Source organism: Equus przewalskii, chromosome 6 (genome assembly GCF_037783145.1).
Source record: "Equus przewalskii isolate Varuska chromosome 6, EquPr2, whole genome shotgun sequence".
In the NCBI taxonomy this organism is placed as follows: domain Eukaryota; kingdom Metazoa; phylum Chordata; class Mammalia; order Perissodactyla; family Equidae; genus Equus; species Equus przewalskii.
In genome coordinates, this window is record NC_091836.1 from 54,038,062 (window position 1) to 54,140,083 (window position 102,022).

Sequence of the window (102,022 nt, forward strand, 5' to 3'; positions counted from 1 at the left end):
CCACTGTCCTCCACCCTGACAATTATTGGCCTGTATCAAGAACCATCCCCAACAGACTTACTGAGGTGCTAATGAAAGCCCATTGGATTCCAGATTTTGAGAACTTTCTGGATGGGGATGTGATTTCCCATTGCCTGAACAAATGTTCCTGGGGACAGCACAGTTGAACCTTGACTCTACTATTAGATTTTGACCAAATTGCTTACCTTCTCTTAATCTCAGTTTCTTCATTTGTAAAATGGAGATAATACTTGAAGTTTTTTAATAGAAATAAATGAGATTATGCGTGTGCATTTATAAGGGCCTCACTAGGAAACAGATGGCACACACACCCACGCAAACTGCTTATTGAGGGGGGTTGAATGAAGGAACTATTTACAATGGTATGGGCAGATTTTTAGTAAAACCAACAGGGGAAGCTGTAGTATCCTGGGGCAGGCAGTGGGGAGGAGGAGTAGTCGTACTTCTGGGCCTAGACAGGCAATGGGAAGGAGCGTTTATAGGACCCCTGGAGAGGGCTGCCTGATGGAAGCTGTGGATTTCATAGAGGAACGTGGCCAACCTGTAGTGACTCAGTAAGGAGGGCGCCAGGGCAATGAACTCCTGATCTATGTCACCTCTGTCCCTTGGTCTCCTTCTTCTACCTCCAATTGCCAAACCTAATTGGAAGCCAGAGTTCAAGGCAACTCCATGAAGCATTCTATATGGGAGTGCCTTCAGGGGTCCAGAGCAAGATGGAAAAAGAGGGAAAGCAGATCTGGAGGAAAAATGGAAGAGAACTGGAGAAAGTCATCAGGTACATAGTATTTTGCCCAGCACATAAATAGTAGCTACAATTATTACAATAAAGAAAAGAATACACAGACTAAGTTTTGAATTCTAGCTCCACCTTTGGAGGGTCGGTGGCAGATAAATCAAGAATTGTTTCCTTCCCCTCACTGTCACCCACATGGTTCCATCAGTACCTACCACAATATATGACTTTGTTCATTACTCACTTGACTAGTCTGGAGTGGAAACCTGATCCAAGGTGATTCAATCACAATTTTACCCTGGGAAATTTTTAAACCGGAACTGAGAAAAAGAAACTAGTATCTTTCTGGACATCTGAACTATAAAATATAGAAATTGAGAGTTTTTACGAACCACGTGTCCTGCCAGGTGAAGCTGAGAAGCAGAGGAATTCTGCAGTGAGAAGCACACAGATGCACAAAGAAAAGCAATGACTGGAGAAGGAGATAGCATCAAAGAGGCATCAAAGTCAGCTGTTCCTGACTCCAGCCACATCTCTGTCCAGGGGATCTCAACATCCTCATTAAATTCCCCTTTTGGCAGAAGCTAGTTGAGTTTGCCTTCTTATTGCAATAAAAATTCCTAACTAATACGCTCAGTTTAATAGATGCTTTCTATGAACTAGGCAATGTAGTAATGCTTTATAAACTTTATCTCAAATCTTCACAACAACCTGTGAGGTTGGTAATGTTATTTTATACATGAGGAAACTTTATAGATCCAACTACTGTATAATAAACAACGCTATCTAGATGTTCCACATCTAGGTATCATAAATCAACATGCCTAAAACACAACCATTTTTCCACCCATAAAATGGGGAAGGCTGTTCTCACTGCCTGAACTGCTCTTCTGCGTACATACACCTAGCCAACACCTTCTTACCTCGAGGTATCAGCTTACATGTCCTCAGAGAAGCCTGTCCTGCATACCCAATCTAAAGCAGGTTCTCCAGCAGCTATTCTCCTATTATTTTCCTCACCAACAACTGTAATTACAAAGTTAGTATTTTGTTTAGTTCTTTTCTTTTGCGTGCTCCTGTAGTTGACTAGGAACTCCCCGATGGCCAGGACTATACCAGTGTTCTTCGTCATTACAGCCCCGGCATCTAGCACAGCCCTTGACACAAGGAAGGTGCTCCATAAATGCGTTCGATAAATTAAAGATTTCTAAATATTTCCTTTCAGGTATCCATGAAGCTATATTCAACAACTTTTGACCCCTATTTATTGAGCGAGTAGTACACGCACGGAACTCTGCTAGGCCCTGTTGAGACAAAGACACAGCTTCTCTCCTACAAGGGCCAACAGTATAGCATAAGACTCAGATAGGGAAATAATTATAATACATGGGGAGAAGTGTTAAAACAGAGATATGAACAAAGTGCCGCAGTTACAAAGAAGGAAGCAATTGAGATATGATTCAGGAAGTTAAAGTGAGGAAAGGAATTGCCAGGGTTCAAACCATCAGATTCCTTACAACATCTCAATTCTGATACAGCTCTTCCCTATGCCCCCTCCCAATTTACAAGACCCGGAGTAGAAGTCACAGAAAATATCTTCTTAAGGAGTGGTAGACAAAACCCATAATTCTCTTGAATCTTATGATCATTCCTATCATAGAGATTGGTTTATCTCTATATCGTTCTGCAAAGACACTAAGCCTGGCTGCCTGCTTTAGCCCGGGCTTCTCCAAAGAGGTCAGGCCTTTTTTCTCTCCACACTGCCAGATCTGCTTTTCCTGATGCTGACATTAGAGGACAATGGCTTTTGATCCCTTTTAACACTTAAAGGATAATGTTCCTCTTTCAAACACTGTCCCAAGTGTTCTCATTACAATGGGTAGTTTTATGAACAATCACCTGTCTGATGCGTCTCCTCTCCCAGTGATCTCTAACTGGGTGCCCCACCCCAACACAGGTTAGGGACTATTCTTCTCGTTATGATCCAGGATAGAGTTCTTTTTTGTGTGTCTCCCCTACATCTTTGTTACACGTCAGGAACATTTTAAACAAAACCTTTCTTTGGGGTTTGAATGTGTATGTGTGTGAGTAATTGCGGTTTATCTAAAGGAAAACAAAGGGTTTTGGTAAACCATCATTATCATTAATGAAACCAACAAAGGATGCAACAGAAGGAAAGATATAGCTATTACGTAACTATGTACCCTTTTAGTCTTGGAATTTTAAATATTTAACACCATCACCACGTAGTTATATCAGTGATCCTAGAAATTAGACACACCCACACACCTCTCAAAAAAAAAAAAAAAAAAAACAACTTTCCCAAGAAAACTCCACTGAAATGGAACAGACAAAAGAAAAAGTGTTGTCTGGTGTCCTGACTTTAAAGAAGTATGAAATGGAAAAAATGAAAGTAATTTCAAAATTAAAATCTTTTCCTTTCTATCCAAAAGTCCAAAAGCTTGTTTCATCCACTGGTTAGCCAAATATTTATTGGTTCCCGTCTGAGAAGCCAGCTTTGCACATTGTTGAGAGGCCCAGCTCTGGCAGCAGATAGAATTCCACCTTTGCCATTTATTAGTTTACTATCCTTGGACAAGTTATTTAGCTCTGTGTGCCTTAGTTGCCTCATCTGTAAAATGGATATAAACATTAGAATTATCTCACAGGTTTGTCATCAGAATTAAATAAGACAATGCATGTATAGTGCTTAAGAGTATTTGACAAGGCATCAGTATAATTACTCTTAACCTTAATTTCCTTTCAGCCCTGCGGTTAACGTCAAATATCTTTGACGGGCACTGAAAAATCCTTAAAGTGAAACTATTTAACTAAATTAAATTCTGCTACAGTGCATCCATCCTGAATCTCTACGCAGGGGATTCGGGAGGCGCATAACCAAGGAGTAGTCAGACCTCCAACATGGAGAGGGGCAGATCCCCTCCTACTTTGCATTCTCCAAGGTGCCTTATAGAATGTTAAAGCCTTGCAAGCAGACCGGCTCCTCAAATTTAAGTTCGTGGTTATCTTTATCGCTACTCCTCTTTCCCCTTCTCTCCCCCAAGGAGCTATAGGCTGGGTCTCCCCCAGCTCTAAACTCCCATCTCCAGTGATCCCCAAACGCCCCTCCTCAGCCTGGCCTCCCATCACTTTGGTCCTCTACCCCTAGCGCCCCTCACCGCCAAGGCCCCGCCTCTACGCCCCGCGCCCCGGGAGGGCCCCTTGCACCTCAGCGCCTCGGCGGGGGCGGGCCGCCCCACTGCGCATGCGCCTCGTCTGGCGTGTGGGGTGCGCCGGCGGGGAGGCGGGCGCCGGGAGCGGGTGGCTTTCGCCTGGGGAGGCTTCGGCCGGACGCCGGACACGCCGCGGCGGGGGAGCGCGCACCGGGGCGGCGGCGTCCTGGAGACCCCCGAGAGATGGAAGCGGCGGCGCCGGCGGCGGCCGAGGCGGCGGGGCGCGAGGAGCTAGGTGGGTGCTGCGCAGGGCAGGGGCGCGGGCCGACGTGGCGCGGGGCTGCGCGGCCGTGGGGTGCGCGGGGGCTGCGGGCCCGCGCTCGGCCTCGGGCCCAGAGGCGGCTGCGGGCGCCGGGCCGCCGCAGACCCTGCCCCACGCGCGGGGCCCGGCCGCATCCGGGCTCAAGTTGCTTGTACCTGGACCGGGCGTGACGCGGGATGGTTTTCTGTTGTTACTGGGTTTTGTTTTTTTGGTCCAGGCTTGGGGTTGTGGGTCTGGCACGGCTTTGAATTGAAAACCCAGCCAAGCAAACCTCCCCGGGACTTTCGAGATGAGCTGAGGTTTGGGAGGGGACTGACCTCGGCGCCAGCCCGGGCACAGAAACCGGTTGTTCCCAGGCGAAAAGCCAGGGACGATAAAGGGCGTCAAAATGGGCGTGGGTGTGTTTGTTTGGGTGTGTTTGGGTGTGTGTGTGTGTGTGTGCGTGTTGTGGGTAGGGTGCGCAGGGTCCACACGGCAAAGGCAAGCCAGAGCCTGCGCTGTGCCTCCCGCGGGTTTTTCCACTGTTGCTTTAAGGAAGTTGTCATTGTTTGGCTTTTCAGACGCGGCAGCCCAGCTCGGGGTTCCAGGGGAATCCTTAGTTTACCCTCGGCCACTCCAGGAGTGGCGAGCAGGCCGTGCTGAGCAACCTGGACAGGAGATAACCTGTAGCTGCTCCCTTGGCAAAGTTTGTTTTCCTGCTTTCCTCGGGCCTCTTCTCTTGTTGGCGACAGCGAATGTCGTTTATGGTTTCCAGCTGTCAGAAGGAAAACAAAAGGAAGGATATGCATTATATTTAGGAATATTTTTAATTCGATGCTGAATAATTAAATAATGAAAAAAGAGGTTGAGCTTTAAAGAAATACTTTATTATAGTAACTAATAGATTGGCATTCCTGTAATAATGTGCGGGGCACTTAGCAGTTGATTTCTTCCAAGTCATAATAATGGTAGAAATAAACATTTTATTGAATGTTCACTGTGTGTCCGTGTGCCAAGTACTTTGCATATGCATTGTCTCCCTAATCCTCACATGATCGATCGGGTGAGGGAAGTGCTATTATTCCCATTTTATAGATACAGTAATTTAAAGCTCATTAATGGCAGAACCCAGATATGAACCCAAGTTATCAGACTTTTAAATTCGTTAATAACCCATCTTAGGATGTGGGGAAATGTGCATTCTCATGCATTGCTGGTAAGAGCAGGATAAATATATTTATCCTTAACAATGCACATATCCTTTGACCCAGCAGTTGTGCTTCTAGAAATATTTCCCCAAGGGAATAAGTCATGTAACAGAAACATAGTGAAAAATGTTCATTACATTACTTATAGTAGAGAAAAGCTGATAACTATCTAAATGTCCCATTAAAGGAAATTGTTTAGGTAAATTATGATATAGCCATATAGTCATATGCTGAATAACCATTAAAAGTAACATGGGAAGATGTTCACCGTATACATTTTTATTAACTAAAACAGTTTCCAATATGTAAAATTTTTTTTAAAGATTTTATTTTTCCATTTTCTCCCCAAAGCCCCCTGGTACATAGTTGTGTATTTTTAGTTGTGAGTCCTTCTAGTTGTGGTATGTGGGATGCCGCCTCAGCATTGCCTTATGTGTGGTGCCATGTCCGCGCCCAGGACTTGAACCAGGGAAACCCTGGGCTGCCGAAGCAGACTGCGCAAAGTTAACCACTTGGCCACGGGGCTGGCCCCCCAATATGTAAAATTTTTTTTAAAGTTACATCTGTTCTTTAATTCACCACATATTCATTGAGCTTCTCCTATTTGCCAGGCACTGTTTTTGCACTTGAGGTACATCTGTGAACAAAACAGACCAAGATTCCTGCTCTTGTGGAGCTGCTATTTTATTAAGAGGAAGCAGACGATAAACAGTAAAGATAATCAGTTAATTATATAGTGCCTTAGGTGAAAAGTGCTATGGAGACAGACAGCGGTGTAAGGGAAATCAGGAGCGAGGGTGGGGCTGGGCAGTTTATAGTATTTGATAAAGTGATCAGGATGGACCTTACTGAAAACACATTTGAGCAAAGACTTGGAAGAGGTGAGGGAATTAGCTAAGTGGATGTCTGGGGAAAGACCATTCCAGGCAGGAAGAACAGTTAGGGTAAAGACAGGAATAGCAAGGAGGCCAAGGTGGCTGAAGCAGAATGATCAAATGATCAAGGTGGTGATAAGGCCAGACTCTGTAAGGTCTTAGGAGTCAGATAAAGACTTTGGCTTTTATTGTAAGAGAATGGGGAGCCAGTGCAGGGTTTCAGCAAAGGAGTGACATGATCTCACTTAAATTCCAAAAGGATTACGCTGGCTGCTGTGTGAAGAATAGACTGTAAGGGGTAAAAGCAGAAGCAGACGGGTATTTCAGCAATTCAGGAAAGAGAGGTACGTGTCCTTCACAGCACTGTGGTAGTAGCAGTGGGAGTGGAGGGAAATGGTTAGACTCTGAATATATTTTTAAAGTAGAACCAGAATGATTTCCTGACAGATTGGATGAGGAGCAAGGGTGAAACAGAGGCAACAAGGATGACTTCAGGGACCTGAGTATCTAGAAGAATGAAATTGCCATCATCTGAGATGTTATTGGTGGTTTTATAATATGTCTGCAAATTCTTTCATGTTTGTCTCTTCAAGGGGAGGAGCTTAATTTCCTTCCTTTTGAGTGTGGGCTGGATTTAGTACTTTGCTTCTAAAGACTAGATTATGGTGGAAGTGATGTGTGACTTCAAAGCTAGGTCCTAAAAGGCATTGTGCTTTGCTCTCTTTTTTGGATCACTCACTTGCGCGAAAGCCAGCTGCCATGTTGTGAAGATACACAAGCCTTAGGAAGCCATGTTGCATGGAAGTGAGGCCTCCTGACAACAGCCATAAGTTGTTATACAGCAATAGAGAACCAGACAGATGGGTAATGCTGCGGGAGGAGCAGTTTTGGTGGTGAAGATCGGGAGTTCGGTTCGGGGCATGTTAGGTTTGAGATGTTTGTTAGACCTCAAAGTGCAGATGTCAAGTAGCCAATTGGATTTATGTCTGGAGTTAGCGAGAAGTCTCGTCTGCAGATACAAATTTGGAAGTCATCCCCGTATAGATAGTATTTAAAGCCGTGGAACTGACTGAGAATGCCTGGGATTGTGTGTGTGTGCTTGCGTCTACTCTAAAATGTTACCAGTGGTAACTTCTGGGTGGTAAGGTAATTTTACTTTCAAAAATGTTGCTTATCTATATATTTTCTGCTTTTCTGCGATGACCAAATATTATTTAATTTGGAAAAGAATTTTAAAAATTGGATATCTGTGTGAAAATCACTGGTAAAGATGTTAAAATACAGATTTTCTTCAACTATATAAATAGATGAAAGTCTGCCCTTTATCTCCTAGGCAATGGGGACTTCTGGAAGCTTTCTTGCTCTGCATATTTTTTCCACCTCAGAAATGAATAAAATAGTTACTGTTCCCGTCTTATATAGCTAGTAATTTATACATTTGGGTGCAACATTGTGTTATCTTAAAAACTGTTTCTACTTTCTTTTCATTTGTCCATTAACAGAATATAAGTAAATGATTTCCTTAATTTTATTATTATAAAAGTAATGCGAGTTTATTATTTTCTTCTTCTTTTTTACATTTTGCAGGGAAAGAAAAAGGTACTCATGAGCCCATTGTACATCTATATTCCTGTTAACTTATTTGCATTTTGATATATTTATTTCCTTCCTTTCATTTTTATTTTTTTTAAAAACATCATTGTGCTCATACTGTGATTATCCAGCTTTTTCCCACTCAGCAAATGCTACATTTTTCCCTGTTTTACTTAGACTTCAAACCCATAATTTAATGACAGTGTAATACTTTATAAAGTGGATGTGCTGTAGTTAATTTAGCAGTTTCCTGATTCTTGGTTTTAGATTGGGAAATTGAGGTTGAAACAGTTGTCTGGGTAGTAAAAGAGAGCATACCAGCACTGCCTAATTTAAGAATGTTCCAATTGTATACACCATTAATATACATATGGTGTATAATGTGTAGTGTATAATATTGAATGAAACTGGTCTGTCTTATCTATAATTTTTCCATTTGTAAATAGAAATAATTATGTCTAGATCTTTTGATATTCATTGCTTAATTGTGTTTTTTATTATAAAGCATTGTTAATTCTTACCTGTGGTAATCACATAGCGTTTTTCAGAGCTGCCTGATTGAGTACTTGGCCAAAAATTACAGGAAGACTTTGGCAAATAATAGACTTTATATCTAATGTAAATTGAATTTTGTAATTTTTCATTACTTTGCATGAGTGTTCCAATTTTATTTCATATGTTATCAACTCTCTTAAAGCATTTATCATGTTAGGTTTTTAAGTATTTGTCTCCTCCGCTAGTCTCTATTTCCTTCTGGCTGATGTAACGTATTTTGCCTCTCTTTCCATACTCAGTATTATAGCACAGTTTGTAGCTCATAAATACTCAGAATTACTAATTATTAGAAGTAAATTAATTTCTCATCAAAGATTTACATTGAAAAGTCCTAGACAATTTCCTTCTAGTATATCATTTTATGTAGGAAGGGGAAGAAAACTAGTATTTATTGATTATTATGTGCCAAGGACCAGGCTCTGTGCTTCATATACATTATCTCATTTCATTATCACGAGACCCCCGTGAGACAGAAGTTAGTACTCTCATTTTACACGTGAAAAGATGGGCCCAGAGGAGTCCTGGTTAAAATATAAATCAGATCACGTCACTCCTCTGCACAAAACTCTGCTGGTCTCTTGCCCAGTACAGTAGCCTTTAGCCATATGTGCATTTGAAATGTGGTCTGTCCGAATTAAAATATGCTGTATATGTAAAACACACTGTGGATTTCCAAGACTTAGTATGAAAAATAGGATGTAAAGTATCTTGTTAATAATTTTTTATGTTGATTAGATGTTGAAATGATAATATTTTGGGTATATTGGGTTAAATAAAGTATATCATCAAAATTAATTTCATCTGTTGCTTTTTTGTTTAACGTGGTTACTAGAAAATTTTAAATTATGAGTGTGACTCACATTGTGTTTCTATTGTGCAGCACTGCTTTTAGTGGCTTTTGTGTCACTCAGAATGGTCTACAAGGCTGTGTACCTCCGTCCTCTGTTACCTCTCTCATCTCCTCTCTTACCGCTCTCCGCCTTGCTCACTCCTCTCTAGCTACTCTGGCCTCCTTCCTTCTTAAATACACCAGGTGCTCTGCAAACTCAGAGCCTTTGCCTTTGTTGTTCCCGCGGCCTAATTGCTCTTCCCCCAGATATCCACATTGTTCACTCTCACTCCTCTTTTAGATCTTCTTTAAAATCCCACTTTCTCAGTGCGGCCTACTTTGGCTATCCATTTATGATAAAAACTCTCAACAAGGCGGGTATAGAGGGAACATATCTCAGCATAATAAACGCCATGGATGACAAACCCACAGCTAACATCACGCTCAATGGTGAAAAGCTGACAACTTTTCTCCTAAGATCAGGAAGAAGACAAGGATGTCCACTTTTATTCAACTTGATATTGGAAGTCCTAGCCAGAACAATTAGGCAAGAAAAAGGAATAAAATGCATCCAACTTGGAAAGGAAGAAATAAAACTATCACTGTTTGCAGACAACATGATTTTATATAAGAAAACCTTGAAGATTCCACCAAAAAACTTTTAGAATAAACGAATTCAGTCCAGTGCAGGATACAGAATCAATATACAAAAGTCTGTTGAGTTTTTATACACCAGCAACAAACTATCAGAAAGAGAAATAAAGAAAACAACTCCATTTACAATTGCATCAAAAAGAATAACATACTTAGGAATAAATTTAACCAAAGAGGTGAAAAACCTGTACACTGAAAACTGTACATTGATGAAAGAAATTGAGGAAGACACAAATAAATGGAAAGATATTCTGTGCTCATGAATTGAAAGGATTAATATTATTAAAATGTCCATATTACCCAAAGCAATCTACAGATTCAATGCAATCTCTATCAAAATTCCAATAGCATTTTTCCAGAAATAGAACAGTCTTAAAATTTGTATGGAACCACAAAAGATCCCAAATAGCCAAAGCAATCTTGAGAAAGATGAACAAAGCTGGAGGTATCATGCTCCCTGATTTCAAACTGTCTTACAAAGCTGTAGTATTCAAAACATTGTGATATTGGTATAAAAACAGGCACAAAGACCAGTGGAACAGAATAGAGAGCCAAGAAATAAAGCCACGCATATATGCTCAACTAATTTATGACAAATGAGCTGTGAATATACAATGGGGAAAGGAGAGTCTTTTCAATAAATGGTGTTGGAAAAACTGAGCAGACACATGCAAAAGAATGAAATTAGACTACTATCTTACACCATGTCCAAAATTAACTCAGAAAGGATTAAAGACTTGAATGTAAGACCTAAAACCATAAAACTATCCTGTCTAAAGTTACAGGCTCTCCCTCCTAATCCCTATTTTTCTCCTTAGCACTTAACACTAGTATTTGTTGTCTTTCCTCCACTAGAATTTGAGCTCCATGAGGGCAAGAATTTTTGTTAGTTTCGATAATTGCTTCATTCCCAGCATCTAATAGTATCTGACACATATATTGGAGCTCCGTTAATATTTGTGAAACTGAATTGAAAAAGATTGCAACCTCTTTTATTGCATTCATTCAGTCAGGAGGCATAGACCGTTTGTGATGAGGGGCTATTGTTAGTAGGTATTGGTGGGAGGTGATGACAGTCCATTAACAGAGGCTCTTGAAAAGGGCCAGCAACCAATAAAATTTGTGGGAGGACTTGTGCCTCTGCACCAGCTCCTGTATTGTGCTCTGCCTGCAATGCTGATGGGCGCAAAGCCATGTTAGTCCTTGCCACCCTTCTCACCTGCAAGTCGGCGGGTAAGCTGGCGGAATGCGTTGTTGCCAGGGAAAGCAACGCTTGTGTCTTAGTCAGCTCAGGCTGCTATAACAAATGCCGTCGATTGGGTGGCTTAAGCAACAAACATTTATTTCTCACAGTTCAGAAGGTGGAAGAGTCTGAGATAAAATGCCAGCTGATTTAGTTCCTGGTCAGAGCCCTCTTCCTGGTTTACAGATGGCCATCTTCGTGCTGTGTCCCCAGATGGTGGAATAAGAGAGCTCTATAGTCTTCCTCTTCTTATAAGGACACTAATCCCATCATGGGGGTCCACCCTCATGACTTTATATAAACCTAATTACCTCCCAGAGGACCTACATCCTAATACTATCACACTGGGGGATGGGGTTTCTTTTTTCTTTTTTTTTGGTTGAGGAAGATTAGCCCTAAGCTAACTGCTGCCAATCCTCCTCTTTTTGCTGAGGAAGACTGGCCCTAAGCTAACATCCATGCCCATCTTCCTCTACTTTATATGTGGGACGCCTACCACAGCATGGCGTGCCAAGTGGTGCCATGTGCGCACCCGGGATCTGAACCAGCCAACCCTGGGCCGCCGAAGCAGAATGTGCGCACTTAACCGCTGCACCACTGGGCTGGCCCCAGGAGTTTCAACATATGAATTTGGCGGGGACACAAACGTCCAGTCCATGACATCCAACTAACTGCTTGCACATACACATCTTTCTGGGAATCCCACAGGAGGTTCCAGGAGAGAAGATGGACACTAATTCTTTACCTCCTACTTCTCTGGCAGCGAGTGAGCGCTCAGAGGAGTTGGCAAGGGGCGGAGTAGGAAATGAGTTGGGAGAGGCAACAGTGACGTGACAGTGTGAAGTAACCAAGGGAAGGATATGGGAGTGGTGATGGGTGCTTCCTTCCCGGAACCTGAGCTAGAAACTGCTCACGGGAAATGGATTGTGTTTATTGACAGGACTGATGTGAAAACTTTAATGTTTTGCTTACAATTTTAGGTGCTTGTTGTACCAAACTAATAGAGGCTGTGATCAATCCTTTTCAGTTAACTTTGCCAACTTTTTCCTTAAATTTAAAATGTTACTGGATCCCTAGTATTCTGTCTTCAGCTCTTTTCTTCTCCATACGATCTCTGAGTGACCTCATCCTGTCTTTTGGCTCCAATTATTTATTACCTTCATTCTAATGTAATTTTCAAATCTTCATCTTCGGCTCAGAATTCTCTCCTCATCTCCAGACTCCATTTCTAACTACTCATTCACTACAATCTGAGGTTAAATGATTTAAAAATTGAACTCATACTTCCTCCTTAACATGCTTTTTCTTTCATGAATTTATTTATTCATTTGTTGAGTATCTACCATGTTCCAAATACTGAGGCTACACCACTAGACAAGTCAGACATCATTCCTGTCTCTTAGTAGAGAATGCAGAAAAGTAAATGGACCATTACAATGCAATGTGTTAAGTGCTAATATAGGGGGATTGTAGGGTGCTGTGGGAATACCTCGGGGAGAGACTTAAGCCAGACTGGGGTAAAGGAAGATACTGGGAAGAAATGGTGTGTAAACTGAGACTTGAAAAATGAGTAAGACATATAGCAGTTAGATAAAGCTGGAAAGAAAGAAGAAGGAATGGGAGAACAGAGTATGATTCAGCAGGAACAGCCTATATGAGGCCAGAAGCGAGAGAAAATAAGGCCACCAAGGGAGGAGAAATAATTTCCTGTGGCTGAACTGAAGTCATGAGACTAACTTAGATTCCCAGAACTACTGCTGGTGGGCTTGGGTTTCAACCTAGGTGCCATCATGGGCTCTTGACCACACCACCCTGCCTCCCTGTGTTTCCGTTCTCACTGATATCACCATCCATTCCTTTTTCTCTGTGACAGTGACCTAGGAAGCATCCTCAACTCCTTTACCTTCCACATGTGGTGAATCAGTGAGTCTTGTTTCTGTCCTCTGAGTAACCATTCTTTTCTCTTCAACCGAACTGAGTTAGTTCAAGCCCTCACTATCTCTTGCCTGGACTGTCTTCTAATTGGTCTCTGGCTCTGCTGCTGCTCCTTTTCACTGCTGCCAGGGTGGTACTGCGCAAATGCAGATCTGACTATTTAAACCTTAAGTCCTTCTCTGGCTTCTCACAGCCTGTAAGATGAAGTTCAAATTCCTTAGCACAGTTTGTAAAATCTTTTCAAGCTTTCCAGGTTAATTTCCTGTTGTATACATGTACCTTCTGTTTCAGCCATGTTAAACCACCGTAAAGTTTATCAAGCAGGTGTGTATTCTCAAACCTAGAATGCCCCACTCAGTCTCGTGGCTGATGCCAATGCTGTTACCGCTCCTAAGAAATTGAAGAATTAAATATAAGAAAATAATATTATTGCATTTTCCTGTGCTGTATGCCTAACTTTGGAACAAAAATACAATTTTGCATTTTATATTTAGTATTACCTGGAGCTTATAAAAGTTATAAATAACTAGTTGACTCTATTTATTAATAAATCTCATCCTCAGAGATCTAGGCTTAAATGGGCTATTACCTTTTTTTTTTTTTAAAGATTTTTATTTTTTCCTTTTTCTCCCCAAAGCCCCCTGGTACATAGTTGTATATTCTTTGTTGTGGGTCCCTCTAATTGTGGCATGTGGGATGCTGCCCCAGTGTGGCCTGATGGAGCAGTGCCATGTCCGCGCCCAGGATCCGAACCAATGGAACACTGGGCTGCCTGCAGTGGAGCGCGCAGACTTAACCACTCGGCCACAGGGCCAGCCCCCGGGTTATTACTTTTTAAAGATGCAACTTCTTGGGTATGTAAGGATATCACTTTCCCAGATATTTGTAGTTAGATGTCTTTTAATTTATCCTTTAGACTCAGGAACTATTTTGTACCATTCAAACTAACATACTCAGCCCTGAAACCTGGTTGCTTCACCTACTCTTAGTTTACTTAGTTTAATAATACATACTTCTTAGTATGTAATGTTGCCTAAATAACGTAGACTAAAACAGCAGGGGAAGTCTTAGTTCGTTCTTTCTTTTTTTTCTAGGAAAGATTTTCTTTGAGCTAACATCTATTGCCAATCTTCCTCTCTTTTTTATTCCTTCCTCCCCAAAGCCCCAGTACGTAGTTGTATATTCTAGTTGTAGATCCTTCTAGTTCTTCTGTGTGGGCCACTGCCACAGCATGGCTACTGAGAGATGAATGGTGTGGTTCTGCACCGAGGAACTGAATACAGGCCACCAAAGTGGAGCTTGCCAAACTTGCCATCAAAGCTGGCTCTGTTCGTTCTTTTTTTTTGTTTGTTTGTTTTTGAGGAAGATTAGCCTTGAGCTAACATCTGCTGCCAATCCTCCTCTTTTTGCTGAGGAATACTGGCCCTGAGCTAACATCCATGCCTATCTTCCTCTACTTTGTATGTGGGACGCCTGCCACAGCATGGCTTGCCAAGCAGTACATATGTCCACACCCCAGATCCTAGCTGGTGAACCCCGGGTTGCCGAAGCAGAACATGCAAACTTAACTGCTGCACCACTGGGCTGGCCCCTCAGTTCTTTCTTTTTTAATGTAGTTTTTAAAAATATATTAAAGGATATAGTTAGAAGTTAGCTAATAATATCTCACAGTGCTTTAATGGTAGAATTGAAACAATATGTAAATATGTACTTTTAAAATTCTTAACATTGTTAATAAGTATTTTTCTCTCAAATAGTTGCAAAGTTTAAAAATTAACTGTTTTTAATCTCATTTTGGGAAGGTTAGTTAGAGAAGCTTCCTGGAATAATTAAATTTTCATTAAGGTTTTAAATATGGAGGATAAGACAAATATATTTAAAGGGAGGAAATATATGTAAAAGCTACTGTTCATAGTAAGTCATGTTTAATGTTTCCTAGACCACATGAAATTTAGAAATAATGAATTTAAGAATTAGGGAAAAGTGTAAACTATAAGGCATTACACTGTTCAACAAGATTAAATAAGACAATTGCTATACAATGTAAATTTGTTAAATTGAGAGACCAACTAACTTTTCCTTGGGAATATGAGTGCACATTGTAATACTATTTTAAAAACTTGATTCTGTAAATTATACAACTAGTATTTATAGATCATTTTAACAATTTCAGATATTCAGGTTTACCTAAAAAGATATTAAAAATAAATTCTCTTATGATACTGTTAAAAGTATCCTTACCATTTAGATTTCATATTTTTTAAAGTTATGAGAAATTTACTTCATCTTCACTTTCCACTGCTGCTATGATCTCTTGGGAAGTGTACTTTCAATAACAGATTTTTCAGTTTTTGAAATATTGGTAGTGATAGCTATCTTTATTGAGAACTTAAATGGTATACTGAGTACTGCATACTGTCCAAAACATATGTACAGCCTCTTGGCAGAAAGAAGAGAGTTCGAATAATTGACAATTTGGATAGTTGATAAAAAATGCAAATGAACTCAAGAGTCAGCAAGGGCAATGGAATAAATTTAGGAATGAAAATACTAACGTGTCTGTTTGAAGCTGATACAACTAATAATGATGGTTGTTATGGGTTAAATTCAAATGTTGAAGTACTAACACTCAGTACCACGGAATGTGACTTTATTTGGAGATGGGATCATTGTAGATGTAGTTAGTTAAGATGTGGCCATACTGGAGTAGAGTGGGCCTCTAATCCAATATGACTCATGTCTTTATAATAAGGGGAAATTTGGACACAAACACGCATACGGGGAGAATGCCCTGTGAACTCAAAGACAGCCATCTACAAGCTAAGGAGAGAAGCGTGGAACAGATCCTTCTCTCCTAACCCTCAGAAGGAACCAACCTTTCCAACACCTTGATTTTGGGCTTCTAGCCTCTGGAACTCTGAGACGATAAATTTCTATCATTCAAGCCTCCCATTTTGTAGTAGTTTGTTATGGCAGCTCTAGCAAGTTAATACAATGGATTTACAAGACAAAGCACCCATTTACTTGGTATAGAAAAGCATATAGGATCTGTTCAAGCGAAAGATGAACGTGATTTATAATATTAATAGATATCTAGGGTAAATGTGAGGTAATAGATAGTCCAGTAGACCTAATACTGGGAAACACTTAATTTCCTTAATTTTCATTGTGCACGTGTCTAGGCTGAGCCATTTTTGATATTGGAGAACAAGAAGCAAGAAACTCCTACAAAACAATCTGTGGAGAATGTCTCAAAGATTAAAGGGTTAGAAAAACCACCCAAAGACAAAAAGTTGGGGCATTTGAATTATAGAAAATCCTCATTTATTTGGACTCCAGGAATTTTGAACTTCTGGTAATTCAGTGGATTTTACTTTACACGTATTAGTAACATTTTGAGAGGAAGAATAGTTAAATGACTTAAGAATAGAGTCATTTCAGGCATCTTGTTTTTTTATTTGTGGTGTGAACACTTAACATGAGATCTACCCTCTTAAGAGACCTTCAAGTGTACAGTACAGTATTGTTAACTATAGGCACAATGTTGTGCATCACATCTCTAGAACTTATTTATCTTGCATAGCTGAAATTTTATACATGTTAACTAGCAGCTTCCCATTTCCCCCTCCAGCCAGGCCCTGGAAACCACCATTCTGTTCTTTGCTTCTATGAGTTTGACTGTTTCAGACACCTTGTGTAGGTAGAATCATGTGTATTTGAATTTCTCTGACTGTGACATTTCATTTAGAATAATATCTTCAAGGTTCATCCATGTTGTTGCATATTACAAGATTTTTCTTTTTTAAGGCTAAATAATTTTTCATTTTATGTATATGCCCCATTTTCTGTATCCATTCACTTGTCTGTGGACATTTAGGTTTCCACATTTTGGCTATTGTGTATAGCATTGCAGTGAACATGGAAGTGCTAATATTTCAAGCTCCTGATTTCAGTTCTTTTGCATAAATACCCAGAAGTGGGATTGCTGGATCTTATGGTAGTTCTGTTTTTCATTCTTTGAGGAATCTCCATACTGTTTTCCATAGCAGCTGCAATATTTTGCATTCCCGTCAACTGTGTGCAAGGATTCCAGTTTCTCCACATCTTTGCCAAGCTTGTTGCCTTTTGTTGTTTTGATAATGGCCGCCATAATAGGTGTGAAGTGGTATCTCATTGTGGTTTTGATTTGCGTTTCCTTACTGGTTAGTGACATTAAGCATCTTTTCTTATACCTTTTGGCCATTTGTATGTCTTCTTTGGAGAAGTGTCTGTTCAAATCTTTAGCCAATTTATTAATCAGATTAGTTGTTTTGCTGTGGAGTTGTAGGAGTTCCTTGTATATTTTGGAAATTACCCCTCATCAGATAGATGGTTTGCAAATATATTCATTCTGTCGGCTTGCTTTTCACTCTGTTGATTATTTCCTTTACTGTGCAGAAGCTTTTTAGTTTGATGTAGTCCCAGTTGTCAATTTTTGCTTTTTTTGGGCTGTGCTTACTATGTCAGATCCATGAAATCATTGCCAAAACCAATGTGTGGCGCTTTCTCCCTGTATTTTCTTGTAGGAGTTTTATAAGTTTCAAGTTTTATATTTAAGTCTTTAATATATTTTGAGTTAATTTTTGTGTATAGTGTAAGATAAAGACCCAGTTTCATTCTTTCGCATGTAGCTATCCAGTTTTCCCAACCCCATTTGTTGAAGAGACTTTCTTTTCCCCATTGTGTATTCTTGGCACCCCTGTCGAAGATGAGTTGACCATATATGCATAGATTTATTTCTGGGCTCTCTGTTCTGTTCCATTGGTCTATGTGTTTGTCTTTATGCCGATATTGTACTATTTTAATTTAAAAACAACCCATGTAGCCAAAACAATCTTGAAAAAGAAGAATAAAGCTGATCACAATTCCTGATTTCAAAATATATTACAAAAAAACATGTTACAAAGCTAAAGCACCTTCCACTATCTTAAAGCTTAACTTATGGGGACCAGCCCCATGGCCGAGTGGTTAAGTTCCCGCGTTCTGATTCGGTGGCCCAGGGTTGCACGAGTTTGGATCCTGGGTGCGGGCCTGGCACTGCTCATCAGGCCATGCTGATGTGGTGTCCCACATAGCACAGCCAGAGGCACTCACAACTAGGATATACAACTGTGTACTGGGGGCCTTTGGGGCAAAAGAAAAAAAGCTTAACTTATGAAAAACTGTTGTGCTGAGTTCCAGTTAGCATTGGGATAACGTTGCAGTTGTTAGTGCTGAGGACTTGACTCTAACTCTTAGCGACCCTGTGTATAGCAGAGGAGAACCCTATCTGGTGTTTTTGTACCATCCTCTCACCCTCAGGTGCTGCTGTATCAGACAATGCTCCATTGCCATTCATTGTGTTTTCATGGCCAATTTTTTTCGGAAGTGGGAGGCCAGGTCCTTCCTCTTAGTCTGTCTAGTCTGAAAGCTCTGCTGAAACGTGTCCACCATGGGTGACCCTGCTGGTATTTGAAATACTGATGGCATAGCTTTCTGCATCCCAGTAACATGTAGCTTCAACAGTATGATAACTGACAGATGGGTAGTGTGGTTCCCTGACTGGGAAATGAACCCGGGCTGTGGTGGTAGTGAGTGCTGAATCTTAACCACTAGACCACTAAGGCTGGCTTTCTAGTATAATGGCGGCTGCCTGAATCCTAATTTCTCCACATATCCTCCCCAAAAACCTGTTAATTTAACAAGGAGCGCAACTAAACCCATTTATGAAATTATTCTTTTAGCATTACTAGGAGACCAAGAATACCACAAACTTTAAATTGTCTATAAATAGAAAAATAAATAGCATAGAGAGTGGGGGAGGGGTCTTAGAATCTCTGTCAAAAAGAGGAGAGGGAAGCAAGAAGCTTGGAAGAAGCACAGTGAAAATCTCCTTCAGAAAGAGAAATTCTAAAGTAAAGTGTTAAAAGTCTAAACAGAGGTCAAGTCTGGGAGTTGGTAATTCACAGCACTGAGTACAGGCAAGGAATTTATTTATTTATTTTTTAGGAAGATTAGCCCTGAGCTAACTGCTGCCAATCCTCCTCTTTTCACTGAGGAAAACTGGCCTTGAGCTAACTTCCAAGCCCATCTTCCTCTACTTTATATGTGGGACGCCTACCACAGCATGGCATGCCAAGCGGTGCCATGTCTGCACCCAGGATCTGAACCTGCGAACCCTGGGCCGCTGAAGTGGAACATGCACACTTAACCGCTCCACCACCAGGCTGGCCCCCAGGGAAGGAATTTAAACATCAGCAGGAATAGAGGGGGTAGCCTTGGCAACACATTGCTTCTGGAGGGAGGAGTAGATAAAAAGAGCAGTGGAAATGCCCCTCACATATCTGGAAGTTAAGAGAAAGAAGGAAGTAATGGGGGAAATTGAAGATCACGCAGAAATGAAGGACACCCAGAAGACATGCCAGTTACTCGCTATCACCCCTAATAACTCACATCATCAAAATAAACTGAGCTTCCCTATCCTGACAGAAGGGAATACTCTCAAACTAGGGTCCATGTCCATGAAATGCCTGGCAATAGGAAGAATCATAAATAATAAATTACAAGGTGTCCAAGGGAGAAGATATTGAAATGGAAATTTAATGGACTCGTTGAATTTCAAAGAAGAGTTTAAGTGAGGTAAAGAAAGACATCAACAGGGTCAAAGAGAAAGTGGCTGAAATGGAAGACAAAGAAGATCCAACATGTAATTAGGATCTCTAAAGAAGAAGAACAAAATATTAGAACTAAACAAATATTTAAAGCTATAATCCAAGAAAATTTTCCAGAATAAGACAAAACCTAAATCTACATATCAACTGTGTCCCTGGGAAAATTGACTTAGAATGCTCAGCCCCAAGACATATCATAGTAAAACCATTAGACTTTAAAGACAAAGAAAAGGTCCTTAGGATCTCAAGCAAAAAGAACAGATTACAGACTGACTAAGAAAATTAGTCTGGCATCGGACTTCTCAAGAGTAGCATACAAAGCAAGGCAATTGTGGAGCAGCATTTTCAAGAAACTCAAGGATAGAAAGTGTGAACCAAGGATGTTATATCTAGCTGTCCTTCATATCAAGGCTATAGAAAAACAGTTTAAAACATGCAAAAACTCAGGGAGTACTGTGCCAGTGAGCCCTTCCTGAGGAATCTACTAGAGCAGTGGTTGTCAAAGTGTGGTACCCAGACCAGCAACGTCAGAATCACCTGGGAACTTGTCAGAAATGTATCTTCTCAGGCCCACCCCTGACCTATGGAATGAGAAGCTTTGGGGTGGAGCACATCAATTTGTGTTTTAACAAGCCCTACAGGTCATTCTGATGCACATTCTACTAGAGGATGAACTTCTCCCGGTCAAGGGATGATTGAGGAGACTTTGGCAGAACACTGATGGAAGCGTTTAACAGTGATTGGAGATTTGAGTCTAAGACGTGCGTGGGGACGTGACTGGAATAACAGTATATAAAACATCATATATATTGCCAAAGTTGAAAGAATACAACTGAAAAATGAGAGGATAAGAGACAGAGAAAAGCAAAATTAGAATAAGACCATTAATTGCTGTATAGGTAATAGGTGGAATTCAGAGGATACCATTTAAAACTAATGAACAAGATAGTAAAAGATGAAGAAAAAAAGGGGATTAAGGGCATCATAAAAGATATAGTGGCAAAGGTAACAAGCAGAATAACTCAAGTAAATGCAATACATGACCCTGCACTGAAAAAAAAGTTGCTAAGAGAACTTTATTGGTACAGTTGATGAGTTGGAGTATGGAATGTAGAATAAAGAAAAGTATCAATATTAAACTACCTGAATTTGATAACAGTAATGTGAATATTCAAGAAAATATTCTTGTTCTTAGGGAATACGTGCTAATGACAGGGTGGAGTGGCACAATATATGTAACCTACTCTCAAATAGTGAATAAAACATAATATACATTTGAGAGAGAAAAAGCAAATGTGGCAAAATGTTAAAAAATTAGTGAATCTGTAAAGGATATGTAAGAGTTTTTTTTGCACTATTCTTGCAAATTTAATATAAGTTTGAAATTATTCCAAAATAAAAAGTTTTAAAAAGTTATATGTCAGTCAGTCATTCTCAAGTAAATCATTTAGGTTACTCCAGCTTCCTGTTAACTTAGGTTTATTATCTATTTGAATGGAACAAACTTTAGTTTCTTTAAAACATCCTGTACTTCAGACCTTACTAATGCGTATGAGTCATCTAATAAATTTGAATTTAGTGAATTTTGCTAGAACAAGATAGACAGTGATGACTAGTGTTGTCTTTCTCCCTGAGAGGAGCAAAATTATGCTAAAAATTGTTAGATATAAGAGCAAATTTTGGTATTAAAATTTTAAAGATTGGAATGGCTTTACAATTTTCTTAAAGTATTTAAAAATATGATTGCTGTTTATGGATACAGTCTGATTTGAAGCTAACATGAGATGAAAATTCATTTGATTATTTCTTCACATTTTTCATCCCATAGTTCTATGGTCATTTACTGTAAACCTCATGTAGACAAAGCAGAAAAATTTTACATTGAAGACTTAACGCCTGTTACTTTGCACTGCTTAGTCCAGACAAAATATCCAGCAAATAAGTCTCGTTGTTACTTTTTAAATATACTGAAACTTCAGGGTATTAATACGAATTAGCTTAGGATGGAAATAGTAAAGATGACTATATGTGGTATATCCTACTTACAAAATTTCATTTATACCGTCTTTAACCCAATTTTTAAAATGATAGTGAAGTACTTTGTTTTTCTTTTTAAAGATATGGATGTAATGAGGCCCTTAATAAATGAGCAGAATTTTGATGGGACATCAGATGAAGAACATGAGCAAGAGCTGCTGCCTGTTCAGAAGCATTACCAGCTGGATGACCAGGAGGGCATTTCGTAAGTGTTACGGTTTATATGTCTCCTTTTCTTTTCAGTCAGTGTATGTTTTGTAATCATCTTCTATAGGCAAGGCACTTTACTAGATACTACAGAAGACACAAAGATGAATAAGACGTAGCCCCCTCCCCAAGGCATTTATAGTCTATTTGGGAAAGAAGAAAGACGTCTAAATGACAGAGCAGTGTATAGGGGTTAGTACAATGATGATACGTATCAGATGCTTTGGCTCTTGAAAGAAGGGAGACATGACTGAGAGGAACATGAATTTTCAGAGACGTGGCTTCTGAAATGGTTAGGAGCTAGACGGTGGGAGTAAACACTTCTTTATGCTGAGTGAATGGTACGGAACCAAGTCATGGTGGTAGGAAAGCAGTGGAACACTTTTTAAACCTTTCTTGTTATTTTGTCATCATTAATAAATTTGAGTAAGTTCTTATCCCAATAGTTATTTAACAATTAAGCAAAGTAACATTTTAATTGATCAGAAAAGAATAGTATAAACTAAAAAGTATTTTTATGCAAGCATTTTTGTTTCCTAAGTTTAAGGTTTGTGCTATTCTTCCTAGTTTAGTTTATTTTTTTCTTGGTCAAGAGACCGTCCAATGGCTCTTTGACACTTTTCTTAGGTGAAATCCTTTAGGGAGATCATGATGGCTAAAACTTAATTAGTATTTATCTTGCCTGATGATACATATAGTTTTAAAACTTGTATGTTTTTCTTTTAATTAACTTCCTCTTAAGTTGAGAATTATAGATCAAATATGTTTAGTATCTTGATTACATAGGTAGTGTCAATTAAATTGCTGTGTCTTACTAATGTAACCATATGTAATCTTCAGCGTTGTTCTGAATATCATAGCAGCAAAGAATTTTATGAGAAAATTACCTTTTCTTAGTTACATTAATATGTACAAAAATACTTTCACTTAAATATCTCACTTAATCTCTATAAATAACCCTCTGTATTTTTACTTCTAAGTGGCAAGGACTTGAATCAAATATGACTTCTGGCCCGTTCAACTTCTGGTTAAATGAAATGTTATTTGGTTCCTTGCCTAGGTTAATTTTCAGTTCCCTTCTAGTGCTAAAACTATGATTGTGTCGTCTTAATAGCTTTTGTTCTAAAGCGTTTAAACCTTACGACTTTTTCTTTTCAGATTTGTACAGACTCTTGTGCATCTTCTTAAAGGAAATATTGGAACTGGCCTTTTAGGACTTCCATTGGCGATTAAAAATGCAGGCATAGTGGTAAGACTTTGTATCTCGTTAAGATACAGTATCAGGCTTAATTGACAGACGAAATTACTACAAGTTAACATCTGGCCTAGTCAAATATAACCTGGTTAGGTGACAATTAGATAATCATTTAGCCATTGTATTGATAAAATTATGTGAACTATGATAACGTCTAACAAAAAATGAGAATTACTATTTTCATTTCAACTTATTTACTTATTTATAATATTTGACAGAGAGATGCAAAACAGTATTTGCTTTCCAGGTATGGTTATATCTTATTATTCTTTTGGATTTTCAGAGATGTAAGCAGTGTACTCATGTCAGCAAATATATTTATAGAGCAGATTATTTGTGTTAGTGAAACTTTATAGTTTTTTAGATTCAGAATAAAATTTGTAGTTTTCAGATTTAAAAAATAGTACTTAAGAAAAGGAATAACAATATTTTTTGAAAACAAATATTCAAAGTATTGTTAGAACCAATTATTGTAATTATAGAGGATTTTCATGGGAGGAATTCACTTATGAAGTAATGAAGTTATACTTAACCATTTTTTAATTGTTCAGTTTTCTAAAAAGCGGTTTAAACTATCATCTTTCTCTGCATTTGACTTTGTCTATGTTAATTTAGAGAAACTTAAAAATTTCTGATTATAAAAATAAACTTTGGCAGTATTTTGTCTGTGTCTTAATAATCCAGGCGTTACTTTAATTTTAGTCAATAAATACTGGAAGTTTTTTATGTACCACTTTTTCAAATAATAATTTTCATGGCACAGTTCCTCACACATAGTAAGTGCTCAAGAAGCAATCTGTAGAAGTGGATTGCCCACAATCCAAGATTGATATAGTGCTTTTTGGGCATTTAGATAGTGATTCATGGTTGCATATAATCATAATGGTGGAACACTGATAGTCATAGACTTGCCATCTAGTTTGAAATGTGATGTTGTATTCTATCCTACTTTGTTGCTTATCTATACTCTGTGTTCATAGGTTTGGATAGCCAAGTTGATAAGATGGAATCATATGTAGTTGTTAAGTATTACTGAAATTCTTTCTGTATCAAGTTTAGTAATTTTCCCTTATGCAAATGACTACTTAATTATTTTGTCCAGCAAATACTTCTTCACTGCAAATGAGTAGTCCATTGTCTCATTGCTATAGGCAACTTAATTTCTATTAAACTTAAATATTTGAACTTTATAAATTTTCTCTTCAACAGCTTGGACCAATCAGCCTTGTGTTTATAGGAATTATTTCTGTTCACTGTATGCACATTTTGGTACGTTGCAGTCACTTTCTATGTCAGAGGTAAATGTGGATTCGTTAAGTCTATTTAACTTGTTTTAAAGCTATGTATTTATTTAAAGCATCAGATACTCCTGTATTTCTACTGTACTTTGCAACCAGCAGTTGTATTTCCTGTAATCTATTGTATTTCTACTGTACTTTGCAACCAGCAGTTGTATTTCCTGTAATCTATTGTATTTCTACTGTACTTTGCAACCAGCAGTTGTATTTCCTGTAATCTATTATATAGACAAGTCTAAGATAGTGAATATGGAAAACGGTAGCATTTCATATGGTTGAAATCTGCTCGGAATGTGCTTACTTCTCTTAAAATATAGGCTTATTAGTAAAATAGAATGGTTTCTTTTATTCAGGATAAATGAAAGAAAATCAGGAAGGTTATATGGGGGAAATGGAGGGAGCAGTGTTATTTTAGTTATAGCGTAGTGGTCTTCAATTTGGTAGGAATTCAGTTTTGGGTATAATGCTGCCTTTGATGCTCTTTACTAACGTGGATTGGTAGATAGTCGATAAAATAATATTCTTTATTCTTTATTTTTGTATTATGAAATACTACTACTGGACAATGGACTAACTTTTAAAAAATAAATATTGCCTATTCTGGTAAACTAATATTCTAATCTTTATTCTTAAAACTTTGGGCAAGTCATATATGATGTTTAAATAAGAATGTATACTTGGAAAAAAAGTGAGAATGAGACATGGGGAAATAATACCTACCTCATGGGACTATTGTGAGGATTAAATAAGATAGTTTATATGAAAATATATCATAAAGCCCTATATTAAACAGATGTATTAAATAATGCTGTTCCAAGAACAGAATAATTTAGGCATGAACAATGTAGTTGATGTTTTTAGGTAATTGAAATGTTTAAATCAGTGAAGCACAAATGCTTATACATTATGTGAATTATACATTATATGAATACTACAAATATATAAACTTTAACAGTAGATAACAACTAATATATTGGTAAAAAGTACAGATGTAAAATTTTAAAATTTTCTGAGACATCCTTAAGGAGTATGCAGATCTTGAAATCTTGAAAACTGTCAGTGCATAGCCTGCATTGATTAATTCCCATTTATTTGATGTTCTTTTCAAGGGATGGATTTATGTACCAACTTAAAATTTTTCTTTTTTGTATGCATGTGTGTCATTTAATTACAGGTTTAAAAAGTCAACGTTAGGTTATAGTGACACTGTGAGTTTTGCTTTGGAAGTCAGTCCTTGGAATTGCCTTCAGAAGCAAGCAGCGTGGGGACGGTAAGTATTTGCTATATTCTTAATGCCTGGTTATCTAAATTACATTAATTTTAAGTATTTGACAAGATACAAGAATAGAAGTATGATAAAGTTGGGGGAATAAACATAATCTTTAAAGTTAGACAAACTTGGTTCAAATCTCAACTCTACCACCTGTCAATTTTATGATCTGGGTCAAATTATTTATTATTTTGTTTTGGTTTTCTCACTATCAAATTAGTTTATAACAACACTTCACAGGATTATTATATTAGTTTAAATAAAATGATATTTATAAAGCACCTGGCTAACCTATGATGTAATCACGTTCAATAATTTTTTAAGTAAAGGAAAAAAGCAAGAAAACAGTTAATGATCTCGTTATTTCACATAAACTTGTGGTGTTTAGCTACATGCTCATAAGACATCTGAACTATATATTTTGGTATAAGTCTTTTATCTTATTGTTTAAATGTAACTTTAGTGGACATGGCTAATCAGAGTCAAATGAATACAGGACTAAAAAAATAAGCATAAGCAATCAACAAAATGCTGACTATTGTACAAAGGATATGGGTCGTGGAAATTAGAAGAAAAAGAACAGTGTCAGTAGAGTAGTTTATGGTTAAGTATTGCTTTTCTGGGGATTCTCAGGAAGTTAGATTTGTTTATGAGCTCCTCAGAGTTCCTGACTTGCTGAGCAGAAGGAAGAAAACAGAGCGTAATGCCCTGGGGATTTGCCCCCAGAACCTTGTCTTCTTCCTTCTTCTGCCCCAGTCTAGAGGCAGCTCGGTCCATTTTTTTCTGTCAAGAAGAATGGCTTTCAGATCGAAGTGGCTGGAATGGTTGTTGGCAGGTTACTAAAATCAAAGTTGGATGAAGAGATCTTAAGGGAATACTTGAATGTAATTCATCAGAAAGAAGAAACTTGAATTCATTTCAGGGTACCAAGATGACTTACAAATGAGATCCCTGAGGAACCGTGGAGAACTGTGGAGTTATGGCAAGAACAAAGATAGGCAAGGGCCCTTCCAGTTTCAAATGGGAGAAGAAGAGCCAGAAGATTTGTACACAAGATTGTTTGACAGCTTGACATTGATGGTCAAGCAAAAACACTGTAATGAATTAATAAGCGCGTGCTATTTTAGTCACTGGTTGTTCCCAGAACAAAGTGGAGAAGTATGGGCTATATACTAATAACGTGGCAAATTTGTAACTTGATTAACCACCATACCCAAATAATACTAATTTGTCTGGTGATATCCCTTCCCCACTTCCACACACTATATTATAGAGCTAGAGTTTTCTAGAGTATCTCATTAAAAAATAAGAACAGAGCTAAGCTACTGGAGAGGTCTCTGGTGGTATGATTTAAGGCCAAGCCCCCAGTCCCTTCTCGTTCCCTAGTCTTATTAGTGATTTGGCTAGTAGAGAGCATGCTCATGATATGTGCAAATGACATGAAACTGGGAGGTCTGGGAAATATACCAGGTTAATCTGAAAAAGATTTTGAGAAGTAGGAGAGATGGGCTTAATCTAAAAGATGAAATTTTTAATGAAATCATTTTATAAGGAGATACTGTTAAACTGTTGAATTTCAGAAATAAACGAGAAATTTTGGCCTTTTAGCTTAATGAAAGAACTTCCCTTTGCTCAATAATAATTCTAGTGGCATACTGGTTAGGAATGTATGATCTTTGTAGAAAATAAATATTTTAAGTCTGTTTCTTATTTTAAGGAAGTAAAAAGAATATACGCTATTATAAAATGTTTTAAAATAGTTAAAAAGAGAAAATATATGTTGGCATTTCAGCAGCACTTATTGATGCTTATTTGTGGGTATTCCTTTTCAGGAGTGTGGTTGACTTTTTTCTGGTGATAACACAGCTGGGATTCTGTAGTGTTTATATTGTCTTCTTAGCTGAAAATGTGAAACAAGTAAGTGTTTTTCTCCAGTTACTGAAATCATTTTCTTCTAACACTATAACTATGGCATTGTGGTTCCTCTGAGTAAGCCATGGTTGAATATAAAAATGTGTTCCTTTCATAAATCACGTTTCTTTGTAGATTTTCCTTTAGTCTTCTGTTTTACAAGTTGGATTTCTGCTATTATTGTTGATTTTACTTTTCTTGCCATTATATCAATAATGCTTATTCTTTCAGCAGAACAGGACGTAATTTACTGATTCTTAGCTATTTGAAAGTTAGATCTCAAAAGCAGATACACAGATGTTTTGGGAGCATGTTCTTTACATTGGTGTTTTTTAAAGAAATATATAAGGTTTTAGGCAGCAGCCCAAAAAGTGAAGTAAAAAAGTGGACATTAGAAAGATCCAATAATTATTGCCATTGTCTAAAAAGATCTCTCTAGAAACGTACAGTGTTCTGTAGTTCTCTCCATGTTATAGAGGTTTGCTTTAAGAGGGAGTGGTTTGCAGTCTTGGTCAAGACCGACTGTCAATTTGAACAAACATGCAAAGCACTGAAATAAAAAAGCTCCCCCATCAAAACAATGCCAAAGCATGTTTCTTTATGTGCTTTAACTGGAAGTCTGCCTTTGTTATTCCTGCATCACCCCCTGCTCTTCTTTAATTATTATTTTAATCAATAACATTTATTAATTTTCCACATGTGCATGGTACAATAGTAGGCATTATGCATAGTAATATGAAGTACTTGTCGATATTTTAATGCAAAATGATGATGTGAGTGTGTTTTCTAAAGAGCTTCTATGTACATAAATATATATTTACTTTTCTAAGTGTAAAGTGTGCTTCATTCTATAATTAGACCAAAAATTGGCAAACTTTTTCTGTAAAGGGCCAAATAATAAGTATTTTCGGTTTTGTTGGCCATATGATCTCTGGCTCAACTCAGCCGCTGACAAGGCTTAAATAGATATGGCTGTATTCCAATAACATTTTATTTGCAAAAATAGTTGGTAGACTGGATTTGGGGTGTGGGCCATAGTTTGCTAAAGCCGCCAGCTTAGATTTTTAATGTTGGAAAGTCTCATTGAGTCGAACCCTCTTTTATAGATGAAACAGGTGATGCTTTCATTAGCATTACTCATTGTAGATGGTGTGCTTTTGATTTTACAAGTATCTGATTCCACAAGTTGCATATTCCTAGGACTACTGACTCAGTTAAGAGAGTATTTATTGTCAAGACCTGATAAGAAATACCATTTTACCAGTCATTTACATAGAGTACCGTGGAAATGATGCCTTTCTGGGATTGTGCAACATGGTAGTACTGTATCTTTTCTATTATCTCCTAAGAGAGCTACCAGTAAGCTTGATTTGAATTTATGAATAATACTAATAATGCCTTATAATCTTAAATTTATAAGCTATGACATATATCATTTAATCTTTACAACTACTCTGTAACGTAAGCACTATGTTCATTTTATGAATGAGGAAACCGAGTCTCACAAAGCATGAGCAGTGTGCCCTACGTCATGTGAGTTAGGCTGAACCCTAAGTCTCTGACACAGCTGCCACCCGCTTTAATTAACTGTCCAGTACTGAACAGGACACTGATTTTAGTTGTGTGTGTGTGTATGACCTAAAGAGCATATAAAGTGTGTATGACATAAAGAGTATATGAAATGCATAAAATAAGTGTCTCTAAGCTTAGGATTGGTGACTTTCTCTGATGTAATATTATCAGTTGCTTCCAAAGTTGAATGGCAGAATTTAACTCTTTTGCACATATCCTAAGAAGACGAGGTAGAAAAAGTGACTCTCTGGAAGGTAAGGAGAATGCCTGCTGTAGAGATAAAGATTAAAGTTCTTTTAAGGCATAAAGAGCAACATGGAAAAAGACCTCAGACCATAAAAGTTGAGAGATGAACCCATCACCTCGGCAGAGCAGACAGGTAGTCACTGAAACAGCGTCATCGGGGATTTTCAGCCCCTCTGCAGAGGCATTCTCTCACGTTTGATAGCACTCTCCAATAGCAGATACACCAGTTGATTAAATTTTACCAATACTGCTGCTGGTACAGTTAAAAACTGTAAGATTATTACCACCTTAATCTGCATAAAACTGAAGGCTCAGTATTTCATCAAATCAAAGAATTAAGGATTTAATTGCCATACAGATGTGTGAACCTCCTTCTCTGTGACTGCCACAGGGCTGTTCTTGGTCCCATTAAGCCACTGTGGACCGTTGGCAGAGGAAAAAGAAGCGTAGTGCTTCCGATGACTCCAGTCCATCGTGGTTACAGTAGCTCCTCTCTGTTCGTACTCTAAGATACTCTAGGAAATTTCAGATAGATAAATCCTGCATGAAGAGAAGGGAAGGGATATTACGTTAAGAGAAAAAAATGTAGTGATACCAAAGACCATGGACTTGAGAGTCAGAAGATCTGAATTCAAATCCCTGCTCTCTGTTTTAACTCACACGTTGGGCAAGACCCCTTTGTCCCTGGTCAAGCCTCAGTTTCCTTATTTGTAAAATGGGAATAGTAACAAAATCTCTCCTTGTTACTCATAAACTTATTGTGAGGCTCATTTGACAAAAGTTTTGTGAAAGCCTTTGTAAGTGTCAAGCATGTACACATGTAGGGTGTTATGGCTTTAATTCTGCGTTTTAGCTTTACTGAAGTACATAATCTGCCTTTGGAATTTTAACCATTAAATTACCGAAACATTGAAAAGTTAATAAGTAGTGGATTTTAGTAAAATGAGCTCTAAATGGAAACAACTGAAATTAGTAATTTTATTTTATAATATTTATTTCAGTGTTTTGCATTTTGGTAAACATGTGAGATCATAGGAAGTCCTATTAGATAGCCAATCTCTGTCTCTAGAGGGCACCAAAGGACTCAAATGTTTACCTGAATCTTGCTCTGGTATGTATCTACATTTTTATTTTATTTTATTTTTTAATCCTGAGAATTTTTATAATCATCTTTCTGCCAAAGAATACTAAATTATGAGATATTTGTGATAGAATTAATTTAAAATTCCCAAACACCTAACAATTCAAACAGCCCTTTTATAAATTGGTTATGTACCTGCTTTTCTTTTGCTGGGTATCCTTGTTAGAGCTTGATTTTGATCATTACCTAATCTCATTATTGGAGGTACTTTGATACAGAAGTATTTGGCTCTAAATAATTTGGTTACTGAGAAAATTGAGCCAAGAAATAAAAAATGTCTTTAAAAGCCAAGTAATGTGAATTACCAGTTTTGATTCTATTTCAAATTATAGAAAATAAAGCATAAAGTTTTGATGGCCAATTACAAGATAAATGTGATCTGCGCATTTCTTAAATGGTGCATGGTGTAACCTGAGAGATTTTTAGTCCAGTACGAGTTATAAATTGCCTATGTAACTTAAAACTAGTAGATATATTCTGTGCAATTTAAGATGATGTGTACATTTGTAGTGACACTGAACATTGCTCATTGTGGATTGTAAGTGTAAAATTAAAGGAAACATTTGAATTGTGAATCCTATCAGAATTTTGTTCTAAACTCCTACTTGTTGGCCTCTTGGTACTTACTATATTCAGAGAGGGAAATGTCAAAGTGGGGGCCAGGTGGCTGGCTGCTTGGGCAGAGCCCTTTTCAGAGTTGCAGTGTTTTGGTCAGGTCAACATGTAGCTGTCACAAACTGGATTCTGGAGTCTCAGGCCTGGATTTGAATCCTAGAACCACCACTTACTGACTTCATTTTATGTAAGTTTTTTTCACCCTCCCTGAACCTCAGTTTCCTCAACTATAAATTGAAATTAATACTACCACCCACCCCAGAGAGTTGTTTTGAGGATCAAAAGAGATGTATATAAGGTATTTAGTTCAGTACCTGACACACAGAAAGTACACAAAGGATGCTTGCTATTATTACTGTGGGTCTAGTTCTTAAGAATTTACGTATCCAGAGACTTGATAACATCCTTGTGTTGAAAGGAGGGCACAGTGTTTGGGGGGCAAATAGATTTTCACTGGTATTTAAATTATGGTCTGATCTACCTCTGCTGTGAGTTTTTAAAGTCCTCTAGAATTTCATTTCTATTTTAGTAAACTGGATTATGTAATTTATTGATCAGAGGCAATTTTTAATCTATAGAGCCTATAAATCATTGTATCTCTTTTGCAAACTGAATATTGGTTTATAGAAGTGGCTGAATAAATTTTAAGGTAAAGTTGATTTATCCTGTAGACCTTTTTTTGTTCTAGCAAACGTTTATCTACTGTCTAGCATATGGCTGTGCATAATTTAGTGGTTTCTTAATAAATATTTATTAATAGTGGTGATAATTTAGAAACAATTAGTGTATAAAACATTTTGAAAATTAGGCTGTCATTTCTAAATTTTATTTTGACTGCTTTACATTTCTAAGAGGTACTTAGAGCTTGTTTCCTACGCTGAAGAAAATAAGTTGGAGTAGAATACCCAATGGCCTTTTTAGACAAGTATGCTTCCACTTTTGATTATCTCTAGTGAACTTTCTTTTCACAGTATGATAGAAGTTATCTTGCAAAGAAGATTATCCTATTTTAATTACCTTTAAATTTGACATATATATTTCTAGGAAGCTAGAGTATCTTGAGAAAATGCAAATATTTATTTTAAAGGAATTTATCATAAGTGTATAGACCACAATTTTTTGTATTTCTCTTCTATGATTATAAATTGATGGAAGTTTTTTCCCCCTCTTCCTTATTCTGGTATCCTATATAGGTTCATGAAGGATTCCTGGAGAGTAAAGTGATTGTTTTGAATAGTACCAATTCATCAAATCCATGTGAGAGAAGTAGTATTGACCTAAGGATATATATGCTTTGCTTTCTTCCGTTTATAATTCTTTTGGTCTTCATTCGTGAGCTAAAGAATCTATTTGTGCTTTCATTCCTTGCCAACGTTTCCATGGCTGTCAGTCTTGTGATAATTTATCAATACATTGTTCGGGTAAGTATAACTTGTTTTTAACTGAGTGTCATGTGTTTCTTAATAAGTAAATTCTTTGTTGACTTTGGAGGTACAATTAATGATATGTAAAGACCCCTACTTCATAGATGGCACACAGGAGACCATCAGTGAACTTTGGTTTCCTTTGGGGGTTCTGCTTAGTGAGAAAAGTGTATGACACAGAGATTGAAAGCACAGGCTTTGTTGTTGGATCTGATTTTAAATCTTGATGAATATGCTTCTGGGCTTTATGACATTGCTTCAGAAGATAGTAATACCTACCTCTTAGAGTTGTGAGGTTTAGGATCGTGCCATAGTACATTGCCTAACATGAAACAAAGAACTCATTAGTGTTTTGCTTATTCCTTTATGATTTGAACCAATCGTAAGACATGGGAATGTAGATGTAACTTTATGATTTTCTTTCACTTCTGAACCTTTATTTACTGTCACCACTTCAGTCCACTGCTACTACACTAGTCTTTAATAAACTCTTTATCTGAAGCGTGCAATAACCTCAACTGACTTCATTGTCCATAGTCTGGGGATTCTTAACCCAGTTTCCTTAAAAGAATCCATTGATGGGATTTAGGGGGTCTGAAAATCCCTTAAAATTATTTGCAAGATTTAGAGTTTCTTTATAGATATGTATGTTTTTCTACTGAACAGCTGTATAACTTTTATCTCTCAAAGGGCCAATGACTCCAAAAAGGTCAAGAATCTCTCTTTTATTCTTTCCTGATCTAATTCATCTTACATATTGCTGCCAAAGTAATTGTTATAAAGTCTCCATTAGCAGTTCATTACAAGCTCTCTTATGATGGGTCTCTGTTTCATTTTCTTTTCCTCTCTGACTTCCAAAACCCGTAGACTCATAGCATGTAAGAGTAGAATGGGACAGGCAGAAAGATCTCCTAAGGCTTTCTGGAGTTTGTGACAGTTTAGTGTTATCAAATAATTCAAATACTTTAATATTCTTTTCACTCTGACCCTGACTTATGTTTTTAATCATGTACCACCATTATATCACACAATTCTTCATATCTTTCAGATGCTCTAGAACTCTCTATTTCCCAAATTATCCATATGCTTCACAGTTCAGGTTCTTTGTTCATCCTCTTTCCTTGGCCTTGAGTTCCACTTCCAGTCAGGTAGAGCAGAGAACAGAGGATGGTGAGGAGAGCAGGAACTAGACTTGAGTAGCTGGAAGAAGTGGCCATTGTGGAGTGAGAGATCTTCAACAAGATGTGCAGTTCGTGAATTTCCAGATAGTGAGAACTTGAACAAGGCTATGAGTCAGGACCAGATAATCAAAGCCAGAGTCAAGGCATAGACACAAATAGTAAGGGTAATGGCAACTGTCAGATCAAAGAATAAAACACTGAAACCAAGAGGAGACCTGTACCAGGGAGCAGCACAGAGTTAGGAGATAGAAAGCCAAAGTCAGGAACCAGGTATCTTAGAGACTGAAAGAGCAATGAGAATAGAGTGGAGAATGAATTTCATTAGACACCATCAGGAATTGGTACAACTGACTACGTGGCTGTCAGCTCAGACACTGAGTATGCTTATGTCTTCCTGTTGTGGCAGGAGCCATAGCCAGTGTGAACAGCCTAGGACTTGCAGGTGGAAACAGGTAATCAGGAGCATTTAGCTCAGATGGAATGTGTGGGCTCAAGGGATACAGTTGCTTTTGGCAGTGAAATCCTAACAGCTTGGCTACATTTAACATAGGGTGCTTTAAGTGTTTATTGAAAGAAGTATTCACTTTTGTAACACATATTTGCTGTTGTGAAGCTCAGAGTGTATGATTTTGCTTTTACACTTTAAATCCTTTAAGATAAGTAAAGATGTAACTTGTCTTATTTTTTCTTTCTTTCTCCAGAATATGCCAGATCCCCACAACCTTCCAATAGTGGCTGGTTGGAAAAAATACCCACTCTTTTTTGGTACTGCTGTATTTGCTTTTGAAGGCATAGGAGTGGTAAGGATTTACTCTTTATTATTTATGTATTTATTTAGATGAGGAACATTGGCCCTAAGCTAACATCTATTGCCAATCTTCCTCTTTTTACTTGAGGAAGATTGTCCCTGAGCTAACGTCTGTGCTGGTCTTCCTCTCTTTTGTATGTGGGATGCCACCACAGCATGCTTGATGAGCAGTGTGTAGTTCCGTACCTGGGTTCTGAACCCACGAACCCTGGGCCACCAAAGCAGAATGCATAAACTTAACCACTATCCCACCAGCCCAGCCCCTATTATTATTTTTTTAAAATCTTAAGTCAACACAAAGATTTATATAGTCAAGCTACATTTAAAAATGCATGTTTTTCTTTTTTGTTTCTATTTTCTTTATTCCTGGAACACAATTTGCAGTTTGGTGTGATGGACTTGAATTATAGTTTAGTGCTTCCACTAACCAAGAGTTTAATCTTAGACGTATTTTTTAAACTCTCTAATTCTCTTTTTCTTAATCTGTTAAATGGAGACATTAGAATAGATGATTTTTAACATTTTAGTGTGGAAAATTTCAAACCTTTACAAAATTTAGAGCATAGTATGATGAACTCCTATGTAAGCATCACCCAGCTTCAAAAACGATTAACTCGGACAATTTTATTTTATCTCTATTCCATCTACTCTACCAAGCCCAAGTTAAATTCAGACAAATCCCAAATGTCATATTTTATAGTCTGGATGATTTGATGTGAATTGAAATCGTTACAAAGTTAATATTACATTTAGAAGAGTCAAATATAAATTCTCCCTTTAGATTTGTGCATATCGTATTTGTTTTGAGAAACGATGTTATCGTAAAGCTAATAACCAAGAGACACAAGCACCCATTCAGGATGCTTCCAGTTTATTTGAAGCCTAGAATGTGTAGATTTGGGGAAAACAGAATATTGCTGTCTACTCTACAGCTTATGTTTCATAGTCTAATGGTTTGGTATGGGAACAAAACCACTTATAAACATCTATTCATATGAACCACAGACAAAATAGACCCAAGAGACCATTTTGTACCATTTTACTTGAGTTTCTGCTCTCTCTGAATTCTCCTTTAGGAAATTCTCACAAATTGTTACAGCTCCACTTATCACTGTTGCAGACATCACTGCAGATTTTCATTTCTGTCTTTATCTAGTAAGCTCTAGTTAACTGTCGGACATTTCCAGTTGTGTTATTCCTCTGACATTTCAAATTCAACAGTTCCAGAGTCGGACACATACTCTCTTGTCGAAAACCAGCTTTACTTTCTCATTTCCCTATTTCTTTTGGTTTTACTTTCTGTCACTCAAGCTTGAAACACTGGAGTAACTCTTTTCACTCTGTCCCTGTTTTTCCCCATTCCAGTCAGTAATTAAGGGATGTTGGTTCTTCTTTCATATTTCCCCAAATCTGTTTTGTAAATGAGATTATATGTAAAACTACCTACGATACTGCTTGACACAGGGGAAGCCTCCATAAATGTTCGTTTCCTTCCCTTTCTCCTTAGTTTCTAGCTGCACTGGCACCATTCTTGACCATATCCCCTTATTTCAGGTCTGGATTATCTCCAGAGCATGCAAATTATTCTCTGTTCTCTCTAATTAACAGCTAATATTTCCATATCGACCTGACTAACCTGAAAAGTGCAGATAATATTAGAGTTATCTCATGGTTACTGTGAGGACTAAATGAGATGCTGCATACAAAGCTTTTAGAAAAATACCTGGCACAGTGTAAACACTTAGTAAATACTTGCTGTTATTACTTAATGTGTTTCATCATATGGTCAAATCATGTGGCCAAAACCTCTAAAGATTTTCGTAAAAAACTTAACTTTTCAAGTAGCCTTTATTTCTTTTTGTTAAAGGTATTTTTTTAACATACTTAAAATAATTTATTCATCTCACTAAATTGACAGACAATAGGTACAGATAGAGAGACAAAGAAACACTTATAAACGTGTATACATGGGTAGCATACATACATAGATTTCCTAGCACTCTCTACTGAGAGAGCCTGTAAGTAGTCATGCCTCAGTAGCAGCAAGCACCCAGATCTTGAATTCTAAATACCATTCTCCAACGAAAGAACCAAAGTTCTTTCAAGAAATGTGCTGATGCAAGGAAATTCAAGATGAGTCTGGAGTATCGTGTAGTGCCAGAAAGTTTGGACATGCTCAAAAAACAAAAGACTGGAGGCATGTCAGAGGGGCACAAGAACCCACCTGATAGAATTCACCATGACTGAAGCTGGAAACATATGAGCAACAAAATAAACAGCAGTGTTCTGGATCATACACAAAGTATAAAACAAATACAAATGAATCCATACTAATATAAATAAATGCTTAATAAATAAGTATATAGAAGTAGTATATATATTATCTACAAATAATGTATGTAGATACTTCCGCTCCTGGAGGTGTCCGTCCTCGTCCCTGGAGTGTGGGCTGCATTCACTGACTTGCTTCCAGTGAACAGAGTATGAGGGGGAAGAAAAGAACTTCACAAGCAGAGAAACCTGGCAGACAGCACCTAACCAGGTGATCAAAATTAACTTTCCCAGGGATAGGTCGTGTCCGCAGCATGTGTGATGGGCAGGGCACTTCACCTCTGTGGTATCTTCCTATACCTGTAATCTCAGTCTAGTCATGAGGAAAATATCGGAGAAACCCAAATAGAGGGACATTATACCAACGACCTAATTAATACTCCTCAACACTGTCCAGACAAGGAACAATAGGGAAAGACTGAGAAACTGTCACACACTGGAGGAGACTAGGGAAGTGTGTGACAGATGCAGTGTGGTGTCCTGGATGGGACCTGGAACAGAAGGACACGGGTGGGAGAACTCGTGAAACCCAAATAAAGTGTGGCGTTCAGCAGTGACGTACCAATGTTGGTTCTTAGTTGTAGCAAATGTACCTTGTGTAAAATGTTGACAGTAGGGGAAACTGGTCACAGGTACATGGGAGTTTTCTGTTTATCTTTGCGACTTTTCTGTAAATCTGAAATTATTCCAAAGGAAAAAGTTTATTTAAAACAAAAACTGACAGGTTTGCCTGCTAAGAGCTGATGTCAAATCTTTTTGTTAGAAGAATGTGAAACTCTGTAGTATAAAAAAAAGATATAACACCTAGAAAAAGAATTTCAACAATTGTAAGTGTTGTAAAGGAAAAAAGATTTGCATTATACACTATAGAAAGATTAATTTGTGTGTGTGTCTAAGACAATACTAGATTGTTTTAAATTACTTGTATTACTTGCATTCTCTTCTTAGGTCCTTCCTCTGGAAAATCAAATGAAAGAATCAAAACGCTTCCCCCAGGCATTGAATATTGGCATGGGAATTGTTACAACTCTGTATGTGACCTTAGCCACCTTAGGATATATGTGTTTCCGCGATGAAATCAAAGGCAGCATCACTTTAAATCTTCCCCAAGACGTATGGTAGGTAGATATGAGTTTGTTAATCCTCGTTTGTATACTTTATAGTTATAGTTTACCCATGTTTGATGATAAAGGTATGTTCTTGGATTTATGGTTCAAACATTTGAAATTTTTGCTGTCGTTTATTTGTGTAATCTAGAATTATTTTATAATCTTCAGAGGAGACTATCGATGATTTTTGCAGATCCTTGCGGGATTTTTTAAAAAGATGAAAAATTATAGGATGTTCCAAATTTGAATAAAGAGTAAAGCATGGATTCTTTTAATATGGACTCATTTTATAAAAAATTTAATACTTATCCTTGCTGCCAAAAAATCCAACTCTCTGGGTTTCTTATAAAATAATAAAACCCATCGCTTAGGGCCCTTGTTATTTTTTGTTGTTGTTAGTGCTGTCCAGTCCATTCCAACTCCTAGCACCCCTGTGTACCGCAGAGCAGAACCCTGCCCGGTCTGTTCATGCCATCCTCTCACCTTCCGGCGCTATGTCAGACAATGCTGCCTGCTCTTCACAGGGTTTTCAGAGCCAATTTTTTTGGAAGTGGGTGGTGAGGTCCTCTTCCTAGTCTGTCTAGTCTGGAAGCTCCACTGAAAGCTGTCCACCATGGGTGACCGTGCTGGTGTTTGAATTGCTGGTGGCAGAGCTTTGAGCATCAGAGCAACACGCAGTCATCACAGGATGACAATTGACAAAGAGGTAGCATGATTCCCTGACTGGGAAGCAAAGCTGGGCCATAGCAGTAGGAGCACTGAATCTTAGCCACTAGACCAACTTACTGGTCAGCTTCAATATTTTATGTACCCCAAGCCTCTCAGAACACAGTTAGGACTCATTGTAAATAAATAAAATAATATGGTGTGTCTTAATATTTAATACTAGAACCATATTCTGCTAAAGGAAGCAATATATAAGGTTTTCCCTTCTTCCAGAGATTGGTCTGTAGAGGTTTAAAATTGTCAGTGATTACTATGCAAACTTGCTCCCTTATTTATAAAATGGAAGGTAACTCCTTAATTTTGGTAAATGCAAAGTAAAAGCTACATGGCTGATTTAGTTAATGTCACTGCTCCTTTAGCTGCTTGGATAGAAGTCTGTGAAACCTTAAATGTTAAATATTATATCTTCTGACTGGCTTCCTGATGAGAGTCTACCATTCAGTAATCATTTTAATCCTGGGTCTTTACCGGAGTCAAAAACATTGCTAGAACAAATGTATGTAGGAAGCCATTTACGGTAGAGGGCATGTACCCAGAATAGTTTCCAGGTTGCACAAGGGCCACACCCGCAGTGTGCTTATCTTAGAGTTTTACTTAAGCTATGACATAGTTTATAAATATATTTCAAGATGGAAACGTTTCAAATGTTATACATTTATTTTAAACTGGAGATATGACTACAAATAAGATACATAGTGTTTAGCATTTATTTCAACAACATATGTTACAGTTGATTATAATAGTTTTGTTCCATTCAAATGGTTTTTTTTTCTTTTATGTAATAGTTGAATATGGACTAGAAGCTTGAACAGCTTAATATAAGAGAATCAAGGCTAAAAATTATGGTAGGATAGTTCCTCTTTTCAAATACTATACAATATCTAGAAAATAGAATGATATTTTTCCCCACTTAGAATAATTTTTAGACTAAATCTTAAAAATAATTTTATAAATAAATTTGACAAGTACTTTTAGTGTCAAGTATAAAATGTAGGCGGAAACAAGCTCAGAATTCTTCCCTACTCTTAATTTACAAAAATATTTAAAGAAAATCTTACAGGAGAAGAAACTGAAGTGATATGCGTGCATGTTAGGTTAAGATGTTCCCATCCCCAGAGAGTTAAGACCATGTGGAGGGACAGTGGGCAAAGATACGTAGGGAGTCGTTTTGGTATTCACAACTAAATGTGAAGGCAGGATACTGTCCCTGCCGTAGCTCTCATTAATCCTTCCGTTTTTCTGCCTCCCCTTGCCACCACTCGCCTTATCCTTAATTGCTATGGCTTTCCAGTTAGAATGGACCTAGTTGCAAGTCTTAGTTAAAAACGGACTATCAGATCATAGTTTCTATTCATGAAAGCCTAGCTAGACACCTGCTTTTCACTTAGAGGAAAGCCTAGTACAAATATCCTAAGAAACAAAATCTGGAAAACACAGGAAAGCACATCAAGATAAGTATTCTCCTTTAGAGAACTTCTGTTGGGTAATACCTTTTCATTGTGGAGATATGCCTCTTGTGGCCTATAGTCTATTTCTTTATGGTCTCTGCAGCCGGGACAGCGAAAATAACAGCCACGACTGATACATACTGGAGAGGAGATGCTTGTCTTATACACTGATAGTCTTGCGTAAAATGAGGAACTTGCATTAAAATAATCATGGAATTATGGCTAAGATTCCTTTCTTGATATACCACATATGAATCTCTTCTTCCATTTTCTCCCTGTGCTTCAGGAAGTAGACCTACAAAGTTAGAGAATGTGCAGTGTACCCTGTACTGGCCAAGTATGACAGCCAATGACTGCCACAGGATCCTAGGGACTAACAGCTACTAGCTTTGAGAAGCTGTAAAGGGATTTTTCTTTTTCTTGGTAAGGAAGATTGGCTGTGAGTTAACATCCATTGCCAATCTTCCTCTTTTTGCTTGAGGAAGATTGTCGCTGAGCTAACCTCTGTGCCAGTCTTCCTCTATTTTACATGTGGGACGCTGCCACAGCATGGCTTGATGATCCATGTGTAGGTCTGTGCTCAGGATCCTAATCTCCGAACCCCAGGCTGCCAAAACAGAGGTCATGAGACTTAACCCCTGTGCTACTGGGCCAGCCCTGTAAAGGGCTTTTGATTCCCTATTGACTTAAAGTCTCAGAGTTCATAAGGGATATTTTTACAAGAAAAGATGGAATTAGAAAGCAGCCCCAGGATAAAGCAAGTATGGATTAGAGAGGCTCCAAATTATTATTAATTGTTTATTACCCTCAATCTTATTGAGGCATCATCTTTTAAAACTAGTTATGAATGATATTGTTCAACATCTTGCATTTAGTTTTTGAAATAAAGAATATATTTTAAAGATGATACGGAGGGGCCGGCCCCGTGGCTGAGTGGTCGGGTTTGCACACTCCGCTTTGGCGGCCTAGGATTTCACCAGTTCAAATCCTGGGCACGGACATGGCACTGCTCATCAAGCCATGCTGAGGCGGCGTCCCACATGCCACAATTAGAAAGACCCAAAACTAAAAATACACAACTATGCACTGGGGGGCTTTGGGAGAAAAAGGAAAAATAAAACCTTTAAACAAAAAAAAAAGATGATAATGAAGTAAAATCACAGTTCTGAGCTAGAACATGAGCACCTTGAGGGCCGGAACCCTGCATCTTCCTGGTTTGTGATGCATCTCCACAATCTAGCACCTTGCTCAGCACTTAGGCTGTAAATGTTTGTCAAATAGTGTTCTAGGCTTAAAACCCTGTTGCCTGATAATATAACCAAGGCACCACTACTAGTCCTAGCTGAGTGATGTTTTAGCATGTTTCTCTGAGATTTCCACTGAAGTAACCCAAATAGCAGAGAAGAGAAGAAAAGCGTTCCCTTGGCTATCCTGGGGCATTATCCCAAATAGCCTGCCTCAAGGATTGCATCAATTCATGCTCTATTAAAAACAAGTACACTTTTACATTCTAGTTCATAATCTCCATGTTGCTTTTTATATAAAAATAATTCCCCCTCAAAAAAACCTTTGAGTGAAATTGATGCTTCAGCACCGTGTTTAGCCTAAAGCTTTGAGAACCCTTAGCAACTGCCACACCGAGGAGGGAATATGTGCTTGGAGAAGGACAGGCGCAGTGCAGGGGCAAGCAAAACCACCAAGAGGAGCTGATGAACCTCTTGAATACTGGAGTTCAAAAATCTATTTAAATAAGGTCATGTGACAGTAACACAGACCATAAAATGATGTTCCTTGTCATGGGGATTGATTTGTAGAATTTTTCCTTTCACTTTTTGTGGATTCTTTTCTTTCACACAAATGGTCTCAGGTTCTGATGTGAGTTACTATGTAGTACTTTAACTTACAGGATCTCCTCACCAACAAGGAGGTCCCAAATGGGAAAAGTTGGCGTGAGATTAGTCTGAAGAAAAAAATGGCTATGGAGTTAGGCAGGCCCCCCGCAGAGGCTTTAAAAGAAGGGTATTATCTTTTGAGTTTGTGTTGAGTGAGTGTCAGATCATTAGAAAATATTCTGGGCGATTGTGTTTAGATTATACTCTCCGACTCCTCTGATAGTAATTTATGGAATTTAAACCAGAAGGTGGTTTCCAGCTTCTGTCATTCTTGTCAGGGAAGGTTGGAGATGTGGAGACTTGATGGTAATCATTGAGTATCAGTGATGGTCTAAGTTCTTAAGAGGACTTAACATAGCCAATAGTATTTATTTGGGTTCTGTCACTGTGTCCTCTTGAGTGATAGTATATACATCATAGGAACAAACATCTTTTTTTGTTGTTGGTCTCATTTGTTCAGTTTTGTTTTGTTGTTTTCTTTTTACCAGTCTGAAACACAAGGTCTGTTCCATACTCTTTCTTCTTTTTCCCATCACAGTTTACTGTACCAGCTTATTTGGTTTCAGTTAGTGGCTCTTTAACTTTTTTTTTGGTGAGGAAGATTGTCCCTGAGCTAACATCTGGCCAATTGTTCTCTATTCTTTTGTATGTGGGATGCCGCCACAGCATGGCTTAATGAGTAGTGTGTAGGTCCATGCCTAGGATCTGAACCTGTGAACCCTGGGCTGCCAAAGCAGAGTGCATGAACTTAACCACTACGCCACTGGGCCAGCCCCTAACTTTGTAAATGGCAACCTACAGTAAGAAAGGAAAATATGTTCTATGGAAAAACCGTAATAGAAGTAAGTGTGTATGTGTCCGTGTGCATAAGAATCTTTGTGGTACACGTCGCCCACACACATGTAAATAACTGAAATAAGTGAAAGGTTAAGTAAAAACCTTTAGTTTTTCTACATACAGCGTTCCGTGATATTCTCTACTCTAGTCTATATATTAGGGAAAAAACTTCTTACAATCCACTCAATTGATATCCTAACCTACTAATGGGTCATGATGAGGGTTTGAAAAATACTGGCCTAGACTAAATTCATACGTTACTCATTAAATCAGCAGACATGGACTTCTAAGAAATATCAAGGGTATTAGATTTTCACACGAACAGACACAGGGAAGCAGTAAGGTGACTTCTGCTGTCTCACATGTGGCATTCTTTGTGAAGCAGATATTGGATAGGAAAGGCTGAATCAAAAAGTAGGGTAGAAGCATATAAGAACAGGGATGACGTAGGCATTTTAATTTATTAAGATAATTAAACTGGGACTTCATTTTCCCTCCAAAACAGAACAGCCCCCGAGTCTAAGCCCATGTTTGTAGCAAATACAGGAGCTGGGTGCCTGGTAGCGGCAGGTAATCAATTGATCTTCATTGATCCCACAGGCGGTCAAGGGGTTGAACTCCGAGGAGCTTGTTGCCCGAGATGAAAATGTTTAGGCAAGAATGGACTCACCAAGAGGCACAATAAATAAAGAAATAGAGAAAGAAATTTAAGGTAACTAGAGAAAGAAGATTCATGTATCCTGGACTGTTTTCTCTGTCCTCTCCCTCACAAATTCTTAATAATCTTCTTCCAATATTAAAGTTGCCTGTATCTGGAAATCCTGGCCCAAAACTGCCTCTGCCTTTCCTCATCAGAATGACTGTCATTAATTATATTGAATCCAAAATGAAGAATGTCTACCAAATTCCTTTATTCACTTAACAGATATTTGTTGTGTGCCTTTTATGTACGAGGTGCTGTTCCAGGCACAAGAGAAACAGCAGTGAAGAGATAACAATCTCTTCATAATCCTCACACTCCAGTGAGCATGTAGCAAGCGTGGTGGTTCAAAGCAGTCAGTCTAGCGGTGGATGCTACATAACCCTGGTTGTTTTAGCGTTTAGCGTAGAGCGAGGTGAGGTTCTTGGTAAGAATTGTAGCTGGTCCTCAAGAAGACTCCTTTTCTTCTTAATAGAGCTTAAACCCTCAAGATTCTTAACCCGAGTGTCATGAAGCGGCCCTGAGGGAAAGTCATGTATCAGATTCTTTCCCAGAGTACTTCTGTATTCAACCTGAGAGAGAGAGAGCCAGTCAACAACTTATTTCCCAGGTTGGCTTTTAAACAATTTTTAAATATTCGTATCTGTGAATTTAGGTTAAGTATTGATTTGAGCCAATGTAGAGAGAAGAATAGAAGCATTAAAAATTTTGAAATCCTGTATTTTCAAAACTCATGTTTTCACTGGACCTGTTAGTTGTTTTTCCTCCCATAATCTGGTTTCATATATCGACTGCAAACTTATTTAAAAAATACATTTCTGCTCTTTACTAAGGTATTAAATTTATTTGCTACCAGTATAGCAGATTTTGTTTTCAAGCAATAATCATTTATATTCTGTGAAGTATTTTTAGTTGTGATGATTGGATGTAATTTCTAAGAATTACCTCTCCAAACCCATTTTTGACCATTAATATTAATTTAATTAATATTTAATAAGTATCTGTCACCTACTAAGTGCGTTGGGGGAAATACAGTGAAGAATAGAACAGAGTCTAACTTGCAAGAACTTTGGGAGTGAATTTTTAAATGCCTTTTAATGTACACTAAATATTATTTAAAAGTTATTTTATGTCCTTATATATCCTCAAAACAAGTTCCTATGACTTTAAGAAAGTTTATTTTTGGGGCTGGCCCGGTGGCGCAGTGGTTAAGTGCGCACATTCTGCTTCAGCAGCCCAGGGTTCGCGGGTTTGGATCCCAGGTGTGGACATGGCACTGCTTGGCAAGCCACGCTGTGGTAGGCGTCCCACATATAAAGTAGAGGAAGATGGGCATGGATGTGAGCTCAGGGCCAGGCTTCCTCAGTGAAAAGAGGAGGAATGACAGCAGTTAGCTCAGGGCTAATCTTCCTCAAAAAAAAAATAAAAAGAAAGTGTGTTTTTTGGAGAGAGAGTTTACTGGGTAGATTCTTCCTTCAACTCTTCATTCCTAAGACTTAGACATAAAGGCCCCTGCCATAGATGCCTGCTTAAAACCAAAATGAGAACAAAGGTTGATATTATCTGTGGAAAAGCTGAGTAGAGAAAAATAGTCTAGAATGATTGAAAATTTAGATGTCAAACATAGAAATTAGTGGGTTCTTGAAACAGAACAGAAGTAAGAGTGGAACAGTTGATTTTACAAGACTGCAGGCTTTTCTTAAACACTCTTATTCCTATATTAGTGTTCTTTGGTTGATGATTAGCAAGTATGCCAGCTTCTAAAAGACCCAAGCCACTTATTTCCCATTTTCACTCTGTGTAACACCAAATGATAGTAATTGTATATAATGTTATTGAATGTCATTAATAAAAATCAGATTACTAGCCTATATAACTTGTTTATATCAGTAGAAAAGTAATTATAATTATGCATTATGATGTTTTTTTAAATATGTTGTTAACCATACTTTAAAAACAAGTAAGTTAATTGGGGGCCGGCCCAGTGCGCACATTCTGCTTCGGCAGCCCGGGGTTCACCGGTTTGGATCCCAGGTGCAGGCATGGCACCACTTGGCATGCCATGCTGTGGTAGGCGTCCCACATATAAAGTAGAGGAAGATGGGCATGGATGTGAGCTCAGGGCCAGTCTTCCTCAGTGAAAAGAGGAGGATTGACAACAGTTAGCTCAGGGCTAATCTTCCTCAAAAACAAACAAAAAAAAGCAAGTAAGTTAAAAGATAATTAGAAAAAAGGAAGTGTTTGAATAATAATCTAATAAGAATATTCATCTAATTCTCCACAATTACGTATGAGAGTATATGAAGCAGGAGTCTTTTAGTTATTTTATACATTTCAGTAACTTGACCATTTATGTTTAAACTTTGAGCCTCAAGCTGAGAAATATATCCTGAGATCATTTTAAAATTAAGATTTTATTGTCACTAGCCATAAGGAGTTTCTTCTTAATTATGATGTTCGTAGTATTTTCAAATCTATTTCTACTCACCTTTTTTGTTTCCTTTTTACTCACTCCTATGATGAATACATTATGGGAGGAGACTTATGAATTCTTTCTTTCTTGGCCACAGTTTAGACAACTGTTTATGATCTTAACTACTTTAAGTCTTAAGACTTCAGAAATAAGCTTAAAGCCTAATTAATATCAAGGGCTTTCTTTACCAAAAGTGGAATATTTTCTATCCCTTTAAAATGATTGCCTTTTTTCTTAAGAAAGAAACACTCTTCCTGTGCATATGCCTCTTAGATGAGAGAGTAGAACTTTTCAGTGGGAAGGCTGTGGCTATCAATGACGTTTCTGCTGAAGGAGGACGTCCGTGTTACTCATTACCCCTAATGCTGCTGCACTTTCCATCCATAGTCTCCTCTTTCGTTTGTTTCTTAAAGAATATAAGAGTGATTGGGTTTTTATTTTGATTGCTATAAAATATTCAAAATTTCAAAAAATACAGCATACCATTTTATTAGCTGTAACCCAAGGGAGTAGGTTCTATATGTCCCTCTGAGTCCCATGCTTCTACATTTTCTCTCTCTGTCGTTATCATTTAAAACGTCGTCTTTTGCCAGACAAAGGAAGTCTACCAAAGTCTTTATCAAGACATGCATGCTGAGTTTTGACAAGAGGCTGTCTACCATGCAGGGAAAAAATATAATTATAAAGATAATTATAAAACTGAAAATTGCTGTGCTGTTTCGAAGCACTGGGCATCAAAAGGATAAATTTACTTGGACAGAACAACCACCACCCAACCCAACAACTTTATTTCCCTTATTAATGTAAGTTTAACATAGGTGGAATTCCTATATAATCTAGAGAACTTTGCAACTTGAAATCATTTAGATGCCTTCCTTTTGGACTTAAGAATGATGACATTTCTGCAACTAATGACATACCCACAAAGATTATCAAACAAGGAGAACCAACTCAGAGTTCAATATGAAGTTTTTCTTCTGTAGACAGATCACTGAGATATCAAAGACACACAGTATGCTCAACTTTTTAAAAGAAAGTTGAGAAAACGTTAGCTCTTCCCGGAGCTCAGCTTAACCCTCAGAACATTGGCTTAGCCTAAAATGAAATCTTTCCAACAAGATGTCCCAAAACTTTGCATGCCACGGTCAAGCTTTCTAGGCTTGTCAAAATGAATTGTCTGCCTGTCATCTAGAAATTTCATAGAGATCAGCTGGCTTTTTTATAAACAAGCATTTAATTAGTAAGATAGTGGCCTAAGTTTGTATTGGATTTCTTGTCTATCTTAACATTAAAAATAAAGGAAGAAAGCTAGATTCATATTAAGACAACAATGCGGATGAACCTGAAAGGCATTATGCTAAGTGAAACAAGCCAGACAGAGAAAGGCAAATACTGCATAGTATCACTTATATGTGGAATCTAAGAAGAAAAAAGTCAACCTCATATAAACAGAGAGTAGATTGGTGGTTGCCAGGGGCTGGTGGATGGGGGAACAAAGGAGAGTTTGGTAAAAAGGGACAAACTTTTAGTGATGAGAAAGGTCTGAGGATCTAATGTATAACCTGGTAACTATAGTTGATAACACTGTATTGTATGATTGAGTTTTGCTAAGAGAGTAGATCCAAAGCGTTCTCACCAAAAAAACAAAAGGCAAATATATGAAGTAATAGATGTGTTAATTAACTCAATTGTGGGACTCCTTTCACAATGTATATGTATATCAAATCATCACATTGTACACTTTAAATATATTACAGTTTTATTTGTCGGTTATACCCCAATAAAGCTGGAAAGAAAAGAATGACTAAATTTTGAAATTTTTTTTTTAACAGGTTATATCAATCAGTGAAAATTCTATATTCCTTTGGCATTTTTGTGACATATTCAATCCAGTTCTATGTTCCAGCAGAGATCATTATCCCTGTGATCACATCCAAATTTCACGCTAAATGGAAGCAAATCTGTGAATTTGTGATGAGGTCCTTCTTGGTTAGTATTACTTGTAAGTATCGCTGCATATTTATATCATAATAATTTTCATTGTTGAATTTCGTATAATGAAGCTACTGAAAGTATATTTTTTAATATTTTTGAAGCAATTTTATTCACCTAGCTGGGATACTTTTTGGTTTAAAATTTTGTTATTCTACTACTATATGAGAAAAACACAAACCAGATCCTGTCACACTTAAAAGAACAAATCAGATTATTTTAAAAGTGACGTCAGTGGTGATTAAAATAAAAATGTGTTTAAGTCACATGTGTAAGGGACCCCTTATATTGTTGATACACATTTTACTTTGGCTCTAGTTTTCCTCAGGTTTTTCCTCTCTGCTCACTGTTGTATATATAACAGTTTAACTCTCCATCACTACCAACAGGAATGGGTTTTGTTTTGTTTTGGTCTTTAATAATTTCAGTGGCTAATTTTACTTGTTATTTGGAGGAGTGTCTATAATCTCTTACTAGGGTGTCACGTTATAAAATACCTCCAGGAGACAACATTATAATGGAGGCTTGTAGAGAGGGAGCTTGAGTTTGGTATAGTGGGAAGAGTGTGAGTTTTGGAGTCACACTGATCTGATGGTTCACACTCGGGCCTGCTTGCTTATTGGTGTCTTTAGGCAAGTTACATACCACCTTTGAGCCCCTCTTAACTATGAAACGAAGGTAAGACTTCCTTATGGCATTTTTATAGGGTTTTAAAATATTAATGAAGTGGCTAGAAGTGATTATTGTCACCTTTATTATTGTAACCACAAATATAAGGATGACTGCAACAGCTGACGATGGGATTGCCTGGAATGATGGCAGGGACCAGATTACTGGTGTTCTGGGGAACAAGTGGCTTTGGAAATTCTGTGGATGATATTAATAAACTTCCTGGCCCGTTGAAGGTTAGAGAATGGTGCAGCTAGAAATTCTGGGCAACTCTGTAAGTTGCACTGAGTAGCTTGAGGTGGAGCTTATGCCTAGATTTAAAAGAACTTGGTGCATTCCATTTTGTTTGAAGAAAAAACAAAGCTGGGAAAAGGAAATGAAACTTATTTTTCAAAGTAGTATTTACATGAATTGTATCAACTAATAAGGGAAATCATCTTGAGGAATGAAGTCAATAAACCCATTCTCTGGTGACCAATGAAACATTTAATATGAAAAAGTTACTTTAAAACATTTTGAGGGGCTGGCCCCGTGGCAGAGTGGTTAAGTTTGAGTGCTTCACTTCGGCAGCTGCTTCGGATCCTGGGCGCAGACATGGCACCGCACGCTGAGGTGGCGTCCCACGTGCCACAACTAGAAGGATCCACAACTAAAAATATACAACTATGTACCGGGGGGCTTTGGGGAGAAAAAGGAAAAATGAAATCTTTAAAAAAAATTGTTTTTTGAAATTTTTTTAATACACTGCTTTTATTGAAATTTTGAAAACTATACTAAATAAAAAGACTAATTTCAGTAAAAGTCCTTTTATCAATAGGTGTAAGACAGTTCTATTCTTAAAGTGTGTCTCCTTTTAAAATTAATTACTGAAATTCATTTAAATGAGCTTGAGAAAAATGTTGAGATCAGAAATTTTAATAATTTCATCCATTTCTGCACATTGGCTGCCATCGTTATGTTGGAGCTACCTATGTGCTGAAGCATAGAGCATTGTAGCTTTTTCCTTGCTCTTTCTTTGTTTTAGTTAAGAATAGTTAAAGCTGCTCAAGCATATATGAGGGTTATATTTGTAGCATGCTTTGCACAAAGAGAACAGAAATCATGCGATACTCACTTCTGCTTTGTTGGGATACATCATTGAACACTGAACTTCATTTGAGTCTTTGGCCCAACCTTCCAAATTTAAGTAAAAGCCAACTGATATTCATGACTGAAATGTTTTTTATCTGTTCTCCAAAGCACTTGAAAAGATTTTGGGGAGGGTTCCTTAATAACGTGTGCGTGGACAGCCGACAGGACCTTGTAATGTCCATAGAGCAGGCTGTGTAACACTAGCCATGAGAGTGGCGGCTCAGCTGGATTTGCGTTGAACACTGAGTATCTTTCAGTGTTCCGTAATCCTTTCCAAGGACTGAATCCAAATTTGTAGTGTTGGTCTTCAAAGTAGTGGGCTTATCAGCTTGGATTATATTGGTTATGTCCAAGTCTGCATTTAGCATTTGAATCATCATTTCAGAATATCTTCTTAGTGGAACTCAAAAGCTTGAAAAGATGGATCAGCCTCTTCCTACATATTCCCTGTAGGCACTTACTTGGCATGTAGGCATCTCACAGGTGAGGAAGAAGAGTGGATAGAAACTGGCCAGAGGCCACCATGGACAACGATAAATACCTTTTACAGTCATGCATCACTTAATGATGGGGATACGTCTGAGAAGTGCATCATTAGGCAATTTGTCATTGTGTGAACATCATAGAGTGTGTACTTAGACAAACCTAGATGATATAGCTTATTACACACCTAGGCTCATGGGACCCCTGACCTCATGGGACCACCTTTGTATGTGCAGACGTTGTTGACCAAAACATTGTTATGTGGGTACATGACTAATTTAAAAGCAAACCTGTAGAAAGAGATGTTAAATTTTGAATTGTAATGAACACTGAGACCAGTATTTTGATTCCACGTTTGAATTGAATCTGAAAAATATGTTAAATCCTGTTTATTTCTGTCCCTGTCCAGTTCGTTGACTCTTCTGCTACTTCTGATTTGAAGAGTCGTTGGCTTTGAGAGTATGCTTTCTGCTTTTTAGTAGTTTGTGACTACATAAGTACCAAAAAGCGTAAATCTTTAGTAGTTTGTAGAATACTAAAGACACTAAAACCCTCTTTGAGTTAGTTGCCACTGCAGATGAGAAAAAGTACTATTCTGTATCCTAATATTCTATTTTAGAGTCAGTAGGTGTATGGAGAGCAAAATTAACAACTGTGTAATTAAAATTTATCTGCTGTTTCCCACCATTTTATTGTTGATGTTATATTATCAAGTATTTTATTTTTGTCTCTGATATAGCCTCTTTCATTCCTCAGATGCAAAGAATGGACTTAAAAAGTAGGCTTTGTTTTCCATATCAGAGGAAACTTTGCACCTTAAGGATACATTCTTTTTCTCTATAATATAGTTTTGGGAAATAGTGAATAAGCTTAATTAGTACTTAATAGATCTACTCATAATAGCTGTCTGTAAATGACATAGAGCAACCTATTTATAGTAATCCTATAGTGAATATTTGTAACAAGTGAACTATTCTTGTCCCAAATTATCCTTTGACTTATTGTTTTTGTAATTTTGAGCTTTTAAAAATGTTGGTTTTGCCTAAAGTATATATACTTCTCTTCCTTGTCTGCTAATAACATTACCAAATAACATATTAAGCCATTTTTACTAGCAAATGTCTATTGGTTATATAACATTTAAAGGATGACTTTATCCAATTGATAAATTTCATTATTTGAAAGTGTTTGAAAATGGAATTTTAGTGTGAATGAATAAATTCTAAAATCCTGTGGTGTTCCTCCACTTGGTTTTCCAGCAATATTTCGCCTGATTTACTAGTGGCAGCTTGGATTATTGAAAACATTAATGAGGAAAAACAGGTTCCAAAATGAAAGTCTCTTCAGATGGCAAGGTTCTAGTCACGTTTGCCTGGCTTTCCTTTTATACTGCCGCTTACCGAAGTAGGTGAAGTGTGCCTCCACAAAATGGATATATTCAGTGAATTTTCAGAGGTCCTAACTGTTTGAGAGTTATGATTTACATTATAGTTCCCTTGAGAGAAATGTTAAAAGGATGTAGCAAGCATCCATTAAACAGGGAATCCACTTTATAAAGTATTTCTAGTTTAGAGCTCCAACTTCTTCAAAGTCAGTTATTTTATTTAGGAAGGTTTATTATACTTCAATCCTGTAAGTATGAGGCTAGGTTTATAATTTCAAAATAATTTTTAGGGTTTTAACTTTCATAATTTAAATAGAAAATGGTAAATAATAACTTGTGGTTCCAAGAAACATGGTGGTTCCAAATTAATTCCACATACTCCTAAAAAACATTGAGAGCCACCAAGAGAATCGAAGAAGGAAAGAAAAGCCTAAACTAAAAATTAAGAAGTAGAGAAACCAGTAGACTGTAAACCTAAGACTTAATTACAAAGAGCACAAGTTAAATTATATATTTCTGTAAGTTCAGTAAGAGACAAAGAGGCTAGATATGAGAAAATAAAAAGGAAGCAAACTTAGAAATACAAGAAAGAGATAACAAAGATGAGAGAGGAAGATGATAGCTTTAGAAGACAAGTAAAGGAGAGCCAACACGTGCATAATTGGAGTCCTCACAGCCAGAACTATGGTGACGTGATCGTCATTGGTGGCAGTGGTGATATAGTTGTCACAACTTGCATGTGAGCAAACTCAGTTATTTCTCCTGGCAACTCCAAACTGTCAGTCATTCACCAAACCATTTAAGGACTATCTGAAGAAAGAATATGAGTCTTGGTTTTTTGCAAACCTTCTGTTGATATCCTTTGGTAAGATAAAGATAAGATCACGAAAGTGCCAGATCAAAACTTGCAGAAAACTTATCAATGGTTTGAAAGAAAATCCTGTTGACCATAGTGATGCATTATTTTTTTTCTAACTTTTTAGTTTGAAATAATTTCAAAAAGTTGTAAAAGAAAGTAGAGTTACCATAAACCCTTTACTCAACTTCCCATAATTTTAACAGCTCACATTCCACAATACAGTTATTAAAACCAGGAAATTGACATTGATACAATCCTACTAACGCATCTATAGACCTTATTCTGATTTCTCCAGTTTTCCCACTGATAACCTTTTTCTGATCCAGGAACCAATCCAAGGTCCTACTTGAGGGTAGTTGTCATGTTTCCTTCGTCGTCTCCAGTCGTGACAGTTCTTGTCTTTGTATTTCTTCAGCGTGACATTTTGAAGTGTTACTAATTTTGTAGAATTTCCTTCCATTTGGATTTCTGTGATTCTTTCTTATGATTAGATTGAAGTTAAGCAGCTTTTTTTTTAAAGGTTTTATTTTTCCTTTTTCTCCCAAAGCCCCCTGGTACATAGTTGTACCATACGTGTTTTTAGTTGTGGGTCCTTTTAGTTGTGGCATGTGGGATGCTGCCTCAGCGTGGCCTGATGAGCGGTGCCATGTCCACGCCCGGGATTCGAACTGGCGAAACACTAGGCCACCAAAGCAGAGCTTGTGAACTTAACTACTTAGCCACGGGGCCAGCCCCTGAAGTTAAGCATTTTTAACAACAATTCCACAGGTGATGCTTTGCACTTCTCAATGCATCATTTCCTGGTGTCAGTATGTCTTATTACTGGTGATTTTAACTTTGATCACTCGGCTAAGATGGTGTCTGAAAGATTTCTCTACTGTAAAGTTACTCTTTTTCCCTTTATAATTAAGAAGTATCTTGTAAGGAGATATTTTGAGACTAGGTAAATATCCTGTTCTCCTACTGTTTTTGCCCACTAATTTTAGCATCCTTCAGTGCCTTTTCCTGAAACAACTATTTTGTGGTGTTTGCTTAATAATGATTTTCTGTTTCCATTGTTCCTTATATTTTGGTTAGTTGGAATTCTAGTGTAAGGAATAGCTATCCCTTCTCCCCACTTATTTAAGAATTTATTTATGTCATACCACCCCATGTTTTGTGCATTTTAGAATGCGCTGTATGGCAGAGTAATGAAAATGCTTTGGAAGTAAACTATGAGAACTTCTTCACCTGGAATTTCACGGCAAAAAATTAAAAGTTGTTTATATAACAAACTCTGTTGACAAGTCAAAGTCCAAGAAATTTCACTCACTGTTTTGGTTTGTTTTCTTTATTAGCTCAGAGCAAAACGTGACATACTCTTTCACAAGCAATAGTTTAATAGTGCCTACTTGCATTAATGACTTGTAATGCATTGAAAATATCTACATTTAGTATTCACATAAGTATTAGATATTTAAGCAAGACAAATGTGTGGTTTTGTTTTCTAGGTGCTGGAGCAATTCTGATTCCTCGTTTGGACATTGTCATTTCTTTCGTTGGAGCTGTGAGCAGCAGCACGCTGGCCCTGATCCTGCCACCTTTAGTTGAAATTCTTACCTTTTCTAAGGAACACTACAATATATGGATGATCCTGAAAAATATTTCCATAGCATTCACTGGAGTTGTTGGTTTCTTGTTAGGTACATATGTAACTGTTGAAGAAATTCTTTATCCTACGCCCGTGCCTGTAGTTATAGCTGGCACTCCGCAAGGTCCCTCTCTAAATTTGAATTCAACGTGCTTTACATCCGGTTTGAAATAGTAGAAGCAGAATTATGAGACTTCTACTTTTGTCTCAGTTTTGAAAGTGATTAAAATAAGAACTAGTAGAATACCTTGCCATAAACCTAAAAGTAGGACCAAACTCTGTTTTCTTTTGGCAGAGTATCGATATTTTGTCAGTAAATTATAATTCTTTACCAGTAGTGGTAAACTATGACAGATTCTTGGTTATAAGTATTAGCAGTAATTTCAAAATTTTAGTTTTCAAAGTTGAAAAAATTAAAATTAAAATGTTAAGATTAAAGAATAAAAAGACTTCTGTTATTCTTCTTCAGTCAGAAATACTTTAACCAAGATTCTCTCTTTTACCCCCATGCTACTCTGCCACCCAGTTGAGGAGAGAACAGGGTTTCAACAATAAGAGAATTAGAGAAGGACACCGGGGACAGAAATCTCCAGACCATCCCAGTGAATGTCAAAGTATACGTTGTGTTTAATTAAAGATATCTCAATTATGTTTTTATTAGAGAGCCAAATACTAATGGTTAATTCCTGGAAGTATAGAAAACTTGATTAGCTATAATGTAAGCATCAGAAAATCCCAAAAACCAGAATTATTTTTACACTCTTCTGTAATGGTGGTTGATCTTCATAATGAAAACCAAGAAGCACTGTGCCAGGTTCTGTCTTAGTGTTGCAGCCAAATTCGAAAGAGACTTTAAAGGTGATCCAATATAGTCCCCTTATTTTTAACCTGAGGAAATGGATGCTCAGAAAGGTTAAGTAACTTGGTCAACACCGCTCAGCCTTGAGATCGAGAGAATCTGTTTTGATTCCAAGTTCAGGATTTTTTATTTTTCACATCACATCCAAGGAAAAGAGTAAATTATGTTTAGTTTAACTCTAGTGTTGCATCTATTTAATTATATTTTGCTATTTTGAAAGTGGCGATCTTTGAATATTGTATATGACCTGAGCAGAGAGTCAGGAACTCTGAAAAGCCCACCAAGGGTCATTAAGCCTCAGCAGGGGGAGGAGCCATCCTTTTTTAAACAGAATAGAAAGCACCTGCTGGTGTAACTGCTGGCTGGCAGAAGCTGCCCTGGTGTGCTGTGTGACTGGAGCCCCACTCCTGTTTCTTCCCTTTCCTGGTGCTGTAGGCACTGTTTTTCTTAATGGCAGAAAATAGATATCTGACAAAATACAGGATGTCTGCCCTCTCTCCAGCCTGTGGCTTCCTTATTACAGCCTTTTAGTGATCTGAATGGGCAGAATAAAAGAATAATGAGATTCATGCTTAGGAAAAATCGAGACAGTAATAAACTGCCTACTAAATGTTGAGAGACTCCAGGCTTCTTGCAGAGAAACACCTTCTGTTGCTCCACCTTCTTCAAGCCCAGTTATTCACCGAAACAAAGATCTCAGCTGGCGTGGAAGGTCTAAAACATTAAGAATCCTGATTTTTTTTTAAATTCATACTTTAAAACGTGTTGACCTTTTTAATCAGCTAGTGGTACTCTAATTTGTAACACACGGTATCATCAGGATCACTGTAGTGCATATAGTCTCTATTTTTATATGTAAATATTAACTTAGTTCATGTATTTTTTGCTTACATCATTAACGAGTCATCAAATATAATCCTCAAGATATATCAGAAGCTTTATTTTGGTACAAAATCATAAGAATCAAAACTTTTTAAAATGTTTGCATTAGATATCACCAATAATTGTGATACTTTTATGTCAAATCTGTTATGTTGAGCCTTTAGGCGCATTGAAAGGATGCAGAAGAAGTTACAGAAAAAGTAATCATCGTGGAAACTGTTATATATAATCTTTATCAATAAGGTGTTTTTTAAAAACAATGTATAGCTTGGTATAAAATGACTTGAAAACCATTATTTAATAGAAAGCACTATTAGGTTTTTGTCAGCTGTCTTCAGATAATATTTCTAGTCTATGTGTGAAATTTTATTTTTATCCTTTTTACCTGTTGTTCATTTTCCTTATGGAATTCGTCAGATTCAACAAAATTTTGAATAGTTGATCATCACAATAAATATATTTTAAATTCAGCTTGAACAAATGCTGTGCATGTTACCAGCCAGGCTTCCTCATGCAGTGAGCGCTCAGCCGACCTCCAGGGCTTACTTCACTAGGCTATCCGTGCTCTAAATACGAGAGGAAAGTTGGAATGCAGAAAGGAAGAGGGGCTAAACGGGGACAGTAGTTTTAATTCTTCACAAAAAATACTATGTAGATGCAAAGTACAAATGCACTTATTTAAGGATTTTTGATAATGTATTTTATTTGCAAAAAAAATCAGTGGAAGTATTTTTCCTCTGAAAATTTATTTTAATGACTCATAGCATTTTCTAAAGATTTTTGGAGGAGATATTTTGATTATACCAGCTGTTGCTTTTATTTTGGGGCCTGGAAAAAGAAGAATGATTGCACCTGTCAAATTTTGTATCCAGTATCTTTGTCCGTTACATTATGGCTAAAATGACTTCAGCGTTTCATCTGCAGGCACAGTAAATACCCTCTTCACTGAAAGCTCATCAGGTGTCTGGGAGCTGTTTCTACTCCTGGGGTGGGGAGAGAAAGGAAAGCTGTGTTTACCTCTGATGACCTCTGATCTGAGTCAGTGATCACCATTCCCTTACATTGGAAAGGATTTCACTAGTTTCAGAGTTGACTTGTCAAAACACTGGTTCTCAAACACTTTGGTCAAAAGATCTTCTTTTCCCCACGTGGACAGATTTCTCTACAAAGAAATAAGAACTAGAGTTTTTCTTGGTTAAAGACCAATTTGTGTGGTGTTACCAAATGAAAGAAGTACTGTATTAGCAAATGCCACGTTATGTTTTAATTCTGTCTTCACGGGATTCTCCTTAATTAAAACCATTTCTGCCTCTTGCTTGGGTGATGCACTTAACATCTTTGTAAGCATTTTGTGCAATGTGCATGTTGTAAATGTCCTAACAGAGCCTATTTCATTCAGTATTTTCATAATAGTTACAGGAAAGCTCTCTAACAGCAAAATACTATGAAAATATTTATTAATTAAAGATCTACATTAATGCCATTTCAGTGGTGGCAAAGCACATGTCTTACTGTAGCTTCCGTGTGGCGTCTCCTCATCGTAGTTGTCAATACAGGGTCTGCCTAGTGCGTTTGTTTACTGGTACTAGATACCACATTAGGTCTTGACCTCACTTCTCTTTTCTTAATTTGAAAGGGAGAAGATAGAAAATAGAGCTAATGGCAATAATAAGTAAAATTATTGAAGACAGTAGCTCAGTGAATATTTTCTGTTGGGGAATAAAATAATTTGGTAAAATGAGTTTTTAAAAAATGAGTCTATTTTAATCTTTTTGGCTCAACTACCTTCCCCTTGTAAGAAAGTTGAGAAACTTTGATCTGAAAAGTGTAAGAAGTTGCTCCCTGACATGAAGCGGCTGGCTTTAACAGTAAGCACTGCAGTAGTGTTACGGTTAATCTTGTTTATGCTGCTAGTGCTCACCAGGCTAACCACCTTTCCGAAAGTGGTTGTTTTTGACGTAGGAGGTAAAAAAAATATGCTTTAGAAATGCTATTTATTGCCCTGTGATAAACGAAATGATGAATCACTCTCATTCTTAATATTTCACATTAGCTAGTTCTTATGCACACACACATACCAGTAATCTACATGAATTAGATACTAATAGTAATTTACCATTTAAATTGGGTCCAGGAAGATGATGTGTTGAAAGGTCACTCTGAAAATTATTCCATTAAAGTTTTTTTGATAACAAATAGGTAAATACATGTTTATGCCGTGAATAAATAAAAGTGTCAATTTTTATGTTTTTCAAGTGATTTTGTTTGAATGAAAAGTAAATATCATTGCACTTGAGTCAATTCCTTTTCTTTTAACTTATTTTTCTTTATCGTATGAAAAATATCTGTCTTAAAGTACTGTAACTTCTGATTTTCAATAAAATATTATTTTGCTTGCAAATGCCTTTTTAAATAAATTTGTCTTTTGTAAGCTTAAATGACATTGACAAATGTCATAAGCCGAAAATGGCACTAGTATAATATTCTCGTAATAACATTTTAATGTCTTTGTGGTTTTTTGTGATGTGATCTTCCATCTTGGTAGCTGATATTATGTACCTCCAAGATTTAAGAGCAGAAGTTGATTGAAAATGAAAGAACATGCTCAAAGCTGTGACCTTAACTTCCTGCCGAGTGAATGCAAGATGAGCGGTGTGCAGATGCTGCATCCGTGATTTAATTTGCCACTCTCTTAAGGTCAGGAATATGTATCAATCAGACGTTAATACATTTTGCTTGCATTATGCCAACCCCATATCAAAGACCATGAAGATATTTATACCTTGACGTCAATAATCCTGCTCTTGGGAACTTAACACAAGGACATCATCAGAAGACAAAGACTCTATGCCTAAAGGTGTGTTGGCAACATTATGTTGTAATAATGAAAAACTGGAAACAACCTAAATGTTTAACAATAAGGGAGTCAAATTGTGATAACCTAGAATGCAGTGAAGATTAATTATGCTGTTATACTGAAGATTAGTAATTTAGGATAGAATAAATACATAATATTTTTAACTGCAGCTCTACAAAAGTATGCTTTTGGACCAAGACAAGGAGAAATGTAGAAATTGGAGCCATCGTGTTAGGAAAAAAGAGATGGGTTTCAGTATTTTTAAGTGAGTCGTCAAGGGAAGGCTGTGAGAGAAGTAAGGGGAAATAGTTTTTGGAGAGGGAACAGGGAGTTTATAACACCTAGTCGTGGTACATGCTTTCGGCAAGCAACGGAAAGAACATAAGGACCAAAAGGGATAAGACTAGGTACATAGAGATGCAAACGCAATGATGAAAAGCCCTACAGAATACTTGTTGGAGAGAAAAAATTAAATATAGCCACTTGGTAAAAATAATTTTAGGATTTTTTTAAAAATGTAAAACGTTTAGTGGTTATTCTTAACAGATATACACATGCTCTCAAATTTTGCATATAAAGTGATGGGGTTCACATTTTGAGGGGTCCACAGACCTCAGGGGAAACGTGCATCAATTTGAAGAACAAATTGGTTCAAAGTCTGCCAATAAAGGTAGATTTGTTTGAAGGCTTAACGTGGAGCCATGGGATCAGGTCTCTTGGTCTTCACAGTTTGCTGGTGCCGTGAAGCACAGGGCTACCTGGTACTAGATGATAGAATGATTCTCAAACTAAAGCCCTCTGTTAATCTTGCCGGGAAATTAGGGAGTAATTTTGTTATCCTCCATCCTGAGTCTCGATCTGGGCTAAAATAAAGGAGGGGGATTGGACGCTGACCACCCAACCTGCGCTGAGTGGAGAGGACAGGTGTTCTGGGTGTGGATCAAGGTTGAGCAGGTCTAGAGGAGAACAAGAAAAGGGACAAAAAACATGGGCAGAGCAGAAGGAACATCTTCAGGTCACGGGCCGATAACGTCATGTATCTTTGTAGCTCTGGTACCTGGTGCTATTCCACAAAGGCACAGAATAGGTGCTAGAAAATCTGGTCTTGTCCCTTTCCTGTCACAACTCTTCTCTCCTTCCCCAGTCTCAGCTGTACAAAGACCAAGCTCCTTAGTGTGGTTCCCTGGCAGGCCTCACTCCCTGCCTCCCCCTACAAGTTACAGCAACACCAAAGTGCTGGGTTGCACTGCAAGCACACCACACGCATTCTGTTTTTCATATGCGTGAGTCCATCACCTCCTCATACTGAAACTGTTTCCTTCTACGCCCTCCCTAATTTTTTTCCTGGCTAATCCTTAGTTATTGTTAAGATTCAATGTAGGTGTTTGTTCTGCCAGGAAGCCTTCCCATCCATCCTCTCCCCTACCCAGAGTGAGTTGTGTATGCCTTCCTTCACACTAGCAAATGGCCTTGGGTTGATCATCCCACTTGCCACACTGTTTGGTCATTCAGTTTCTGTGTCTGTCTCTCCATTAAGTTGGGTGCTCTACAAGCATGCTACTTATATTAAGTTTGTGGTTTCTTCTCTGTCCTCGCCTAGAGAATATAAGCTCCACGAAGGAGGCAATTTTGTCAGTTGTATTCACTACTGAAAATCCAGTGCCTAGAAGAGTGTAGGGTACATAGGAGATGCTCAAAAAATATTTGTTGAGTGAATGAATGCACAAAAATTAAGGACCAGAACTCCAAGTTCTGGTCCTTAATAAAATCTTCAAGCATAGGCTTTTTGTAGTGTTCCCTCTACCCCGTGCCTATTTGTTGAATGACTGTGGCCAGCAACCGTCTTTTCCACCTTCTGTGCTAGCTCAGCATGCTGAAATACTGCAGAGAAAAGACACTCCAGTCTGAATGTCTTATAGAAATCCTGTGAATTAGTCAAACCTTAAAAAGCGTATTCAGAAGCTTCTGATGATGTATGTGAAGTCTCTGAGAAGGAAAAGACCGAAAACCCTTCCTCACAAGCCTTTGTGTCTGCCTGTTTTATATGAGCAGACTAAGTTTTGTAGAAAAAAACTCAGAGGTTATATTTATACTTTCTACTCATTGTTTAAAAAATTATATATGACCTAGAATACAAGTGGTCCATTTCTGTCTAAAAAGAAGTATCTATCTAAAGTATAACATCTAGCCCTGATATCTGAGAGTATTTTCCTGAACTTCTAATGCCAAGGGTTCCCTCCTTGTAAGAGTCTTACATTCCGTAGTTTATTGGAATCCTCTCACAAAGGAGCGTGTTCTCTGGCTGTACCTATTGTCAAAGCGCGTCAGTGTTTGCCACAAAGGGACCCCAGTGCAGGTCAAGAATGGGGGTCAATACATGCTGAGAAAAGTGGCTGCCAAGATGATCATTTTGTAGAAAGAGCTAAAAATGAAATGTGAAAATAAGAAGAATAGCAATGAATATCTGGAAATCGGAATTAATTTAACTGAAAAGCCACTTGCTCCAGGACATTGTCTTTCTTATCTAAGACTTTGCCCAAGTGTGTTATTTGCACGTAAAGCAGACTGTGCTCTGTGGGAAATGCAAGGACTACAGTCATACCTTTCAGTATAAAATAGACGAATTTTACCACTGGAAAACGACAAGAGTTACACTCCTCTAGGAAAAAACAGATCCGGGTGACCTTCTTTACAATATGCTTGGAACACTGGCCACCCAGTGTTAATGCCTGGCCCATATCTATATTAAAAGACACTGCTGGAAATCTCACAATATGAAAGGCGGACAAGGTGGAAGATGCTCATCAAATGTGCACACCTGCAGCATTTCACTGTGCAGTCAACGCTGCACAGTATACATGTGAAGGAGGTGCTTGCTGAGTTTTGATTATTGTAGTACAAAAAACCCATACTTCAGGAGAAGAGATGTTTTAATTAAAAGTTATTTTGGAGCCATTATATGGACTGTCAATTCTGATGGAGGCCCAGATTCTTATAAGGTTAGAAGAACAACCCTTAAATGGAAATCCATGTGCCACTTGGCTGATATGAATTAGCAGTCTACTGTAGAGCCTCCGGAGGGCAAGTTCATGTTTAAGGAAATGGTCAAAATGGTAACTGCGATCAACTTGCAGCTATTGAGCATACACCTTTTCAGCATGTTCTGCCAGGAAATGGACAGTGAAGATGACACCTGCTTTCTCCCACTGAAGAATGTTGGTTGGCAGAGGGAAACGTTCTCCTGGAAGCTGTGAAATAAGGGGTGGAGAAATTCCTTCATGACATTAATAATGCCATGAAGACCATTTCTATCATTTCAAATCCATAGCGTATCTCAGCAATATCTTCAGTTAGCTTCACAAGCCTGAACCTATCATGACAGAGATGAACTATGGCCACTTTTCAATGGTGAGGATAAGGTGTCAGGATTAAAACAAAACCAAGAGCTGTGGTACAAACGCTGCAGTCACGAGGAATTTGTCTCATTCCCAGTATTTGATGATTTTCTTTCTCATTAGAGAAAACAAAGCAATGAAATCTTGGGCAGGCTTAAAAGCCACATCAAGAGGCTGCAAATAAAACCCAAAGAATTGCTCAACAGAGTGCAATGCATCAAAGATAGATAGGAATTATTTGTCACTACCCCCAAGGAGACCAAATCAAACTGCCAGGTTTCAATTGGATAGTGGTCTTTGAGTTTTTCTGTTTGACCTGAATATCCAGAATTATCAGATGGAGCCCCCAAACTCTGGCCGACATTCCCAATCATCTATAACTGTAATTTTAATCCTCTAATTTAGTTGCAATAAAGAGGCAGGAAAGAATCATACGGCATGTGGAACCTAATGCTTGAATTATTGAGCCAAAAGCTTAGTGAAATGCTGGCAATGAGATCATCCCTCTTCCACTGACATGAAACGCCTACTCTTACCATTAATATTATGTTCCATTTTTATAATTTAAATACTTGTGTCTCTTTCTATTAACTTAAAATTAATGGTCCAAGAGTACTCTGAATAAACCGTTTAGTGGTTTGGGGATAAAAAAAAATTTGAGAAATGCCGGTAAGACTGTTGGAATGAAGGGGGAACGGAATTGTCTAGGCTACGCAAGGCCTGAAAGTGGTGACAGAGCGCCCCCAAGTGGTTTTTCCTAGTTGTGGCCACGAAAAATAGGGAGTAAGCATTGAGAACTGCTGCAAGAGAGGGAGTGTTGCTAGTCCTAGGATTTGCCCTTGATGAAGACAAAGAATACAGGGATGACTGAATCTTTTGAGACTCAAAATATAAGTGATGGAAATTATCACATTAGTGTAAAATAGATTGCATCATCAGTCATCATTTTTCAATAAAAATTGAGACACTAACAGAATGACAATGGATCAGAAACCCTTTAAATCAAGCAAATGATGCAAACGAGTTTTTCTCTTGACAAGAAGTTCACTTGCCAAAATTTCAACCCAAACTAGCCCCAAAATATTGCTTTTTTGCACAGTTTCTGGGCATTTTCTCTCAATGATTACCCTGATAGAGCTCATTGAACTTTGGGAAAAAAGAAAGAAATGAAAACAAAAATTTTTGGTGTCCACATATTTTTGTCAGGATGAGGTCTAGAAGTATTGTAACAGCAAGAAGGAGAGAAATTGCCTAAACACTAAATCTCATAATATTATCATCCTTCAATTCTGCCCCATTCTCAAAATTAACTCAATGAGATTGCATCTTTGTGAGTATAGCTGGTAGGAAAAAATTGTTCTAATGTTATTTTAGTGAGGACAAGTAATATCACTGCTGTAGCAAACCACCCCTAAAGCCTTAGTGGCTTCACATAATGAAAGTTTATTTCCTACTCATCTTCCAATGTGCCGTGCATTGGGCCCAACTCTTCTGTGTGGGGATACAGGGATTCCAGCTATTTGTAATCTATGTCACTGACAAACACATGGCCTCCAAGGTCACTGTGAAAGAGACAGAGAAAGCTTGGGCAACCTCGGATGGAGTTCTTGGCCAGACCTAGAAGAGGGGCACATCACTTCCACCCCGTCCCATTGCCGAGAACCTATTCACATGGCCCCGTGTTACTAATTCCCTGAAAGCCTGGGAAATAAAGTCTTTCTCTGTGCCCAGAAAGAGGAAATGGGGTTCGTAAACATTTAGCAAGTCTCAGGTGGAGATGGTAATAGAAAATACTATTTTATACCAGAAAATGATTATATTATCAAGATCTTAAAAGCATGTGGTTTTTAAAACAAAGCAGAATACTTCAAAGAAAATTTGAGTTTAAGGATTTCAATTTGGGTTAAACTGTAGACACCTGAGGAAACATAGTCACACTGCTGTTCTGACAGGTATCTTGGTAAAGAAGTTTGAGAAGTTAGCAGCAATGGATTCGGACTGAGCTATCCATAGCTTTTAATTTTCAGCTTGGTGATCAACATGAGTGAGTCAGGATCAGGTATACAATCTGTGCACTTAGCACAAAATTTCTTCTTATCCATTCCCTCCCATCATTCCCTTAATAGAGAAAATTGACTCATATGAAAGATGGAAACAGCTGAGATGCTGATCTTATTAGCACAGTGATCTGAATGGAGCGGCCTCAACACTGCAACCTAAAAGGAGGTAGTGGTTGAGGATTAATTGCTGTTACAAACAAGGTGGAAGGAATCCAGTCTGTGCAGCTTTTAACGTTCAAAAAAGGAGACGAGAAACATTGGCAATGGAGAGGAATATGGAGCGATGTTTCATGTGTGTTTCGCTTCTGAAATTTGCATGTACTGTTTCTCTTCAAACCTTAATGCTCAGAACTAAACAAACATCAGACAAGGAATGTAGCCACTGAACTAGATTTAAAAGTCCTTTCTAGGGGCTGGCCCCGTGGCCGAGTGGTTAAGTTTGCGCGCTCCGCTGCAGGCGGCCCAGTGCTTCGTTAGTTCGAATCCTGGGCGCGGACATGGCACTGCTCATCAGACCACGCTGAGGCAGCATCCCACATGCCACAACTAGAAGAATACACAACTATGTACCGGGGGGCTTTGGGGAGAAAAAGGAAAAAATAAAATCTTTAAAAAAAAAAAAAAAAGTCCTTTCTAAACATGGCAAAGAGTCAAGAACAATTTCGCGAATTGAGGAAGAGAGGTAAAGAATGGTATTGCAGTACTGACAACTCTTGAATATAGCACCCTATCATTTTTCATTAAAAAGACAAAGTCAATAAGTAAATTCGCTGTTTTGAGTCTCCATGCTTACTTAAGGAGAATGAATTTCCTAGAATTGCAATAGCGTTATGTATGTAACCATGATAGGACTGTAAGTAAATAGATACTCTGTTTCATATTTTTAAGTAAAAAGCATGGTTTAATATAATATTAGAATAAATACCTCTGGAGATAATAGATAAAAACAAAAGCAACCAAACTCTTAGAATAGGGTGCAGACCCGCCAAATCACAGATTAATCCTATGTGGTTTGCAAATATTTTCTCCCAGACTGTAGGTTGCCTTTTCAACCTTTTAACAGGCCATTTTGCAGAGCAAAATGTTTTTATTTTGATGAAGCCCAATTTGCAAATTTTTCGTTTTATAGATCATGCTTTTGGTTTCAAGTCTAAGAACTCTCTGTCTAGATCTAGATCCTAAGAACTTTCTCCTACTTTTTAAAAAAAGTTCTATATTTTTACATTTACATTTATGTCTATGATCCGTTTGAGTTAATTTTTGTTTAAGGTACGACACTTGGGTCAAGATTCATTTCTCCTGTTGTGGATGTCCAATTGCTCCAACACCATTTAATTTCTTTCCTCCATTGACTTGCTTTTGCACCATTGTTAAAAATCATTTGGGGATATTTGTGACTCTATTTCTGGGGTCTTTATTCTGTTCCACTAATCAATGAGTCTATTCCTCCACCAACTACACTGTCCTGATTGTTGTAGCTGTAGAATATCTCGAAATTTGATAGACTTATTCCTACAACTTTATTCTTCTTCAAAATTGTTTTAGTGATATAAAAGCAAACCAAATGGTATTCCAATTTTGTAAACACAAAAAACCTAAAGCAGTACTTAAACAACATGTTATAATTTCTGAAATCCCAACACTATGGATTTAATTAAGTTCAGTTTCACAAACATGGAGGGAGCATCTACTGAGTGTTAACTTCTATGTTAAACACTAGGCTTTCATCTCATGATAGTGGACTAAGCACACGTCTGGCTGTCCTCTTTCATCAGACTCTCTTGAAATACCAGTAAAGAGATACAAAGGGAATAAATGCATTATACCAAAGAGAATTGCAGGAGAGACATCAGCAAATGAAAGATTCCTGAAATATTATAAGCTATTGAAAACATATAAATGGATGAAATAGAGCAGAAGAAAAGTACAGCCCAGAAGATGAGCATTAAAGGACTGCTGTGGAGATGGGAGCCAATTTTCTCAGTGGAACCCTGAAAAGCCTTGATCCCCACACCTACAGGTGTGGAAGCTACAAGTGAGGGAAGTAGAACTCAGATAGGGAAATTAATTGTAAGTTCATATATGGAAAAACTATGCCAATTCACTTCACTCCCCAATTCTAGAAGCTGTGCTTGTTTTAAAGAATTAGCCCCAAACCTTTATAAATTCCCCCCAAAAAATAGAAGAGGAGGGAACATGTCCCAACTCATGCTATAAGGCCAGACACCAAATACTTGATACCAAAACCAGACAAAGACATCAGGAGAAAACTATAGACCAATATCCCTTATGAATATAAACACAAAAATCTTCATAAAATACTAGAAGACCGAATCCCACAACATGTAAAAAGTGTTATATATCATAAGCAAGTGAGATTTACCCCAGGAATTCAAGGTTAGCTTAACATCAAAAAATCAATTAATGTAACACATCATATCAATAGAATAAAAAACAAAACCCATATGATAAGTGAAAGAAGCCAGTCACGAAAGATCACATACTACATGATTCCGTTTATTGAAGGGTCTATAATAGGCAAATCTGTAGAGTCAGAAAGTAGATTAGTGGTTGCCTGAAAATGAGGAGGTTAAAGAGAAATGGAAAGTGACTGTTAATGGGCATGCAGTTTTTTGGGGAGACAGGCATGAAATGTTCCGGAATTAGATAGTGGTGAGCCATGTACAACTTTGTGAATATACTCAAAACCACGGACTATACACTTTAGGAAGTAAACTTTACAGGATGTGAATTGTATCTTAATGAACCTGTTATTGAAAAAAGAGAAAAAGAGAGAAAAAAGCCAAGCTAATGTAGCCTTATATTTATCCCCAAGAAAAAAATACACACACGGGGGAGAGAGAGAGAGACAGAGAGACACACAGAGAGAGAATTTCTTTAAATAAATAAAATAAACTTCCTGGAAAGAATATTGCCACATCAGTCTAGTCCTCTTCATCTTGGTACTTGGTGAGCCCAAGTCAAATGGCCACATCCTTGCCCAAGCACCCGAAAGTCAACCTTCTCAGATTATGTGTCCTGCCCACATACACAGATCCCCTACACAATGGCAGAGAAACTCACACAATTTATCCCCAATAATCATTCTTAAATATGACTGGACAATCAAGAATCATCACACATATAAGAAAAACATCAAGATGGAAAAGGAAGACCAAAATAAACAAGCAGAAAAAACTGAACCTCAGAGAAATAGACACAATTCCAAGAACAGACTTTTTTTTTTTTTTTTAAAGATTTTATTTTTTCCTCTTTCTCCCCAAAGCCCCCCAGTACATAGTTGTATATTCTTCGTTGTGGATCCTTCTAGTTGTGGCATGTGGGACGCTGCCTCAGCGTGGTCTGATGAGCAGTGCCATGTCCGCGCCCAGGATTCGAACCAACGAAACACTGGGCCGCCTGCAGCGGAGCGCACGAACTTAACCACTCGGCCACGGGGCCAGCCCCCAGAATAGACTTTTTTAAAAAAAGTCTATAGTTAATGTTCTTTAGAAAGATTTGATAAAATACTGCTGGCACAAATTGAGAACAGAATGTTATGAGAAACGACAAAGAGTAAAAGAAATTAAAAATATGATTACCAAAATAAAATAATTCATCAGAAGGACTTGTAAAGTCAAGCAAGTCTCCCAGGCCACAAAGCAAAAAGAGGATAAGAAGATGGGAAATATAAGAGAAAAGGTGAAAGACATAAAAAAATCTACCCAAGGGCACTCTGCTTTCCCCACCAGGGAGCAATGAGACTGGACAAGGCAGATGATTTCAGGCTAGTTGGCACTCCTTATCGCTCCTTCTCTGCCCTCCTCAGAGAGGCCAAATGGGGAGCAGGACTTCTGCCCTCACTCAATGGCAATGCAGCAGTGTGAGTTAGTGATCCAGTTTCACCAGGAGAGATCAGTGGAGCCCAACTGGGAGCTGAACTTCCACCCCCACCTAGACCTGTACACTACACCTAAACAGGGTGACTGTCTGCAAAAAAGTAAAAAAATAGAATCCAGGGTCTCACAACATATTATCCAAACTATCTAGGATACAACAAAAAATCGCTTGTCATAACAAGAACCATCTCAACTTAAATGAGAAAAGGTAATCCACAGATGCCAACACTGACATCTCGGACACAGATGTTGGTATTAGCTAACGAGAAGTTTAAAGCAGCCACGATAAAACAAGGAATTACAACCATGCTTGAAGCAAAGATAACATAGTTTCAGCAAAGAAATAGAAGACATGAGGAGAACAAAACGGAAATTTTTGGAACTGGAAAATATAATAACTGATGTAAAAAGCTCACTGAAGGCACTCAATAGCAGAATGAATATGACGGATAAAAGAGTCAGTGAACTTGAAGACAGGAAAACAGAAATGACCCAGTCTGAAGAACAGAGAGGAAAAAGATGGAAAAGAAATGAACAGAACCTCAGGGACCTGTAGAATTATAGCAATAGATCAAACATTTGTATAAGCAGAGACTCAGACAGGGAGGAGGAAAAGAGTGGGCTCAGGATATTGGAAGAAATGATAATAATTCAGACTTTTTTTGAGCAAGACATTCCTTTTTTAAAACATCAAACATTTTCAGAGACTTCCCCATCATAGTTGCCATACTTTTTATTAGTATCATAGGAAAAATACAAATAACAAAAAACTACAATGTGTTAAATTAATTAAACAAGCAGGCCATTAGACTGAGGTGGCTCTAATAACGTGGTGGCCTATGCAAGCAAACCAAAATCTAAGGCTGTAAATGCCTCAAGGTAAAGAAATTGAAACCTAAGGACAGCCAATCACAAATAGCCAACGAAGCTTTAAGCTGTATCCCATCAGACAATTTCCTTTCTTTGCTTCTGTACTTTCTCCATACAAGTCTTTCCCTTAGGTTCTGTCAGCAGAACACTGCTAACCACTTCTCATTTGGTGCTGCCTCATTTGAATAGATTTTTGCTTAAATAAACTCTTAAAATTTTTAAGATGCCTCAGTTTATTTTTCAACAAAATTCAGTGGTGCTTTTTAGGTAAATTTGTATTGTGTTATCACAATTACTTTGGAAATCAGCAGGCACCAGTAGACGTGTGAAATATTTCCTCAACCTTCCAAACAACACGTGTAGCGTACCTTGGCTGGCAGATCCCATGACAGAACGCTCTGACTTCTGAGGATGGTCAGTGGTTCATTCATTTGTTCATTCATTCAACGAACACCAACTGCTCCCTTACTCTGGCCCACATCCTGGGAAGTGCTGTGTTACAGAGAGATTTCTGCAATGAATGTTCCTGTTTAGCTACCCAGCCAGTGTGTTCTGCTGCTCTGGGAAATGCCTCCTTTTGGCACTTGCCCACATCAGGTTTTCAGAGTGTAGCTTGTAAATGTGGTGAGGACCTGGTTGGCCATTTTTGTTTTTGTGTTTTGAAGTCCTGTAGGTCTTCTTGTGTTGTAAAGCCATTTTGCTATTTGCTCTTAAATGTTCTGTAACCAAGCTTCCCTTATGGTTGGTTTTTGGTTTTCATTGTGGTTTTTACAAAGTCTTGTACTTATTCAACTATTCACCAAAATCCCAGTCTCACTCTGAATGTGTATCTTTGTTATGGAAGCTCCTTCTGGTTCCCCATGACAATTGCTGTCTCCTTTGGCTGCTACCATCACTGTCCATTGGTTTAGCCAAGAAGCATGTGAATTACTATCAAATGAACTGAAAATTTGGGTGAGAGCAATTTGCTTCTGCTTGAATTGGATTTTAGGCCTGCATCTTGTGACTCTCATCTTCTAAATATTTTGTGCCTATCTCGCTGTGCTGACCAAAATGGCAGAGGACCACACTTCTATTCCACATCTTACTAATTTCTGGATTGACAATTCAGTACAATTACTAATTAACTGAAAAACTGTGAAAAGTAAATGTGATGTCAAAGGGTAGTTTTCAAGAACTGATAGGAGTCATGACTTTCAGATATAAAAGGAACATGTCAAAGATTTTATTTAACTTATTATATGCACGAATTATAATGCAGTGAAGAAATGTTGAAATGAATTTGCAAAAACTGTTCTACACATAGAGTAATAGTCAATTGTATTCCAACAGGGTACATCTAATTCACATTCCTACAGACAAGAATTGTTTGCATTGCTGTCAGTTTACTACAAGTTAACTTCTATCTCTATGGAGTTGTAAAATAGCCCAAAGTCACCTCTATATGGAATTAAATAATTCTTGAGGCCTTCGGCCTTTCATTGAAAGACTGTCCAATAATCTCTTGCCCATCCCAAAGTCTTAAACTTTTCTCTACAGTGATACAAGCTCTAATTCTGCATAAGCACAGTTAGGGAAGGCAGAATAAAGAACATATTTGCTGAACCTACACATCTCTTTCATAGCTTGTGCTTGGTGTCTTTTTAACCCATAAACACAATAAAGCAAACACAAATATTAATAATCAGAAGGAGGATATTGTAAATATTGATGCAGGCTCGGCGAGCCGAGGAGTCAAAAGAAAGATTTCTTGGACTCTCAAGGTCTGGCAGTAGTGCTCTTTTATTTAGAGAATAGTGTGGAATAGCATGGGGACAGGACCCATGGGGAGTAAAGAGCTGCTGCAAACATGGGTTGAGGGTAGGGCTAAATTTAAAGCATACGTATGTGAGTTATCTCTTTACAAGACAAAGGAAAAACATGTTTAAAAAGTTGTTAAAACAGTATCAGTGCAGGTGGGGTCTGGCTATTGGGTGGTCCTATAACTTTTAGATAAGAATCAAACTGGATTAAGTAAATGGCTGAAAACACCACCTTAAATATTATGCTCAGCTAAAGACAGAGGAAGATGTTGGGGGCGTAGGGGTCAGTTACATGAGGTTACCAGACAGTAAACAACTTAAGTCCCTGCCTTCCCCATTAAGAGTTTCTAGAGATAAGGTCATCCCCTCTTCCTCCTGGTGCAGAGAGGCAGACACCCCCACAGATAGAGACTTCCTTCACAAATGCAAATGTCTCTCATCAAAGGGCAAGCAAATTCCACTCCTCAGAGCTTCCTTCCTGTCTGCAGTTTTTAAAAGTAACCAGCCTAAAATGATCCTCATCAAATGTGACTTCACTTTGGTTATCTAAGATAACAGATAGGAAAACAGTAGCTATTAAATAAATGTAAAATGGAAACTCATGGTAAATATGTGTATTGCTTTTGCACAAAGGGCATACACTCTATCAAACAAAAATAGAGATTTTTTTAAAAGATGTGAAATTATTCCAATCAATAATTTCCCTCTTTAATGAAGAAACATGCACTCCTACGTTCATGAGTCAAGCTGCAGAAGTCCAGGAAGATGGACTGGGAAGATGGACTGTGCTGGTTTAATGTAAGCAACCTAAATTTGACATTCATAGGAGTCTGAGAAGCAGTCTCCTTAAAATATTGACATATGGTTGACTTATTTGCTGTGGGATTTATGTATTCTTTCATCTGCAATGCAAGTCCAATGCATTTTAATTTTCACATAGTAGTTTGTGTAGCAAGCATTTGTTACATGTCCTTACTATGTGCTCAGAACCATGATAACCAGCATTATCTTCCATTATTCGATACCAAAGAAAATGTTGTTGTTAAATCAAATTGTAATCAGACCTTCCTTAGGCTTTAAACATGAGCAGAAGGGCTGCAAGAGCTATGATCAAGGCACAGTTTTTGAGCTTAGCTGGTGGGAAAGCAAAGTGGGTAAGGCAGGGTTGGAAAATGCTTACTCCTTGGACCCAGATTTCCACAAGCCATCAAGATCTGAGCAGCTACGCCTCTCCTGCTACCCTCACATACAAGTTCATGGCGACGTAAAGTCCTTTGTATGGTCCAGACAAACAGGATGCTTATTCACTTTTCCATAATTGTACCAAAGCAGAATTCCAAACCTCATCACATTGCTTTCCACTGCCGGAATCCCGCTACTACCTCCTCTTACATCCTTCACTACCAGACTGAGATTTTTTCAAAATTTGTGTCTTGCACCTGTGTATGTTCTTAGCACCTAGAGTGCTTAACATATAGCAGGTACTCAAAATGTTTGTTGACTGAATGGTAAAAAGAAAGAAGAAATAACAAGTTGAAAAAATAAACAAAGATTTCGCTGGGTTATCAAATATCCTCAATAAAAATTCAAACTTCTCAGAAAGGATTAAAGGATCATCAATGACTGATGTCTATCTGATTCTTTTCTAACACCCAAGTGAAATGAAAAGGGCATTGGAAGTTTTGATGAAAGAGCCCACGGAAGGTTGGAGATGTCATTTCCAAGCTTGGAGCAGAAAGGAAAAGTTGGTGCCAGGAGTCGAGAAAAAGAAATGGGAAACTTTGGAGAAACCATCTCTTTTCCTTCATAGCTCTGCCACTTGCCAGGGGAACCATTTCTCCTTGTGGAAACCTGTGCCTCGCAGTAATACAAGAAAGCTCCACTGTCACCCATCAACCCCATCATCCAACTTGGGAGGGACAAGGAGGCCAGTGCAAAGACCAGGGATCCTGCAGCCTGTGTGAGGAACTTATTCTCTGGACTCTTCCTCTTCCTATGGTTCCTGTCACCTGGGCGGGGGAATGTCACCCACTAGGAAGAGCAGGGATCAGACATGCTGGGGAAAGTACCCTTTTTTCTGTGAGCAGAACTGAAGTGGCTAGTCAACTTCTGTCTCACTGGCAGCCTTGCCTCCAACTTTACTCACAACAGAGACACCACGTGGGAACTCCCTCAGGTTCTCTCTCCTCCCTTCTTAACACTCCTCACAGCAGCACCCACCTGTATTTCTTTTTCTCTTGCGTGAGCAGATACAGTTACAGACATGAAAAATGCTGAATCTTGCAACGAAGATGTCCTTCAGTAGACAAATAGACAGACTGCGGTACATCCAGAAATGAAATAATATTCAGTGATAAAAAGAAATGAGCTATCAAGTCATGAAAAGACATGGAGGGACTTTAAACGAATATTACTAAGTGAAAGAAGCCAATCTGTAAAGGCTACATACTGTATTATTCCAACTATAGAACGTTCTGGAAAAGGCAAAACTATGGAGACACTAAAAAGATCAGTGGTTGTCAGGGGTTGGAGGTGTGAGGGAGGAATGAATAGGTGGAGCACAGAGGATTTTCAAGGCAGAGAAAATATCCTGTATGATACTACAATGGTGGATACATGTCATTATACACCTGTCTAAACCCATAGAATCTACAGCGCCAAGAGTGAACACTGATGTAAACTGGACTTAGGGTGATGATGATGTGTCAACGTAGGTTCATCGATTGTAACAAATGTACCACTCTGGGGGAGGATGTTGATAGTAGGGTAGGCCATGTGTGTGCAGGGGCCAGGGGTTTATGGGAAATCTCTGTACTTTCCATTCAATTTTGCTGTGAACCTGAAACTGCTGTAAAAAATAAAGTCTATTTTTAAAAATACTGAATCTCCCAAAACGCCATTAAAATAACCTGTTGATAAAGCAAAGTTGAGTTTCTCTCTCACATGATAAGGGCAATTATACTTTGAGAGATTCTTAGCAGCATCTCAAAGTGGAGAAGGCAAAGACAAGATATTTACGACGTTTTGGGGTCCGGTTTGAGACCAGCCCTCTGACGCAGGCGAGTTGATTAGGTTGGGGCAATCGTGTGACATATTTGAGATGGGTGGACAGAGTGGGACAAGAATTCTTAAAGGAGTCTTCCAGCGTAAACAATTATTTGAGTCTATATATGGTAATAGATATAGACGACCAAGTAGGCTAACGTTCATTTAAATACATTTTCAGGATATTCCTGAAATGAATAGTACAGTTACTTGCAACTTTATCTTCCTGGGCAAGAATGTCCTGAAACAATAAATCTGTTGCTGAAAACAGTGGACTAATATAGTCAGGTTAATGTAGACAATAAGCCGTGGGGTGTAGATCATTTCTGTTCTCAAAAAGTAAGAGAAACAGCTATCATTTCTTGAGTGGCTACTGTGCTATTTACTGGGCTGGCACTTTTAAACTGAGATGGGCTTGTGTTTTCTTCCTCCTGTTTTTCCCTCTTTTCCAACCCTCATTTAGGCGGGTGTCAGCTCTGTATTCATTGCCTTGAGATCCTTGCATTCAAATTGTGGTCCTGTGGTCAGCAGCATCAGCGGCATCACCTGAGAGCGTGTTAGAAATGAAGACTCTCAGGCCCCACCTCAGACCTACTGAATCAAATCTTTATTTAAACAAGATTTCCACGTCAAGGGTATGTGCGTTAAAGTTGGTTCAAGTTTTCAGTCAGCTTTGGCAAAATGGGACTTAAAGTAAAAATGAATTTCAGTTTTAGAAACATTAAGGGCATCGTGTTCCTGGGCACCTAAGCTTTTGGACTGATACTTGCTAGTATTTCAGAGGTATTAACTGATTCAGTCCTTATAAAAACCTATGCAGTAGGCTTTTACTGGATGAGAAAATGAAGCCTCAGAGAGGCCAAGCACGTAGCTCAAGGTCACACTATTGGTATAAGTCGGAGAGCCAGGATTTGAATTGTGGTGTGTCTGGCACCAAGGCCAAGGTTCTCAATCAAGCTGCCGTCTGCCTCCTTGACTCTCTGTATGAGAGTTCTCCAGCACCACACGTGGACTCCTGCCTTCATTTTCTAACAGGGCTACACATATCTATTGTGTGTCCCCCCACCACCTCCAATCCAGGTGTCTCGCACAGTCCAGACTATTGAGTACAATCTTTCTGGTCTCTAGTCCACACCTGTCACTGTCGATATGCTTCTTCTGGATTGAGGCAGGCAGGTACCCTATTTCCACCCTACTTCTCAGCCGTGTTTGAACATAGGAATCTTTTCCCAATGACCTAGATTTTAAAGAGCACACCACCACCTCTTCTCCCTTCCCCAGAATCACCACCATCATTTGCCACCACAGAGGAAAGTGAACCTTCAGGGTGCTCTGTGTAGGAGAGGCAGAGGTGAAATCCCCAGACCCTGGCTCCCTTTCCAGGTCTGTGGATAGAGAGAATCCCTAAAAATCTTTCTCTCTTTCTCATCCATTACGGTTACTTCTAGCAATATTTGCCCTCGTCTCTGCCTCTAGGGGCATCCTCAATGCGCTCAAAACCCCAGAAAGCTCCTTACTTGGCAGTTGGGTGGATGGTAGAATACAAAAAAAGCACCAACCTTTGAAACACCATGTGGATCTCTCTTTCTAGGTGGGAGATGAGAAAATAAGATTCCAATGAAATGACCTTTTTAAAAAATCTTTCAACTTACTATAAGAATATAAATGATCATTGTTTTTCAAGCACTTACCATCTAGAAAGTGGCATCTGTTTGGTGCTTTCTGAAAGTCAAAGGAGAACCAACAAAGTGGTTTAAAGGCAATTTCCATGGGTCCAGGAGCTCAGAGGAGAGAATGATGTACCCTCCCTGGAGTGCTGAGGAAAGAAGACTTCAAAGAGCATCTGAGTTTCAAAGTGTGAGTAGAGTCAACAGCCCCAAATAGAAGCAGCAATTGGGGTTACCACCTAATGTAGATAAACGTGCAGCTGGTTTCAGCATATTCCCACACTGGCAATAAGGAGAGAGGAGGGTCCAGACAGAAAGGACAGTAAGAGAAAGACAAGAGCCTTGATATGAGTAGTATGTTTAACCCAAGTTTCTCCAGGCTCCCCAACTTATAGGTACAAATGGGCTCACATTAGCATTAATTTCATCATTTCAATGGCTCATCTTCTCCACTTGCGTAAGTATAGATCTTAGGCCCCTACCTACCCCTTCCACCTTTCTCTGGAAGTCTCCAGAGGTGTCTCACTTGAGTGCCATAATGATCCTCTTGTGTTCTTCTGTGCCAGCTTCCTAGTTGATGTCCATCAGCCATGAGTCACTTAAGGAAGATGCTTTTCCTCTGCCATGGCTGCTGGTGTGCTCTGTGCAATAAACATTGCCCACCCCAGGAAGCAAGGCTCAGACACTCTCAAAGCTGCAAGACTCTAGAGGGGCCAAATGGCAATGTATTCCCTCCAGAGCTTGTAAGAGTGCTAACTTTAGAGTGCTAACTTTCAGTCCCACCCTGACCTCTGTGGAGGGCAAAGGGGCTGGAGGTTGAATTAATTGCCAATGGCAAATGATTTAACCAATCATGCCTATATAATGAAGCCTCCATAAACAACCAAAAGAAAACGGTTGGGAGAGCTTCTTGATTGGTGAACATTTGGAGATTTGGGGAGAGTGGCGCATCCGGAGAGGTGTGGAACCTCTGTACCCCGTCCCCATACCTTGCCCTGTGCATCTCTTCCATCTGGCTGTTCCTGAGTAACATCCTTTCATAATAAACCGTTGATTTAGCAAATAAAATGTTTCTCTGACTTCTGTGAGCCACTCTAGCAAATTAATCAAACCCAACACAGTGGTTGTTGGACCCTCTAGTCTATAGCCAGTCAGTCAGAAGCACAGGTGACAACTGGGTTTGCAACTGTTGTCTGAAGTAGGGGTTGGGGGACAATCTTGTAGGACTGAGCCCTTCACCTGTGGAATCTGATTCTGTCTCAAGGTAGATAGTGTCAAATTTGAGCTGAATTGTAAGATACTTTGCTGGTGTCCAAGAATTGTTGGATGTGTGCTCCCCCCACCCCCCCACCCCCCGCCACACAACATACACACAATTGAATTGGGTACTAGAATCATATTAGGAACATTCTGATTTTTCTCTGGCTCCTTATACAGTCTGCCCACAGGGAGAAAAAGCCTAATCAGGTCCACAAAAAAGCCGAGTCTTCCTGGATGATCTTATTTGCCATAAATTGATACGCTGGATCCTGTGGTTACACACTGTCTTTATAATATAGCTTTCTTGGCGTATCTCAGTATCTCAAGTTTAATCAACTTTATAACCCCATCCAGAGGGAGGATCTGAATGCCAGACCCTTCATGAAGGTGAATGCCCCGGGAGACTCCTGGCACACCCGCCAGTTGGCGTCTCCTGGACACAGCCTAAACTCTTCACGCCCTTCGTCTACCATCTGTGTGTAGGAGGAAGTTACAGTCATGAAAGCAAATGAGATCATGCAGGGAGTGGTAGAGAGAGGTAAAGTGGACCAGAGACAGAGCCTTGGGCACATTGAAGAGGCAATCAGAAGAAAAGGAGCTCAAACAGACAGAGGCGGAAGCCGCCTCTAGACGGGGGAGAAGAATTTCTAGAAGAAAGTAGGCAATAGTCTAATGTGATAGGGAGTCAAGTAAGATGAAGGTGAAGCAGAGGCCACTGGCTTTAGCACCTTGTTGCTCCTCAGAAGGAAGTACATTGCCTTTGAGGATGGTGAGGATAAAAGTGAGTGAAAAGTAAAGAATATCACAGCATCTGGGGACGTCTTTCAAGGAAGTTGGCTGGGAAGGGAAGGAGAGGAGAAGGTTGGAGCAGAGGAGGGTGTAGCAGTTTGCCTGGGCCTTGCAGGTCTCCCCGTATTGCTGCCAGAGCAGAAGATCATGTTTGCGTTGCAGCTTCCATGAGCCTCCAGGTCTTCTTCTCTCTAGGAGAACTCTCTCTTCATGCAGCAACTGGAAGGGCATGCACAGTCCCAATATTGGTCCCGGAGAAGCTGTTATTTGTCTTCCATTTGCTCACCTATGACGTGAACACGTTTTAATATAGTTGACCTTTGAACCAGTTGAAACCACTTATTTAAGGAAAAAAGCCACCAGACATCAGCCTATTGTATCAGGAGCCCATGACCAGGTTGGTCTGGCTGGGTCAGAGACACAGGTTGGCATTCTGCAGTCCCACCTTCCCTTGGTCTCCGCTTTGGTCCCTGCCTCCCGACATTCGCAGCTGGTAACAGACACCTTCTCTGTTGGTCAGAGACAGTGTCAATCGGGAACTAACTTTGGGCCAGGCAGCCCTGGGTTTGGACTTCTCCCTTGGGTAGGCAACAGGGCAGTGCCCTGGTCCATGCTTCAGTGAGCACTAATGGCAAAGAGGGCTGTGGGCGCTGCAGCTCAATCTTCTTTTCTGAACACCGTCAAAGTTGAATTTCAAATGTCTGTCTTTAACACCATCTCAGAGGCCTGTGAAAAATGCCAACAGGAAATGAAAACTTATGTCCACACAAAGACTTGTACATGAGTGTTCATAGCAGCTTTATTCATAAGAGCCCCAAAGTGGAAACAACACATAAGTCCATCAACTGATGAATGGATAAACAAAATGTGGTATAGCCCTACAATGAAACATCATTTGTCAATAAGAAGGAATGAAGCACTGATCCATGACTGTTATAAGGATGAACTTGGAAAACAGTCTGCTGAGTGAAAGAAGCCAGTCACCGAAAGTCACATATTGTCTGATTCCACTTACATGAAGTATCCGGAATACACAAATTCACAGAAAAAGAAAGTGAATTAGTAGTTGCCGTGTGCTGTGGGGATGGGAGGGTTGGGGGATGACAACTAAGGTTTGATGGGTTTCTTTTTTGGTGTGATGCGGATGTTCTAAAACTAACTGACTGTAGTGACGATTGTACAACACCGTCAATATACTAAAAGCCATTGAATCCTGCACTTTAAATGTGTGAATTAGACGGGGTATGAGTTAGATCTCAATAAAGCTTTTGGTAAAAATGCCCATGGGGAGGCCTGCCTAGTACCTTAATTTTGGCCGGCAGCGGCTAAGGAGTCCCAGACTGTGAGCCCTTCCAGGGAACCCTGCCAGAGCAACTCACGCCTGATCTTGACGCCTGTAAGACCCTGGGCAAGTTACTGCAATTCTCTGAGTGTGTTTCCTCCTCTGTGCTATGGGGATGGGAGTAACACTTTCTCTATAATGACATAACACGTGTTCTTTGCACAGTTCCTGGCAGATGGAAAGATTTAGACAAATGTGGGCTAGTGTTATTACATGTGAAATCAAGATAATAAGACCTACCTCACAAGGTTGCTACAATGACAAAATGAGTTAATGTAAGGAAATTACTTAATAGTGTGCCTGGCACAAAAATAGTGATCAATACATGGTAGGTAAGAGGAGTAGCCATCATTAGGATTGTTTAGATTATTATTTTAGTGTGATTCAGGAACAGGGAGGGAGGGGGGAGAGGGAGCTTCAGTCCTCACACACACACCCAATATTTGTTTTGATAATCCCAACAAAGAACCATGGTTGTCTTCAGCTTTAAATTAGGGCCCCAGTACCATCCAGCCCCCAGAGTCCAGCCGTGGCCTGTGACTCCTCCTGGCTGCCCCAAGGCAAGGGGGAAGGAGCCATAGTGCTGAGGGTGCTCTCTTCTAGTAGTTGTTGGGTGAGACCAGGGAGGCAGGGGCCAGACAGGAACCCTCTCTGGTCTTCTTTTGGCTCCCACTGCACAAGCCTGATGAGGAGAACCGGTTCTGCAGACCAGGGAGGAGTCAGGGTGCCCTCAGATGGCTCTGCACAGAGTGGCTTTGACCTTGACTGAATAGTTCTCCAAGGTGAGGCAGCCTCTCTCCTGACCTTGCCTCCCTCCTCCTCCGAAAGTTGTTTAGTTGTATTGATTTGGGGGGTTTCTTTTGGTTTTCACCTCTTCCTTTACTTTCTCTGCTTATACCAGTTAGAAGCCCGGTTACCTAGTGAATTACTTATTGGAAAAATGGCAAGAGGTTCCTTTTCAGACTCTTGCTCCCAAATCTGCATTTTCTCCTCTGTTTCAGTCTAGTGCCCCTGGAATGAGAAATCAAAGCCCAAGTCCTCTCCCAGAGGGAGCAAGGTCATGTGCTCCAAGGGTCCCTGGAGGGCAGTGTATTGTGATGCCTCGGTGGAGATGGGGCCTGGAGAAGCCTGGGCTTCTTTTCTAGCTCCTGATACACATGTTCTCTGGGCTTTGCTCTAAGATCTTCACCAAGGCCTCTTAGAACTGTGGGTCACAAGCTCTTCAGAGCTAGAAGGATCTGGAGAGATCAACCTCTCGCACCACGCAAACAGTCCTGCCCCCAATCTGCTCCTCTCGAAGCCTTGCCCCATCTCCTTTTTTCCTTTTTCACTCATACCCTATATCCAATGCACAAGCAATTCCTATTAGCTCCACTTTCAGAACGGTCCACAGCTGCTCCCTCTTTGCTCTCTTTGCTATCATGCTACCTGGATTTTTAAAAGAAGCATCTCCTAGTATCAGTCTTGCCTTCCTCGTAGTCAGTTATCCACAGTAACCATAGTATTTTTAAAAATGTTTTTATTATGATATCTATATCTATGAGAGTATACATGATTTAAAGAAAAATACTGAAATGAACGCTCCATAGCCACGACCCAGCTTAAGAAATGGAATTTACCAGCACTCTAGAAGTCTCCCGTATTCCCTCCCAAATTCATTCCCCACCTCCTCTCGGAGGTAACCCACATCCTGAATTTTGTGCTAATTATTTCTTTGCTTTTCATTTTATTTTTTATAAAATTCTATCCCTACATATTAATAAATCAACTAGTACTGTTCACTTTAGACTCATTAATTCTTCTCTGACTTGCTTCTTTTCAACATTATGTTTTTGAGATTCATCTATATTGATGCATCTTAAAGCATAAATCAGATTACGTCATGCACCTGCTCAAAAGCCTTCACAGCCGCCCACCACACTTAGGAATCAAATGCCATCTCGTTTCTTGTCCCTGAAGGCCCTGCATGATTGGTCCTTGCTTGTTTCTCTTGCCTCATCTCCTACACTCTCCTCCAGCTACACTGAATTTCTAGTTGTTTCTCAAACATGCCAGCATTTTTCTCGCCTCAGAGTCTTTACATTGGCTGTTCCTTTTGCCCAGAATTCCCTTCCCTTTATACTATTTGTTCCCTTACTTCATTCAGTTCTCTTGTCAAATGTCACTTCTTAGAGGGGTCCTATTTAATTTACTCCCCTGCCACTCTCTGCACTATCTCCTCACCTTGATTTATTTTTATTTATAACACATCACCATTTGTCCTTGTATTATATACTAGTTTGTTTATGATTAATTTCTCCCGTTAAAAGCATGAGGGCAATGACCTTGTCTTGCTCACTTGTCTATGAGGGCCTGGCAAATATTAGGCACTCATTAATATTTTTGTACTAGTAAATGATTGAATAAATGAATTAGTAGGGCATAATCTCCATCAGTCTACCCCTTCAACCCACCAAGAATATACAATCTAAATGTAAACTTCGTCTTTGTTTTGCAAATGCAGCTTTACAATAGAAACCTGCCCCTATCCCAGGGCATACCTAGTATAGTTGTGCAGGTTGAATACTGCTCAATGGTATGAGGTACCATGCAAAAGCACTAGCGTTTTTGGAATGGCCAGTCTCTCACTACTCACTAGAATATTCACTAGTTGTTTCACATTTATGTGTCTTTAGTTGCACATAGTAAAAAATGCAATCCGAACTAGGATAAATAAGAAAGGAGATTTGTTGGACAGTGTGCCTGGAAATTCCTACAGCAGAGCAGGCCTCAGTGTGGCTGATCCAGCAGCTCAACAGTGTTATCATCAGGGTTGCACTTTGCACTTCTTCCTGTTCTGCCGCCCGGGCAGCTAGCTCCATTTACAAGTGGATCCCAGCAAACTGGAAGCTGTTTGACTTCTAATTCAAGACTTGTAGGAGAAAAGACACGGCTTCTGCCCCAGCATTCCAGCAGGAATCCTGGTTGTCCTAGAGTAGATCAGGTGCAAAGTTTCCAGAAACAACCATGGTGAAGCCAGTCTCATGGTCACGTGTGCTGCTCAGTCCTCATTATCCAGGCTGCTGTGGGCCCAAGGGCCAGGTGAGTCTCCCCAAGTGCAGGGTCTACCAGGGACGAGGTGGAAACCCGGGTACTGTGAGCAAGAGGGAAGGAGCGACAGGTGCTCTGCAAACCCTCATAAATGTCAACTAAGTCCCCTGTGGACACCGTATGGGAACTGTGAGCTTAAATGAGATCATAGCTCTGGAGTGAATGAAACCAGGAGTGTACATAGAACAATGTTGGCTGTGAATTTTCTGAGTAATTCTTTCTAGAGCTAAGGACAGTGACTAGATGTGAGGGCCCTTTTGTTTTCAGTTACACAGTGACATCTTTCTTTTCAGGGGTCAGAGCTGAAATGGTGGCCTGGCTGAGTATGAACTCTTCACCTGGCTGGGTAGTTTTCTCCTGGGCTTTAAGCAACTTGGCTGAGAATGAGGAGGAAAAGCCCACTGTGCCCCCTGGGGGTCAGCAACGCCTTTGATGCTGTCTGTGTTGGCTGATTTGCGTTCCCAGGACAGAGAGAAAAATTACAACTTGAGATTCTGCTTCTTTGTGGCAAAGAAGCTCAGAAGAGGATCTTGGCAGTCAGAAAAATGCTTAAAGCAAGTGTCTTGCAAATATCCTAAACCTGGGAAAGGAAGCTCCATCCTTGGGGACAGGGTCCCTTAGAGAAGCTTGGTCTCAGCTGCCCAGTGCTTGCCTCTCTGCTTTGGGCCACTTTGTGCCTGAGAAGGATGTGACATATCACGACTCCTGGGTTTTCTCGTTGCCCTTCCTTAATATTTGAGGAGAAGCTGGGGAGCAGGGATGATAGCAAACGTGATGGAAAGGAGAGGGAAGAACAGCTGGAGCATGCGGGGCATGCACGCGTGAGTGTGTACACATGTAAGTGTGTACATGTGTACATGTGTGTGATATATGATTGGACCAGAAGAGGTGGATTGATAAATGACTCATTGGAGGCTACCCCTAAGCATATTCCAGAAAGTTCCCTAACTCTGCGTGTCCCTTAGTTTTCTTGTTTGTCTGAAGAATCTGGTCTGCAGGTCTGAGTCACCTGGATATTAAGTTCCTAGAAGGGGGAGCAGGGAGGGAGCAGTTGGAGCACGCCACATGGTGCCCACATATGCACAGTGCCCACCGCATGCCCTCAGACAGCCAGGGCAGAGGGCCCGCCTTTCAGACCCAGCCAGAAAGTCGAACCATGCTACCAGCCATGAAAGCCTGCCAACGCAAGGAGGATGTTTGGTCAGGACTCGGATTCCAAAGAAAGGGAACTCTCTCAAGTTAGTATGCACAGCTGTGCCTTATGGGGTCTGGGAAGTTGCTGGGCAGCTGCTCTCTCCACCTTATGCTCCATGACCACATAACCTCTTACCTTGGATTCTCTCTGCATTTCCGCTCCAGGCTCCTCTCTGCAAACAGCTTTCTCTACCCTCCCCTAAATCCAGCTTGCATGTGGCTTGGTGCACCATGGTGCTGACTGATCCCAGCTTGACAAGACCTTACAACTCCAACGCTCACAGTCCTCTGACACACTTCCTGTGCCAGTTGGTTAGTTAGTTAGTTAGAGAGAGCCAGCAGCTGTGTGTCCAGGGTGGAGTCCCCTGGCATAAATGTGGCACTTCTGCCCAGCTCTTCAGTATGGGCTATATGGATAAGGTTGTCATGCAGTATTGGGGCATTCTTATACTAAAAACTAATTTTTTATCACTTGAAATTCAAATTTAACTGGGTGACCTATATTTTTATTGGCTAAGTCTGGCCACCCCATAGAGGGGCACTCAGAAGACTCTACTATGGGGGCCAAGGAAAACAGAATCATTAAAGAGCACCTTTTTTGTCTTCCGGTCTAGGGCTCAAATATCAGCTTTGCCGTTTATAACAAGTTTGCATCGTGTAAACTTCTGAATGTAAGTTTCCAAATGGGAATAACTATCTTATTAAATAAAAATAATTAAACAAATAATTATTTACATCCCGCTTTGTTCCAAATTAAAATATGAATGGAGTGAAAAATAAAGCTAATGTGAGTGGGCTGCAGATTTGACCATGGGAGTCAGGAGCTAGACTGAAGACCCCATCAGATACAGTCAGTTAGGCTCCTGACAAATGGTAGAGACTCATGTTAACCAGAATGAGCAGCTTTGTGAGGCAAAGATGTTTTAAAGAAAACTGAGGCTTTATTAAAATGTTTGCAAATCGGGGAAGCACACCTCAACCCGTGAGTTCATAGGCGAGCACTGCCTCGGTCTTTGGATGGCTGGTTTTTAAAGGCAAAAAGTGCAGGGTTTGCAAGGCCAAGGCCGAGTCCAGTCCTGATTGGCTGCCCTTCCCAGCTACAGTGTATCTTGTGCCCGGGGCTTTCTAAATGTCCTAACTGCAGGGAAAGACTACTGTATTGTTCTCCAGCCATCTGGTGACAGTCAAGGTTAAAATGCAATTCTTTATTTCTGCCCAGAGTTCAGCCTTGAGGTGGTCACGGTAACTGTCCTGTCGACTCTGACCTTGTTCTTATCTTTTTCTTTTATCACTTAGTAATTTTTAGTTCCATTTAGCCTTTTCTTTTCCCTTGTGTGGACCAAGGAAAGGTTTGTATATGCTTTCCATCATGTTTATTAACAGCCCTACTCCCCAGCTCCTGCTCAAATATTAGAGAAGGGCAACGAGCAAAACCAGGAGTTGTGACATGTTGAATCCTTCTCAGGGTGCGAAGTTGCCCAAAGTAGAGAGGCAAGCGCCAGGCAGTAGAGGCCCAAGCTTCTCCAACTTGCTTTTTTTTTTTTTTAACTATTTGTAATCTATGCCTTCCCGTGAAAACTAGGAAGCAGGCAATCATAAACTGTCTGTCATATATTAGCATCCTACAGTAGATCAGCAAACCCAGGAACACATTTCATAATTTATAGAAGCATATTTCTCCTTATAGCAAACTTTTCGATGTGGCACAAAACGTGTCTATTGATAACCCAAATATTGTCTGTCTCTCTAAAAAGAAATTAGAAAGCCAAAGCTAGACAAACATCTTCAGCAATCAATGTCTCAGTATACCATCTTCTCTGGAAATGATTTGGATATTCAATGAATATCTATTATTTAGTTTAACCTAGCATGAACTTTATTTTACTTACATTTATTTAAACACTTGTTTTTAACAATTATGCTTGGATTAGACATTAAATGGTTGACCGTTATGCCAAGTCATTCCCCATACTGACAAATTCTGCAACAGAAATAGCAGAGGTCTACCGACCAATAAATCCAGGTAGAAAAATTATACATTTGCGTTACATTCAGTATTGATAACTCTGAAGATGTCTGATTTTATTAGACCAATAAACTTAAACTATCTTTCATCACAGATTATCTCAGATCACGTGAACTTGAAAAACATTGGGTTAGTTTCTATATCTCTTTTTTTTTAAGATTGGCCCTGAGCCCATACCTGAAACCAATCTTCCTCTCTTTTTTTTTTTCCTTTCACCTAAAGCCCCAGTACACAGTTGCGTATCCTAGTTGTAGGTCATTCTAGTTCTTCTATGTGGGATGCTGCCACAGCATGGCTTGATGTGTGGTGTGTAGGTCCACACCCAGGATCCAAACCAACAAACCCCAGGCTGCCGAAGTGGATTGTGCAAACTTAACCACTCAGCCATGGGGCTGGCCCCAGTTTTTGTATTTCTGAGAGTTTGGGGAATACTTAATTTATACAAATATAAATTTTGGCAATATCATCCAGAGATAGAAAAATATCATATGTATAGAGAGAGAGATACATACATATGTTGACATACGGATAGACACAGAGATCTTTAAAAATTTTAGTCATGTCTCAAGTACAAAACTCAAAAGAGTAACTGAGTCCAAATTGTGTTTCTAGCAGATGGACTAAATAAAGATTACCTGCTTAGACGGTCAAAGATTTTTACTAAAGATTTTTTTTCTTTTTGTCTGCCATAAAGATCATTTTTAGAGGTGCTTTTGAAGTCATTTTATCTTTTGGCAGCTTCTGCATATCAATCAAACAATAAATTTCATTGTCTCTGAGAGATTTGGGACCCTCTCTTTTAAGGGTGTCCCTTAAGGTGGACTTATCTGAAACAAAGTTTCCTCAGAATGACTGTTACAATTCCAAATTATCTCAAAAGTTCACCCACTTCCACATGCTTAGTGTGAGATCTATTTTCTAAACATGCATGTGACTTAATTTAGGAAGAGAATGTGGCCACTTCAATAAAATGAAAAACTATGAGCACTACAATAACATTTACCAAGAAAAGTCCTTAACCCCGAATCCTCCACCTACTTAAGACAAGAATGGAGTCCTCCCTCCAAAGGAGTGAGGACAGGAAAGCAATCCTTGAACCCGCATCCTCCACCTAGTTAAGGCGAGGACGGACTCTTCCCTCCAAAGCAGTGAGGACAGAACTGGTTGCTTTGCCCGATAAAATCTGGTCTGGACCTCAGCCAAAAAGAGGAGATTTGGATTTGGGAGAATTTACTGCTGGAACTTCAAGGCTTGCTAGCAGAAATACTCAAGAACAAGGGTCTCTTGGAGGTAACTTCTGTGTCCACAGCAGTGCTGGAGGTCTGGCATCAGTTGCTCTGGACCCTGTTGGCTACGCTAAGAAACGTCGACCAAGAAAAAAATCACTACAATTTAAACAGCAAATGTTTATTTGGGCAATAAGAATTGCAATTTGGGAGACACAGATTTAGGCAGAAACCCAAAAATGTGCTCCAAGGAAGACAAAGGAAGCAAGGATTTCTTAAGGCAAAAAGAGATTAATTACATAGGTCGTTTTGCAAAAGTTGCGATTGGTGCTGGCAACGACTGTTACTTCTTGGCTATATGTGATGGCTGCTAAAGCCATCCCTAAGACAAAAAGTTCTTATCCATGGGCGTAAGCATATTTCTTGAAAGAAGGTTAAGATGACAATAGGGAAGCACAGTTCGAAAGTTACATTCCTAGGCAAACCCTGGTGCCCTAGTGGTTAGGTTCGGCGTGGTCCACTTCAGCAGCCCAGATTCGGTTCCCAGGGGTAGACCTACACCACTCTTCTGTGAGTGACCATGCTGTGGCAGGGGCTCGCATACAAAAAGAGGAAGATTGGCAGCAGATATTAGCTCAGGGTGAGTCCTTCTTAGCAAAAATAAAAGTTACATTCCATCTGGGTAGAGACGTGGTGTGCATGCGTAAGCCCCATTTCCTTAATGGCCTCCCAGCTCCATTTTAGAAGCCTTGAGAAACGTTACTCCCTTTTTTTTTTTTTTATCACTGTCCACACTTGCTTTAATCCACCTTTATAGAGTGAACAATTCTCATGTCTGTCCCATAAGGACCCATCATTTTTTTCTGGGGGCTTCTAATCATAACTTGAGAAATACTAATTAATTGTAAAGTGCATTTAACGATGTGTCTACGGACTGATTGCAACCATGTTTTCAAAACTATGGATAAGGGGACCAGCCCCGTGGCCCAGTGGTTAAGTTCATGCACTCTGCTTTGGCGGCCCAGAGTTTCACCAGTTTAGACCCTGGGCGCAGACCTAGCGCTGCTCAACAAGCCATGCTGAGGTGGCGTCCCACAAAGCAGAAGCTGAATGACCTAAAACCAGAATATACAACTGTGTACTTGGGGGTTTTGGGGAGAAGAAGGGAAAAAAGAAGGAGATTGGCAACAGATTTTAGCTCAGGTGCCAATCTTTAAGAAAAAATATGGATAAGAATTATAAAGACAGCGCAACAACTATTAAGGTAATGGGACTGTGAGGGATTTATTTATAATTTCATTTATGGTTGATATAACACTTTATGTGTAATAAATACAAATTATAAAATGCCTTTCTAGGGGTACTTTGTGAAACTGTACTGTTTAACTGTTCAAAAAAAAGTCTCTGTGTGCTCTGGTTATTTAGAGACATACTTGGGAAAAGGTTTGCAGCAATTTCTGCCCTTCAGTAGCAGCTTGTTTGATGAATATAAATGAAGAAATTGGCAAGCAATGCCATTATTTACAAAAAGGGCAGACCTGGCAGCCATAAGACCCAGAGCTGGAACATGGGACATTAGGAGGTCACTCCTGAGGCAGCTTATGAAATCTGTGCAAACACACGGCTGCAAGGTGAGTAAGCTCACCTTGCCATCTCTCTGACTGTTACAAGAAGGACCGTGGTTTGCTGGGCATTTGGAACACCTGGAGCCAGAGACTCAGACAACAGCAAGACTTGCTCTTTTTGTCTCAAGGTTGTGGCAAGAACAACTGAGTTGATATAGGTAGTGCTTAAAACAGGTGGGCAGGTAGCAAGCACCATATAAGTAATAGCTATTATTATGATTACTGTCTCTGTTTCTGACTTCATGTCAACCTCATTTTCTGGTGAGAATTGTTCTTTTTCCACATTGCAGGAAGTATAGCCACCGATAGCTTTCAGGTTTTCTATCTTCTTCTTTTCTTCAGTGGAAAGGGTTTGTCTCAATTTCTAAGTCCAGTGAGAAGAGTTCCGCAGGTGTAAAGATGAATAAAAAGTAAAACAGCTTTCGCAGGGATTGAACACCAGGTCCGAATCAACTGGATGACCAAAGATATCTTAATCTATGGAGCTGTATTAAGATCATCTTCATGACTAATGTCACTTGGCACCTGGCAGAAACAAATGAAAATTCTCTCTGCAGGAAGATAAACTAATTCCAGACTTTAAAGCATTACTCAAAGCACTTTTTCAAATATTATGTCTGGCACATAATCAATGGTAACCAGGCATTTGAGGACATGAGATAATAAGAACAAACATCAACAGAAGCAACAGACGACAGCAACAAACAGGCAGTGACTCCAGATATGAGAATTATTTGATACAAACTTTAAAATAAACTCTTCTTGTTATGTTCACAAAGATAAAAGACAAGTTTGAAAGTTTCAGCCAAGAGCTGGGAACTGTCAAAAGTGACATAACCATTTTGAAAGGACTTCTGCTTTGGGGGTGGGATGAGATAACTAGCAGCAGACCAGCAGTTCCACCTAGAACAACAAGAAAACCTGGACACAGTTCACGAGTCGTGTCCTTAAGGCAGTGGAGAGCTGCTGAAGCAATGAGAATTAGTGGGCCTAAGACTCCAGAGAGGAAAGAACCTTGCAGAGGCGAGCTGACTTCTGCAGCCACTTTCATCGCAACGGCATGTGCCAATTCTGAGTGTGGTCAGGAAGCTGAGAGCCCAGTGAAAACTCGATACACAATTTGGGAGGAATGCTGCCGCAGAACCAAGAAAACACCAAACTTTTGGCAGAGATGTAGTGGGGGGCCTCAAGGACAGAGCTGTTTTTGCCCTTTGGACATTTCTGGAATACTTGGAATGCATGGGGCAAAAGGCTAAAATGTATAGTGGGAAAACCTTTGAAAAGCAGAATGGAGTTTGCCAGCAATCTTGTGAGGCAAGGTTAGAGTTTGGAGACCAGTGGGGAAAGAGGAAGATTGGCAACAGATGTCAGCTCAGCAACAATCTTCCTCACCAACCCCGACCCCATCCTGCATGCAGTTCCCCCAGAGACATCTCTCATCCAGCCAGCCCAGCATCCCTGGGAGGCTCAGACAGCCTGCCAGAAGCCCACTTTGAGCAGACACCAGAAATAGTTGGTGTTCCCACCCACGCCCACTGCCACAGGTGCAGCTGGGGTCACCCTGCAGAGAGATGGCTCTTTCCCAGAAGCTCCAGGGAGCCAGGTACCTCTTCCTGGGACCAGCACCCATGCTGGCAGGAGGGTATGAAGGAACTCTCTCTTTGAAGCACCTGCCAGCTGCTCTGGGCCACCGCCAGGCCCTCAGCTATCCCCTTTAGGCTCCTCACCCTGTGCTGCCCCAGAGATCCCCCAAGCCAGATCTGATGGGGTAAGGAGTTCTGTCTCTGGCAGGGCCCCTGGCTGTCCCAGTGCTTTCCCAAACCCAGCCAACAGGGAAGGCCCAGGTAGGAGTGGAGGGCCTTGCCCTCAGACCTCAGTGGAGCAACAGCTATTGGGCCAGCCCTTCCTAGCTTCCTCCCTCTGCTATCCCCAGGTGGCTTCTGTCTCAGGCCTGCTTCAGAAAGATGAAGCACACTTGCAGCCCTCCTGTTCCCCCTGAGCCCTGCAAAGCCTGCAGACCAGTGCTGGCCACAGCCTTCCCTCAGTTCTCTGTTCTCTTGCCATGCCCCCTATCCATGGTTCCTCTTCCCCACCCCTCTGTCTCCTTCTGTTGAAGCTGCATGGTACGTACCCAGCATTCCAAGCTACAGCGCCCATCCCATTGCCCCCTTTACATGGGGTGAGGCTTTCACGGCCTCAGGAATTTCTTTTTGGGGTCTCTCTCCTGCAGGCCCTCCTCATTTGCAGTCACTTGTGATGGAAAAATAGGTGAAAAGATGTAAATTTTCATTAGAGATTTGGAATATAAAAATAATTAAATTAAATTTCTAAACCTAAAAATATTTTAAAAGAACTAACTGAATTTTTTCTTCTTTTTTTGGTGAGGAAGATTGGCCCTGAGCTAACGTCTGTTGTCAATCTTCCTCTGTTTGCTTGAGGAAGATTGTCCCTGAGTTTACGTCTGTGCCAATCTGCCTCTATTTTTTTTTTTTTTTTTTGTATGTGGGATGGAACCACAGCATGGTTTGATAAGTGATGTGTAGCTCTGCACCAGGGATCCGAACCTATGAACCCTGGGCTGCCAAAGCGGTGCACTAACTTAACCACAATGCCACTGGGTCAGCCCCCTAAATGAAATTTTTGAACTATAAAATAATAAAAATTAATAATTCAAGGGTTGTGTTTGACAGTAGATTAGACACAGCTGAATAGAACACCAAAGAACTAGAAGGTAGGCCAGAAGAAATTATACAGAATGAAACATGGGGAAAGAAAAGGATGAAAAACACAAAAGAGAAGGTAAGAGACATAGAGGAGACGGTGAGAAGCTGTACCATATGCTTAATGGATTTCCAGTAAGATAGGAGAGAAAGAACAGAGCAGATGCAATATTTGAAGTGATAATGGCTGGGAATTTCCCAGATGAATGAGTTCAATTCACAGATCAAAAAAAGTTCTGCAAACCCCAAGTATGATAAATAAAAAGAAATCCATGTGTAGACATCTCAAAATAAAAATGGTGAAAAATGAAAGACAAATAGAAAATTTAAAAAGTAGAGAAAAAAAGATCATGTTCAAAGAGGTTTCAAAACCATAAGACTGATAGGTGACTTCTCAAAGAATACATTGAAAGTCAAAATAGGGAATTCTGCAGGAAAAACACCTGTCAGCCTAGCATTCTATATCTAACAAAAATTTCCTTCAAGAATGAACGTGAAATAAAGACATTTCAGATACACAAATTGAAGGAAGTAATCACCAGCAGACTCTGAAGGCAAAAACGATATTATCCCTGAAATAAGTTTACAAATACAGTAGTCCCCCCTTATTTACAGAGGATACGTTCCAAGATCCCCCCGTGGATGCCTGAAACCGTGGATAGTACTGAACCCTATATATATATACTATGTTTTTTCCTATGCATGTGTACCTAAGATAAAGTTTAACTTATAAACTAGGCACAGTAAGAGATTAACAACAATAACTAATAATAAAATAGAACAATTATAAAAACATGCTATAATAAAAATTACCACAGACCTTAGCAGCTTTAGCATACCATTTCTTTCCTTATTAAGTCAAGAACTTTCACTTAAAGGAAGCACTTTATGGCTTCTCTTTGGCATATCCGAATTGCCAGCACCACTATTCTTGCTCTTTGGAGCCATTATTAAGTAAAACAAGTGTTGCTTGAACTCAAGCACTCCTGTACCTTGACAGTCGATCTGATAACCAAGTTGGAGACTATGTGACTAACGGGCAGGTAGAGAACACTTCATGGACACGCTGGACAAAGAGATGATTCACATCCCAGTGGGACACAGCCAGACAGTGTAAGATTTCCAATCTGAAAAAAAGGCAAAGAAGGAAAGGAAAAGAAATATAGACTAGGCAGGACAAATAGAAAGTATATGTGTATGTATGTACAAATATCTATTGATTAGATACAAATCCAAATATATTAGTATGTACATTTAATGTAAATAGCTCAATTTATCTATAAAAAGGCAAAAAATTCAGACATTAAAGAAAAAACCCAAACGCATATTGCCTACCAGTGACATACTTTAAATATATGAATACAGACAGTTGAATGTAAAAGGACAGAAAAAGACATGGCAATACTAACGTTAGAAAAAGTAGATTTTAAGTCTGAAAGGATTACTAGAGATTAAAGAGAACCTTCATATGAAGGTTCAATTCACCAGGATAATATAGTAATTCTAAATTTGTATGGATGCAATAACATGGAATCAAAATATATAAAGCAAACACTGACAGAACTACAAGGAGAAATTGACAAATAACAATTATAACGGAAAATTTAGCATACTCCTCTCAGTAACAGATGGAACAAACAGACACTAATCATTAAGGCTATAGAAGATTTAACCCACATGATAAACTTGAATTAATGGACATATCAAGAACATTGTACGTGACAGTTGGAATACACCTTCTAATGGGTCATATAGCAAGTTGCAACAAACTTTAAAGAGTTGGAAATCATACTGCCACATTGTGATTTATAAGAAAAATATATATTTGGTCATTCAGATGAGCAAAATATATTTCTCATATTTGGTCTTCCTCCAACGTTCTTGACTCACAGCTCCCCAAACCCTTGGAATTTCCCAGTTGCCGTAGGTCATAAAACGTGATTTTTGTTACGTTAATGAGGTGACTTTTGGAAAGCACCTAGGGATGGGAGCTTGTTGCCAGTGGAGTCAACCCTGTGATTAGAGGGTTGGAACTTTCAGTCCTACCCACTGACCTCTGGGGAGGGGAGAGGGGCTGGAGATTGAGTTCAATCGTCAGTGGTCAATGATTTAATCAATCTTGCCTATGGAATGGAACATCCATAAATCCTGAAAAGAACAGGGTCCAGAGAGCTTCCAAGCTGGTGAAGATGTGGAGATTTGGAGAGAGTGGCACACCTGGAGAAGGCATGGAAGCTCCACTCTCTTTCCCCATACCTTGCCCTGCGCATCTCTTCCATCTGGCTTTCTCTGAATTATATCCTTTTATAATAAACTGGTAACCTAATAAGTAAAATGTTTCTCTGAGTTCTGTGAGCCACTCTAGCAAATTCATTGAACTCAAGCAGAAGGTTGTGGGAACCTCTGATTTAGAGCTGGTAGGTCAGAAGTACAGGTAGCAACCCGGACTTGTGACTGGCGTCTGAAGTAGGAAGGGCCCGTCTTGTAGGACTGAACCATTAACCTGTGTAACCTCATGCTATCTCCTGGTGGATAGTGTCAGAAGTGAGTTGAATTGTAGGGCACCCAGCTGGTGTCCAGAGAATTGCTTGGTGGTTTGGGGGCCCCCCCAGGCATATCAGAATTGGTCTCAGACCTGAAAGACATACACCATATTTTCTGACCATAATGCAACTAAGCCAGAAATCATAACAAAATATAACTAGAAAATCCTTTATATTCTGAAATAAATAAACATATTTCTAAACGTTTAACATGTTAAATGGTAAAGTATAAATATTTTGAACTGCATATGTATTGAAACACTCGGCTGTAGCTAAAGCAGTGCTTAAAGAAAAATGTTCTTCCTTAAATACATATATTTGAAAGGAAGAAAAGCTGAAAAATAAGGAGCTCAGAATTCATCTAAAAAAGTTGGATAAAGAACTGCAAATAAAATCTAAAGAAATAATGGCAAGAACAGAAATTAATGAAATAGGAAAAAAGTACACTACATCAACAAAGCCAGCGTGATCTACGACAGCCTAGGGGAAAGGCAGTGAAATTTGCTGCATGCCCATTACGTGCTTTACAATCTGTAAGGCCTTTAAGAATGCTATGTAATTTAATTCTTTTTTACTAGCTTTATTGAGATATAATTCACATATCATAAAGTTCGTCTATTTAAAACATAGAATTCAGTGGTTGTAGTATATTCACAGGGTTGTGGAAGCATAATCCCACTCTAACTTTAGAACATTTTGGTCCCCACATAAAGAAACCCCATACTCCTAGGCAGTCATTCCCCTTTCCTTTCCACTCTCCCCTCCCCCACCAAGCCCCTTGCAACCGCTAATCTACTTTCTCACTATAAATTTGCCTTTTAGAGACATTTCATATAAATGAAATCTTACAATATATTGTCTTTTGTGACTGGCTTTTTTCACTTAGCATAATGTTTTCAAGATTCTCTCATCTTGCAGCATGTATCAGTACTTCATTCCTTTTTATGGCTGAACAATATTCCATTACACGGATCTACCATATTTTGTTTATCCATTCATCAGTTGAATAACATTTGGTTTGTTTCCACTTTTTGGCTCTTGTAAATAATGCTGCTGTGAACATTCATGTACAAGTATTTTGTGAATGTGTGTTCCATTTCTTGAGTTGTAAGAGTTCTTTATATATCCTGGATAAAAATCCCTTATTAGATATATGATTTGCAAATATTTTTTCCCATTCTGTGGGTCGTCTTTTTGCTTTCTTAGTGGTACTGTTTGGAAAGCAAAAGTTTTTAATTTTGATTTAGTCCCAAGAGTTTTAGCTGTTATATTTAGGTCTACGATCCATTTTTTAGTCCATTTCTGTGTATAATTTAATGCTTACAACAGGTCTATAAGATGGGTACTGTTCTAATCATTTCAGATAAAAAAATAATTGTGACTCAGAGTCTAAATTAGTTACCCAAGATCAAACCATTATGCATTGAAACTGGGATTCAGAATCAAATTTCACACCAAGTCCAGACACCACAAAGCCTGCCCAGCATTTCTGGCATAGAAAATCTCAGTCATTTTTGGAGTTGGCATTTTATTCACGGATATACTCATTTAATGAAATGCTGTTTCATTAGGTGTTTAGACTGGAAAAAAATAAAACAGTTTGGCAAGCATCTTCTGTGGCTGGATTTTATTAAAAAGACACGTACTACGAGATGAAAATACGTATTAGACCAGTTAGGCTCTCCAGAGCATGTTTAATGAGTCTTATAAACCACATCCCATTACACTTTATTTCTTAATTAAATGCTACATAAACTGTTAAAATACAGCATTTCTACTGTATAGCTAGCTAGCAGTATCACTGATATCAAAGGACAGTAAATAGATGTCTTAAACCAGCTGCTTCACAGCATCAAGTAGCTGATGTTTTCTGTGGGTGAAGAAAACTCAAATGGAGCATAAGTGAAAATCAGTTACCAGCAGAAAGAAAAAAAAATAATTGGGGCAGAAGGGAGCCATCACTTATTTTTGAAGGCAAATGTTCTAAACAGTGTTTGTTTATAAAACTGTCAGTCTGAAATGAGAGTCAAATGAACTGGCCATTTGGGAATACTTTTTGCTGGAAAGTTTCAAAGCTCAGTACAAAGTGCAGAGAAAGAAAGAGGAAGAGAGAGAGAGAGAGAGAGGGAGAGAGGTGCACACTGATGACTATTTACTTCAGCATGAAAAATCTGACTACTAAATCCTTGTTCCCTGATTTGGAAGTGGCCTAGAACGCAGCCTTCCTATAGCTTTCCCAAGAGATAAGTTGAAATACCTGAGACTACTTCGCTGGAAGAAGAAATTGGCAACAACGGAAGAAAGGAGCCAAGCAGAGTGCTGACATGCCCAATGCACCAGCAAGGACGCTGAAGAAGAATTTTGCTTTGGACTTGCACTCTTAGTCGGTTTAGGCTGCTCTAACAAAATACCACTGACTAGATGGCTTAATCAACAAGCATTTATTTCTCATTGTTTTGAAGGCTGGAAAGTCCAAGATCAAGGTACCGGCAGATTTGGTTCCTGGTCAAATCTCCTTGCTTGGTTTGCAGAATGTGTGTCTCTCAGCTGTATCCTCACATGGTGGAGAGAAAGATCATCTCTCTTGTGTCTCTTCTTATAAGGGCGCTGATTCCATTCATGAGGAAGCCACCTTCATGACCATCTTCCATCTTCCACAAGCCCCACCTCCGAATGCCATCACACTGGGGATTAGGGCATTAATGTGAATTTTGGAGGGATGCAAACATTCGGTCTATAGCACCTGCTAATATGTGAACAGTATAATCTAAGGAGAAACGTAAGACAAATAACTCAAGAAGAATTTAGTGAGCTTCATACTACTACCTAGAAGCAGCGGCAGTCAAGAGATGTTTTGTTGTTGTCGTCATTTTAGTAGCAAACTTCCTGATTTTCAAATAAATTCTTTCAGTCTTTCTCAGGACTCCCAGTATGTTAAATAAATAAATACAGAATCTGTCTGATCTTAGTGGGGAAAACAGCCCACAAACCCAGATGGTTCTGTTTCCTCCACTTCATCTAAGTTGCTTTTTTAGAACATATTGGAAAACCGTGTCTGCTTCAGAGCAATAAAATTTCCTTTTTTTTTTTTTTGAGGAAGATTAGCCCTGAGCTAACTGCTGCGAATCCTCCTATTTTCGCTGAGGAAGACTGACCCTGAGCTAACATCCAGGACCATCTTCCTCTACTTTATATGTGGGACGCCTACCACAGCATGGCTTTTGCCAAGCTGTGCCCTGTCCACACCCGGGATCCGAACCAGTGAACCGTGGGCCGCCGAAGAGGCCCTTTTTTTTATGGCTTAGCATTAAAAATGTTTTAAATGAAATAATTAATTTATAGATGGCAAGTATTTTGTTTTTAAGACTTGGTTTGGCAAAAAGTAAAGCAACAAACCTGGCAATTACATATCAGCTTCTCAAATTAAAAAAAAATATCAAACTGTTCTGGGTTGATTTGCATCTCCCCAAAAGATGTTGAAATCTTAACCCCCATTGCCTCAGAATGTGACCTTATTTGGAAATAAATCCTCTACTGAGGTAATTAAATTAAAATGAGATTATTATGATGGACACTCATCCGATATTAATGTCCTTATAAAAAGCGGGAAATTTGGACACAGAGGCAGACATGTAGAGGGAAGATGATGTGAAGACACAGAACACCATATACAAGCCAAGGAATGCAAGAAGCTTCCAGATGCTAGGAGCGGAGCAGCATGGCCCAGATTCTCCCTCAAGCTCCTCAGAAGGAACCAAGCTGCTGAGACCTGGATTTCGGACTTCTAGCCTCCAGAACTGTGAGACAGTAAATGTCTGTGGTTTAAGCCACTCAGTGTCACTTGGCCATGGCAGCCCTGGGAAACTAACACACAAACAAAGAAGACATATTGTTGATGCCTGAAATCTCAAAGCCTGGGGAACACGGGATAAGCAGATTCAAAAGAAAAAGAAGACACTGTCTTTTCCCAGAGAAGGAAGACTATCAACCTCTATGGAGTCCCTCTCATGTAGTAGGCACTGGGCAAGGTTTGGTTTTACTGGTTATCTCGTCTAATTCTCATAGCAGCACTAGACACTGGTTATTAATTCGATTCTTATGGATGAGGAAATTGAAGCTCAGAGAGAATCATTTGACTTTGTCCAAGGTCATACTATCAATAAGTGGTGAGTCTGATTCCAAAGCAGAATGATAGCTAATATTATGGAGCATTTCCTTTGTCTAGGAGCTGTTATAAGGGCTTTACATCTATTCACTCATTCAATTTTCCCAAAACCTGTGAGGCAGCACCCATGAACATGAGATATTTCTCATTTTAGTTAGCCATTTTTAAGGTTTTTTTTTTTTTTTTTTTTGAGGAAGATTAGCCCTGAGCTAACATCTGCTGCCAATCCTCCTCCTTTTTGCTGAGGAAGACTGGCACATCCGCGCCCATCTTACTCTACTTTATATGTGGGACACCTGCCACAGCATGGCTTGCCAGGCAATGCCATGTCCACACCCAGGATCTGAACGGGTGGACCCCAGGCCGCCAAAGCGGAACGTGCGAACTTAGTTGCTGCACCACTGGGCCGGCCCCCATTTTTAAGGTTTTTTAAAAACAGAGTTATCTTCAAGGAATTTTCTCCATGGATATCTTGTTATTCTTTCTTAGATTAATTCCTCTAAACTATAGTTTTGTTGCTGTTATAGCATTTTCCAGTTGGTGGTTGCTGGTAGAAACGGATGTTGTTAATTGTCGTAAGGTCTGTGACGCTGCAGTTAGAGTCCACGCTCTGGATCCTCACCATCTGCAGTTGACCCCTTGCTCTGTGACCTTGGGCAAGGTATTTAATCTCAGTTTTGTGCCTTAGTTACTTTATCTGTATGATGGGGATAATAATAATACCTGTCTCATGGGGTTATTGTGAGAATTAAATGGATTAATAAATTTAAATCATTAAAACAGTCCTAGCTTCTAATATGCTAGCTCTCAGCACTATTATTTATAGTTCTTATCCCATCTTATAGGTAATAAGTTCTGTAAAGTGTAGTTTTTGCCTTTGGCCAGAAACATAGGTTTTCAAATCGGGCCGACCTGGGTTTGAATTACAATTCTGTCACCCATTAGCTGTGTGACTTTCTCCAAGTGCTTCTCTAGGTCTTGGTTCCCTCAATCGGGGAATTTTAACTTTGTTTAAGAACAAAGTTTTGTGCTGTTTTATTATTTTCAAGATTGCCGGAGTGTATCTATTTTGAACTAGCACAGATGGAAGATAACAAAATGGCTGTTATCTCAAATACTAGAAGTGTTTTGAGTTTCTTATGGTGTTAAACAACGAGTTTAGCTTTAGGCAGGAAATAAAAGACAGAAATAGAAATAGAGAGAGAAAGGAATAGAAAGAGAAACAGGGAGAGAGAGAGAAAAGAAAGCCCAATAAATTTAAGCTCAGTTACATCTAAAGTGATTGAAAATATATACAACTTATTAAATGACTGCCTACAGTTACCAAAACACGTTTGACAAATCTTGACATCTAGTCAGACGTAGATAAGGGCAGGTTTTTAAATAAGACAATGTCCCATCATAAGAGTTTTCACAGCTTTGCCTTGCCCAGGAGGAGAGCATCAGAGCAAAGCGTCAGTTTGAGGAGGAGCTGGCGTAACAGGTTTCATCCTCCTTGGGATCAGCAAATGGGCTCCGGGTCTCTAGCTTTGGTTCAGCTTCTTTGGCAGCACCAAAAAAAGCCTTTGGAGCATAGTATCAGTAGAAACTAAGTATTTTCAGGAATGTTTTCCTTTGTATTTTATCTTTAATTAAAGCTGATTCCCTTCTTAAAGGAACATGTCTATTTTATTTTACTTATTTTTTAAAACAGGAATTAAGTATTTTATTTATTTATTTATTTATTTATTTTTTTTAGATTGACAACGTCTGTTGTCAATCTTAACTTTTTCTTCTTCTTCTCCCCAAAGCCCCCCAGTACCTAGTTGTATATTCTAGTTGCAGGTCCTTCTAGTTCTGCTATCCCACATGCCACCTCGGCATGGTTTGATGAGCGGTGCTAGGTCTGCGCCCAGGATCTGAACCAGTGAAACCCCGGGCCACTGAAGTCATGCGCATGAACTTAACCACTCGGCCACCAGCCAGCCCCTGACCATTCCTATTTCAGATTGCATATTTTCCTTCCTCAAAAAGAGGCCTAATTTTATTCTTATGGGCTTGTTATAGAGATTAAATGATATAAGTGTTTGCCAAGTTCTTAGCACAATGACTGGCAATGAAAAAACAATAAATCTTATCGTCATTATACTTCCCTGGAAACCAAACATTAACTTTTTATCAGAAGGAACATAGAGATGATTCAATGTTAGCAGCCAGTACCTTTTAGTTTCTTGAGGAAACGTGTCCTTCCACTTCTTTACCTTTCTAACTATGAGCTTTAAAACTTCTTTTGTCGTTTTTAAAATCATTTGGCTGCCAAGGCCCTTAGATATTTTCAAAGCTTGAATTTTCATAGTCTTATTTTCAAAGAGCAAAACAGTGAATAAAAAAATAAAACATAGAAGAGGACCAAAAGATATCTGTATTTGACAGTTTGGTCATCGAAAACAGCAATGTATTTGATTTATTCCTGAGTTGGGAAAATAAATGCCATCTATTGACGCTGGCGTACATTTGTTCTCTAGAAAACTCGTATAAAAACCTTGGAGCTCAACTCTGTAGGGAGCCATCCAAACATCTCCCTTCATCACATCTGGAGAAGTTTGTAGGGCTGTCTCCTGAATGGCAAGCATGAAAGAATACATGGCATAAAAAGAAAGGTCCACAGAGCATTCGGAATAAGCCCTATTATTTTGAATCAGTCTTTCAGAAAGGACTGCAGCCACTTCAAATTATCACGTAATCTTAACCAAACTATGTACATATGAAAATATGTATTTGTACTCGACTTACTTCTTCAAAGGATTTCAAAGTACCTTATAATAAAGGATTCTCAAAAAGGATAAAGAAATTAGAATAGGAAAAAAAATTATTACCACTTCTCAGGAAATAGCATGCTTAACGTATAATTAGCATAAAATTTTGTTCTAAACTTCCTGGAAGCCCAGGCGAAAAGAGAGCCTCATTATCAGAAATAAAGACAGTTTGCAAGGCTGTCAGAATTGAAGAATGGAAGAAACACGGAGCCACCGATGATTTCATAGTGCTCTCTGCTGAACCTTCTCACCCACTGATCCATCCTGGAAGGCCAAGTAAAACTCCCCAGACGCTGACTCAACAACCAACGCCATGCGTCACTGCCAAAGACTGAAATAAAAAGGTGTGTAACTGCCCAATGCAGTGCCCACACAACAAATTTGTTTTGTCCATTTCTTTGACTGGTCTGTTTTTTTGGCTGAGGTGAATTGACCAATGATTTGATATGATCAGAATCAACCTGTATCATCTTGGCTGATACACCTGCTGGTATGAACAGGGGCACAACTTATCCAAATAGTCATATCCCCCCTCCTTCAAATAGAAAGGTTTACTTTTTTTCATGTGAAAAGGAATCTGGAGCTGGGCAGAGGATGGATCGGGTAGTTTCATGGTGACAACAGGAATCTAGGCTCTTCCTCACTTTTGTTCCACCATCCATAGTGTGTGGCTTGTTTCCTCATCTTTGAAAAATGGATGCTTCCTCTCTAGGTATGTGTCTGTGTTCCAGGCAGGAAGAAGTGGGGACAAAGGCTTAAGGATAAAAGGCAAAAGATGCATGAACTTTTTAACAAGCTTTCCAAGAGACTCATATTAACGTGTGTCTCAATAGCTAGTTCTTGGTCACATGGCCACTCCTAGAGGCAAGGGAGCCTGGAGAAATGAATATTTTTAATTGAGCATCTTGATTTCCCAAACAAAATTGGGTGTTTGTTGTTATTGAAGGAAGGAAGAATAGATATTGGGTGCACAATTAACAATACTTGCCATTCAACTTTTAACTTTCTGACCTCAAAAAAGTAAAGTAAGACATATCAATTTCCTTATTCTCACACCTTCCCTGAGTTTCAGGAAGGGAGGATTTTTGTGTGAGTGTAGGTGATTTCTGAATCTTTCATATTTTTTAAAATAGACAATTTTTTTAGATTTATAGAACAATTGAGAAGAAAGTATAGAGAATTCCTATATACTCTCTTACTCAATTTCCCTTAGCATCTTACAGTAGGGCACATTTGTTACAGTTAATGAAGTGATATTCATTATTATTGTTAATTATATCTTATTATTTATTATTAATTATCTTATTATTAGATATCTTATTATTAATTAAAGTGAATAGTTTATTCATATTTCCTTAGTCTTACTTAATGTTTTTTCTGTTCTAGGATCCCACCCAGAATACCACATTACATTTACTTGTTGTGTCTCCTCAGGTTCCTCTTGGCTGTGACAATTTCTCAGACTTTCCTTGT

At 38.9% G+C, this 102,022-nt stretch overlaps 1 protein-coding gene across 1 annotated transcript; it reads left to right on the plus strand.

Moving 5' to 3' along the window:
* Nucleotides 1–4,014: 4,014 nt before the first annotated feature.
* SLC36A4 (solute carrier family 36 member 4) lies at nucleotides 4,015–58,580 on the plus strand. Its single transcript, XM_070623912.1, has 11 exons — nucleotides 4,015–4,222; nucleotides 21,928–22,051; nucleotides 23,212–23,302; nucleotides 24,518–24,606; nucleotides 25,781–25,876; nucleotides 27,709–27,793; nucleotides 32,555–32,782; nucleotides 34,668–34,766; nucleotides 38,054–38,223; nucleotides 48,123–48,292; nucleotides 54,299–58,580. The coding sequence occupies exons 1-11, from the start codon at nucleotides 4,171–4,173 to the stop codon at nucleotides 54,610–54,612; spliced, it is 1,518 nt and encodes a 505-aa protein (XP_070480013.1). The 5' UTR covers nucleotides 4,015–4,170; the 3' UTR covers nucleotides 54,613–58,580.
* The last annotated feature ends 43,442 nt before the right edge of the window (nucleotides 58,581–102,022 follow it).

Coding starts and splice junctions, on each gene's coding strand:
- SLC36A4 (XM_070623912.1), top strand. CDS start 4,171: ATGGAAGCGGCGGCGCCGGCGGCGGCCGAGGCGGCGGGGCGCGAGGAG. Junction 32,783..34,667: donor TTTATCAATACATTGTTCGG/GTAAGTATAACT, acceptor TTCTTTCTCCAG/AATATGCCAGATCCCCACAA. Junction 38,224..48,122: donor AATCTTCCCCAAGACGTATG/GTAGGTAGATAT, acceptor TTTTTTTAACAG/GTTATATCAATCAGTGAAAA.